The sequence below is a fragment of the Magallana gigas genome, chromosome 2 (genome assembly GCF_963853765.1).
Source record: "Magallana gigas chromosome 2, xbMagGiga1.1, whole genome shotgun sequence".
In the NCBI taxonomy this organism is placed as follows: Eukaryota; Metazoa; Mollusca; class Bivalvia; order Ostreida; family Ostreidae; genus Magallana; species Magallana gigas.
Genome location: NC_088854.1, coordinates 5,838,879 through 5,978,918, shown reverse-complemented (window position 1 = coordinate 5,978,918; position 140,040 = coordinate 5,838,879). Strand labels below are relative to the sequence as shown.

The 140,040-nt window shown below is 33.9% G+C and overlaps 3 protein-coding genes across 4 annotated transcripts; all 3 read right to left on the bottom strand.

Annotated features, from left to right (window-relative positions):
• Positions 1-11,726: 11,726 nt before the first annotated feature.
• Positions 11,727-30,665, bottom strand: LOC109619119 (collagen alpha-3(VI) chain). The gene is made up of 21 exons (XM_034447200.2): positions 30,605-30,665; positions 28,370-28,618; positions 26,696-26,845; positions 26,029-26,472; positions 25,723-25,896; positions 25,197-25,625; positions 24,782-24,946; positions 24,129-24,530; positions 23,888-24,049; positions 23,052-23,489; positions 22,708-22,875; positions 22,172-22,591; positions 21,835-22,017; positions 20,870-20,941; positions 20,551-20,715; positions 20,390-20,462; positions 19,607-19,776; positions 14,580-14,765; positions 14,370-14,497; positions 13,405-13,747; positions 11,727-12,450 (listed from the first exon to the last, which is right to left on the bottom strand). The coding sequence occupies exons 1-21, from the start codon at positions 30,663-30,665 to the stop codon at positions 12,335-12,337; spliced, it is 4,698 nt and encodes a 1,565-aa protein (XP_034303091.2). The 3' UTR covers positions 11,727-12,334.
• Positions 30,666-40,244: 9,579 nt separating this feature from the next.
• LOC105343730 (collagen alpha-3(VI) chain) lies at positions 40,245-89,665 on the bottom strand. Of its 2 annotated transcripts, XM_066074690.1 has the most exons (37): positions 89,508-89,665; positions 80,446-80,682; positions 79,915-80,061; positions 78,634-79,077; positions 77,298-77,471; positions 76,759-77,181; positions 76,314-76,478; positions 74,665-75,066; positions 74,415-74,576; positions 71,825-72,262; positions 69,872-70,039; positions 69,346-69,765; positions 68,986-69,168; positions 68,603-68,674; positions 68,180-68,344; positions 68,014-68,086; positions 65,627-65,796; positions 63,825-64,073; positions 63,328-63,477; positions 62,129-62,572; positions 61,828-62,001; positions 61,268-61,696; positions 60,680-60,844; positions 59,948-60,349; positions 59,688-59,849; positions 55,625-56,062; positions 54,321-54,488; positions 53,800-54,219; positions 53,522-53,704; positions 53,131-53,202; positions 52,851-53,015; positions 52,684-52,756; positions 52,420-52,589; positions 51,068-51,253; positions 44,478-44,605; positions 44,050-44,392; positions 40,245-40,716 (listed from the first exon to the last, which is right to left on the bottom strand). In XM_066074690.1, exons 1-37 carry the CDS (start codon positions 89,572-89,574, stop codon positions 40,601-40,603), a joined length of 8,547 nt encoding a protein of 2,848 aa, XP_065930762.1. In that variant the 5' UTR covers positions 89,575-89,665; the 3' UTR covers positions 40,245-40,600. The 2 variants fall into 2 exon arrangements, with proteins under 2 accessions (XP_065930762.1, XP_065930763.1); XM_066074691.1 differs by lacking the exons at positions 40,245-40,716; positions 44,478-44,605 and having other exon boundaries at positions 44,249-44,392.
• Positions 89,666-94,663: 4,998 nt separating this feature from the next.
• Positions 94,664-105,209, bottom strand: LOC105343729 (collagen alpha-3(VI) chain). Its single transcript, XM_034447205.2, has 21 exons — positions 105,061-105,209; positions 104,393-104,641; positions 103,788-103,937; positions 103,043-103,486; positions 102,513-102,686; positions 101,318-101,746; positions 100,677-100,841; positions 99,739-100,140; positions 99,495-99,656; positions 98,849-99,286; positions 98,522-98,689; positions 97,986-98,405; positions 97,690-97,872; positions 97,481-97,552; positions 97,117-97,281; positions 96,913-96,985; positions 96,660-96,829; positions 95,806-95,991; positions 95,600-95,727; positions 95,151-95,493; positions 94,664-94,870 (listed from the first exon to the last, which is right to left on the bottom strand). The coding sequence occupies exons 1-21, from the start codon at positions 105,122-105,124 to the stop codon at positions 94,758-94,760; spliced, it is 4,698 nt and encodes a 1,565-aa protein (XP_034303096.2). The 5' UTR covers positions 105,125-105,209; the 3' UTR covers positions 94,664-94,757.
• Positions 105,210-140,040: the final 34,831 nt, after the last annotated feature.

The following is a 140,040-nucleotide window of genomic DNA, read 5'->3' as shown; positions in this document are numbered from 1 at the left end:
GGATATTCTTATGTTTATAATCATTAGTCCCTTTTCTAACAGGATGATTTTACAGTCATATCATATGTTGAGTATTGCAGTTCTCAAAAAGATCCTTAACAATAGTTTATATATGGGATAAAAACCTACATTAAACTCTGAACCTTCTAATGAGGCCAAAGAATTGTCCTGGGGCCAAAGTCTTAACAATTATAAAGAATCATCTGGCTGATTAGTTTCTGAGAAGATTTTTTGAAGATTTACTCTATATATTCCTTTTTTAAACTTTGACCCCCCAATTGTGGCCCCACCCTACCCCTGGGGGTCATGATTTTCACAACTTTGAATATATACTACCTGAGGATGCTTCCACACAAGTTTGAGCTTTCCTGTCTGATTTGTTTCAGAGAAGAAGATTTTTAAATATTTACTCTATATATTCCTATGTTAAACTTTGACCCCCCATTGTGGCCCAAACCTTCCCCCGGGGGTCATGATTTTCACAACTTTGAATCTACACTACCTGAGGATGCTTGCACACAAGTTTCAGCTTTGCTGGCTGATTAGTTTCTGAGAAGAAGATTTTTAAAGATTTACTCTATATATTCCTATGTAAAACTTCGACCCCCTATTGTGGCTCCATCCTACTCCCAGGGGGTTATGATTTTCACAACATTGAATCTACACTACCTGAGAATGTTTCCACACAAGTTTCAGCTTTCCTGGTCTTATGGTTCATGAGAAGAAGATTTTTGAAGATGTACTCTATATATTCATATGTTAAACTTCGACCCCCCATTGTGGCCCCACCCTACCCCCAGGGGTCATGATTTTCACAACTTTGAATTTACACTACCTGAGGATGCTTCCACTCAAGTTTCAGCTTTGCTGCCTGATTAGTTTCTGAGAAATTTTTTTTTTAAAGATTTACTCTATATATTCATACGTTAAACTTCGATCCCCCATTGTGGCCCCACCCTACCCCCGGGGGTCATGATTTTCACAACTTTGTATCTACACTACCTGAGGATGCTTCCACACAAGTTTCAGCTTTCCTGGCGGATTAGTTTTTGAGAAGAAGATTTTTAAAAAAATTACGCTACATATTCCTATGTTAAACATCGACCCCCATTGTGGCCCCACCCTACCCCCGGGGGTCATGATTTTCACAACTTTGAATCTACACTACCTTAGTATGCTGTCACACAAGTTTCATCTTTCCTGGTCTTATGGTTCATGAGAAGAAGATTTTTTGAAAATTTCTGGAAAATTTTCATAAATTCCTTATTATCTCCCTTTGCAAAAGGGCGTGATCCTTAATTTTCACAACTTTGAATCCCCTTAGGCTAAGGATGCTTTGTGCCAAGTTTGGTTGAAATTGGTCCGGTGGTTCTTGAGGAGATGTTTAAAATGTGAAAAGTTTACAGACAGACGGACGACAGACAAAATGTGATCAGAGAAGCTCACTTGAGCTTTCGTGCTTTGCGAAATCTCTCAGTTACTGAACTACGCAAAAATAATAACTCCTCAATAATATGACTGGCTTAACTTTTCCGTTTTACTTGGTTTCTGTCTTCTACTGTCACTTTTATTAGAATTTGATGAACTTGAAAGTTCTAGCTAATCAAGGATGTTCGATTAGGAAGGCTGAGAAACTGCCTCTCTATTCTCTGATTTCTCAGTGGAATGCTTCGATTTCTTCTGACGAATCAAGTTATCTTTCTAGCAGTTACGTACATACACTCGTTTTTTTCCGGTGTTTCCCTTACTCCTTTTTGCAACACAATAAAGCATGCCCAAGGAGTCTTTCTCGGCTAGAAGAGAAGATACACATAGGACACTTTTCATGCAGCTTTACTGGTATCAACTTGGTATTCACCAGGATGGTTTTCCACAACTAGAAATAAAAACCATCAAACCAAATTGATAACACTATTGTCCACTTCACTTAGTACACTCACTAAATAACCTAACTTAACTTAAACTATCTAAATCACTGGACCTTAATGAGAACTAATATTACTTTGTATCATTATCGCTTAACCAGGAAGGTAACTGCTTTGTACGCGTAGGCGTGATATTTTGAGTTTCGTTTTCCAAATTATTTTTTTAGGCTTGATCATGGTTTTTCTAGTTTGTTTCAGGAACTCTTTTATTCTCATCTTCATCTGTGAGTACTTGAGATCGAACAGGCCTCACTCGGTCTACGTGAATTATTTGAGGAGTATTCCTTGGTCCATAGTTCTCTTTGTAATTCACATCAGAGAGCTTAGCAAGAACAATGAATGAACCATTTTTATAACTGGTTAGTTTTGAGGACAGCTCCCTCTTTTGTCTGGGAAAATAAACAAATAATAAATCTCCAATCTTGAAGCTTTCCCAATTCTGCTTCTTATCATGATATTTTTTTCTGTTCGAGTATTTCTGTACCTGTGTGTTCTCGTCCTAACATAAGGAAATTCGGTGTTGTGTCGTGCAGTACGATGAGCAGTAAGCCAGCATTACATAAGGTAACTGCTCATCCCAGTCTGTATAATATTCGTTGACGTAGCCACTCAACATGCTCAATAAGGTGCGATTAAATCGTTCACCCATACCATCAGACTGCGGATGGTACGGAGTCGTATAAGTTTTGTGTATGTGTAATAGTGTGCACATTTCAATAAAGAGTTAACTCTCAAATTGACGACCCTGACATGAGTAAACGGCATATGGAACACCGTATCGTACAATGAACTCTTTGACGACGACCTTTGCAACATTTCGCGCTTCCATATTAGGCATGAGATAGTTCTCTGTCCATTTCAAGTAATGGTCGGATACAACCAATATCTATCTGTTTCTTCTCATTGTTTCTGGCAGTTCATTTTATATGTCTAAAACTATTCTTTCAATGGTACGACCTGTTTCAACAATATGCATTGGAACACGCTTTGTTCTGTTGGAACCATATGTTTTTCTTACTCCAAAATGTCCATAAGTTCGGTTGTCATGCCAATATTTGAGCACTGTTTGTCATCAGCTTCTCAGAATGATTGCTTGAAGTTTAGTTGTGTTTATTTTAAAATATCCCAATTTCTGTATAAGATGTCATCCTTGCCAACTAATCTTTCATACTGGGCGAGTAAAAACTTCTCTACTAAACTCTCAGTACCAATGTCCCTTTTCAAAGGTTTCACACCTTTGAGTAACCATTGTATTGGAATCTTCTTCTTGAAGCAATTTCAGCTCAGGGCTTGACAAATTTAAGTCTTTGTGCTTTCCACATTGATGGCAAGGTATGCGTCTCATAGCATCCGCATTCTGGTGTAATTTTCCGGGTCTATGCTCAATGTCTATAATATATTCCGAAAATATATCGACCCATCTAGCTAATTGACCTACGGGAGTTTTGAATCTCATCAGCCATTTTAATGAGCTGTGGTCTGTTTTAATTATTAACGTTTTTCAGAGTAGATAGTGTCGGAAGAAGCGTGCAAAGTAAACAACAGCAAGAAACTCCTTTCGAGTAATGCAATATTAGTTTCTTTCTGGTTAAGATAGAGTTCTGCTCATATAGGCTATAACGTTCTCACTTTCATTACTCCTTAAAGATAAAACAGCTCCAATTGCATCAGAGCTGGCGTCTGTATCTAGGATAAAAGGTTTAGAAAAATCTATATATACCAATATTGGAGCTTGTGTTAGACAATTCTTTAGAGTTTCAAAGGCGTTCTGAAATTACTTGGTCGAGACAAAATCATGTTGCTTCTCAGGTCAGTCAATGGTTTCGCCTTCTCAGCATATTTCTCAATGAATCTACGGTAATATCCACACAACCCTAGGAATGATCTCATCTCTTTTGCTGTTGTGGGAACAGGCCAATCTCGTAAAGATTTAACTTTCTTTGGATCAGTTGATACACCCTTACTCGAGATTATACGACCAAGGTATTCAACTTCTTTAGCAAATAGTGTACATTTCTTTGCTCTGAGTTTCAGCCCAGCTGCTTCCAATTTTTCAAGGACCTTACTCAAGTTCTCCAAAGAATGCTCAAACGACTAACCGATTACGATATTGTCGTCAAGATAAATGAGACATTTGTGCCAGTGCAATCCTGAAAGTACTCCATTAACCTCTAAAATGTGGCAGGAGCATTGCTGAGACCGAAAGGCATAACATGGAACTCGTAAAGAACCCGCTTTGTTGAGAAAGCCGTCTTTGGTTTGTCTTGCAAGTGCATCTCAACTTGCCTGTATCCAGAACAAAAGTCTTAAGTACTGATCTACATTTAGCCGGCCAGGTAGTCTAAGTGCTTCTTCAATACGTGGAAGGGGATATGCGTCATTCACTGTCACAGCAGTAAGTCTTCTATAATTGACACAACGCGGGTAGGATAAGGCAACTCTCAGCGATCGATTGAGCAAACATTCCTCTGATCGATATGACGTCACAATAAGCAGCATGATGTCATATAAAAACTACAGGCGTAAAATGTAACTAGAAACTCTTCTAACTGAATATATCTTCGATTTCTCTGTATTACGTTTAATTATCATTGATGACGTCACAAGCATGTTTAATAGAGAAGATCCATGTCGGAAGACAATTCATCGGAATGCAGTGTAAACAATGCCGAAACAAGACTAATTTCATACTGATACACAAGATTTAGATGAATGTCAGTTTGGATATAAGCAGAATAATACGGGCATTGATATTTTGTTTTATTAGTCAATGTTATAAGGTAAACTGATAGACATTTATGTGGCTTGACCGGCCTTTCCTCTGTCAGTGTGTACAAAAAAGGCAAAAGTGAAACACTACTCCGAATATTATGAAAGTTAAATTTGGCAAATATCAAAAGCATATGACTTAAACTTCTTGAAAGTGCTGCTACAGTTTGGGCTTTGTGGTTGTAAATGAAAAATGCGAAGTATTTTCAATGACATTAAAAAAGTTGAGGGGGGTTCGGATAAATAATGACAATATTTATTTTATGTGATTAACAATAGGATTCTAGCAGTTATACGGACAAACATAAACTAATTGCCGATAGAATTATTGTATCATACATACACATGAACTTCGGGGTGGTGTTACACTTTTTGGTTTTTTTCTTAAGATAAAAAAGTGACCTATTTTTAACTGTCACATAATACCATGGCACGGCAGCTTCAAAGATCGAGTCAGTCCAAAGTAGAAAAATAATATCTTGGTGAACAAATTTTCTTGGTATTATTATTCAGCACTGTTTTCATAAAATAAAAAGTTTTTAAATTGATCATAATCTTGACGGTCATTAAACTAAGAGTTGCCTTTACCTACCTGCGTACTAAACTTTGTTTGTGATATTTCTATAAGAACTTAATTACAAACTACTAATAAAAAAATAGTTGATAGTGAAGCAAGTTCCACATTCTCTAATGGGAATATACCACAATACAAGCCTAATTAGGACACGTCTGTTCTTCTCTGCAGTCAGAACTATTCTGATCTGTTTGTTGATGATGCGACGCTTTTATACCCTTCAACGCGGAGGTCTGAGAAAACATCCCTTTTATCAAAAGCGGGAAATTCATACAATCACATCTATATATATTACACTGTTACACTATCTGTAGATGTATATATAAAGCACAGGGAAATTCACCTTACTGGAGCTCCACCTCCGTCCTGGCCGGGGCTTGAACTCACGACCTCTAGAACCCATTGTGATCCTTCTGTTGTTATTCTTTAGACTTTTGATATCATAAGTCAGTTCATGTTTTATGATATTTATTAAGCACACTTATCGTATAGTGGTATAAAATCAATCCACAATTTCTTAATCAAATCAATAGCATAAAAAATAAGTAAATAGAATAAGCATTTTTTATACATCCTTTCGGGTCACAGATCATAAGTTTCTTATCAACGAAGTCCATTGTTAAAGGTTAATTACAATCAAGAGTCTTGCATCCGTTGACCGCTTTCCACAATCCAATTATCATGGGGAGTCTTACTCTTCTTGGTCATTCTGCAGACACAACGAATTCAAACTACGTCAAGTGTACTTTTCGGTCAAGGACCTTTAACATTAATCACTATACACTTATCTCGTATCGAGTGAGCAACAAGCTAATGACTTATTAACGTAAAGCAGAATACAATTATAAAATTATATTTCATAGATATATATGACTATCTGGTTACATACGTCCCCCTAACAAAAGAAATATCCCCGAGGGAGATTTCTTTCGCCAAGTGACCGTGTGAGAATTTATCCTTCAAACTCTTTTAGGTCAAATGAATTCCTTGTGACACACCGGTCAGAACATCTATGTTAAGAGGTCGAATGAATGACCAATTTCCTATACCAGCTTGGGATACAATAATAGTCTGTCAACAAATACGTATACTTCACACATTTCTATATATAATTGTTTGGCATTTAATGCAAAAAGTTAATAATAACCAATATACTTTTAACAACAATAATAATTAATACAAAATAATCAAAGTCAAATAAAATCGCAATTAAATGAGATCAGGATTGTCCAATGTCTAAAGTTTCACACACATAACATATAATGTCCATTATTAAATGTTAATTCAAGCATAAGCGCTGCTAGAATTATAATAAAATACATAAGCTTATACAAAGGTTACACAGTCCAGCGTACATAAAAGTTACACAGAAGTTATCGGTTTCCACAACAGCATCCATTTCGAATAATCGGAACGATAATCAAGAAAACGTTTGCGTAATTCGGAGTTGATGAATTCCATTCGCAGTTCACAGCTCACTGTATTTTATTTCAAATTTAACATTTCATAATTATCTTCAAAACATCTGACATTATTCACTTTTTTTGAAATATATAGAATACACAATTTTTTATTAGTACATCAACGGCACTTCCTGCCCAAATGGCGAGTAGGCTCCCCGCGGAACTTCGACTGCGTTCCTCTATTTCTTAGACATTAACGTCCTTTCTGCAATGTATTCTCGTGCCAAGTCCGGGTCTGGTCCATAGCGTTCAGGCCTCGGATATTCGGAGTTGCTATTCTCTCCGGTCAACTGGTAATTGTTCGGTGATTGGTTCCATAACGTGAGCGTCTGCAAGTGATCGTCGTGGATTTCTATGTCGGCGAGGTTCTTTTGAGGTTGTCGCGTTCTCTACTAGGGATTTCATTTCAATAGTCTCTTGGGAATTCCCTTGATTAGGATTCACTCCACACAAAACGGTTCTTCCAGAACTTTCCTCATCCCTGTCACCACCCCTTTTTTGACAACCCGACTAGCAACCATGGCACATATATCGAAACTTTTTGATAGTTTTACGTTTCATGATACAAATTCCAAATACAATTATTATTGCCAAAATCAAAAATATAAAACCAAAGACTTGTCCAATGTCCAATGTCCAAAGTTCCACACACGTAACATATAATGACCATTATTAAATGTTAATTCAAGCATAAGCGCTGCTAGAATTATAATAAAATGCATAAGCATATATAAAGGTTACACAGTCCAGCGTACTTATGTTTCATGATACAAATTCCAAATACAATTATTATTGTCTAAATCAAAAATACATAAAACCAAAGACTTCCCACCCAAGGCGATGATTCCATAAGTTGTAGTTCATTGTTTTACCGGCAATTCAGCCATTAGTGTGTCCATGGGGTAAACTTTAATATCGTTTAATTTATCGGGAATCTTAATGTGTTCTATCCCTGGAAATTGAATATTAAGAGGATCCCAAAGTGTGTATGTATTTATTCCATCAATAAGATGAAAGGAGTCAGACCTATTAAATGGATTTTCTCGATTGTAGTAAGTAATAATAAACCTTGAAAACCAGAACATCCTTGTCCCAAATTTAAGATGTTTATCCTACCATTTTATAATTTTACCAGTAATTTTAAATTTCTTACAACAACTCGGTTTCACGATTGCTTTACTTAATTAGTCGCGGGTTCCGTTATTTCAAACGTGTTACGTCCGTGGTATTTCATTGTCAGTCAAAATGTCAAAGAGGTCATATTATCGTACTTATTCACAAGCGAACAATTTATACAAAGCAAACTTACTCATCATTCGTTATATTTACAACACATAAAGAATTCCTTTAATCATGTCGGCCATTTTGTCCGCCACCATAGCAAGACAATCCTCTACCTGCTGTTGTTTGCTACCAGCTATATTCTTACGAGGTTTTGGAGTTGGTTTACGCAGTTTGGGGATTGGTTTACGGGTGAAGCCTGGACCGACTTTAGAATTTATTTCACCAATTTCCATTTCCTCGTCTGTGGGTATAGCTGGGGTATGTAAGGGTACCTCATAATTTTGATCATGACTAGACTTTAACCCGTGCGAGCACGGGTTGACATTGCATATGATACCGGACATTTACGAAATAAATACATGGACACACCGTATACTTGACATTTACATAACCAAGCTTTAAGCTTACAATAATGCTATTAATTTCACTAAACTCTTATTAGTTAGAATAATCTTACTGTGTCTCGGGACAGGCCTTCACAACAGTTCCTCATATACCCGTAATGTTGCAAAAAATTGTAGAATTGCCCCGAAACGATTTTGGAGAAAAATAATGAAGCTGCATTGAAAATAGCAGTTAAATTTTTCATAACAAACCATTTTGAGGGTGTAAATACCATTCATCAAAAACTTTAATTCATATAAATAAAGAATTAAACCCTTTTTTCCCAACGTTTACATGCTTCGAATTTACACACCATGCTGACATTCGGAACTCTCGGGATTTTTCATATTAAATGCACTGAGTTACAGCTATCTTACAGTTATATTTCCTTTGATAAACAGAATATATGACAAATTTTCAATGAAAATTGACACGTATTTGCATTATCGTTTCTGAGTTTATACATGGAAATGTGATATTGTGGAAACATAAACTAAAGAGCCTCCCGTGATTTAATGTGATTGTAATGCGCATGCGCAAGATTGTAAAATCCAAAAAATTCAGATGATTTCCGGATTTTTAAAAGGAATTTTCGTTGATTATTTATTAGCAAAGCTTGATTGAGAAAAATTTAAAACAAATTGGTAATCTTCAAGTACCAATGATGTTTAAAATATATAAAACAAAAGACATTACTCGTCCGATTTCTCGGTATTAAAGCCCAAAAATTCGTGTCTGTTATTTTAATAGAGTAGTATAGATATTCACTTTGTTCTGACACAAGGTTCTCATCCGACTCCGACTCTACAGTCTGTTTATGCTCGCCCTTACTCGGTCGACTCATTCGCTCTTACACGTCTCTGAAGTTCGGCTATGGGTATCTCTTCTTCGTCTGAAGAACCCTCTTTCCTCGTTGTTTAAACCGTACAGCTCTTTCTAACGGCTCTGGCTGCACCTCGTCATCATCTTCCGAAGATAATTCTTCTTCAGGTGGTACCACATAACTGGTTTTTAGCCATTACGTCATTAGGAGTTAGGTGGAATCTCTCCACTTTGCCGTTGCCTTGAGGACTGTAGTAAGATGTTCTGTTGTGGTTAATGTTTAGTTCTTCACATTCTCTGTGTCATTGGCTGTGAGAATTTGAAGAGGACAGCCATATCTTGGGTATATTTCTTCCAGTATAAGTTGCACGATATTGTCAGCTGACTTGTCAGGACCAGAGAATACTTCCAGCCATCCAGAGTAAATGTCAATGAAAGAAACTAAATACTTGTTTCCTGTCAGTGAAGTTGAGTATGGTCCTGACAAATCGAGTCCTACCTAGCCGTTGGAAAAGTGGTATTTCTGTCTCTTGAAGTGGAGGTTGAGTTCTCTTATTGCTCCTTGTTTGGAATATTACGCACCCCTCTATCTTAAAATATAACCTCTTGTATAAGTTTACCACATAATATTTTTGTCTGATTACATCATACGTGTTGTTCATTCCCATATGTCCAAGTCCATCATGGGATTATTGTACTACAAACAGTTCTAACTCATGTTGTATATAGAGGCAAAGTCTCAGGCCTTCGGAATTTTCATCTGAAAGATAGTACATTAAGCCATCTATTTCAAAAAACTTCTTTTCTTCGGTCGCCGTTGATTTTCCTTTACTCAATCTATTCTCCAGCTTCTTGATCTGCTCATCATTTTGTTTGCTTTCCTTCATGTTGACACCTTAAGGTAAATCGATGGAAGCTTAAGGCTTCAGCAATTCGTCCTGTTGCTTATTTCGCACCTGGCAAATCTTTTAGGTGAGAAAGCAAGTATAGGTGAATGGGTTCCAGAGGTCGTGAGTTCAAGCCCCGGTCGGGGCGGAGGTGGAGCTCCAATAAGGTGAATTACTCTGAGCTTTATGTGTATCTATATCATTCACTATGGGCAGGTATATGTCAATTTGAGAATAATTGCAATGTTTGTGCTTCTCATATGTATATATCTATGCAATGTGTATCGTCCCGATCCTCTCAAATTGTCGTTTAACTGTATTCCACCTGTATCTCAAACGACTGTGTAGTGAGCGACCAGCGTGCTAGTTTCTATTCGTCATCGAAAGCAAGATTTTTGTCTTGCCTAGATGGCCCAGTTGTTAGCGCGATGGCCGCTCAATGCTAGGAGAATGGGTTCCAGAGGTTGTGAGTTCAAGCCCCGTCCGTGGCGGAGGTGGAGCTTCAATAAGGTGATATATATATATATCTCATACAAATTATATTTGCCCCCGAGGGACGAAATATTGCCCGACGCAAAGCAGAGGCAATATATTCGTCCCAAGGGGGCTTATATAATCATTGTTGTCCGAAATACAGTTAACATTTGTTTTGTTATATAAAGAAACAATTCAAAATTTAAGTAATGATTTGAAAACAGATCGCCGTAATGTTCTCAGCTCAACATAAAATTCACGATTTCAATTTTGTGCATTTTCCAAACTACCGTCGGCATCAAACGGTTACTGATAATATTCCGCCACCGATAGAATTTCACGTATTTAACGTATGTTCTATCTGATTATACTTCACACTTAATTGCAAATTTTTATATCCGTTATGATAGCAAACCGTCGCATTGCGCGTCTGTTGTTTATTGCCTATTATGACGTCATTGAATCAGCAATACGTAAGGCGAAAGAAACATCAATAGCAGAATTTTATCTGTGAACCAACGTGATAAAGCCAACAACAGAAGAAACATTCCTTTTGCTCTCACCCCAAACCCGAGAAATCATAACAGCCAAACAGTTTTCCCCATTCTACAACAATCGGAAAACAAGAACTGAACCAGCCTAATGATATACTTCACAGTAGACGCCAGCCTCCAGATTTGAAGATCATTCTTATCAAAGCCAAGTTCATCTTAAACCAACTGTATCTAAATGCAAGGATCCACGATGCGGGAATGTCCTTCTCTTCAAACCGGTGCATTCATATCTTTTTAAGAACGACATTCATTTTAACGTAAATTCAACAAATAATTGCAAGGAACCTAATGTATAACGTAAATACAGACGCATTTTGCCAGCCAGAAAACGAATCTAACTTCACACCACGAAATTTTAGCAGGAGAGAGACAATTTGACGAGCTTTCATTCAAGAGGTCGAACGAAAATTAGGGCTAAAGCTAAGAACTCTAACGGTAACATTACCGCCTAAAAACTACATTAGTGGACTATACCCATATACATTAACATAACAAAAAACAAGCAGCAGTCAGTTACATTTGCACAGTAAAGTTATATAATTAATGTTCTTTTACTTGGAAATTTTGAACAATTCAATACTTTTAAGTGACCATTCATTGTCTTTTCTTGATAATAAAAGATGGTATATTTTCAATACTTAAAATTATGGAAGGAGACAGGTAAAACTACTAACTTATTGGACGGGTACAGATTCGCTGGAAAGAAAAATTAGACATTCCAATTTGCATTATATAGAAACAGACTTACTATGTCTTTTACGTCATGAAATGTCACTGATAGATATCGTGATTCAGAGGGTAAACGGTGAATTACATTTTAATAATCAACCGTTGTATTTTTCTACCCTATTATGTATCCACATTAACAAAAACAAAGGGCCTTTATTAGTTCTTTTTCTCACAGAAGTAACAGTTTCGTCTTTTATCTCTTACATACAAAGAGGATGATATTTAGTACTGATATCACATTTAAAAGAGTCAATGTACAGTTGACCTTTGAAATCTAATGAATTTACAGAGATGACACTCCAAAAATATATGACTTATTGTTGAAAAGCAAATTTTCCAAGAAAAGTAAATGGACACACTTAGCAAATCAATTTACTGTCACTTTGAAAAACCAAAAACAAAGTTATATGGCAAAAATGTAAGAAAACATCAAAGTATATGTAGATCTAAGAATGCTAAACATGACAATTTATTTCTTCTTTAATTCTTCTGGAACAAACATTGTTTGGATAAGCACAACACATGCCATCAAAGCCATGAGGAAAATTGGCACACAGGATAACCCGATTGATAACATAAACCATCCTGTTGAGAGGAAAAAAATAAAACGACTGTAAAATAGTGTATGAGTTGCATGGTGTACGATTGTCTATTCAACAGCACTTCATTTAACAAGCATTATTTTGTGTATGCGCCCTTTGAATATTTTGTCTTATATTTCTCTTATGTTACGTTTGTAGTTTTGTTTTTATAATGCTATATTTTTGTGAATGATAAAATATAAAGATAAATTAAGAGCACGAAATCTACCTACTTATACCGACTGAACCAAATTTTTAAGTAGTTGTTAATATTACGGCAAATTTCTCAAGTATTCGAAATTACTTGCTTTCTAAGCAAAGTTCTCATCAACAATAATATAATGAAAAAAAATTGAAAATTTAAGGCAAACCTGGGTTTGTTGGTTGACCCCAAGCCTCCTCAAGTAGGATTTACGCCTAGGCGTAAAAGGGCCTACCATTTTTGTGTTATAACTTAAACACTGATATAATATTACTTGAATCGTCTTACCAACATAAAAATCAATAATTCGTTATATAAATACTAATAATTTGTATTTTATTGTATTGTATTGTATTTAGATAAACAAATATTGACATAGAACAATAAAACTTTTTACATATCAGTTATATTGACATGAATATCATTTCATTTGTTGGGTATATTCGCGGAAATTCTAATCAAACGTTAAATCTAGCTCTAACTTGTGGATCAGATTGACACAAACTGTTGAATTAATAAATTTTGTGTTATTTTGGACCTTTTTGTATTACCATACTTTTTTCCCTTTCGTCCTCGTTACATGCTGTATTTGTTGTATAAAAATATGATAATTATTATTCTAAATGAGCAAAATCCTTTTTGAAGAAGCCATAAAATATTTGGAATTAAATTATAAATGTAAAGATATTATTTGTAACATTTTCTGATCACTAACGTGATTTATAAACATATTTTCTGATTAGAATAAAATCTCACCTGGCGGCTCATACGTTGTTGTTTTGTTTGGTTTCTTGATGTTGACAATAAGTACCCCGGTTGATTTGTCTTCGTCGTCGTCACAACATAACTTCACGATGTAAGAATTATATTGTCTGTAAGAAAATGCAGGAGCGTCGCTGGCCATGATGGAATAATTGACACGGATTCCTGTGTCATTTCCGAAAACCACGAAATTATTCGTCTTCGGTAACGTACTCTCTAATGAACAACACACGCTATCCCCGCTGGGATCTTCCACAATTGTTGTATACAATTTTGTATCTCCGTCGGTTTCTTCAGTTATGGAGATAATATTAGGCATACCAAGGACTTCAGGCGGCTTGCATGAAAATTAAATAAAAAATTACACACATATTGTAAGGTGAAATGCTTTAAGCGTACAAGCACTATCAGATAATACAATGTTAAAGGGACTTGTACACGATTTGAGCTCAAAATTTACAAAATTTATTTTTTCAATTTTTAGGTCTTGAATTGTTTGAGATGTTTTCAATGCTTTGACAAAATTTGAAAGTCAAATATCTAGTTAAAAGCGAGTTATAGAGATAGAATTCGTTGATTTGAAAACAAAGCTCGAGTCCTGTTAATGTTTACATATTCTGGGTATTTGGTATAAGTTTCAATCTAATGTTGCTATTTGATGTGATGAAATTATTAATTAACCTATTGAATCAGTCTATCTTGTTTCCACAAGTTATTTTGATAGAGAAATTGCAATGTTTTCTTTACACTGTTTGTAAACAAATATAAGACTCGAGCTTTTTTTTTTTACATAACAATGACTTCTTTCATCTGTATCTCGCTTGTAACATGACTTCTAACATTCAAATTTTCGTGAATCATTCAAAATACAAAAAAGAACTTTTTTATACATAGAAATCAAAAATAAAATTTTCATCTGAAATCGTGTCCAGGTCCCTTTAAAGTATCTCTAAGCTTACCATATTCTGTGTTTGAATAGAAACTGTCGCCGTTGCAGTGGTATTACAAGAATCTTTAGCCCTGACAAGGAAGGCATAATCATTCTTCACTTTGGCTTTCAGGAATCTTTTCGCCACTGTAATTTGGCCTGAAGAAAACGATATCCTTCAATTTCAAATCAACATAGAACAAAATAAGAAGAAATTGAAAATTCTGAAAAAGACAAATACCTGATGTTTCGCCAACATTGAAATATTCCATAGAATTTGGATACGATGGGTGTTGCAAGACGGTATAATTAACGACTTCAGCATAGTCTGCGCCGTCTGGCTCCAGTAACGTAACGAAAGATCCAACAGGTAAGTGGTCAGGTATCTTAGCGCTGAGTGTCGAGGTTGGAAACGCTATTGCTTCATCTACAAAGATATCAGTCCATTTACTTCCACATTAACATGAATAATCATTGTTATCATTATCGATCAATATGAATGTTATGAAAACGCGTATCAATTTTATGTAAATCCAAAGGATCAATGTTCACATTTTATAACATATAAGTAATATAATTATACGGGAAATATTCACATGCCAAAAAATAACTATGATTAATTTTGCATTTACTGCCTTGTTTCAGTGTGATGAAACTAACAACTATCCCTTTTGTATTCTAATTTTTTCCCATTTATCAAGTAGAGAAAGTTTTAAAAGATTTATTTTTCTAGAGCTACTGCGTAAGTAAGCATGGCACCTAGTAGTGTTTAAGCATATAAATGTTTACTGAGTATTTATTCTGGCAATTTAAGATAAAATCTTGAATCTTGAGGGTTGACATTTCTCTGTCTCGGCCCTTTATCAAGGTCGTGTCAAATTTAAAATCGTAAAAATATCATTACTTAAGTTTGTATTTCGAAGATTTAAAATAAAATACCGATAAATTTAAACAACATTAAGGGTGTTGTTTACTCAGGGTTTGAGTTCTCAAACTCGGATTGTTATAAAGTTCAATATAATAAGTAAAATTTGTTCCAAACACAAAAAGTATTTATGAAAGAATTATTATTGACAAAACATTCGATATTTTTACTTTATTATGGGATAAGGCCCAAACAAAAATAGAATTTTAGCCAAACAGTGGAAATTCAAACTAAATTTTGCAGGTTTTGATTTCTGCTAAAAAATATTTGGCAGTACTCTAATATTAAAATTTAGATTTTTTATTTTGGTTTATGTAATTTTGCATATTTTCTGTTGGCTTTACCTCACTTATTCATTAAATTAATCTTATGGCACGAATTGCAAAAATTTTGACCTACTTTTTTGAAAGTGAAAAATAACACTGCAAGCACAGGTCTATAACACACAATAGATGGTTTTTCATTTTCATCAGTGGAATTTTTTGCCGGGCTCTGCTGAAAGCAGAGTCCTGGCTGTAGGCATGCAATTCGCCAATGTTACTATAAATAGCACAACTTCAAAAGTAGACAAAAAACCAAACAGTGTCAAAGTAAAAGCTTCCGCTATACCAAATAGCTACACAAAGAACCAAGTTTTGTCAGAATTGTTGGCATTTTGTTCCTTTTTTTTTAATTTCGAGAGAATTGTCTATCTTTTTTAGTTTTCCTTTTAATAACGTGTTTTAAAAACAAGACTGCATTTTGGACACATATAATGCGCATGAATTTCCATGAACTACTACTGCGCGTTGAAAAAACAGGGATTGGATATATACATGTTACGCTTCTTACAAAATTCAAGGCAGCAACTGTTGAATTTGAAGAGAGATTTTCAGTCTTTACTACACAATAGCATAAAGACACACCAAAAGATCCAAGCTTTCAGTATTTCAGTACTTTGATTTTTTTCATTCTGAGTAAACGCCATCCTTAAGCATCTTTTTTTTTAATGTCAATAAGAACTGCAAACGGTAGCATTGTTTAACCGCCTAACAATAAGTCATTTTTGATAATTGTCTATTTAAAATTATTTTTTTTTTTGAATGATGTAAACATGTATGTATATTTTCATTCAATATAATTAAATATAAAATATTTGGTCAAACAAAGAGGGCTAACTTTGTATTTTAGGTCAAAAGAGTTAATTTTGTAATAGAAACGAACGGAAAACAGATTTAAAAAAATCTTGAAAGAAAAATTCCTTTTGAGGGTTTTATATATTGCTTTTATCATACCCATACCAAAGGGTTTGTTGTTTAACGGGAAGGGGAAGGGAAATATATCTGCAGACCAAAATCATTCCAAAAACTGCAATTTGCTTGAAAACGTTTCAAAAATAATTAACAAATATGAATTAAAATGAATATTTACTTTAATCTCTAAAGTAAACATGTTATTATTAAGTTTTAATGCACATATCGTTTAGAAAATAATAATTTGACTACAAATTGTATTTTGATATAAATCAATTTGGAATTGATTATACTTTTAGTAGATAACCTGAAGTTGACAGAAATTCCGATACATCCGATGTAAATTGTAGGCGGGAAACGGAAGTTAGCGTTCGCAATTCTTAGTAGTTAGTGGTTTTCCCAATTCTGAGTATTCAATGGTTTATTGTGAAAGGTTATTTTGCCACCAAAAATAATGCCAAAATTTTAAGAATCTAATTAAACATAGGATGGTAGCCAACGCAAAATTTGGGTAAATAGAACAACAGCATCCTAAAAAAAATTAACGGCATCGTTTTAAACAATTGAAGAAGTGGCTTTTAAAAATCCCAGCAATTAGATAGTGAAAATTAATCGGCTAAAAGGATGGGCATGTTATAAACGCTTTGTAACAATTCTAGTGGGAGTAAAAAGTTACATTCTGTGTTTTCAGTGCAATGTTTCTATTTCAATAATTTTGATTTTAGATATTGATGCTTTACCTTTATTCCCTATTTTTTACTTTTGTACATTTTTAACATTAAAAAAATGGAATTGGAAAAAAATATTTATTAATGAATTATATTCCCTGTGTAAAGAAATTTGATGTTTATTTTGAGAATAATCTTTTTTTGTTAACATATGATTTAAGAAACATCAACCGATTTAAGCAAATGCCTACCCGGTCGGGCTGACACCAGTGGCCGAGATGAAAACAACGGTATGGTATTATATTTATATCTACCAAGTATTATTCCCACTATTCCTTACGGAAACTTATAGTAAATTCATAGCTCTATAGAAATGGCTAGAATGAAATCTACACTGTTTATCGATTGGTCGAAATCTATAGCGGCTGAAACTGACAAGAAAAAGACAGGACTGAAATTGACACGCCCTGTTTATCGATTGGTCAAAACCTACATGGATCTAAGAAAAATCAGTGACTGCACGAAATAATCATGATGATGTCAGACTCGTAGTCTCACAGGAGACGATTTCGCTGTTTCTTCTAGCTAACGTACTTATGTACATTATCAGTAATTTAGTAAATTTTACTTACTTTTTATAATTATTTATTAATTCGTTAAAAGAGAGACCTTAATATAAACAATAAAATGCTTTCTTTGATGATTCATGAGGGTTATGAAGGTAGCGATCATTGCAGAAAAAAATTACATAACCCGCTAACGCGAAAGAAAGACTTTTACTGTTTAAATACATACACCGTATATCGGGGAATACTTTTCATAAATTCAAAATTATGTATTTTGTTTAAGCTTTTAGTAAACCAATTTTGCAAATGCGAAAGTCTGGAAGTGTTCATCTGATCAGAGTTACCTGGTTGGTCATGTTCCTATAGTGACAATATAGAGAAGTAAATTATTGTGCTTGAAAATAAATTAGCTAAAGGACTAAATATGATAAGGGCCTAAAATGGCCCCCTAAAATGAACATCATCATTTTACTATCATTCTTTGTTTTCTTAGTACAGATATGTATGTGATGTGTTTACATAATATTCATTTTGGTTCAAGTGCCCACAATTTAGAAATATGACATTGTAATGACAACCTTTTCCCGCCATTTTTGCATTTTTAGCGAAAACCAGCTTGTTTTCAAGCAGTTTTTCCTTCCGAAAACATAGAGCGCATTCTTGAACAAAACAAATATTTTAATCAGAGATGTATGTAGCTAAGACTAATAAATGACAAACAAATTTTCCTTGTTCAAGCATACGCTCTATATTTCCCATTTGTAAATAGATAAGCAAAATGTCAATTTTTGGCTGATTTTGATTGAATTATAGAAATTGCGTCACTTCTGACGTCATATACTGCCAGTGAGTGCAAATAAATCAAATAAATAGATGAAAAAGATATTTTATATCAACTCTTCTAAAAAATTAGTTAACATTTTATTGTACCCGAAACACTTAAAAAATGGCGAATTATGGGGGCCAAATTTAACTCTTATCATATATAGTTCTTTAAGGTCATCCTGCCTCCCTAAATGCCCAGCAATCTGAGGGTCAATGACCGAAAACCCATTTCTGATAAATGATTATTTTTCTTTTGAACCTAACGAAAGAATGATTCCTATCATAACGTATCAGTAAATATTGAACTATTTAAATGGGGTATGAAAACAGGCAAATCCTATACTGTATATATCATCCCCTCGTTTTAGAGGTTAACATGCATAGAAATTTATCAATCATATGTTATTGAACTCAGAAAGAGTTGTAAATATGTCATTGGTTTAAAACATAAGTATGATTTTTAGTGAAGTGTACAGTTTCGATAAAAGTATTTACAAATTTTGATTAAATACATCAGGATTTAATGAACATCCGAAGATGTCATTAACAAAAAATATCTTAAATTAATCATTTGTTCCAGCCAAGGATGGGGTAATGGTAATATGATAATTGATCGTTGCTCTCTACAACTTTTATGTTATTAAAAGCACTTGGCAATTGACCTATTTTCAATTGTAGGTTGTAATTTAATCAATTACTTTCCAAAAAGGCATGTTATTCAAATTACTTTCAAATACTTTCAATTACACATTGATGTATATATGAATAAGATAGCTGACAACTATTGTCTCCTAAACTTCAAATGGTACATAAGTATAAATAAGTATAAATCAAAAATTCAAAAAGAAAATTACGAAGAGTAGTTAAACGCATTTAACTTTAACTATATTTTTTAACAAAATATACATGTAACTTAAAATAATTTTTTTTTCAATAATCCATCTCTTTCCAAACTAATGAATATCAATGTGTCAAATATTTATCAATTTGTTAGGGACCAAATAATTTTGATGGTATTCTTGACCTTGTTTCCTTGATTGATAGAGACTTACTGTCTTCTAGGCATGCTTTGATAGCATATGCAGTCCCATTGATCGACGTGCCCGAGTTTTTCCAATCGAACTCCTCTCCGATTTGAACATTGTTTGGTGACACTTTGTATCCCTCTGCGCATGGTCCTAAACATGGTCCACTTGTCACTAAGTTATCTCCCTTGCTCCGCCTGGTAAATGAACAACTCTAAGATTAAGGAAAGACCTAGACACAATTTGAGCTTAAAATTTTATAGATTTATTTTTTCATCTTTAAATCTAGAAATATCTAAAATATCTGGTCATGTTTACAAAGTTTGAGTCTTGTTATTATTTACATACGTGTTGCATTGTTGTTATTTACATACGTTTTGTATTGGTAAGTTTGTTTGAGGAGGTTGAATGGTCAAAATATCATCATCAGATCCTCCGAAAAATTGTTCAGTTATAGATTATAATGTAGTACAAAAATATCCATGTTTTAGCTTTTAAATTTTGGTATTTTCTTATATATCTATATGGAGCTCTTTTTAAAAAGGAGATCAATACAATCTACGATATCCACGACCATCGAGATCCTTTACAAAGCAATAATTGTTTTACCATTGTCTTTCGTTTGTTAGTTAATCTCTAACAATCAAATTTTGGTCAAAGTTCAAAATGCACATCTCAACCATATAAAATATAAAAATAAAAAGTATATATGAAATTTTCATCTAAAATCGAATATCGGTCCCTCTAGATCTAAGATGCAAAACAAGAGGCAAGAATAATTTTGTTAGATTTCTGTAAAAATGGTCTTACCAGCCAATGACATCACCATGAAGAACAGCAATCCTCTCGTACTCAACCACCGTGTATGTTGTGGTATTTTTGCCTTTGTAAATGATCGATATTAGTTGTAATCATTCAACATCTAATATTCATATAAATTGATCATGACCAAAAACAAATCACAAATTTACCTGAAACATAGATAGTGTTGTAAGCCACCAGTTTATAATTACTACCACTTGGCCTCCAAACCATGAAGTCAATGTATCCAGATTTCCAATGGGAGAATTCCCATGAAGTGATGCGTGAACAACTTGTTATGGTATACACAAAATCAGTCATCAAGTACATCGTATCTACAAAACCAAAGAACACGATAAATTTTGACTGTAATCAAATTTAACATAATGCCAAAAACGTTTATTAGTAGCTAAAATGGACAATAGTCCTGACATTTTCCTGAAAAATTTATTTCTGTTTATAAGAGTTATAAAAAAAAGATCGACATACTTTGTCCGCCGTCTTTTCCTTCTGTCAGGTCTTCAGGGTAAAGATAGATGAGACTGTTCAGGCAGGGAGCAGCTAAGCAAAAATTTAAAAAGGTGCAAATTAATCTATATATATATATTGAATATTCAAATTGTTTGGGTAACAAGCAGAACCTATATAAAACATATGTTCAAAATGCGAAGTCAAGTAGTCAAGTACAGCGTGATCTATTATTAGTTTTTTGTGTCGCTGATATATGAAAACATTTGTGCTATAAAACCAGGTATCGTCGTCATGAATATTGCAGACAAAAGAAATTAAATGAAATACAGCTCATTGGACCTTAAAAAACAATAACCAAAAGCAGAGACGTATATACTAAAAGGATAGGCATCTTCCACATTCACCACTTTTATTCCAATACTATCATGCAGCTATCACGCGAACCTTGACAAGTTTGTAAATCACTGTTCAAACCCATGCAGTAATATATACATTGTATTTTTAAAGTGATCTGATTAGACCATCGTTTGGAAGACAGTGTACTCGAGCAATGTGCCTCAACATGTTAAAAGCACAGAATTTTTCCAAATATCACGCGTGTGTCTTTTAAAGTTTGTTTACAAGCACCTGATTTAAACGCTGCGATTGGATCAGCTACTCGCAGCTGCGGCCAATCAAACACTTGTCACAGAGTTTTCTTAATGAGATCTGCCAAGAGTTTGGACCGAAAACCCTTGGCTAGCGAAGATGATTGTTCTTATACGTGCAGTTTCTTTATAAATGTATTCCATCGACAATTATTGATGTTCAGCATTCCTGTGTATATGTATTCATGTGTATTTAATTTTTTTTTTTTAAACTATTTCATAATAGTTTTTGAGATCGATTTGAGAATCGATTTAATTTATCTACATTTCAGCTTCTGTGTACGCACTATATTTTCTCATCTTCATTTTTAATTACTTTTCACCACCACAACTTACAGACATCGGCGAACATGAGAGAACCATCAGTTGTAGTCACTGGTTGAGGCACAGGACATTTCGTAATGGCTGCGATTACGTCAGATTCGATGGCGGATAAATTCGCATAAGAAGATGCATAAAAATATCGACTATTAACCCCCGCTGTTCTTCTATACTCTTTTTCATAACCACTGTTTATATCTACAATAACAGAACGATCTATCGTTAAAAATCAATTCTTGCTAAAACGTTTACAACTTAAAAAACAGAAATATAAATAAGATATTATCAATTGATATTGATTTAAATGTTCAATTCAAACATCATGATACTTATTAACATCAAATTATCATACCAATAGCAAACACTGTGCTGGGCCATCCTTTCATTATATATTCCGCCTGGATAGAGGCGCCACTTCTTACTCCGTCTATGGCGAACACGTAATAATTAGCAGCGCTCGCACGGTCTCCATTAGCTGCTGTAAAGAAGTTATTTTTGGTGTGAACCAATGCGGTGTCGATCATGTTTCTTTTGCCTGTACCTTCCGCTAATTTCAGAATCTGGTAGCTGATATCTGTAGGCGTCATGTAGGCGTCCAGGGCAATTGTTGTGTACGCATCTGTGTCGTACGTAACGACTCCAATACGTATAGTGCTACTGGATACATCCAGCTGTAGTGCTATATTGGAGAAGAAACTTTTCAGGAACACGTAGTTCTCATGGGAGGACGTTTCTGTCTTTTCCATGATAAAAACTATATCAAGTTGGCAACCTGAAATTTAAATTTTATAGGCCTGACGTGATACAATCTTTGTAAAAACTATTTCTGTTGGCTCAAAGCATGGAATTCTTTTGCAGAGGATTAACTCGTAGACTTTCGTAGCTTACTTGGAGAGACTAAACTAGCCGGGGTGACCGAGTCTGGACACTGAGTGATATTGGGAACGACCACATCGTTGATACATTGAAGAACAGAAAAGTTGACGGCCTTCAGGTATTTGTCGTCATCCACGGTATCAAGAAATTCAGGGACATCATTCGATGAAATGTTAACGCCTAAAATAAGCCAAATATATAACTTTATCTAAATGATAAATGATTAACAAAATGACTTTGTTGCGATGTGCTTGAATTTTGATGGACGAATATAATAATTCAAAAGTTATAGCTAATGATAAATTATAAAAATTTGTATATGTAATTATGAAAAGAATGATACATGTGTATCTTACCAACAATGAATAGATTACTGGAAGCTATAGATCTGATCGCCGATCCAAAAGCAGCAGCTTTGTTTCCGGCAGACGGTCCACCAGTCAGAAGGATGTAGTAGTTGGCGGCGTTTGAACGGTCACCATTCCCTGTGGTAAAGAATTCCATCTGGATATATTTCAGGGCTCTATCCACGTAACGGCTGCTCCTGTTGTAGGCATTACTTCCCTGGTTAATGTTAGTGATTCCCATAATGACTCCATTGGCTGTAGAGTACTGGTTCAGCGGGAAAGCAGTGGTGGCCCCATCGGCGTACGTCACTACCCCTATCTTAATTGCCGTGTCTCCGATGATCATACGAGATACCAAACTTACGAAAAAGCTTTTCATGTCATTAAAATCTGTGGCACTTAGTTCATCTGTATCCTCCATGATGAAAACAATGTCTAATGGACAGTCTGATTAAAAAATAAACATTTTTTATTCACGGAGTTTACATGTAATTATGAAATCTGTAAACCATACTTTCATCAACGCTTTGTATGAATAAATTGAATGGACGTGTTTATAGATATACATGGAATCATCTTAACCCTGTTTGATTTGATAGTTTCCTGCTACGGACATGTAGTCGTTAAAAGCATTGTTAAAATCATTGTTTTAAAATTTTGTATTTTGAAAAAATACCATGGAATAAAGCCCGAACTTTTACCCTCTATAATTTGCTGCTAACTTTTTCAAAAAATTATTCGAATATGTCCCAATAAAATGAACTTCATTTTGTATCAGGCCAAAAAAAAAACATTTATATACAATGATTAAGAATACAGAAATTTTACAACAAAGTGAAACCTACCTGGAATTGTAATATTCACGCTCTCACATGATGTGATTTTTTGGAGGATATCATTTTTAATGTTAATCAGGTTTTCGTAAGAATCCACATTTGTATACTTGGTGTAGTCTCCACATGTATCAACGGCCTTCTGGTATTCGGTCTGGTACTGATTACCTATATCTGAGAATAATGAAAACATATAAAATCAGAATGTGTCAATTCAATACAAATGCATCTTTTACATTCACGAAATACTTACGAATTGAGAAGACGTAGTTGCTTCCACTACTCCTTATGTCCTTTGCTACAGCTTCCGGATAACTTTCGAATGGTCCAACAATTATCACGTAGTAGTTACTGGCATCCGTACGATCACCTCCAGCGACCGTGAATACATTGTCCCGGGCTTCTATCAACCCTTTGTCTACCAAATGATCGGTATGATTCGTCTCTGAAATCTTTTCTATGTCATCTCGAACAGATTCAGAGGAAGTATGAGAGTTTAGTCTAAATACAGTTGACGCACCAGAATCAAATAAAACCATACCGACTTTAATGCCAGTACTTGAAATAGTTATATTGTCCATCAACTCCGCCAGAAATCTTTTGGTGTATCGTAGATTGTATCTCTCTACTATAAATACGATATCAAGTTCACATTCTGGAAAAATAAATAGAAGACCGTATCACATTGTAATTTTTACCTAACGTTTTTACATAAACCATTAAAGATTATTGATGTAAATTGTAATCTACAGAGTAAATAGTTCATTTGTATATTTGAATACATGTAGTTTTGAATAATTATGTAAAAAAAATTATAAATCATGAACTACATGTAGCTTGATAATGTATAAAACATTCCGTCTTTTAAGGATGATTTACTGCTATTGGGCAGCAGAAAAGACTTACCAACCGTCATAGTCTCAAATGTTACATCGGGACAAACAGCAATTTTCTGAAGAATATTGTTGAATTGGTTATACAGACCATCTGTAGAACTAACTTCGAAATGTCTGCTGTCGTCACCCGCAATTGCTTTCAAGTCCGTGATTAAGGAAGCAGATGGAGAAATACCTATAAATTAAACGAAATTAAAATGATAAAAAAGACGCGTGTGGTTGTTACTCTGCCAGTATTAATTTTATTTCAAGCAAGTTATATCGATGTGTTTTGTTATAATTAACCGATTTTAACAAAGCCTCTGATATAGAACTGGTATAAGTGAACAACGTGAAAATTTCAACCCTGATCTTTTTTCTAAACGCATTCTCTTGATCAACTAATGAAATGAATGTTAAAACATACGAATACTTTGAATTTTTACCAATGGTGAAAAGCTGATTTTTCAAATTCATTCTGATTTGATCGGCCACTGTGGCACCTGTCTGCGAAGAATATGTTTTTGCAATCACAACAAAATGTCTGAAAGCTGTGAATCTGTTTCCTTTGGATAATGTGAAGAAGTCGTAAAATCCTACTCGCAGAGCTTCAGCCAGGTTTACGGTAGATGCGGCGTTTGATATTGGTATTGATGTAATGGAGCTATCCAGTGTCGAAGCGGAGTAGTAGTCATTGAGTTCGATGTTTAGGTCCACAGTATCGTCATATGTAATGACTCCAGCTAAAATATTACTTGTTGAAATTTGTAGACTTCCCGCCAAATCGCCAATAGCTGTCATTAATGCTGAATGAATCGAAGAAGTGTAGGCCGACGCTTCAACGATGAACACTATGTCGATTTTACATGTCGAAACTAAAACAAATAGCATTAATAGTAAAGTCTTGCTATTCAGGGTTTATTTTGGGGTTTTTTTAACGTTCCTACAAATTAAAAATATATCACATCTTACTAGAGCAGACCAGTGGATACCCAGACAAAATTCCACCAAATCCACATGTACGTTGTGTGTTTCCTGCGACCTGTTTGTATCCCGTATTGCAAGCATAGTAACTTCTCCCGTTGCAGGATGTATCATCAGTCGTAATGCTTACATAGCTGTTAGTAACGTGTGAACATGCAACATCTGGTCCAAAAAAGGAAAAAGATTTTTCGGAACAAAAAGAAAAAAAAAATTTCCTTTAAAATAGATCAAATTTACTAACAAGTGTAAAATGTGGATTTTAAAGAAGCAAATTAAGTGCAATTAAACACACACCATTAGGAAACCTCCATTCTCCTGATGATCCCCATCCCGTTTTTATCCAAATAAAGTTGACAGTATATGGTGTTGAATGATAGCAGCTCATGAAAGTGCCACTTCCGGGTGAGCTTCCAGTGCCTACACGGACGTAATTTCCGGTCCAAGAAAACCAAAATTCGTCGAAATAAGTTTGAGACAGGTACGAACCTGATTGATAAACACAGGCAGTTCCGCCAATGGCGAATCTAATTGTAGACTGCGTGTTGCTCCAGCCACCGATGAGAATTTCATAATGGGTACCACTCGATGAGCTATCTTCACTAGCCAAGGCAATATGGACGTCATTGTTTGCCCTTGCTCTAAAGGCGACGGACGTTCTATCTGTGGCGACGAAACAGTCGGTGGTCAGACTATAGTACACCTTGTTATCGGGGGTACTTCTGCTGATGTCCGACGATGCTGAAAACAGCAGTTTAATATTCTGTTATCATACGACTAGTTGTGGAACGATTGGACTTAAACGGTTATACACTGGAAGACTAGAGTTGTAAAATGTTCAACTGATTAGGAAAAACGGAAATGATATCTTTACATTGACTTTTCTTTCTGTCGAGGTTTATTAATTTATTTATATATATACTGTATATAGGAATTTTATGGGTTTAAAATAAAAGCTACTTACAGTAACACCCGAGTCTTTTACAAGGGATATAATCTGCTGGCGCAGATCCACACCCGCCACTTGGTTTGACACAGGTCCGGTACCGGACAAGGTTGTGGGTGGTACAGTCTCCGGGGCAAGCGGACCAAGATCCCCAGCTTCCCCAAAAAGCTTTGTTAGTGAGTGTAGATTATACATCTTAATGTTTATTTAAATGTGTTTCGTAAATTTTCATTGTATGATCAATTTAAACTAACGATTATTCTACATCTACTCAACCAGTCATGTGAAGAATATCGATGACTGTTATATTAAATAGGTAAAATTACATGCACATTTTAGATTTTAAAATAAAAACTCATACACCGTGTTCTGATACACATAACTTACTAACCTTTCTTAATCTGAATTTTTTTAAAACAAAATTTTACACCTTTTTTATTTGATGCATAACGAAAGTAAGAATGATTGAGGACTACTTTTTTGGCTAGATATAAAAAAAACTTGATTATTATCTTTTTGAATTAAGGACAGGGGACCAAAGTCATTTCCACGACAGAGTTTTTATTCAAATTTTTATATAATGTTAATCAGTTAATGGCGAGTGAAAATCAATAATAAAAATTACATTATCATCGACTTCCTTATTTTACTGGAGGTGTTTTAAAATTTGGGTACGAAGCTCCTCAGATATAATAGAAAGTAATGGGAATTTTCTGGGTTGTGGTATAAAAACTGATATTTTAAAATTTTGCAATAGATTTTGTACTCTAATCAAATTGATATATTAAGAAGTCAATTGGCTTACCGATGAACAGAAAAAAATGTAGGTCATCGACCCAAATTTTTTGAGGGGTTGTGTCAAAGTTCACTGCATGGTTCAATTTTCTTCAGAAATATCATAGAAAAAGGACATAATTAATTATTGCTCGACGTTTACATTAACTGCTATATACATAAATATTGTTAGGATAAGATATAAATTCAATATCTATCAGATAACACTATAAACTACCTTTGGACGTTTTAGGATTTATAAAACGTGGAAATATAACGGACTTGTCGCAAACAGAAAAAATTCATACTAATTGGGTTTTTTTTTATTTTTCTCCACTAAAAATATTTCGGTATTACAAATTACGTTTAGTAGAATGATTTTTTTTAAATTTTCTCTTATTCTGGTGTACGTAATTACGACAGTCATATTCATAACATATGTGCGGATTTATGCGCAGAGGTGCGAAATCTTGAATTGGGTCTGTCGTCCTTAATTTACCCGTTTGTTAATGTATGGATATAATCATGTATAGTTTTAACTACTAACTTTTCAAAATCAGTTACACAACTTAAGGTCGAAAACAAGTAAGTTCTTTTTTAAATGTAAAAAAAAAATGGTCCAGCAAATTGGCTAACTTTCAATAGGATGGAACATAAATCTTGGAAGTTCCCAATAAATTTACATATATATTTATTGAACTTTTACATACCTTCCAAATTGGAATAACAAGTATAAATCATGTCATTAAATTTACATACGCATGTAAACTTAATCCACAAAAAAAATAGTTATGAAAAAAATGTTTTTAATATTTTTTTAAAAATGCAAAGTTTTTTCTAAAAGATGAACGAAAAATGATGTCATCTTGAAAATTATTTCTTTCTAACCAAATACAATAGCCCAAAATAATTACTTACACTTGCAGGTATCGGCCCAGTATAGATATTTAGAATATAATGGACAAGGGTCGCCTCCTAGCCAACTGTCCTCAGCCCTTAGAGTACACGAAGTCTGGTAATTACAGTTTGAGTTGACACGAGATGTCACTGTCAATGAGTTGGAATTCCATTTACTGTTACAGTACCACCTCGCAGAAGTGATCTCGAGATAGTACCCCGATGAACAAGATCTACTGTATGTATTTCCTTCAGATATTGTAATACAAGCTAAGATAAACAAAAAAAAAACATGTCAAAGAAAATAATTCATAAGTTTTAAACGATTTCTATTGGTTCGTCTTACTATTAATGACGACGAGGATATCAATGCAATGAAACAATATTTGCTTTTAAAAAATCTTTCAAATTTAATATTTTGAAAACTTCGAAAGACAATGCGACAAATCATTTTTCTAGATACAGATCGATATAAATACAATGATTATAGTAAAATTGTCTATGTTTAACATCTTTTTTTATTTTCTGTTTATTCATTTTTTTATCTGCACTATAATATTGTCTCATAACTGAACTGAAAGTTGAAATATTTCAAGTAAATTAAAGCTATTGTTAACTTTTTTATTCAATTAAAAATCCTTGTTGATAAAATCTTAATACTTGATCCAATTATTGTCCTCTCCTGATTTTATTTGGGTAATTCTATTACATTGTACAATACTTTAACTCGAAGCTAATTTTGCAAGAAAAGTAATGAAACAACATAGCTTAGCCATAAAAGGCATCTTTTTGAAACTTTTAATCGGCAATCTATGCAATAGCATTAATACACAAACTTCAAGGCAAATTGTTATATTAGTAATTGAGTGACATTTATCAAAGATTTTTTTTCAGTTGTTACTGAACAAACGCCCTTTTCATAGATTTTTATAAGTCATTTCGATATTTAAAAAATAGTTATTTATGGTAGAGGTACATGTATCACTCTGATTGCATATTTTAGCTTAAGGTAGTACAAAACAGATAAGCTAAATTTTTCCTATAATTCAATTTTTCCAAAATTTTTATATTTTTTTCTTTGGAATGAAATCTTTATATACGTAAAATTTGAAAAAAAAATCCGACCTCACAATTTGTGCCCACATTGCCCCAAACCTACCATTGGGATCTCCTTTCAGTGGAGTGTAAAATGAAATAGTCATTGTTATAATATTCTATGCCATTAAGTTACTTTTCAAGATATTATAAATATTTCTGCTGCTATATAAACAGGGGACCTTCATGTTACTTAAAGATACTGAAATAAATTCTAACTGGTAACCTAAGATAATTTCTCATGCGATATAATGTAAAACTAACGCCTTAGAATACTCTTTTAAGACGAAAATTTGCAGCACTTAACGGTATCTAAAAAGAAAATGTATAACTCAAATTTGAATAAAATTGAACAGCATGATTGTCATGATCCTGTTATTAAAATGTATCAAAATAAAGAACATTTAACCATTTTAGATTTATTAAGGTTTAAGTATGTTTGACGGGGGTGGAAATGATAAAAATCCTAGATGACGTCATCATATTTGACCTTTGACCTGTTGATATGACCTTGAAATTGGAATGACATAAAGCCTAAACACTGATGGAGGTTGTTTTCAAATTTGAGGTCTTTACTTTGAAACGAACATGAGTTACACATTTTTAAATTATATAGGGCTAAATTGCACAAAGATCATATGAACACCATCCAAATGTATGTTTCAAAATTATCGATATACGTTGTATCTCAAATTTTTGGGGGTCTTGATGAATTGATGGGTATGATTTATGGTTTTTTTCTTGAGAAGATAATGGACTAAAATTATTTTCTACATAATAGTTATCATTATTTTGTGTATTTGAGAAAATATTTCAAATAAATCATTTCAGGGGTGTTTCGTACTACCTTAAGCACATCAAATTCGTGGGGACCATGTCTTCGTGAATTATGGGATTTTGGCTTATGCGTGTGTTTTCACTTTCAATGAGAAAACTAACTCTTTCAAAAAAAATCATGGAGGATGTAAAATCGTGGAGTTGGGCTACCCACGAATACTGCGAAAAGTGAGCCACCATGAATTCTAATTATTCCACAGTAATCTGTAATGACCTTAAGCAATACCTCTGCTGACCTACTTTTACATGCTATAATTTTGTACAAACGAAGATAAATAGTTTCATTCAACATTCTAACAGATGAATAATACTAAACTCATTTACCTGTCTTTTGGACTAAAATCACTAAAACGACATTTAGAGAAAAGATGTGTGTGATCGCCATTTCGACTTAGGTACTAAAACTATTGCAAATCTGGTCTTACACTTTGATCTAGATCGACTTGAATTGACACAATATAGACCAATCCACATGTGAACATTTTTACACTGTAAATCTTTGTATTCTTCTGATCAAATTTCGAGATAACCTCCTTTAATTTTAAAACATTAAAACGTTTTGGCAGTGGTCAATGCACTCATGACATATATAACACGCTGTTTTAAGCACGAAATGATCTGAGTTAAAAAGCAGCTACAAGAACACTATGCCCTTTGATATGGGTTTTAAACAGAGGATAATATCTAGAGCGAACCTTACATTTATATAAATAGTTGTCATCATTTTGCATGAGTTTACAAATTACTAAATAAATTTTGTAATTTTATTGAACTGATAAAATTTATAAGGCATTGTCAACTGGCTAATACATATTGCGATAACTAAATACTAAAAAGAATTCAAAACAAAATGGTGATTTTAAACCATTAAATTATGTATGATAGAGTTTGCAGGTGTTCTTGTTAACTCTCTATACAGCTATAAATATAAAAACGATTTAGCGAACGTTTGTTATTGTCATTACTGATCAGTTTGTTACTCAATGAACTCTGAATCTAAACTTTTTTAAAATTTTGCAGCGATTAAAAAACAATACAACTTATGTCGATAGTTTTAGTCCGCCATTTTGTATAATAGTTATATGTATAAAAGCATTTTATTTCCTCCCAGCCAAATGAATATACAAGATGCATGTATGTGTGCTTTGATATTCATTATGTATTTTATTGATATGATATTACATGACTTATTTACATATTTTATTTTGCAGACAAAGACTAGTTGCGAAATGCCAGAATTTCTTGATTCGTTGAGTTATTGTATATTAAAGTCCATCTCTGTCGTTTGGACGTATGTTAGCACGCACGAGTTAGAGGGGTTAATTAATAAGGCTTAATGTTGTTTTAAACAATAGACTGACTTAAACTGGTCTGCTGTAGCTGTATTTCACACTGTTAATCAAAGTAGGCCGTGGGAGAAAAAATATCCAGTAGATGTGAAAAGATTTTAAAAGTTTTTTTCTCTTTTTTTCTTAAAAAAATAACCCCCCCCCCCTACCCCAATAAAAAAAGCAAACAAATAAAAAAAAATACAGTTTCACATGTCCTGGAATCTTTGCTGCCGAATCAAGCCTTTAAGGGTTTTGTATTTATTCTTCTCCATGTTAACGGTACTGTTATTTGTTATTCTTGCTTAACGCTAAAAGCAAGGCCTACTACCCCCTCTAGCAACACAGGAGGAACAGTGGAGAGGATGTAATACTGCGACCAACAATTCATTTTGTATAATCAAATTTGAATCGAAAAGTAAAATATGCCTCCAGAAATAATGTCAGTTTTCTTTCCTTCTGGTTCATGTGAATCCAGGCAGCAGAGTTTTTTAATTGTCGAACATCGGTGAGATTAGTTTCAGCCGCACTGTTTGGTTGAATACAACACGTTTGTATTTTTTTTATTGATGGATATTGACACTTTAATCAAACACAATATTTTCTAAATCCAAAATACCAGAGAAGTAAAAAAGAGTACCGCCCAGCGACTCCCTGGGTCCATAGAAGCCGTGGCGTTCTGAGTTGAACCGCTTCCAACAGGTCAGGCCCCGAGGTTATAAAACTTTTTCCATACTCATACTCCAACTCGTACTCCGTACTCCGAGTATGTGCTCCACTGAGTACGACTCTAAAAACCGAGGTTATAAAAGTTTTGGAGTACGTTCTCCGCTGAGTACTATTTGGAGTATGCTCCAAAAGCCGATCGGTGAAATTTTACGTCTCCGGAGAAAGACAGAGAACGGTAATTCATGTAAATAGTCCTGGCATGTAGGCAAACTGTACATGTATTCAGATTAATTATTTATCAACAAAATGTAACACATTATTTACATGCACATATTACCTTCTTCATCTGCAAGCATGGAAATGTGTCTGCATCCATAACTTATGAATTTTTGATAAATCCAGTGTAATTGGTAAAATTATCAACAAATTGTGTTTATGTCAAATCTCTCTCTCTCTCTCTCTCTCTCTCTCTCTCTCTCTCTCTCTCTCTCTCTCTCTCTCTCTCTCTCTCTCTCTCTCTCTCTCTCTCTCTGATATGAATATAAAAGAAAGAAGTAAGAATTTACACGGATATGAAGAGAGTATTTCAACATAGAATTTAGTTCGATATATCTTAAGTTTTCCTGGCTTTTTAACGATTTTGATATTTTACATGCCAGGAAAAGGCCAGAAACGACGCCAATACAAAACTGGAAGTCACTGTCCCCAAGTGGATATCTCTTAAGATATTTAGTGAGCAGTTCCTGTATTAAGAAAAACAGGAAAGAGTTTAATTAAAAAATACAAACATATACTTGGGAAAATCACAAAAATACTGAGAAAAATCCGTTTATTTTCACACTCAGAAAGTATAAACTCAGGAAATTATATCGGTATTCCAATTTAATTGCAACATACTATATTTGCCCTAATTAATTCTTGTGAGAAAAAAAACATAATATCTTGAAGGGGTGGGGTGGGAGTTGGGGTTGGAATTGCATCAATGAACATATGCCAAAAGCCAAGGACACACGTAAAGTTTCTCATTTCAATATTTTTGGGAATGTGCACGAGAGTAAGAAAATTCACTAATTGAAATATTTTTGAAATTTCCAATGTGAGGACCACATTAAACCGAAACAACGTGTTCAAGGAAACTGTGTACTAAAGTTGCTGTAACCCTTTTTGTGGGGTTTTTATTGATGGTTCAAGTTTTTCTCACTTAGTCAAGGCCTGAAAATGTGTGTTTAGAATTTATACATACATGTACTGTGTCATTTTTAATCTTAAGTAACGTCATTTGATATTTTTGAGCAAGCCTTTTCCTATTCATCTTTAAAATTCGAAATACATGTGTTAATTTTGATGCATTTGACATAAATATTTGGTTACTTTATCTAAATAGTTACTTGCTAATGAAATAAAACAATTTAAGAGATGAATATTCCCACAGCTAAGCTATATAGAGAAAAATTTCTCACATGAAAATGCGAAGAAGCTATTTTATCACAAGAAGTACATGTATTTTCAATCGATTGCATAGAATAACAATAATTCTCTCTCTCTCTCTCTCTCTCTCTCTCTCTCTCTCTCTCTCTCTCTCTCTCTCTCTCTCATAAATTCTAGCTTCTATCATGCGGGTTATGATTAATTAAAGTGGTTTTTTTTTACATAAACAAGCTTTTAATTAACTGAAAATTACCCGAATTCTCAAGCAGAATATATACGTCGATCATACTTAATGTTTTTGTAGAAAGATACTAATATAATACTTAAGACTATGGGGTCACCGGGACCCACCATCCTTATATTCGAGCGTTTATAATCAAATGTTAAGCCAAACAATGCATTTCACCTTACGTATACTTAGACATGTCTATGCTCTCGATGTTTTAATTTGAAATAAATTATAAAGATCGTAAGGTAGGTGATGTTCCATGGTAAAATTTCATTGATATTCAAATAGACGTTTGAGATATTTCTTCTCGTGATTACCGGTATACTAAAAGTAATAAAACTATTTACAATTTTTAAAGGTTTGTAGATTTAAGAACTACAGTCATCAAATCCCTCTGTCTTGTAGAAATCCAAGAAACATATCCTTTTATTGTTTTTTCTTTCGAATGACTGTAAATTAATCAGTTTAAACATAAAGTTCAATGGAACAATGTAAATTAATGAAGTTTTAATAAAAGATAACTTTATATACCAGCTTATATTATAATAACAATGGAAGAGTCGTTAAAACACTAGTTAGTATAACCAATTACTTAAAGGTGGGTATATGGGTGACTGGTCATATTTGAACACAACGACACCGTAACCGAAATGTTCTTTTTCTGGGTTTTTTAGTTACACCATTGAACACACGCGTTATTGAAATCAGTCTAATGAAGATAAATTCCCCAAGTTAAAAAAAAAGATAATTAAGACTCGCAAGTTGTACATTTTCTTTGCTAGAAGGAGTATGATTTAATTTTATTTGGACAATTTTTTTGAGGGCCGTTTGGGGAGGGGGGGGGGGCGCCGGGTGCGACCTGCTTTACTCCGCCACTGATTTACCGCTTATTCTATAAAATGTTTCCCTTAATTTCCAAGTTTTGTGGCATGCAACATAACTGATATTTGATTAAAAAGTAAGTAATATAAAGTGTTAGACCTTTATGCATCCCCCATCCTTTGTAATGTTTAGAACTAACCTACTTCTTCACTATAATCAAAAAGGGACCCAGCAAGTACATCTGATTGAAATTGATTAATAACGATACATGTACATTGATTTCTTTGTTTTAAATGATGGGATGTATGGTCGTATTTGACTAACCACAGAATTCTTAAAAAGTCGAGCTATTCAACGATAGTAGTAAACTATCTAAGAGTTATTTTGATAATATTGGTTGCAGTTCGCCCTTACTCTTAAATTCACCTCCATTATATCTACATGTAGATATGTCATTAATAAAATGGTAAAAACTTTCCATTTTAATTCATATACATGTATATATGATTAGATTATAGCATGTAATACAATATGAACAATATTATATGTTTGCACTGCATTTTATTTAGATTAAATGTCTTGAGTACGACTTTGAGAAAGCTTCAAAGCTTACTCAGAAAATCGCCGTTTTGTACTCAGCCGGAGTACGAGTATGAGTATGAAAAAGTTTTATAACCTCGATACCTTGAGTACGAGTATGATTTGGAGCACGGAATACGATTTGGAGTACGAGATCGTACCCAAGAAAGTTTTATAACCTCGGGGCCAGGTTCTGGAGATATTGTGAGGCCATCTTTGAGCCATACCCGACGGTTGACTTTTACGCTGGCATTCGGTCGGAGATCATTTGCGAATGACCTAGGCCGCCAGGCTATTTTTTTTATCCCAGAAATGACCGGGACAGGCGTTACTGGGCTTCTTCAGAGTATTTGTGGAGCCTCTTTGCGTGCAAATGCTAGGTTAGATCCGCAAAGGAAAATCACATGCAGTTTAATTAATACCCAGCAACCAAAGCAGCAACGTGACAGCATGAGAAATCTCTCTCTCTCTCTCTCTCTCTCAGCGAAAAAAGCGGGGTATTCTAAAAATCACGAAATTCCGCTTCGTGGGGGGGGGGGGGGGAGGGCTAGTATTTCTTGTTTCTTCAGTTTTACTGCTGAATTCCTTGTTTTTGCGTTCATGTATTACATGCTCACATGAAAGCAACTACCTGATACTTCATTTTTTATGTGTAGATTAACGAGGCCGGGTCTAATTTGTTCTGCCCTAGATTTTTGAATAAAAGTTTTTACATGAATTTCTACTGATATAATTATTATTTTAAGATAAAAAAAAAATAGACATTTACCATACCGTTTGTTTAAGGGGTCATCTCAAAGTTTGTTAATTTTTAACATATGACCCTATGCGATTTTGCTTGAAATGTATCAATTTTGCACATTTTTTACATTTAATTTAGACTTCTGCCCTAAGGATTTCCTTTTCTGTTCTACATATTAAAGTTATTGCTAAAAGGCATTAAATGGTCAAATAAAAAAAAAACTTTTACCTCCTGGTTTGTTCCGAAGACGAAAATGGTGATCTTTATAGTATTATTAAAACATTCAGAGATATTTAAGTAATAAATATATATATAACATCACATATTAAGGGCCATTAATATAAAATACATGGTTACTGTTTTGAAATATATGAATTAAACTATATTCAGGCGGGTTAAGAAAACGTGACAAGGGGTTAGGCTTGCGGAACCCTCTTAACGTTTTCGACCCGAGCCAAAATATAGCTTTTACTTCGAAACATTTATGTTTATTCCACAATATAATATCAATTTTACGCATCAAATGAGCTATTTTCAACAAATTTTGCTGAATATCTGCAGTTGAAACTATCACGCCATGGCGTCAACAAAGCAACAAGATGACGACACCATACAAATGAAACGCTGCGCGAAAGCATGCGTACTCGTTTTGTACTCGGTCTCGTTAAGGTCAAGATCTAGGAAATGATTTCAGAATGTCTTTTGGTGCTAGAACCATAATGACGTCATAATTGATTTGATGAATCTTTTCCCGTATTTTACGGGTTTAAAGGAATTATGAAGAAAATAAAACAATATTTTGTCATTCTATATTTATTCATGGGAAAAGATAGATATATTTAATTGGTCAAAAATGGACAAAACTCCGAGATTTGTTATCCTTCATATTTCATAGAAAATGTTGTTTAAAACATGATTTTTCATTGTGTTTACCAAAACATTAAGCCCCGGTACACCGTATGAAACAATGAAATATATTGTTATGAAGCATCATTAAAAAACGTATATTTTGAATATCATAAACATGTAGGCACCTTTCATTTACTAGATCTTGATCTTAAAGACAAGTGCTGCTTAAAAAGTGCCTGAATAAGCGTGAAAAATAGTATCTGATAAGCTGAACAGTGCATAAATCCTAATATTTTTGTAAGACAACATCTGTGTGATGTCGTCGTCGATACGTATTTGATGTCAGCGAAGCACCAACAAGCAGTTGGATTATGTAGGTGACCTATAGCACAAGATATGCCTATCATATAGCAAAGTCGCTGAAATTAAAAACAAAAATTAAAAAAAACCGCTTTTTTAAGTAGTCCATGAAATTAATAAGCTTATTATATGTACTATTGGGGACAAAATGTACAATATTGTCCATTAATTCAGCATTAATAAGAACAAATGTGTTTCTTCGTTAAATTCAAATTGAAAGATACAGTCTCATGAGTGCAGTGTGTTTGCATACAAATTGAGTAACGTGCGCTATCGCGTTATGAAAATTTGTATGCACACATCGCTGCAGTTATGAGACTGCATCTTTCAAAATATCATGATTAAATGCTTATATTTACATTTTTTAACTTCTTGCCTTGTCAAAAAATGTGATATATACCTTAAAATTCCTATCTTATCCTAAGGGTAATTTCATATCATTGGAAGAGCCACAGTAACAGCCGCAAGCGTGAACTTTGATTTTCTTTACTTTAAAAGTTTGCAGTGTTCAACGTTTGTGACATCATTATAAAACTCCTCATTTAAACCTTTGAGTACCATGTGTGTATTACAGTGTTTTATCCCATACGTGTGGTGTGTATTACCTGTGTGATAAACCTTTGTTATATCAAACGGGTGACGCTTTATCAAATACTTCTGGTCCGAACTATTTTTGACACAGCCCCTCGCTTCAACGCTTCAGTGACCTATTTTCGAAGATTTGCTAGTACTTTCAACATATATATATCTTATACCAAAAAATTGATATAAAATAGATTTTGTCAAAGATTTAAATTACAAATATGAAGGAAAACGTAGAACTGCGAAGTATAGGCGTAGAAACCGGGGGGGGGGCGGCTTAATAGCCCCCCTCCCCCTCTCACTTTTTTTGCAAAATTAAACATGATAACCGTAACCAAAGACATCCTTTTCTTGTTTGTCAAGATTTTTGTCAAGTTTAGTCCCCTTCCAACTTTCATTTGCTTTGTGTAGTTTATAAAATTGCAAATCACATTAACTATCAAAGAGTTCATCCTGACGACGCGATGAAAACAGAACGCTCTGGTTGTGTTTATATACAAGATCTTACCGAATTAATGTTTCTTAAGACTTTTGTTCCACCACCAGTAAGCACCCTCATTCATTATTTTCAATTTAGAATCATTAGGCTAGTGTTTGTTTCATAAAACCTTAACAACTGTTCCTCGTTCGAGTCAGTTCAAAATACCGAGCATTCGCAACTTTGTGTGTGTCAACAAAATTGATTATTCAAGTCGTCCGATCAATATTTCTATTTAATAAAAGAAATAAGCTCTAGGAAAAATTATTTAGAGCTAAAAATTATTTCAAGGTTTATTTCAGTGAAACTTTACAATAAAACAGTTCGATCTTATCTCAAAAATGACGTACTAAATTGACTTGCGCAAGGTCACAATAACCGCATAACACAACATTGCATAATCGCTTTTAATCTTTGAACAAATCAATTGGGTCATAAAGGGGAATGTCTCAAAAGTCTTTTAATATAAATCAAACTGTATGAGATAAATTTCACATCTATAATTGTGTGATTTTATATAAGCCTCGCGAATATAAACACCATTTCAACTCGTTGGATAAAGCAAATATAAAATCACACAATATAGATATCCTCTATATAACTGTCGTAGCTGTCAACACATTTTACAAGCAAAAAATATATGGAATGTAAATATAGTGTTATAACTGCCGTAGATTTCTACACACTTTACAAGCCAAAAATATATGAAATGTAAATATAGTGTTATATCTTCCATAACTTTCAATACAGTTTTCAAGCATAAAATATATGGGATGTAAATAATTGTCAGTATACTGTTATGTCAGATAAGAGTCACTATTTCTTAATAGTAATCGTTTAATAATTATGCGTTCCTTTCTAATAGAATGTTTCGAGTAAAGGTGCAGAATATTTTTAGTCTCACATACATAAGATCATTCCAAATATTTCTTTTTGGTTTCATCAATATTTGTAAATATTCAAAAAAAACAGTTTGGGCAAAGTTTGTAACTATACAAAGTTATCATAATGTCATGTTTTGAATTTGTTTGAGCATTTAATTTCCTCCATCTACTTGTATCACTACCAAGTCCACTTCACAACGAAGTCCACGAGAGCTAGATCTGTTCATCTTAACAGTTTATACATGTAGTTACTTGTAATGCTTTTGTAACTATTTATAATATTTAATCTTTCTTATTCTCAGAGCCAATTTGGAAATGTTCGATCAACTAAATATCTTTGAATTTTGGAGAAAGAGGGACCTTAAGCTTCAGTTTTGTTTAAAACTTCATACAACTATATGATATCATTTTGTCTTGTGCATACCCATGTTGAGGATCTAAAAGCTCTTCATCTTAAATAACTGATATAATCCAATTTGCACCAATTAAAGTAGCTATTTAAAATAACTGGCTAAACAATTTACCTCATAGGGTTCTAAAGGGTTGCATAGTCATAAGGACATGGTTGAATTAGATATCTTTTAAGAGATAAAGAATTAAGAAAGTGAACCAAAATGTTATTTTTCTCTCTAAAGGCCATGAGTCATCTAAATTGTCCGAATTTCATTGCTTAATGCTTAAGTTGAATTTATAATTAAATCGGATCAGTACAACCTTCATATATCGGTATAGAAGTACAATTATGGACTCGCCAGTCGCGAACAAAATGTATTTCGGTAATTTATTCTAAGTTCATAAGACAGAAAAGTTCACTTTAACCAAATCAGTACAAGTATGTAAGAAAATGCAAGTAAATGATATTTATATGATAAAGTCTCTTTATGATTATCTCGTAAAGATTACTACATCTTATCCATTGATGCATTTACAATAGAAATGGACATATACATATAAAATCAGAAGACATATTCAAAACTATTTTGTCAAAAATATATTAGAATATATACGAACAACTATTTTTTTTAAGTATTTATTCTGATAAAACTTCAACAAAACAGTATTATATCATTTAATCAAATTAAGGTAAAATCTATACACGAAAAATTACAGCGTGACCATACGTAGATGACAGTTGATCAAATAAGACATATCATAATTGATTAACCCAGATCCAGCAATATTTATAGTCTTTTTGTCGTTTGCAATTGTTTGAACGTAACAAATTTTTAAAAAGTACATAAAACACTAAGCAAATGTATCTCTGCAACCTTAAAAAAACCCAGATAAATATTCCAAAAAAACATATAAAATAAACAGAAATGTCAATCTCAATATAGATAAATGAATCATTGAATGTTGAAAGTGATGATTTATCTTTTCTTTACTTCACCTGGAATAAACATAGTTCCAATGAGCACAAAGCAAGCCATAAAAGCCATGAGGAAAATAGGCCCACAGGATATTGCGATTGACATCATAAACCAGTCTGTAAAAAAGAAACAAAACTTACTGTAAGAAAGGTAACGGTGTTGAAGATTTTACAGGATATGAATTCTATACAACGGAAATTTATGAGTACACAATTGTTATATACGCATCGTTTGGGCTGGTAAGTATTTTGTATTTGTTCATATCGCAGTGTTTCTTTTTTTCAATTGTTAGTTTTGGTAAATGACTTAGGTTTTTATAAGAAAAGAAACACAATGTCATAAATGTAATTATCTGTACAATATATGTTTTAAAACAAACCTTTCATATTAAAGCTATCGTAAAGAAGTACGTTTTTGTTTTCCCCCAGACTGAGATGTCACACTGTTATTGGTTTAAACATGACACGTGTCTGCCGGATGTATCTCTATGTCCATCCGGTGAAAAGTAAATTTTGGCAATATTGCCGGGGCTTTAAACAAGAGGCCAAGGGGCCACATCGCTCACCTGAGCAACAATTGCTTAATTCTGATCAAATTAGCATTACAGTATCAAAATATCTTGACAACTAAGCACAGTAGATCTTGCTAAAAAAATTGAAAATCTGCCAATTTTTATCCACATCTTTTTTTTTTTTGGTGAATACCAAGCCCCTTTTGTTGTTGTACCTGTAAGAAGATTTTTCTCTATTCCTATATACCCTCCCCCCCCCCCATTTTGTGGCCCCACTTTTCTCTAGGAAACCATGGTTTCATCAAACTTAAATCTGCATAACCTGTGCTTTCACACTAAGTACTGAGTTTTGGACCGAAAACTTTCCCAAAATATTTTTAAAGGTTTTCTCTATATATTCCTATGTAAAAATTCAAACCGCCATCGCGGCCCCGCCCTACCCCTAGGTACTGTGATTTTGCAAACTTGAATTTACACTACCCGTGGATGCCTCTACAAAATTTAAGCTTTTCTGGCCAAATAGTCTTTAAAATGGAGATTTTTAAAAATTTTCTCTATATATTCCTATGTAAAAATTCATCCCATATTGTAGCCTCACCCTACCCCTGGACTATTATTTAAACAAACTTGAATCTATACGATCTGGGGATGCTTCCACTCAAATTTGGGCTTTCCTGGCCTATTAGTTTTGAGAAGAAGATTTTTAAAGATTTTTCTATATATAAAAATTTATCCCCAATTGTGGCCCAGCCCTAACCCCAGTAACAATGATTTGGACAAATTTGATTCTACGTTATCTGAAGATGTTTTCACTCAAATTTGAGCTTTCCTGGCCTAATAGTTTTTGAGTAGAAGATTTTTAAAGATTTTCTCTATATATTCCTATGTAAAAATCCATTCCCCAATTGTGGCCTTACCATACCCCCAGGGACTATGATTTGAATAAACTTGAATCTACACTACCTGGGGATGCTTCCATTTTAATTTGAGCTTTTCTGGCTTAATAGTTTTTGAGAAGAAGACTTTTAAAGATTTTCTCTTTATATTCCTATGTAAAACTTGATCCCCCTATTGTTGCCCCACCCTACCCCCGGGGATCATAATTTGAACAAACTTGAATCTACACTACCTGAGGATGCTTTCATTTTAATTTTCAGCTTTTCTGGCCTGGTGGTTTTTGAGAAAAAGATTTTTTAAAGATGTTCTCTATATATTCCTTTGTAAAACTTGATCCCCCTATTGTTGCCCCACCCTACCCACAGGGACCATGATTTGAACACACTTAAATTTACACTACCTGAGGATGCTTCCATTTTAATTTTGAGCTTTCCTGGCCTAATAGTTTTTGAGAAGATTATTTTCAAAAATTTTCTCTATATATTCCTATGTAAAAATCCATTCCCCCATTGTGGCCCCACCCTACCCCCGGGGACCATGATTTGAACAAACTTAAATCTACACTTCCTGAGGATGCTCCAATTTTAATTTGAGCTTTTCTGGCCTGACAGTTTTTTAGAAGAAGATTTTAAAAAATTTTCTCTATATGTTCTTATGTAAAACTTGATCCCCCTCTTGTGGCCCCACCCTACCCCCGGGGACCATGATTTGAACAAATATGAATCTACACTACCTGAGGATGCCTCCACACAAGTTGAAGCTTTTCAGGCCGAATAGTTTTTAGAAGAAGATTTTTTAAAAATACCAACAAATTTTCAATAATTCTCAATTATCTCCCCTTTAAAGAGGGCGTGGCCTTTCATTTGAACAAACTTGAATCCCCTTCAAATAGTGATGCTTTGTGCCAAATTTGGTTTAAATCTGCCCAGTGGAAAAAATGTGAAAAGTTTACAACGACAACACCGCCAACGCCAACGAAGACAGACAACGGACAAATTTTGATCAGAAAAGCTCTCTTGAGCTTTCAGCTCAGGTGAGCTAAAAAGGGGATGCAGCGAAAATTTTCAAAGACTAATTGTAAGGTGAATGATATTTTGAAGATATTGACTGTGTTAAATTGGACAAGATGTAAGCAACTTTCATCCATGAATAAATTTTTAAAAAGCATCGCTTCTTGTGAAAAAAATGTCTCACTTTATAACAAAACACTTACTAGATTCGTTACTGATTGACTACTATTGATCAGTCTAATAGGCGGCAAAGCCATAAGTAATATTGAAAACCAATTAATCTTTTTCGGAAACAATATCAATAAATTTAGAATTGATATTATTAAATAATTGATACAAAATCATTGGTGTTATAAGAAATCTTTCATGCCGTGAACTTTATAGAAAAAAACATTTTATTTAATAAAAAATTTCTCATTTTGAAGAAAACAACTTTCATATTATGTACCAAATTATGATCTATAAGTTCGCGTTTACTAATTTAGATCCCTATATACATTCTTTATTTGCACAAGACATACATCTTATGGCATAGGTTATTACATATAATTAATAGCAATATTGAAATAATGGTATGGTACATGTACATGTAAAGTACATTGAAAATGTATAAAAAATAAAATTTTACTAACAGGGGAAAAAACCAGAGAATTTTTCTTAATTATCATGAATATTGAAAGCCAGATGGAGATACCTTCCCAAATTACACAGTTCTTTAAAATTTTGAACACTTAATAATTGTATAAATTTGTATACAGAAGGTTTTTTCCAATATTTCTTAATATATTTTACTCGGATATATATATATATATATATATATATATATATATATATATATATATATATATATATATATATATATATATATATTCTTATTTTATGTAACTCCTTTTTCATTTTGTTGAAAAAATGCAATTTTTCATCAAGCAAAACTTACCGACACGAATGTCGTTGATAAAAAGGTAATGAATATAAAGTCATTTACAGTATTTTCTGTGTCAGTAACACTTTATCTGTTATAAAAATATTACCTGGCGGCTCATACGTCTTAGTTTTGTTTGGTTTCTTGATGTTGACAATAAGTACCCCTGTTGATTTGTCCTCGTCGTCGTCACAACATAACTTTACAATGTAAGAATTATATTGTCTGTAAGAAAATGCAGGTGATTCGCTGGACATGATTGAATAATTGACACGGATTCCTGTGTCATTGCCGAAAACCATGAAGTTTTTCGTCTTGGGTAAGGTGCCCTCTAGTGTGCAACAAACGTCATCCCCGCTAAGATCTTCCACAATTGTTGTATACAATACTGTTTCTCTCTCGGTTTCCTCATTTATGGATATAACATTGGGCATACCAAGGACCTCAGGTGGCTTGCATAATAAATAAACACATAGGCTAAGAAAGCATTGGTAACAGTAAGCAAAGAAAACTTTGCTGCATTATCACTAAGCTTACCATATTCACAGTTTCAATAGACACTGTTGCTGTTGCAGTTGTATTACAGGAATCTTTGGCTTTGACAAGAATGGCATATTCATTCAAAATTTTCGCTTTTAACATCCTTTTAGCCACTGTTATTTGGCCTGAGGAAAACGAAATCCATAAAAAGATTACAAAATGAAACAAAGTACTATTGAAAAAAAATAAGAGACCAATAGGCCTAAACGGTCACCTGAGTACCATAGCCTATACACAAATTTGTGGAGGAGTCTCATACATGCATATAATTAAGTTTCACTCTGGAGTAGAAAAATTATAATATTATAATGTCGACTTCCTCCTTGCCTGAAATCTTTTAAAATGGACTACGAAATCTGTAATTTTGACGAGAAACTTAAAGATCATATAAGAGTACGTGACCTGATATTAAAAGGTACAAGACTCTCATAGAAAAATATTTTCCCCATATTTGTTAACTTTCAAGATAAGTTTTATGTGTATATGTTTTCATAGATAAGCTAAAACAAGGTGGATAGTATGCATGTTTTATCTAAAACAATCTCCCACCCCCCATCCCCAGGGTTAGACAGGCACTCTCCCTGTGGGCATTTAAGTTCAAGCTTTTGAACATTTAACCTCCAATGACATTTTATCACAATCTGGCATTTATACCTAAATCATTTTACATGTACTGCTTACCAGTGATTTTGGTTAACCCATCAGTACTTTACTTTGAATACGTCTATTTGTTTATTTAGAGAGTTCAAAACTCTTTGTTACAAATGATTATAAAAATACTTGCATTACTCTGTTTGATCATACCATTTCTAAATTACATTAAATTCAATTTATTCAATGATGTATTACTAAATATGAAAAAGATAACTCCATTATTAGGAAGCAAAAGAAGACAACTTAATCAATACCCCCGACTCTTTTAAAATGTTTTGACAATATCTTGAATTTGAAGACAGCTTCATTCTTATTTTTTTCTACATATGAGGATTTACTCATTTTTTTCATTGAAATTTCTGATTAGAATTTAAACAAGGGCACCGCTAAGCGGAGCATCCCCTCGCGACATGAGTTATTGTGTGTAGGGATGCATTATTTAGCAATATATAGTTTTGTTAATGAGAAGACCACATTCTTCTAACCCTAATACTGCAAAAACTACATTTTCTTTACATGTACTAGATCTAAATCCAAAAATATCAAGTTATTGATTTGAACTGCTTACTTTCACTTTGGTTTCAAAGAAGTGTAGCGGAAGATTGATAACTCTTACTCAGAAATTTCGATTAACTCGTATACAAAATTGATTATGACATTGATTTAATGAAATAATAATTTGTAATAGTATTAATGGTTTGGAAAGGCACATACATTTTTTATTTGTTATTTTTACAGAAGTGTGCAATCTATGATAAATATTTTTTTTAGTTTTGAACGAATTTTGTCATAATGTATGCCCCCCCCCCTCCTCTACATTAGTGTAATTTTATCTAAGTTTTTGCATAAATATTTGACCAATTAATATGACATTGCATTTGATTTTATCTTTTACAATGAGAAATATTTGTGCAAAGGTTGAGGAAATTCTATTGGAGGGTTTTTATCAATTTACTAGAAAATTGAAATGGAGTGCACACACACACATACATACATACATACACACATACATACACACATACAAACACACACACGCACGGTAGCGATGCTATATCCCCTTCGCAACAAGTTGCGCGAGGGGATAAAAATAAGACCAACATATGCCCCCACTCAGCCATAACCCTTGTCTTTATTATCTATGATGACAGCTTAATGTTTGTTTTTTTCAAATATGAAGTCAGTTTTTTATTCTGCGTTAGCACTCCAAACATTAAATAAATTCACATTAAATAACAATTTTGGCCACACACCCTGCATTAAAAACCCCTACCCTATACACAATTTGAGTGCGCTGGCTCCACCGTAGATAGGAGGTGACATGAAATTTAAACAAATTTGATACATGGCTTTAGTTTCCTTCTTTATGGGTAGTCAGTTTTTATTCCGTATCAGCAAAAGTAAAGACGACATTAATTCCATTAACATTCTATGACAATTTTGACCTTACACTTGAATGGGATGCATTTTAAAGAAGAGGAAGTGTGTTGTTTACTCAGGGTTTGAGTTCTCAAATTCGGATTGTTATAAAGTTCAATGTCATGGGTCAAATTTGTTCTAAACCCAAAAAGTATCTGTGAAATGAATTATTATTGACATAACATTCGATATTTCTACTATATTATGCAATTATGTCAAAACAAAAATAGACTTTTAACCAAATAAAGGTAATTCGGACTAAATTTTGCAGATTTTGTTTTCCGCTAAAATATTTTTGGAAGTACTCTAATATTAAATGTTAAGATTTTATATTTTAGTCTGTATAATTTTGCATATTTTCTGTTAGTTTTACCTCATTTATTCATTATAATAACCGTATGGCCCGAATTTTTTTTTTTTTTTTTTTTATTGGGTTTTTCATTTCACAGCATATGTACATATGTAACATAATACTGATTGTAACATTTTTATAAACATATTACATAGTCTTTATACTATTTCTACTTAATAGTACAGTTTTGTATATTTCATATGAAGTGAAGCTGATTTTGAGAGAGAGAGAGAGAGAGAGAGAGAGAGAGAGAGAGATAGAGATTATACAGGTGGATTACAATACAAGTATAGACTATGCTATACTGGAAACAAATGAAATGATATGAGGGTTCACATCGATCAAAAAAAAACAAACTTATCTCTATAACTACAATTTTTCACAGATATTCTGCCAGTGGCTTTCGTATTCCTTATAATTACATCTTTTCAACAGCAAATATTTTTCATTTAAGATTCTTTCTGTTATGACCTTTTTCAAGGCATGTATATTTGGTGTCGGATTACTTTTATATTTACATGAAAAAATATATTGCTTCACAATAAGAGCTATCAGATTAAAAAATTTATAACTTTCTTTATTTTTGTATTTTCCAAAAAGAACTGATTGAATATCAGATGTAATCGAGATTTCAAACTGTGTAAAAATCCACTCTTCAACATCACACCACAATTCTTTTACTATATTACATTCATAAAATAAATGACCAATACTTTCTTCATCTTTTTTACAAAAGGTGCAAACAGCAGATTCTGCTTTTTTTATATTAAAAAGATATTTATTTGTAGGGACAATCCTATGAAGTATTTGATATTGCAGCCAATGTAGTTTTGATTCCTGTGTACACTTAAAAGGGAGTTCAAAAATTCTACTCCAAGAAGTTTGTGAATAGTTATAACCCTTTTCTCTCCATTTTGATATCGATGTACATATTTCTCTTTTTTTGTCTAATAGTATGTTGTACATGGGTTTACAACCTTTACAAGTATTAATAAACAATAGAATATGATTAGGGACAATTGGTCCATATTGTAATGTGTTCTGTAGGTTTGGTAAGTGTATATCTTGTGTATGTAGTCTGGTTGTAACTGCAGTTCTTAAACTTGCATACTCTATGAAATTTGTCTTTGGATTAATGTGTTTCAATTCATCAAAGTTTCTAAATGTTCCATCTATATTAAGCAGATCACTAACAAAAATAAATCCTTTATTAACATAACTTTTGATAAATATTGATTTATTGTCTATGGTGATTTTGGGATTGTGCCATATATTATCATTTATAATTTGGGGTCTACTAAGTGGCGTTTGTTCAATTATTTTTAACCAGCTGAGGAGCACTTCTTTCCAAAAAGAATTTTCTAATTTTTTACATAGAAGGTACGAATAATTAGGACCACTTCTCCATATTTCAGAGATACTAATTTTCAAAATTGATTCTAAAAGCTTTACCCATTTTGTATCAGTTTTAATTAGCCTTCTCATCCAAGTAGCTTTGAGTGCTGTGATAAAATTTCCATAATCAACCATTTTGAGACCCCCATGATTATAATCTTGTATAATTGTACTTTTCTTTACTTTATGAACTTTACCCCATAGGAAATGAAAAATATCATGTTCAAAAGTTTTTAGGTATTCAGTTTTTGGGTTGGGTAATGCTAGTATCAAATGATTTAGCTTTGGTATTATTAGTGTCTTGATTATCGTAATTCGACCAATTGGTGTTAATTTTCTTAACTTCCACTGATTTATCAATCTTCTAATTTCAGACAATTTTGGTAAATAATTTAATTCTTCCATTTCATCTAATTTAACTGAAAATTTGATACCTAGAAGCTCAAAATTTAAATTGTTCCAACTAAGTTTCCATCGTGAATGATGAAATACATCCTTTGAAAATTTTTTGCTACCAATCCAAACCATTTTTGTTTTTGTAAAATTTATTTTTAAGCCTGATACTTGTGCGAAAAAGTCTAAAACCCTAAGAATGCCATCATATGATTGTGGTGTACCATCCATTATAATTGAGGTGTCGTCTGCATATTGAGATATTTTGTATTCTTCTCCATCAATAATTATACCTTTGATGTCTTTTTCATTTCTTATTAATATTCCTAAAATCTCAGCGCAGAGAAGAAAGAGATATGGAGATATTGGGTCACCTTGTCTACAGCCCCTTTCTGGATAAAAGTATTCTGAAATTATACCATTTTGAATCACACATGCCTTAATTCCGTTATAGAATGTTTTTATCCAATTTTTGAAGGAGGGTCCAAAATTAAAAAAGTCTAGTGTTTTTGAGATAAAACTCCATGAGATTGTGTCAAAAGCCTTTTCGAAATCAATTAACATTAAAATGCCGGGTATGTTGTAATGCTCTGTATAATACATAAGGTCATATATAAGTCTTATATTTTCCCCAATAAATCTTCCCTTCAAAAATCCAGTCTGATCATTATTTATCAATTTATCTAGAATAGTTTTCATGCGTTCAGCTAAGCTTCCTGAAGCTAGCTTGTAAATAACATTTAGTAAAGTAATGGGACGCCAATTTTTCAGAAATTGTTTAGGTTTTCCAGATTTGGGAATGCATGTAATAACACCTAGTTTATTTGGCCCGAATTTAATAATATTGAAATATGCTTAAACACGAGAAAAGACACCATATTTCAAAATTTTGATCATTGACCTCATATAAATTATATGCCAACAGAATAACATCAATATAAGTAGTTTAATACTATAAATGTTTTTGTATTATCATCATTCAATTTTTTGTAAAATTCGATCAAAAATGGGTACGAATTTGAAAAGTGATAGAGGAAATTCGAACTGGAATATTTATAAAAATTGTGAAGGAAAACTTAATGCTTTGTATGTATTTAATGTCATTGCCATTCATAAATTGTAATTCATTTTCAAAAGTTTTGAAGAATTTGTATTATTTTCATAATTAAGAAAATCTCAATCATAGTGTAAAATTTTAAGGGATTTTCCTTTAATATTCCAAAAATATACAATGGCCATTGACTCAAAAGAAGGTCATTGACTTACTTTTTTGAAAATGAAAATTATCACCACAATAAAAGGTCTATAACACACAATAGTTGGTTTTTCATTATCATCAGTGGAATTTTTTTCGTTCTGAGTAAAGGTCATCCTTAAGACCACATTAATGAATGCTAATTAATCACCAACTCACAATAATTTATTATTATTGCTGGAAAAAATAATTATTGGAATTGTAATATTTGTAAACAAATTGTTTTATGTCAATTTTGATCTTAAAAGATCAATTTACGAGACGGTAAATATTTACGACGACTTTGTCGTAATGTCTTTTGTAAAATACAGCTCAGAACTCTTACGTCGGGGGACATGAACTTTATAATTTAGGAAAAGGGCTTCCTGGATTACAAAATTCAGTTTTCCTAAGATGTCTGTCGAAGTATAGCAGATAATTTTAAACATTATATGCATTACCAATATACATCCATTTTGACCGTTTTCTAGAGTCAAAACCCATACTCCAGGGGATATGAAATTTACAATTTTAGTAGAGGACTTCATGGTTAACATAAATATGAAGTCATTTTTTCTAACAGATGTGTAAGAGTTGTGAAGATGATTTTTTTAAAATTATATGCATTAACACCATATCGCCATATTGCCTCCCCCCTTGAACCTCTGCCCCAGGGGCCATGAACTTCACATTTTAGATAGAGGAGTTCGTGGACATCATAAACATGCATTCAGTTTTATTCAAATATATATATAGGAGTAAAGAAGAGGATTTTCTAAGAGTTAATACATTTAACAATACGGCCATATTGACCCAACCCTAAAGCCTGAACTTCTGTCCCAGGGGCCATGAATTTTACAATTGAGCTTTAAAGACATCTTAACCATGCATTCAGTTTTTCATCACGTGTGGGGGTAGGGAAGAAGATTTTTGAAATTTCAAGTATTTTGCATATCATGCCCCGCCTGTGGCGCCCAGGGTGGTAGAGCCATAAATTTCATGAATTTGGATTTTTCTTATAATAGAGATGCTTCAAATTGAAAATGGTAACAAATGGCCATGCAGTTTTCTAAAGGAAGCTAAAAATGTAACGACGACAGACAAAAACCAATTGCAAAAAAAAAACTAAACAGAGGCCAATACCCGATGTTTCACCAACAGTGAAAAACTCAAGAGAATTTGGATAGGACGGGTGTTGCAGGGCGGTATAATTAACGACCTCTGCGTAGTCTGCACCGTCTGGCTCCAGTAACGTAACAAAAGATCCGACAGCTAAGTGGTCAGGTATTTTAGCGCTGATTGTCGGTGTAGGAAATGCTATTGCTTCATCTACAAAACATTACTTAATTTACTGCATGTTGGTATAAACATGAATGGTAATAATGACACGCTCATGGTATGAAACAATTCTAAAACTTCACGTAATGAATGATAATATCAATAAATTGTCCGATGTCAATTACTTTTCTCTTATTGACTATTCTTTGATTTAGTGCAAGATTTTTTATGTTGACGTCGACGTTGTGATTTATTGTCATAATGCGAAATCGAGATTGAACGACGCATAGTGATGTATGATCAAAATAACCATTAAATGATGGTAAGGGGCGCAATATAAAAACCGAAGATTGCTGGAATGGCATAATTATACTTTTCTACTTGGTACAGGTAATTATTATACAGGGATTGGCGAGTTATTGGTTTATATTAAATAGGAAGGAAAAACGCATACGATTAATAAAATCACTATAAATGATTTGTTAAACGCATTGTTGTCGACAGAAAATAACAAAGATTGTATAATTGGTGGTGTTAAGCGTACCGTGAATTGGAATTTTTGTGTTTATCAGAAAACCGATACAAAAATCTTATGATTTACTTAAAAAGTTTTTTTTAGCCAAAAATTGTAACACCTTGATTTCGGCTAAAAACGGACATGATTTACACTTTCCAATAGCTCACATTGTTTTTGCATTAGACGAGATGTGACGCTGTTCTACGTTATATTTTATAGATTTACTTTTGAACTTTTTATCTTTTTCAGCAAAATCATTACAATAGCTTAGTAAGGTGCCCAGATTTCAGTATTACAGATTATAATTCTTTGAACTTGTTCAATTTTTTATTATGTTAAGATTAATATTGATTTCACTAAGAAAATTTCATTTAGAATTAGTTTTGAATTGTTTATCTTTATCGCATTATCAAAGTTAGAAATCATTTGTGCGATGACAGAGAAAAATTCAGACAATATTTTTTAAAAGCAAGATTGATTTCATAAACAATGATTTGAGGAGCCTTGCTGTATCTAGAGTAGACAGGGTTTCCTTTGGAAACTCGTCATGTAGTGACTGTCACTCTGGTCAATGGATACCTTAGATAAAGTCTACACAATGCTATACTAGTATGTGGGTAAGAGACTGTAATTTTGAATATCATTTGAAATACGCTGCAGTAGTGATCAACAGCTTTATCTCTGAATGATTGAAACTCACTGTCTTCTAAGCATGCTTTGATAGCATATGCAGTTCCATCGATTGACGTGCCCGAGTTTGTCCAATCGAACTCCTCTCCAATTTGAACATTGTTTGGTGACGCTTTGTATCCCTCTGCACATGGCCCTAAACACGGTCCACTTGTAACTAAGTTATCTCCCTTGCTTCGCCTGGTAAAAATCACATTTGAGAAAAGACAGCAAGGACACAAAACGAATAATAAATGATTCTGATTTCCATTGTATCTTTATGATATGGTCTTACCATCCTATGAGATCACCGTCGAGAACTGCAATCCTCTCGTACTCAACCACCGTGTATGTTGTGGTATTTTTACCTGTTTAAGAAATGATGAAATTTTTTTATCTTATTCATCAGAAAAAAATATTTGACTCTTGTGGACAGTTTTTAAAAATAAAAAACCACCTTACCTGAAACATAAATGCTGTTGTAAGCCACCAGTTTATAATTACTACCACTTGGCCTCCAGACCATGAAGTCAATGTATCCAGATTTCCAATGGGAGAATTCCCAAGAAGTGATGCGTGAACAACTTGTTATGGTATACACAAAATCAGTCATCAAGTACATCGTATCTGAGAAATCAAATAACATGACTTACATTTAGACTTCGTGGTACATATTTTGTATCTTACGTCAAATTAATGTATCCTTAAAACGAAATGTTAGTTGTTACATAGTTCGCCATACTTTGTCCGCCGTCTTTTCCTTCTGTTAGGTCTTCCGGGTAAAGATAGATGAGACTGTTTAGGCAGGGAGCAGCTTTACAAACATTAAAAAAGTAATAAATGAAATTGATAGTCCCTCAAAATATATTAAACATTTCTCATTGTTAAATTATTTTCATAATTACAAATTTTCATTGCTATTTGCGTTTTGCCTGTTGAATTCAAATGCAGTATACTTCTGTGTATTAAAACATACGAAGAAACAGAAATCTTATAATATCCTTTTCCATCATATACTTAGATTTGAATGTACATATTTTAAAAATTTTATTTCACTTTATAGCTATTTTTGTAACAAAAACTGGAACATTTTTTACTTCTCATTAGTATTCGTTTACGCAAATTAAACTTACAGACATCAGCAAACATGAGAGAACCGTCAGTTGTAATCACTGGTTGTGGCACAGGACATTTCGTGATGGCTGCTATGACGTCAGACTCGACGGCGGATAAATTTGCATAAGACGGTGCATGGAAATATCGGCTATTGACTCCCGCTGTTCTTCTATACTCTTTCTCATAACCACTGTTAATATCTACAGATCATTTAATGCATAAAATTAAAAATTTATCAAAAAACAAATATTGATACAAAAGTTGTTAACATATTTCATTCTGTACATTAAATTACCAATAGCAAATATAGTGTTTGGCCATGCTTTCATTATATATTCCGCCTGGATAGATGCACCACTTCTTACTCCGTCTATGGCTAACACGTAATAATTAGCAGCGCCCGCACGGTCTCCATTGGCCGCCGAAAAGAATTTGTTTTTGGTATAAGCCAAAGCGGTGTCTAGCATGTTTCTTTTGCCTGTGCCTTCAGGTAATTTTAGAATCTGGTAGCTGATATCTGAAGGCGTCATATAGGCGTCCAGGGTGATTGTTGTGTACGCATCTGTGTCGTACGTAACGACTCCAATACGTATAGTGCTTGAGGATACGTCCAACTGCTGTGCTATTCTGGAGAAGAAACTTTTCAGGAACACGTAGTTTTCATGCGAAGACGATTCTGTTCTTTCTATTATAAATACAATATCTAGTTGGCAATCTGAAAATACAAGTGATTGTGGTTAAATGATGATTGATTTCCTATAAGCATTGTCTGTAGTATCATAGAAAAGAAGGAGTCAATTTATTTTAATGGCTTACTTGAAGTGACTAGACTAGTATCATTTATGCTGTCTGGACACTGAGTGATATTGGGAACGACCACATCGTTGATACATTGAAGCACAGAAAAGTTTTCGGCTTTCAGGTATTTGGCGTCGTCCACGGCAGCAAGAAATTCTGAGTCAACACTCGAGGAAATGTTCACACCTTAATCAAAGTCGATTTCAGAGACATGAATTAAGATTATTTCATAATCTTGCGATAGGCAGCGCTCAATATTGTATTGATAATACAAAGTATTTAACAAAGAAACGTTGTCAATGTGACAGCAAACTAGGTTTTCTTTTGTGTGAACAGTACCAATAATCCATTTGTCAACCCTGACTTTATAAATACTACCTATCAAGAAAAAAGGGGAACTCTATATGCAGTATTTTGCCAAAATAATTATGTTTATCAACATGAGTTTTTAAGTTATTTTTAAAAATCAAAATAAAAAATGTACGTAAATTAATAAACAAATCTCTAATATATGTACAATTGATTTGAAGAACAACATTCTATCTTGAAAACTGTAAAATTGTAAATTATCAAAAATTTAAAAAAACTAATAATATGCCCGTCTCCAGTAAAATGGGCAATTGATTTGAAACATAACAACTTCCTATCTTGAAAATATGAGAAGTTATTCGTACAATGAGGGTACCCAATCTATAAAGATAAATGGGGTACTCGTACTCTAAATGCAATATTTTGCCAAAAAAGAACTAAGTTTAACGGTTAATATTTTTTTCCGGAAATTATCATACATCAAAATGCAAGTAAGTAAGTTGCACGATATTTTGATATGTGTACAATAAATCTGCAAAACATCAACTTCCTCTCTTATTAACTGTAAACGGAATTATCGGTAAAATATGCGTACACTTTTGACAGCTGCTTGCCTGCCCGCCATTTTCAATAACCGGAGTTTTCCTTTGGAAAACCCTGTTGAAAGGAACTTACCAAGCTTTTTTTTTTAAACCATCCTCCTTAGAAGTATATATCTAATGTAAATAAACTTTTAAAATGTTAGGTTTTAAGTAATCTCTTTTGAAACAGACATTTGTATTAAATGGAAACAATTACGTTCAAGAAGAAGCTAAATATGATAACCTTTCTATGTCATTTCTATATTTTTTTTTTAAAAAGGTCTTCTCTCTTAGTTTATCTGAATTAGATATATTAAGTTGGAGTGAGCTTTTTGCAATTGCAAAAAACAAAGTTACAGCTAGACATTGGTCTTGAGTTAACGTTGTCATACGTCTCTAAAGAATGATTTTCAAAGAAATGTAAAGACTTACCAACAATGAAAAGATTACTGGAGTCTATAGATCTGATTGCTGATCCAAATGCAGCAGCTTTGTTTCCAGCAGACGGACCACGAGTCAGAAGAATGTAGTAATTGCTAGCGTTTGAACGATCACCATTTTCTGTCGTAAAGAAGTTCATCTGGGTATACTTCAAGGCTTTATCCATGTAACGGCTGCCCCTGTCGTATGCAATATTTCCCTGGTTAATGTTAGTGATTCCGGTAATGATTCCATTGCCTGTAGAGTATTGGTTCAACGGGAAAGCAGTGGCGGCCCCATCGGCGTAAGTCACCACCCCTACCTTAATGGCTGTGTCTCCGATGATCATACGGGACACCAAACTTACAAAAAAGCTTTTCATATCGTTAAAGTCTTTAACAGTTAGTTCGTCTGTATCCTCCATTATAAAAACGATGTCTAATTGACAGTCTGGAACATACAAAACAAAGGCAATTTTGAATAACCGATATATTATGGAAATGAAAAACAAAAAATTAACCAATATATAGAGAGCGAAATTCGCCGGTGCAAAACGCCGACATGAGTAAGCGAGCTCTAAAATCCAATGTGCGGGGAAAAGAACGAGATAAACTTTCAGATTCTTCAAGACAAGTTTTTATTACCAGCATTTTTTCAGGCTTACCTTCAGGACATTGCCAGACTCATGCATTCACTGTGTTGGATTTTTTTATGGATGTTTGGAACTATCATGCTTCAGTAAATTATTATGTTTTTTCTTGTAGTGTAAAAATATATAAACGTTATCCGTTAGGTGTAAGTTTCAAAGAAACATCTGAGGGATATTGTTCTTATTTGAAATGTGTATTGTTTTTTACAAAGAATTTTTATTCCTAAATATCACTCAATGCAGAATTGGAGGCGCAGTTATTTTGTTAATCAAATGATTGTCTCCTACACACCGATGGCAAAAATGGTCATTCAAACTGGTATAAAAACCATCTCAGGGTTATTAGATGCTGTCGGTTACCGATTGTCATAATTACCGTTCAAGGAGTCTATTGTGCTAACCTCATTATTCAATCCACAACTAGCACCTTTCTTTAGGTTGTGTACATTTAACCACATGAACTCTTCAATAACGCTGGCATCATTTTGCTTAACTATACTGACTCACAAATTATTGCACATATTTTAGATATTTGATATGCGCGTTATATTAGAAATGTTTCTGACCTAATATAACTTTCGTGTTCGCCCAATCCTGGAAAGCTCTACACTCTTTTACTGAAGCGTTTTTTACAACGCCTTTTTAGGACTTTGATTTTATTTTTATTGTGTAACGATTTTGTGTTATGTACTGTTGAATCATGCGTACGGCACATGACGACTGTTTTTGTTTTGTCGCCAAGCAATCAGCGGAGATTGTCACGTGATCCAGAGAGGGTATATAAACCAGCGCGTCGTAGTCGCAGCGTTCGTTTTCCCTAGCAGTCTTCAAAGAGAAAGACCGAGATAGGAATTGCAAGACTAAGGTACGGTTTTGGTAGCTGGGTTGCCATGAGAGAGAGGTTAACCACATTGATATTAATAGGACCAATCGTGTTTGGAGGCCGACCACTAGTTGGTTATTATAGAGGCTGTCCTCTTGGAGGTTAGCCTAGCTTAGTCGTCGCTGATTCTCTAGTAGTATAAGAGAAGGGGTACGCCTTTAGTTAGAGATTGTACACTGTCCGTCCTGCATAAGGAGTTAACACAGTGACTGCCTCTGCTCAGGGTTTACCTCTTGAGTAGGTAATATAGCTAAGGCGTGCCGCGGGTATTCACCGCCGCCTGAAAAAGGCATATAATAGTGTTTACCTTGTGGTATCAATAAAGTTTAAATTCCGGCCGACCATATTCATTTTGTGATTTTACCCTAAGTAAGGGACGGCCATTTTGTAAATATTTGTTGGCCAATTGTAATCTATAATCATTGTGGAGCGGAAAATTATTATTGTTTCATATTTCAATATTTAACCCACAGACACTAGAAACGACCACGTAACGGACCCCTCGACACGTTACAGTTCTTGTTGATCATTCGCAGTAATATTAATTTGATATACGCGTTCACTTACCTCCGCTTACATGTATAAGTGTATGTTGATATTTTTAGGTCAGACAACACGTTCCTTAGTTATATATAACCTTTTTTCAGGAATTCGGTAGCAATTTACTTTTCTACTTTGATGACCTTTCTTGCAAATATAATTTTTTAAACCCATTTCGGTGAAAAACCGGATATTTTTTTTTATTGCAAGGAGATACAAAAAAGATGCTCGAGAAACGTGTCGTCTGACCTTAAAATAAATAATCTCAAATTGCTAGAAGATTTTTCACAGCATGTTTCTTTGTTTTTAAATCTATTTAGTGCACCTTCATAACTAGTGTTTTGTTGGGGGGGGGGGTTCATAGCTTTGTAATACTTGGCACCCTTTTGTCATTTGACCTATTAGCTTAATTAAACTGGCCAGTCTTTAGTTAAAGTATAATTTGTAACTTAAACCAGTTAAAAAAAATTATCATTATGCCTTAAACATATGAACTACTAACTGGTCATTAAAATTTTGTAAAATACAGAAATTACACAATCTGAAAGTTTTTCAATGAAATCTACCGGAAAATCCATCCTAAAATGGCATGAATTATTTTCTCTTTGTTTGAAAAAACATTGTAGCAATGTATATTGGCATTAACATAATATAAATAGTGCCTGTTTGGGAGGGTAACAGTTGAAATTGACACCCCGAGAAAAACATTGTCAACCGACGCGAAGCGGAGGTTGACAATGGTTGTCGAGGGATGTCAATTTCAACTGTTACCCTCCCAAACAGGCACTATTTATTTTGTTATACTGAATGTTTGAATTTTTAAGAAAATTTTACTACTTTCATATAGGAATAACGTGAATTCTACAGCGAACCGAAGGCGCATAATTTTCGCGCATGTAACAATTTTTAATGTTACTCGTTGCTAAGTGCGTTGCCACTTGAACTGCGTCTTAACCAATCAGTTTTCAGTATTTAACATGAAAGTATAACAAAATATAACATTATCTAAATAGCGTCTGTTTGGGAGGGTAACAGTTGAAATTGACACCCTGAGAAAACCATTGTCAATCTCTGCTTCGCGTCGGTTGACAATTGCAATGGTGTCAATTTAAACTGTTATCCCTCCCAAACAGGCACTATCTATTTTATTATACTAAATGTCTTAATTTTGGAGAAAATTTTACTGCTTTTATTTAAGAAATGAACTCAATGTCTACCCAAGTTATACTCGTATAACCTGGGTTTGGGCAATTTACGCTTTATAATCCGCGAAGCGGACTATATAAAATCGTAAATTGCTCCAACCCAGGTTATACGAGTATAACTTGGGTAGATATTGAGTTCATTCCTTATAATTTAATTTTCTGGAATTTACTGTACAAATTGGGTCCGTTTTACTTTTAAAAATGATATAAATCTGTTCAAAATTCAAACGTAACGTCAAGTGAATAAGTACGTTGGTTCATTGTGACGTGTCTTGTGACGTGCAAACCAGGTTATACAAATTTAACTAAATTCTTCTATCCAATCAAATGCCGCGTTACAACCATAATTAAATTATAAAGAAATGACGTGAATTCAACGCCAAACCGTACGCGCATATTTCACGCGCATGTAACAATTCGTTGTGTTACTCATTGCCAAGTGTGTTGCTAATGCTGAGGGTACCAAAACGGGTAATTAAGTGCGTCTAAACCAATCATATTTCAGTACTTAACATTAAAATATAATTAAATAATTTGTAACCCTTATTAGATTTATTTAAAGGTGTTTGCATCCTCAATAAAAGTTTATTTTAAACTTGTTTGCTGTTACATTTTGGGTTTGCTACGGACCAAATGGTAGTACAGTTGAGGCGCCAATTCACCACAGGTTATTTGCTGCTCGCATGTAAACCCTTTTCGTGCTTTGTTTCATTTTTTAAAAAAGGTCATTCTAGTAATCCAAAAAATGAATATATTAAGATTAAAAGTTTAAAAAAAATTGAAAAGGGTGAACCTTACCTTGGGTAGTGACGTTTACGCTCTCACATGATGTGATTTTTTGAAGAACATCATTTTTAATGTTTATCAGGTTTTCGTAAGAATCTACATTTGTATACTTGGTGTAGTCTCCACAGGTATCAACGGCCTTCTGGTATTCGGTCTGGTACTGATTACCAATATCTGAGAATGATTAAAAAAACAATTAAATTAAATATTTGAATAATAATAAGCTTTCTATTTAATGGAAATCTAGCAACAGTGTATCACAAAAAACTTACGAACGGAAAAAATGTAATTTCTTCCGCTACTTCTTATCTCTTTTGCTACAGCTTCCGGATAACTTTCGAATGGTCCAACAATAATCACGTAGTAGTTACTGGCATCCTTACGATCACCTCTAGCGGCCGTAAACACACTGTCCCGGGCATGAATCAAACCTTTGTCTACCAAATGGTCAGTGCTATTCGTCTCCACGATTGATTCAATGGCTCCTCGAACAGATTCAGAGGAAGTATGAGTGTCTAGCCTAAATACCGTTGACGCCCCAGAATCAAATAAAACCATACCGACTTTGATGCCAGTACTTGAGACAGTTATATTTTCCATTAACTCCGCCAGAAATCTTTTGGTGTATCGTAAGTTGTATCTTTCTACTATGAACACTATATCAAGCTCACAGTCTGAAAAAAGTGATATTTAATTTCTTACTTTTGAGAAAAAAATAATTTACAATACTTTAAAAAAACCAAATTGAGAAGCTAACCGAAACAATAGAGTAGTACAGTTCCAAGTAATAATTTTGGTATCAGTGAAGGATATTATATTTTATGTATATATATATATATATATATATATATATATATATATATATATATATATATATATATATATATATATATATATATATTTATATATATATATTATATTTTAAATTACATTATATTTAATTCTGTAGTAATATGTCCATCTAAATTTTCTTTTTACAGCTACAAGTCTACTGAAAGACATACCAAACGTAGATGGTTCAAATGTTATATTGGAACAAACAGCAATATTCTGTAGAAGTGTGTTGAACTGAGAGTACAAATCGTCTGGTGAACTAACTTCAAGGTAGCTGCTGTTGTCACCTGCGATCGCTTTCAAGTCCGTAATTAATGAAGCGGATGGAGAAATACCTATGATTATATCACCAGGTTAAATCTTTTTTAAATATAAAATATGTATCTTTTTTGAGTTTACAATATTTATTTCAAACCACTAGAAAAAAGTTTAATGAATTTTATAGCATGATGAAAATTTAAAAAAATAATATAACAAAACGCACGTGGTTTTTTTTTTCAATTTCTAATTATTTGTAAAGTATATAGATAATTCTCTTGATGATATTCATACAACTTTTTGGGTGGTTTTTTTTGTTTTTTGTTTGTTTGGTTTTTTTTTTCGACAAAGCCATCTTAAACTAAATTGATTGTATTGAAGTACTTTAACGACCATCGAAACCACTATTAATTAATAAAACATTAGAACCTGAAGACAATATTAATCCTTGAAAATTTTCCTTAGCTATTGCTAAAATCAGTTGTAAAATGATACAGTACCAACAGAAAAAAGTTGATTCTTTAGGTTTATTCTGATTTGATCTGCCACTGGTGCTCCTGTCTGTAAAGAATGCGTTTTTGCAATCACAACAAAATGTCTTAAAGCTGTGAATCTGTTTCCTTTGGCTAATGTGAAGAAGTCGTAAAATCCAACTCGAAGAGCTTCAGCCAAATTTACGGTAGATGCGGCGTTTGATATTGGTATTGATGTTATAGAGCTTTCCAGTGTCGAAGCGGAGTAGTAGTCATTGAGGTCGATGTTTAGGTCCACAATATCGTCATATGTAATGACTCCAGCTAAAATATCACTCGTTGAAAGTCGCAGACTTCCCGCGAGATCGCCTATAGCAGTCATTAATGTTGAATGAAATGAGGAAGTGTAGGCCGAAGCTTCAACGATGAACACTATGTCGATTTTACATGTTGAAACTAAAATGAGATCAATGTAAAAGAAAACATTTACGTAATTTTCATTTGTTGGAGTATTAAGGTTCTGATTATGAATTATTGAAAGAAAGAATGGATTAAACTAGAGTAAAAAAAACAGGGGTTGATCAAACCAGAGCAGACTAGCGGATATCCTGTTAGAATTCCTCCAAATCCACAAGTGCGATGTAGATTTCCTGCGACCTGCTTGAATCCAGAGTTACATGCGTAGGTACTTGTTCCATTGCAGGAAGTGTTGTTAGTGGTAATGCTCACATAGGAATTAGTTACGTGGCTACATGCAACGTCTGATAAAGAAAAAAAATATCGTAAATAAGATAAATTACTTCTGATTTGTTTTAATGAAATTCATCATCGAAAAAAGCTTTAAAGTTTGAATTATTTCAAGTAAGATAGGACTTTGTGACCACAAACCATTAGGAAACCTCCATTCCCCTGACGAATTCCATCCAGTCATTATCCATATAAAGTTGATAGTGTATGGTGTTAAATGATAGCAGGTCATAAAAGTTCCATTTCCAGGTGAGCTTCCGGTGCCCACATATACGTATGATCCGTTCCAAGAAAACCAAAATTCGTCAAAATAAGACTGGGACAAGGGTGTTCCAGATTCACTAACACAGGTAGTTCCCCCAATACCATATCTAATTGCAGACTGCGTGTTGTTCCAGCCACCTATAATTATTTCGTAATGGGTACCGCTCGATGGGCTATCTTCACTACCCAAGGCAATATGAATGTCAGTGTTTGCCCTTGCTCTAAAAGCGACAGACTCCCTTCCCATGGCAACGAAACAGTCGGTCGTCATACTGTAGAACACCTGGTTGTCAGGGGTAGTTCTGCTGATGTCCGACGATGCTGAAAGCAACAGTTTATGTTCTGTTACCATACAACTAGAATTAGATCGATAAGACCTTAACTGCTATAAATAGGGGGTTGATAATTCATTGAACATTATCCATTGAATAAAGCTATTGTCCCGACATCAGATGAATACTTGTAAAACATATGTAATGATTTTATAGTCTGTCCCAAGATATTAATGCTGCACATTTGGACGATGTTTTATTAAAATACACATACCTGTGAAAGAAGTGCAATTGAAATCGATGAAAGGGAAATTAATAACCTTATTAGCATATTATCATTTTTCCCTCGTAAAAATTCACCGGAACGAAAACAGATTTCCTATGGAGATTTATAATTGGGAATGTTGACATCTTTCCTCCATTCGGAAGTACTTGTGACACCTTGCGCAATTTTTCAACGTTATCATTCGGGCTTCTTCATCTCCTTGGCAATGGAAAAACCCCGTATACTTTTTATTTTTAGCCTTGTATTGATACCCGACAAGCTAGAGGGGGTGTTTCAAGGGGGAAATCTTGGGAATTTTGGCATCGTCGGAAGCAAAAGGTATTTATAAATATCAAATAATGTAAGAAAATATGCAGCAAAATATCTCAGGACAGACTATAGACGTTTTTGCCAAACAAAATGTTTTTATTTTGTTGGATTATTCATTCCCAAAGAAAATGTTTTTATTTTGTTGGATTATTCATTCGCATGAATTCAAGGAGAGTTTTTATCGATAATGAGTGTAAAAGAATACTTACAGTAACAACCGAGTCTTTTACAAGAAATATTCTCCGCTGGGGGTGTCCCGCACGACCCACTGGGCTTCACACAAGCTCTGTACCGGACAAGAATTTGATTGCTACAGTCTACTGGACAAGGAGACCATGGTTCCCAGTCTCCCCAAAAAGCTAGATTGATATACATGTATTTACAGTTTACAAACAAAATATGCTTTTAATTTACTCTGATACTTTTTCTCATTGCCTATAATTCATCAGTAAAAGTTTCACTGATTAAATACCTGTTTCATTTGATTATTATGCATTATTTGTGACATTCGATTATTTAATTTAAAAATGCTATATGCTAATCAGTATTTCTAGAATAATTTTTAAGTCATATGTAGAGGGAAATATTTATCTTAAATATTAGTGATCCATTATTAAAACACAATTCTAACTCATTACAAAGGATGTAACAAAAAATAAGATTCCTTTTGAAAAGGCAATAAACAATAGCTTAAACAATTATTTACAGTAGCAAGTATCCCTCCATTCAAGATATGTTGTATGTCCAGGGCAAGGGTCTCCTCCCAGCCAACTAGTTGTGGCTTGCAGATTACAGGTAGTCTGATAGTTACATTTGGAATTCACGGTAGATGTCACTGTCAGTGAGTTGGAGTATGTCCAAGAGCTACAGAACCATCTCGCATGCATGGCCTCGAGATAGTACTCGAACGAACACGATCTACTGCGGGTTGTCCCAACAGGGATTTTTATACAGGCTAAGGAAAAACAAAACAAAATTTTAAAATATGTTGGTTTGTTTATTTGACAAAGCCTATACCATTGCAGTTTTTAAGAAAACGTTTAATTTTTCATATTAATACGATATATAAATTGAGGCTCTTATAATACCAATTGGTTTGTTAACGGGTCAAGATTTCAACAAGGGTAAGTCTACAAAGCACTTAAATGTCCCTTCAATAGTACATGCAATATCATGAAAATATATTGATAAAAAAAAAGCCGGAAGTCAAAATAGTGGGGAACAGACATGTTGTCATGTGATTACAAAGTTATTCAGACCAGCTCATTTGTTTAAATCATACTTTTTTTATTGATTTTTGTTTTAATTTGTACTGAACCAATCATCGACATAAGTATATATATTAATAACATGTACAAAAAATATCTATTTATGCAAAACAAATTAAAATATGCTCTGATAAAACAACAGCACTTTAAGAGGTTTGTTCTTTAGGTTTTTGGTAGCCATTTTGAGTCACCTCTTGTCTGAAAATTCTGCACCACATATTAATTCTAGTAACTGTTGTATATTTATATTCTAAGATGCCAAATAATCTTTATCAAATAAAGTTGTTTTTAAAAAATTACAATTTTACGGAGTTATGTAAGGGACTTTATTATGTGGCGAAAGGTTTCCAAGAAAGAAATGAACAATTTTCAAAACTCACTAGTTTTAGAGTACTGTTACTTTAGCTTCCTATTTTTCAGCGCAGTCCAAACTTCTATAAAGTTTGTGTATTACGATATAATCATGCTGTTCTAAAAAAAACATATCTAAACAATATTTTGATATATTTATCGATATATTTTGGCATATTTAGTTTATATTTCATAGAAGTTAAGATAATTAACTCCATTTTGGCCAAAAACTAGCTTATTTCATGCTTTATCTCAAATTTTTGAAATGTGACCCCCTACTTGTTTTGCATTTATATGAGACATTAAATGTATGTCTATTTGTATGCAAAGTTTTGGAAAGATGAAAATACCATTATTTTTTGTTATTTGCTTTATAATTTGATTACTCCAAAATTGTGTATCATCTGGTGTTGTGTTCATTAGGTAATGGCCTTTGAAGCCACCGGTAAAGCCAGGCATTTTAAACTGTGATTTAGATTTTACTATCATTGTCAGTAGATGTGTTTAACTTCATACTTTATTAAAATCATACCTAAATTATAGTTTAAACTATAAATATTTGTTTGATTTCTTCATATTATCAATTTTCATGTCAAATTTTAGCAACATTTTCAGAAAATTTATCATTTCTGTTTGGGGCCCTATATTTCCAAAAAATGGCATGTGACATGGGTAACAAATAAATAATAAAAATTTAGGTCCCCATCTTTATATCCAAGTGGTTTTCGGATGATTTACATTACTATTATTTCAGGTGCCAACCTCTTTAATTTTTTCAAAATTAATCAAGAACGTAAAGACGAGTCAATTTAGATTTTTAAGGGTAATGATAAACTGCAATTAGGGCAAACAAGTAGCGATATTTAATTTGAATAGTTGATAGACTCACCGTCCTCTAAGCATGCTTTGATAGCATATGCCGTACTACCTATTGAAGTCCCCGAGTTTGTCCAATCGAACTCTTCTTCGATTTGAACATTGTTTGGTGACGCTTTGTATCCCTCCGCACATGGTCCTAAACATGATCCACTCGTGATTAAATTATCTCCCGCACTCCGCCTAATAAATTAGCAAACATGGTATAAAATTGAAAAACAAGGAGTAACAAGAGGCCCATGGGGCCACATCGCATACCTAAGCAACAATGACTTTAATGGGCGTTAAAAAAAACATTGTGCCATATGGCACCGCGGTAGAATAACAAAAAAGAAATATTGTAAAGTATCTTTATACTTTTTTGCATACACGTACGTAATCTTAGACATTGTATTGTTATAGAATACTAGTTTTACCGAGAATAAGAAAATCCTACGCAAGTTGAAACTAAACATTTGGTAGGGATACACTGTTAATTTTAATTCTAATTCCCTATATTTTTTTTGCCCCCCCCCCCCACTTAATAAAGCTATCGAAATATATGACAGCATAAAGGTACATTATATATATATATATATATATATATATATATATATATATATATATATATATATATATGTATATATATATATATATATATATATATATATATATATATATATATATATATATATATATATATATATATATAATTATATATATATACACATGTAATTATTTTATTTTATTTCAAAAATTCCTATAGATGTTAAGAAGAAAATTGTACCCCAATGCGCTCAAATTAAAAACACTCAAATATTTAATGTCTACTCCATTATAATTAAACGACCTTGTTTACCTGGCGTAAACTCGTGCGACTTGCTCACTTACTCACACTTGATTGATGAATACACTTGAATGAAAAACTTTGTCACGTGAAATGTTAAAGAGCTTTAAAAATTAACGTATTCACATGCATATCACTCTATTTTACTAAGGCCCACCCAATTTTTTTTCAGCTTCATTCAAAAATATCAAATGGCTCCAAATCAGGATAATTTTCCGCTGTAATATTTTCTTAGAAATAGCGATAATGCCTTTATCCCCGTAACAGAAATGTGTCAGAACTATGGAAACTGTTTTAACGGTGTCGTTTTTATTAACTCGTGTCTGAAAAACTATCAAAATTCATGTATATTTCATATTATTCATTTAATAAAGAGGGGCCCCCGAGAGTAGTTACAACAGATCATCCTTGAATTTTTTTGTACAAGTTTTTAACGTTCAGCGAGACGTTTCTAACAATCAACCAGAATTTCAGCGCTAATCGTAGAATTATAAGCAAGATACAAAGCTCACAATTTTGCTAGTTTGAATCATATTTTGTTCACATGGGTTTATTACATTCAGCTTAAGATTTTGAACTTGGTATTTCCTATTCAGCATTTTAAATTGAAACAAAAAATGGCCTCTGATCTGTGTACAAACATAGAATTGTGAGCAAAGCTCTGTATCCTGCTTATAATTCGAAGCTTAACACTCAAATATGGTTAGTAAATAGAAATAAATGTAAACAAATAAAATAAGAAACATGCACAAACAAACGGACAGACGGACGGATGGACAGACGGACAAAATGTGATTAGAATAGCTCACTTGTGCTTTCATCTCAGGTGAGCTAAAAATAGTATACAAATAGTGACTGGGGTTAAGGCAACATTGATTATATTAGCCCCCGAGGGACGAAATATTGCCCGACGCGAAGCGGAGGGCAATATTTTCGTCACAAGGGGGCTAATATAATCAATGTTGCCCGAAAACACAGTCAACATTTGTTTTGTTATATGAAGAAACAAACCAAACTTTAAGAAATTAATTGAAAACAGATCGCCGTAATTTTCTCAGCTCAACAAAGAATTCACGAATTCAATTTTGTGCAAAGTTCATTTCCAAAATATCCTCAGCATCGAGCGGTCACTTGTGATATTCCACCGACCGTAAGAATTATCAGACAGGTGTTCTACCTGATTTTACTTCACAGTAATTCGCAAATCCTTATATCCGTTATGATAGCAAACCGTCGCATTGCGCGTTCGTTGTTTACTTGCCTTGACTGACTATCTATTATGACGTCACCTTGTTTTGGAGTCGCGAAGAATTATTTACGTCACCGTTTACGAATCAACAAATCAGAGGCGAATATTTGAAATAGAGGGAATATTCTCTAGATATTATTCCTAGCCGGTCAATATCTAAAAAATATTGACCGGTCAATATTTTTCGGACGAGCTGATATTACAATTATTGACTATTCGTCTATATAGAGTTATATAGTGAGAATATACTACTGAATATAACAATATATAATGTTACATTGTATTTCCAAATTTTACTTGTATTATTAGAATAAAGTCGTCTTACCATCCAATAAGGTCACCTTCAAGAACAAATATTCTATCCTTTTCATCCACATTGAAAGTTGTGGTATCTTTACCTGTTTAAATAATTGATAACACTTTTATATAATTTATAAAAATTCGGTATCTGATTTTAGATAACGTTAACAGTTTCAAAATAACCAACCTACCTGAAACATAGATACTGTTGTAACCCAACAGTTTATATTTACTGCCACTTGGCCTCCAGACCATGAAATGAATATATCCAGATTTCCAATGGGAAAATTCCCAAGAGGTGATGAGTGAGCAGCCTTTTATTGTAAAGACATAATCCGTCATCAAGTACATCATATCTGAAAGTAAATGATACGACTTAATTTCGAACAGTATTTAATTTGTACTAACATTGGAAATGAAAGTATTAAACAGGAATATTTTCTAGAAACAATATATTTCCTGCTACATTATGATGCAATAAAGTTTTACATACTGTTGACAAAATTATTTTCGCTCCGTGTTATTTTCGCCGTCTTTACTTGCAAACTTTGACCACTGACAACGCGGGTAAAGGGGCGAAAATAAAACGGGGGCGATTTCCCTATGTACAGTACCTTTTCCGCCGTCGTTTCCTTCTGTTAGGTCCTCTGGATAAAGATAGATCAGACTGTTCAAGCAAGGGGCAGCTAAACAATGAAAATACGGATCAGTGCAGGTTATGTTTAGATGAAACGTATAATCTGTCTAATCATGTTTTTATTTGTAAAATATTTACATATTTACAATTGTTTACGGTTTTTGTGTTTTCCTCTTGGAAAAAACATAGTATACTGAACTGTATAAAACTACTACTAGCATAATGAAACTGAATTCTGGTGGAGTCCTTTTCGATTAAGTATGAAGTATAGATATTTCAAGAATTTCTTCTTATTTGAGTAATAAGATTGGGCAATATTTAACTTTGAAATAATTAAATAGTTACGTCAATAGTACTTACAAGCATTAACATTCGTGGTGGAGCTATCAGTTGTAATCACTGGTTGTGAAACAGGACATCGCGTGATGGCTGTTATGACGTCAGACTCAATGGTGAACAAATTTGCATAAGACGATGCATAAAAATAACGACTATTATCTCCGGCTGTGCTTCTATATTCATTCTCGTAACCACTGTTAATATCTATAAATCATCATTTGTATACATAGAGAAAAATGCATGATTTATTTATTAACATACTACAGTAAATTTATTGTCAAACAGGTTCGCCAAAATAGATTTGCTATTGCATATTGTGTTTTACTTGTTTTTGTAGAAAGTAATTTAATATGGACGTCAATTGACACAAACATAATTTACCAATGGCGAAAACTGTGTTTGGCCATGAGTCGGCGATGTGTTGTCCCTGAATAGAGGCGCCACTTCTTACTCCGTCTATGACGAACACGTAATAATTAGCAGCGCTCGGGCGGTCTCCATTGGCCGATGTGAAGAAGTTGTTCTTGGTGTGAACCAACGCGTTGTCTATCAGATATCTCTGGTCGGTGTCCTCCGATAACTTCAGAATCTGGTAGCTGATATCTGTAGGCGTCATGTACGCGTTAAGGGCGATTGTTGTGTTTGCATGTGTGTTGTACGTAACCACACCAATCCGTATAGTACTCGTAGATACATGCAACTGTTGTGCAATATTGGCGAAGAAACTTTTCAGGAAAACATAGTTTTCGTGAGAAGAAGATTCTGTTCTTTCCATGATAAAAACAATATCTAGCTGGCAGCCTACAAAAACAACCGAGAAGTCATAATGTTCAATAAAGTATGTTTTTGTTTAAGCTTTGTCTGAAGCTTTTAGTAAAAATTGATACAAGATAATTTAATGACTTACTTGGAGTAATCAAACTAGCAGGTGTGATTGAAGCTGGACATTGGGTGATACTAGAAATAATCTGATCGTTCATACATACAAGCGTAGAAAAGTCTGTGGCCTTCAGGTATTTGTCGTTATCCACAATATTAAGCAATGCTGAGTCATAAGTTGAAGAAATAGCAATGCCTAAACAAATTAAATTTAAAAACACGAAGTCATAAAAGATTAAATCGATTAAATCAAAAACAATAATAAGACTATTTCATCGCCTAAAAGCAGACGTATATTTGACGTAACCCAACCCCTATAAAATTTGTGTCAAACCAAACCAAAGTGGCGTTATTCAGTGAATCAAAGACAGAGGAGTATGATACGTGTGCCACAAAGGGTTCAAGTAAATTGTGTTTGAAATCAAATATTGTTTATGATTAAGTTAGTGAAATGAAAGCATTCTTGATCATAAATTCGACATGCAGCGCAATGTCAAAAACAAAATTTTAAAATCAACATGTTGAAATGAACATTGCAAGGAAGGTTAGTTTTCGAAAGGAAAAACTGAAATAAAAAAAATACATTTAAATTTGTTATTATTGATAATATTTACCCAGAAAATGTTTTGGCTATAACAAAACGTTTGCAGATTTTACAGCGCGTTCGTGGCAAGTTGAAGTGATAACTCGTAATAAAATGACGTCATCGTTAAAGGCAGTGGCATTTGAAGTAATTCAAATTAACAAAATTGCTAAGAAATATTTTTTTTAATTGGTTGTCTTACATTCATATGCGGACGATAAGTAAAAAAAAGAAAACCAAACAGACGGAATTGGACGCAAAATGCTGAACGACACATTTCAGTAATGCAGACAACAACAAGTAATACAGGGCAAGTTTGGAGTAGACAAATCATTTGTAGGCCTACTTAGAAAATATTTTTTTTAAACTAGAATTGTATATGGAATGTGCACTCAGGGTAAATATTTTCCCCCAAAAAATTCTCATATGAAACGGAATATTGTCGTAAACGATATGGAGTGTTTAACAACAACGAAAAGACTGAATATTTTCAACGTCACATATTGTCCTGCCTGGCAAAACTTGTTGTTACTTATTACTCATTTTTCCGAGAAATAAATAACGTACAGATTCAGTATTGTTTGCCAGAAAGTGATTGAAAAAAAATATAGAAGTATGATGAACTTGCAGTGATCTGTTTTTGATTTATGTGTTCTGTCGACGCTATTTTAGGACAACCCTCGTAATATAAGACAAACTAATTAAAGTCAGTTTTTTAAATGTCATTGATTTCCTACAGAAAGTAAAAACAGCATTAGATGTAAACTTTAAATGACCTTCCAAGAAATTCACAAAATTTCATATATTTTTTCAAGTTGAGAAAAATTTAGAAAATTTAAAAAATCGTTTTAATAAAATTTCTTCAAAATGTTATTGTTTAGATGCTAGTTTTATTAAACATTTATTAGGAATACATATTTTGTTAACAAAAAACATAGTTTATCAAAATTGACCACTTAGTACTAGTATTTGCTTGATATTCTCAGAAGCATGTATACCCCAAATTGTTGGATAAAGTTTTCCCTCTTTTTTTTTTGGGGGGGGGGGGGTTAAATGTACCAATGATACACAAATTAACAGTCACTAAAAATTATATATGCAATCAAACTGTATTATACATTTTAAGATTTTGATCCTAGCCAGCAAAACCGTATAAACGAGTACATAATACCCCCTACCCCTTTCCGTCATCGTTGATATGCCCAAAACTATAACCAAAACTATAATCAAGTCCTCTAAAAAAGGGTTGGTATTACTTTATGAGAAAAACTAAACGTGTACTTACATATTAATTAGTAAAAAATAGTAGATATTTATTACTTTCGAACCATAGTTGTCGCCAGTTTTTAAGTCACGTTTTATTTTTTTTTATTTTTTAAAACTCATAAGTATTCTTACCAATAATGAAAATATTACTGGAGGCTATGGATCTGATCGCAGATCCAAATGCAGCGGCTTTGGTTCCAGCAGAATGTCCATGAGTCAGAAAGATGTAGTAGTTGGCGGCGTTTAAACGGTCACCATTCCCTGTGGTAAAGAAGTTCATCTGGGTATGTTTCAAGGCCTTATCCACGTAACGACCGACCCTGCTGTAGGCACTACTTCCCTGGTTAATGTTAGTGATTCCGGTAATGATTCCACTGGCTGTAGAGTACTGTTTCAACGGGAAAGCAGTGGTGGCCCCATCAGCAAACGTAACAACTCCTACTTTAACTCCCGTGTTTCCGATATACATATGAGAAACTAAACTTTTGATCAAAATTTTCATCTCATTAAATTCTGTGGCAGTAATTACATTTGTATCCTCCAGGATAAAAGCGATGTCTAATGGGCAGCCTGGAACGTAAGATGGTGTTTTAGAATTTATAATGAGTTTTGTGAATTATACAATTTCAATAACATGTAATATCAATGAACGTGTTTCGAAATGCCATAAAGTATCGGTGTTTACACTAGTGTAAAAAGACTTGATTTTGATATGTTTTTTCTTAATATTACTTTTCTTCCGTAAAATGCTATTTTGGTTTCGCAATTTAACGAAAAGCTTCAAAGTGCATCGCAATATATTCGAGAAATCAATAATCCATTCGAGCCCCCGTCTCGGAAACACTGCACGTTTCGATACTACTGACGCATGCGCCTAAAACTTTGTTATCCTTATTCCTCCGAAACTGTGAAGCTTGCGTGCACGATACCTTTATGGATGCTCTATTTCTAACAAGTGGCTGTGCATCTCTAAAAGAGTACTGGTTTCACACTTCATGTACAGAAGATTTTCTCTTTTAATTTATTTAGGTTTAGCGAAAAATCTAAAATCAAACATTAACATTCAACGGCTGAAAACAGACAACTCTAATTCCTGCAACTGAAATTTCCCCATACTGTTTGTCGGATGTAAATAAAAGTATATGTTTCATTTTATGTTTTGCTTTCTTTTAAATCCACGATTGGAATTATATCTGATGAACATACACACGATAAAACCCATAAATATTCATTTCCATTTTTTAAAAGAATTAAATATATAATTTTTTTTCCCAAAGTCTTGGGTTTAGCAACCCAAATATTTCTGCTGTCCATGTCACAGTGTTTTGCTACGTTGAAGACCTTAATGTTTTGTCAGCTCAGATTATATACTGAATAAAATAAAAGGAAACAATTTTGTGCCCCTATTTTTCCTCTTTATTTCGCTCTTACTCATAAAAAGTAAGCGGTAATTACGTTACTCTTTTGTTGATTAAAATAGCATCATTCTAGTCCATAACAAAAAAACCCCACAAAAGTCAACAAAATATCAAAAGAAATGATAACGAATATCCCATTGATTATATCTCATAACAAATGTCAGCGGCCTCTTTTTACATAATAATAAATAGAAAATTTACTATGGTTTGAATAATCCTTAAAACGAGGTTGAATTTTTTAAAATGACGAATAGAATAAAATATGACATTTCCCCTTATGTTTGCATTGGAAATCTGCGACGTTCAATTTTCTAAGAATACACTTTGCTTATTCATGCGTAATGAGCACAAATTTAAACGTTATAACGTGTTTTGAGTATATTTATTTTTGTAAGATTAAATGAATCTTACATAACTAATTTGATATGTACTTTTGAAATCAATCTCCACTCCTTAATAAAATAGATTTTTCTCCACAAAGTTTCAGGCACTGTAAATTTTGTGGTGGAAGCTAACTAAATAACATGTTAATATAGCTGCATGTATGTTTCATATACCTAAGAGCGTAAATAATAGCTTTATAACTGCGATAAAAATATTTAATACAAATAGACATCAGTTTTAAAATATGATTATAAGCAATGATAGCTTTTTTTTTGTCAAAGGACCGACGGCATCAAAAAATAAGAATTCAGTGCTTAAATGAACTTTGTTGGTCACGTGATCAAATCCGGCTCATAAAAGAAACCATACACTGTAGTTTATGAAATTGTTTCTCTCCCTCCAAACTATAATTATTGAGGAAAAACGCACTGATCAAGTTCTGTTAAATATAAAGCTTACAAATATGAATACACATGAATGAAGGCTAAACGCATATACGGTTATGTCGAACACGCTTCCTGAAATGTATGCCTTATAACACGGGCGGTGCAGGCGAGACATCTTATGAAAGGTTAAGCAAGTTCACACGAGAAAACAAATTATATTTTTAATGGGAAAGGTCAACTTGACTTTAATAAACAAATTTTCAAGAAGAAAAATGTACCTAATTGCGCTCATGCATTTTGAAGCTTTTTAAGTGTTGTACAGAGAAAACGTTCCATATGAACTGAATAAAAAAAAGTGTACCTTTATCATAACTTATTATGTACATCTCCAATTAATTGTCTTATGGGAAAATGGAAGTATATACATGTAAGGGTGCATTCACAAGATTAAGTACATGCAAAATTTAACAGTATTCTACAAATTAGCGCGGCTGTATTTCACTTCATTTCTTTTAAAAAAAAGATTTAACTTACCTGGAGTTGTGATGTCTACACTCTCACATGATGTGATTTTTTGAAGGACAGTATCTTTTATATCAACCAGGTTATTATAATAATCCGTATGAGTGTATTTGGTGTAGTCTCCACATGTATCAACGGCCTTCTGGTAATTGGTCTGGTAACTGCTACCAATGTCTGAAAAAAATTGTAACCATATAAACATTAATAAGCTCTCTCTTTTAATCACACGCAGCAATTTAATAAAATATCATGAAATACTTACGAACGGCAAAGACGTAGTTGCTTCCACTACTTCTGATGTCCTTTGCGACAGATTCCGGATAACTTGCGAAAGGTCCCACAATAAACACGTAGTAGTTGCTGGCATCCGTACGGTCACCTCCAGCTGACGTAAATACATCGTCCCGGGCTTGAATCAATCCTTTGTCCACCAAATGGCCGGACCCAGCCGTCTCCGAGATCGATTCAATGGCATTTCGAACAGATGCCGAGGAGGTATAGGTGTTTAGTTTGAATACAGTTGACCCCACAGAATCAAATAAAACCATACCAACTCTAACTCCGTTACTTGAAATAGTTATGCTGTCCGTAAACTCCGCTACAAACCTTTTGATATATCGCAAGCTGTATCTTTCTGCTATAAACACAATATCGAGCTTACAGCCTGAAAGATTAAGGAAACACTATATATAATAGTAAAACAATGGAAAGTAGAGCTTGTTTGCGTCTTAAACAAAAATAGGAACGTTTTGGCATTTCTTTATCCCACGTTAACTTACAGTTTAAAAAAAATTACATCCTGTGTTTTTCTTAAACTGTCAACGCCTTCTTAAAATCATATACATGTAACTATGTAAGATCCTACAAGACCGTAAGGTGCCAAAAGAAAGATAACTAAAAAAATTATTTATCAGAGTACCGTTCATTTTATATCCTATAGAATATTTTCAAAAATTAACACAAACAGAACTCTTTTCCCCAGCACACGACTAAGTATAATGTCTGGAGAAATTATGCTATTTTCCTTTGTGCAGAGCGAGATGAATTTTGTAAAACGATTGCAATATCATGTTACCAAGAATACCACTCTCTCTGTTTCAATCTATAAACCGAAAACAGCTTGGAAATCGGTTAAAAAAAACTTTCCAAAACAATGTAGAGCTAAAGGGCTGTTTTAAGCTTTGAGCCATTTTGACCTCTAAACTTTGGAATTGTTTTTTCAGAACCTTTTAGTTGTGAGTATCAGAACCCTTATTATTAATATAACAATATGAATATCTAATTGAAAGCCAATTTGAAAGCATAACATGCTTATATTCAGTTTGACGTGAAAACTGCCATAAACGACTTTACATCGACTCATAAGACCAAAAATATTTAATATTTTCGGATGAAACATAAAATATATATTATATACTACTGTATTTACATACGTCATGCCTCTTTATAAAAGTCGATGCTAACGTGTATGTACATCATCGCATGAACTAAATAATTCAAAATTGTCGAAGTTTTAAAATCAAAGAATTAGAAAGCTTCAAATAATTTGTATTTTGGGAAGTGTAATTTAAAACCGGAGGTCCACAAATGGAAATACGGGAGAGATATACCATTGCTACAAGAATCATACATTACTTTTCAAAAGTTTCTCTTCCATTTTCAAAGAAAAAGGGAACTTTGTCGAGAAGATAAGTATAATACTTATAAAACGGAAGGGAAAAAGGTCTCTTTGACCGAAAGTTGAAACGTCATAATGATATTCTAGTAAATAAAATAGTACTTCTTTTTATTTGAGTATTGGTGTTGGATGGTATTTCGAATAATATTTGCAGAGTGTCTTATCATTGTAGTAGTTCAATGTCTCTAATTTTATGACATATTTTACTAACATTAGTCAAAACAATGACTTACCAACCGTCACTGGTACAATCGTGACGGCGGGACAGACGGCAATTTTCTGGAGGAGAGTGTTGAATTGAGGATACAAATCGTCTGGAGAACTAATTTGAAAATATCTGCTATTGTCACCGGCGATATTTTTCAATTCAGTAATTAATGAGGCAGCTGGAGAAATACCTAATATAATGTAAACATGTAATATTATTTAATGATAAGAAATAAAACGACATCAGTTAGGAAGAACAGATCTCATCGGGGATGAGTCAAGCGTTGCCAAATGACAGTAAACCCTGGGATAAAATGACAGTAGCGCTAGCCTGATAAAAGCGATTGTCACCTTGGTCGGGGAGACCAATAGGACAATTTTACACCAGATCTTTTTATGAAGATATTGTCTTGACTGAATTTATTTGTAGAAATGCATGTAAAGAGGAACTGAGTACAAATTAAATTTTACCAATAGTAAAGAATTGATTTCTTGGGTTCAGTTTGAATTTATTGGCATATGTTGCTCCTGACTGTGTTGTTTTCGCTATCAAAACATAGTGTCTGAAAGCTGTGAATCTGTTTCCTTTGGACATAGTGAAGAAGTCGTAAAATCCAACTCGTAGAGCTTCAGCCAGGTTTCTGGAAGTTGAGGCGCTTGCTATTGATAAAGAAGAAATAGAGCTTTTAAGTGTCGAAGCGGAGTAGTAGTCATTGAGTTCGATCTCGAGGTCCACAATGTTGTCATATGTTACGACTCCAGCTAAAATAGCACTCGTTGAAATTTTCAGACTTCCTGCCAAATCGCCTATAACTGTCATTAAAGATGAATAAATCGACGATGTGTAATACGAAGCTTCAATGATGAACACTATGTCGATGTTACATGTTGAAACTGAAATGAGGTAAATAAATAAAATTACAAATATTAGTAGGTGTGACAAGGGATAAACCAAAACATGGGAATACATCAAACTAGAGGGAAAATATAAAGAAAAGAAAGTAACAAACCAGCGCAAACAAGTGGATATCCAGACATGGTATCACCATAGCCGCATGTACGTTGTGTGTTTCCTCCGACCTGCTTGTATCCAGAATTACATGCGTAGGTACTTACTCCGTTGCAAGAGGGATTGTTAGTGGAAATGCTGACATAGGAATTAGTCAAGTGTGTGCATGCCACATCTGCTCAGAAAAAGCAAAGAAATGCAACGTAAAACAAATCAATATTAAAATACTCATGTATATTTTAAAGATAGTCATCGAATACGTAAGATTTGGGGACCACTTATGAATAGGCACCATCAGACAGGTTATATGTTTTGCGGTGGGAGCTCAGCATATACAAACGGGGTACTTGTTACATAATAATGAATTAAAGCGTGATTAATCAAATGAATGCATCAACATCAATTAAAATGAAATATTTTACGTTCCAGTATACATGTATAAACATTAATTTAATGTTTTACGATGTGTTTGTCTGGAGGAAGGTACCAGTAACAACGATCACTATCAGATTCATTAAAAACGTGCACAGTCTATCCATCTATCGTTTTATTTCATGACGCTTAAGTTCGCGGGTCTAGATATTGTGACTTTATGTTAGGAGAGCAGACATCAAATACTATTTCCATTACTTAAAGAAACAATGCTCCAAACAATTTGCCAAAAATAGCTTTAACAACTAGTTTCAAATCAATTCTTTTTTTTTTTAATCAGCAGAATGTTTTATTCATCTTTTAGATGCATGACCATCTTAAAATACATTTAACCTGTTCTAGCGAGAACATGCCATTGGTAGCGATTTGCATTTCACAAGGAATTGTGGGTAATACTCTGACGACAACGTTTTCAGTATGTCAAATGGAGCAGTAGTCCGAAGTTTGTTGTCGCCTAGGCGTTGTCTTTAGAACAAGCAGTGCTTCCCGGCGCTTCGCGCTGGCGAGTTCTGGTCACACAAAAAACACTTTGATTTCGGTGCAATTAATTGCACACAATAGAGGCTCTACCGTCGTGTAGTATTCCTTCCCTCGCCTCAGATTCTGTGCAATTATTGATCTTTTATGTGCATTTTCTGTATTTAAATAATGCATGCACCTGTTTATTTGATGTAAGAATTTTTCTGGTTTGAACAAAGTGTGTAAAAATTTGACCGCCACCGAGAAACGCTGCAATGTAAGATGAATGTTCATACAGTGAGACCTCAACAGCAAGATATTATAAACTGTTAAAAGAGGTCTGCATATCATTAAGAATTCAAGGGATAGCGGAGATAAATGAAGAATATGGCAGATAATACCTTTCACAAGTAATGATCAGCTTTAAGATATGAGTGTATACATACCATTAGGAAACCTCCATTCTCCTGTTGATCCCCATCCCGTTTTTATCCAAATAAAGTTGACAGTGTATGGTGTTGAATGATAGCAGCTCATGAAAGTGTTACTTCCAGGTGAGCTCCCAGTGCCTACACGGACGTAATTTCCGGTCCACGTAAACCAAAATTCGTCAAAATAAATTCCAGACAGGCGGGAACCAGAATTAGAAACACAGGCAGTTCCGCCAATGGCAAATCTAATTGCAGACTGCGTGTCGGTCCAGCCACCTATGACGATTTCATAATGGGTACCGCTGGTTGCATTGTCTACACTACCTAATGCAATATGGACGTCATTGCTTGCTCTCACTCTAAAGGCGACGGACGTCCTACCAGTGGCGACGAAACAGTCGGTGGTCAGACTGTAGTACACCTGGTCATTGGGTGTAGTTCTGCTGATGTCCGACGATGCTAAAAACGACAGTTTTACGTTCTGAGTGGCAGAACTATAGATCTAAACGGCTACACATGGGAGGATAATCCATAAAAGAAAAGTTTAACCACTATGTGAAAAAAAATTATTGTAATCCTATTATTTATTTTTCGTTATTTGTTCACTTAAATATCAATACAGGAATCAAACCAGGAAGGATATCATTTGAGTAGAACTCGAATTACGAAGTTTAAACCCGACAATTTCTTATTAACATTTTTGTTTTATATTTTCAATCAGTTAAATGCTCTAATGTATTAAATTTTGAAGGAATAAAAACATAAGACTACTAAGACAACCTTAGATATTTTAACTGATGTGGACAGTTTATGGTAAAATGCCTTCCGTCTTAAATATTGGAAGATAAAAACAGTAATCGACCGGATAAAGCCGATTATTATGACTCACGTTCTATCACACAACGTCGCGTCAATATATGTTTATTTATTTAGCTCCTAATTTGATAAAAAGATTTCTTTTTCAAATCACATGTTATATCGAATAAACTTAAATTGATAAGCCACACTTTGGCAACAATACAATATAAAATGTTTAAAGTAAAACCTATTATTCTAACGCGTTAGGAATATACACTATAATGAATATTGCTTTCAACAAATTTGAGACGTATACATGTATGTCCAAAAGCTTTTAACGTTAGGTACTAGTATACAGATCAATAAACCAACTTGACTTATTATTATTATAATACCGGTCAAACAAACTTTCGGGGTTTTTTTAACAGTTCATTCTAGCGAGAAATAAATATTATAAAATTCTACCAAAGTATGAAGGTGTGAAATAAGATAACTTACAGGCACATCCGAGTCTTTTACACGCGATATTTTGCGCTGGGGCAGATCCACACCCTCCATTTGGTTTAACACAGGCTCTGTACCGGTAAGAGGTTTGGGTGGTACAATCTCCTGGACAAGACCATGATCCCCAATTTCCCCAAATAGCTAAATTGATAAATTCATATTTCAAAAATCAACAATTCCATAAATGTATATATTTAATCTGTTCTTACATATGGTAATCACTCCTTTAGTTGGTCCTCAGAATTTTTCACCGATTTTAAACCTGAATCACTTGATTGGGCTCAAAACGTAGAATTATTTAGGAAATGTAACACTTTTGGCTTTAGATTAGAACTTCATATTCAAGTAATTTCTTTTTAAAATTTAATTGAAATTTTGATAGTTGGTCTTGATTTGATAAATATACAGATGTACAGTTCTTATCTCAATGTTAAAAATCAAAAATGACATGATCATGAAAAAAAAAAACTTTGATTCCTTCGGTGTACAATAAACATCAACTAACCCGAAACGATTAGTACTCACAGTAACACCCGTCGGCCCAGTACAAATATGTAGTAACTCCAGGACAAGGGTCGCCTCCTAGCCAACTGCTGGTTGCATACAGAGTACATGCGGTGTTATAATTACATTTGGAATTCACAAGATTTGTAACTGTCCAGGAGTCGTTGCTACAATACCATCTCGCAGATGTGATCCGCAGATAGTACCCGGATGAACAATATCTGTAGTAGTTTGATCCTTCAGTGATTGTGTAACAGGCTAAGAGAAACAAAATAAAAACATGTGAATGTGAAAAAGGTCCTTTATTACATAACAAATCAAATTATTTTTTACGTCACTGAGTCACTCGGGTACAAAAGCCGAGAAGGATCATTCGAGATTCGAGATTCGAAATACGAGATTCGAAATACGAGATTCGAGATTCGAAATTCGAGATTCAATATCTAAATTAACCAATCAAATCATGGATCTGAAACCTGTATCCTAGCAACATCAAACTGTTCTAAATAAAGATCATTCGTACATGCTCTTTCCTACAAATTATGAAATAAATGTCTTTATAGCTCTTAATAAATGCTATGTTCACTTCTCCCTACCTAACTAAATAATTATTTACTTTTACACTGAATATCTAAGTAGACTAGTAATAATGCAGTGTGCTTCGCGGATCTAAGTGATTTTGTTTGCCCTGGTGCATTTCCACCTGATGCGTTTGAACCCTGGGGTATTTCACCACCAGTAATAGTTTAAAACCCGGGTTTATTCACCCCTTTTGTGTAAAAATGCGGTTATGGTAGAGAACTTCATAAGCGTAGCTAATTTTTTCTGTAGGAGGTCCTAGGCCAATTTTAAAATATTTTACTATGTAAATTTAATAAGCTCCAATTTTCCCGAGGAGGGGGTCCAGATCCCCTGACCCCCTCCTTTCTAGATCCCCGCATGAAGATTAGTACATGTATCTAAATAATCTAAATATAAATAACCTGTCCTGTTTCACTAATAAATATAAGCATTACTTATCGTTTTTATGTATGCATACAGTGATACACTAGTACTATGATTATAAACAAATCATTGAGATATTATCACATTATACGGAATTATTAATAAATACAATTTATTTTCCTTTTCCTCAGTAAACAACTTATTATGAGTCTTACTTTTGGAATTGTTTTCAATATAGAAGGATACCTACTCTCTACAATTAAAGGTAGGGATGATAGGGTGCCAATTTGTTCACATTGCCGATTTCTTGTGCAGAGAACAGTAAAACATTTTAAAAATTTGATTGTGCATGAATAAATATTTGTTGTAATTGTTGTACATGTATTTTGTTATAATTCATTCATTGATATATCAATAAGAAAGATTAAAAGCATATGTTTCAGAGCCAAGTTTCTCTGTAGTTTCCTACCCCCCCCCCCCCCCCCCCCCCACCAAAATTGACAATAATAACATATAAGTCATACAAATGTTTCCTTTTTTTGTAAGTAAATCTCTAAAGATGTAAATAAGCACTGCAAACAAAGATGTGTGTATTTAATATACTACTACATTACACTTAGCCAGATCAAATGTAATAAGGATGAAGCTACAAGGGGTGAGTGGTGCAAATTTACCAATTTGTCGCCATACACACAGAACACCAAATAAAGAAACTGTGAGTGGTGTATGGAATGCATAAAATTATTATAAAATTATCTCAAATAATCAGTGCAAAAACCAACAAATAGACTGTTATTTGTTACATATCCTGCAAAAACATTGATAAAAAATGCTATCGTCCCATAACATAGCCGATTAAGTTAATGTGTACATATGGTCAACGTACATGTAATTCTAATATACAAGAAGGCGGACGTATCAGGCGGGGATCCAGAAAATTAAATTTCAAAAATGATCGGTTGAATTACATTAAATGCTTTGAAAATTGTTTTAAACTATCGCACGGGTCAAAATGCATGATAGAAGTTATGTACAGTGTAATTTGAAACTTTCATTTTATATCAATATGTAGTATTACCTATTATAACAAATGAGAGTATAGCACAACTGCCACAAGCAATACATGTCCTTTACCGGCACCACCTCCCTCCCCATAAAAAAAATGAAACAATTGTCGTTTTATTTGCTAAAATGTGTGTGGTTCAAGATTTTTCTAAAGGACATACCCGATTAGAATTGAAAAAGAGTCGTACGTTTAAAACTAATTTTGTCAAATTTTTTAGATTCATTGGTTATATTTTGGTCCATTTGGGTAAATAGATACACCAGCGCAGCTCTTATTTATATATAATCAGGCCATAAATTCAAAATATTTTCAAAAATTAATAGCTTTAAATCCAGTGGATGAAAAAAAGGAAAGCAAGTCGAACTCGATGAGTGCTAATACCTGTGTTGAATGAATGGTACAGTAGGGTATGCGCAAAAAAGTCCCATCTACTATTTCCTACCCTATATTTATTGGAATATTAAATCCGATTATAAGAGTCAAATTAAAAATCAATTACGGATATGTACCTGTTTATCAAAAGTAAAACTACTCATAATTTATCTACAGTGCATCGTTATGGAGCTACACAAAAAGTTTTATATTAATTTGCCGAGCCAAATAAAAAAAACCTGGAAAACGAAGAGAAAACAAAGTGGGGACAGAATAACTGGCAAACTAATTAGGACTTTATAGCCCCCCCCCCCCCCCCCCCCCCCCCGATTATTGGAGTACAACATCCGCACACAATTTAAAGAAAATTTCATGGTTTTTTTTATCATTTTTGCTAGCTAATGTAAGACATCACAAATACCCCAAACCCCCTCACGGAAAAGGAAATGCTAGGTGATGAGAGAGAGAGAGAGAGAGAGAGAGAGAGAGAGAGAGAGAGAGAGAGAGAGAGAGAGAGAGAGAGAGTCGATGTAAATCACAGGTGCGCTAACACCGTTAAAACTAAAGCTTGCTTGTTGGTCTGCCCTACCCTAGCTACCTCCTCTCTTTTCTCCTTTTAGAGGCTTAATTATTGTCCATATATGCTTGTAACAAATCAAATCAATTTCAAATTCTAAATCAAAACTGAATTTGACACTACAAAACTCTCTGTCTGTCTGTCTGTCTGTCTGTCTCTCTCTCTCTCTGTCTCTCTCTCTCTCTCTCTCTCTCTCTCTCTCTCTCTCTCTCTCTCTCTCTCTCTCTCTCTCATATCGACATATTCTTATCTGGATTTTTGTCTTTGAGGTTGTAAATCATTATATCTTCTATGGTTTAAAACTTCATCATAACCTTTTGACATGTCGATTATTTCATTGAGTTTCGTTTCATAGCTAAAACATTTAGATTAAACAGATCTTTCTTCGCGAGCCGATTTTTACACAGTTGGGGCGAATACACTTCGGGTTAAAATTGTTCGGGGGAAATACATACAGGGCAAACAAAACCACTTAGATTCGCAAAGCCAACAGTGTTATTTCTAATTTAATTGTTTATACTGTGTGGGGTTAATTCATCAATGTTAATTTAACCATGTTATAACCACTATATAAGAGCTATTAAGACATTTATTTGTAGGAAAGAGCATGTACGAATGATCTTTATTTAGAACAGTTTGATGTTGCTAGGATACAGGTTTCAGATCCATGATTTGATTGGTTAATTTAGATATTGAATCTCGAATTTCGAATCTCGAATCTCGTATTTCGAATCTCGTATTTCGAATCTCGAATCTCGAATGATCCTTCTCGGCTTTCGTACTCGGGTAACCTTTTGTCGCCATATTTTAGGAGATTGACTTAAAATTTCCTGTGCATTGTACGCTTGTAGAAATGAGATGAATGCATGTTGTGTGCATTATAAATGAAACTTGATATGGTTAAGTATGCCTAATTATATTGTGTCTGCACAATATAAGGTCAAATATTTAAAGAATTATTGCCATCAAATGATTGGCTTTATTGTCCATTTTAATAGTACACGTATCAATAAAATTGTACTTTTAAAAGCTAAACACAGAATTACTAACAAAAAAAAATGGAAGTTAAAATAATAACACAGCAATTTGTTTTTAGAACACACTGGTTAATGTGAAATATTTAATCAAAATGAGCAATGAAATATATAAGGGTCAAAACTGTAACGTAACTTTTGTTTATACTCTTAAGGATGTAAATATAACCTAAATATATCCACGACAACCCAAGCCTCGTCAGGAGGTTGGATCCTGCGATTTAAAGTCTGAAAGATCTTTTTAAAGTTTTCTTTGTGATTGGCTTCGGCCGATCACAGTTGTGTCCATATGAGGCATCCGGCAAATTTAACTATTTGTTCACGGATTGCGCCTTGCACTAGTTTATTTACTATGCAATGACAACCTTATTTAAATCTTTATTAGACGTAGATTACTGAAAACGGTAATCTTATCAATTTACTCTGAAAATAAAACATTTATAGAGTTACATACATAATGATTCAAAACACGGGAGTTTTTTTTCATATGCGTAAGAATATTAGTAGGAAGTGTAATTCGCATACTAAAAGTAAAGCTCATTCATGCCTTGCCATTTCAGAAATAAATAAAACGGTGCTATATATAGTTTACTGCATGTAGCGCATATTATGTAAACACAGCTGACCAATAATATTTCATGCCGAACATTGCTTTAAAAGGAATTCTTGTTTCACATATGCGTAGGAATATTAGTCGGAAGTATAATTCGCCTAGTAAAAGTAAAGCTCATTCATGCCTTGCCATTTCGGAAATCAATAAAACACTGCATGTTGCGTATATTATATAAACAGAGCTGACCAATGATATTTTATGCCGATCATTCCTTTAAAAGGAATACTTGTTAAATAAATATACCAAACATACGAGTAGAAAATTTTGGACGAGAGGTGACCCAAAAAAAGAGAGGAACGAACCTCTTTAAAGCTACTTGGTCCGATTTTAGATCAAATTTTATGTACACTTTTAAATAATGGCTTGCTTTGTATGTGTAGGCCTATTATAATACGCATTGCGTTACTTTTCGTGGTCAATTAAGCCATATTTCTAAGGTAAAATGATAAACATAAAAAGGTAACGCGTTATTTCGTCCCTAAGTCGATTCGGATATGATTCCATTATGTTTTGACGTTCGCTATAAATATATTAATTTTTTCTTAGAAAATCAAGAATAAAACCGTGCGCATTTTTTTCTCTAATTTATATTTCTGAAATTTATTTTGTTTACAGTCCATGAATAATATTGATTGAAAAAAAGCCAATCAGTCAGGGACAAAACCAAACTGTTCCCTTTTCTAAATATGTCTATGGTGCATTTGCTTTTGGTTTTTGTGTGTGTTTCCTTGCAGAAATATTTTAATCATTCCTATCTACGTTGAATATATTTCTATTCTGGTTTCATAAAACCGTTTGTTCATCTCGTTGTACCAATAAATTATGGGATCAGTTTCCTTGATTTTGTTCTCTTGCTCTGTATGTATGTGTTGAAAATGTAATTGCTCTAGGCGAATGAGTTCATCTTCTATGACAAACACATCTGTATTTTCTAACTACAGTACATTGCCATAATACGCAAATATTTTCTAACTATAGTACATGGCCATAATACGCAAAATGGTGGTCGTAAAACAAAACAAATAAACACAAAGAGAGTGTTGCAAAACAGCGGGAATATTCCCTATAAACGTGAGCCCCCCTCACAGCCTACTTAATATTCAGGGTCATGAACCCTGGGGAGCATTCATTGTTGTCCCCAAGAGAGACAACTCTTGAAAACGTGCATTTGTTGACTATAGTCCGTTTCTTAACCTTATTAAAAAGATAAATTGAGAAGTTTTCAAATTATTTTAATTATACATAATACATATAAGAATGAGTCTAAGACATGAAAAATGCATGAAAGAAGTACATTATCAGATAAAGTAGGCTGGTACATGTACCTGGGGCTCGTAAAGGGTACTTAAGTGTAAGACAGTGCTTAAGTATGACTTATGTAAATTCTTAGACTTAAGTCCGTAACTAGAAGAGTGCTTAGCTAGGACAATTTACCCAAAAGGTAGGCGGCCGGTAGAGGAGACTTAAGTATGTCTTAAGTATTGTTTTCACACATTTAGAAGACTTATTGTTAATTATTTCAATTCAACATATGATTACAGAGTATTAATCACATTATGATATTTATACAGAATAAATATCATAATACTCATCAATATAAAAATTTTGATTTGATTGATATAAATATTAACAGTGGTCATAATGATCTGTAACATTTTCCATAAACCAGTAGTGTGCAAGTGGACTGCTAATAGGTTGTAAACACGTAATGGTCGGTTAACAAGAAGTAACTGCATATATAAACTTGCGAAACTTGAGAAATTAAAAAAGGATGTTTGAAGACAGAAAAACCCTCAGCGATTTTAATGACGACGATTGCCTCATTTCAATATATCGACTTAATGAAGAAATCATACTCAGAATATATGAATTGCCTTATTGGTGAGGTAAGATGTAAAACAAAAGATAAAAAGAAATTCACTATATAATTATATCAAGTTCTTACGGCCTCATGATATTACCCCACAGGCAGTCTTCGAGAACGACTAAAATAGTGAATATTCGTCAAAACAGAAGCAACAACAATAACCTGAATATATTGCCCGAGATCCATCGCTTTGAGTTATGTTTGGTACAAACGTATATATACTCATGCCACCTTTAATGTTGTGTATGTAAAATTTAATTACATCTACCCCCATCTAATATCAAAGATGTCATGCACGTGTATCTATAAAAATATGATTTTATTACCAATACATCCAAATTCGACAAAAGAAATGAAAAATACGTTTATACTTTTTAAAATAAACATGACTTAGCTAAGACATTGCTAAGTTTGCTTTATGTTACGGTATATTAAGACATACTTAAGCAGGACTTATGCAGGTCCTAAGATTCCGCCTAAGTCCTACTTATGACCCTACTTAAATCAAAATCTTAGCATGCTTTATGTTACGAGCCCCTTGTGAACATTATATATATATTGCTTGTACATGTAGGTACATGTATAAATCTACACAACTACATACAATTAATAAACTGTATTATGTAAATTGAAAAAAAGAATACACATGTCGTTTTTCATATGTAAGGTAATTAAAAATTAATCACTAGACTAGTTTCAAAAACTTCATACCATTTAAACAATGTAAGGTTGCAGAAGGCCTGTTTGTATCTAGTTTAATATAATGGGAATAAATTAATGACCCTGTATAAATCATTCTGAGATAAAAAAAAAAAAAAAAAAAAAAAAAAAGTAATAGACAAGCTGTCCAAGAAACTAAAGTGATATATTATAGGGATCAATAGGATATACGGTACAGTGATTTTTTTATATAAACGGTAACAAAAATTTTCAAAACATTTGAATAAAGGGAAAAACTTTTATATTTTAATTATTTTTTCAACATAAATTAAATAATATTCTAAAAAAAATATGAATATTTGTATTTGATGGCTAAATCTGAATATTTTTCTGTCACTTTCTTCTGTTCATGAACAAGACCTATACATTTACCAGACACTTTTGATTATTAAATATATCCGTATCGCTTTAAAAAGTCACACCCGTTACGTAAAAGACTATATTAATTCAAATAGCGGGAATGTTTCGTATGTAGGCAAAATAAAGTAATACACAGACATTGTACGCGCATTTCTATTGAACACGACTACCACGCTTCGCGTCAATTCGGAAAACTTTCCCGTTTATTTGCAACAATTTCATCATTTTACTCTCGATAATAAGCTCAATGGGCTTTCGTATGATTTAACACATTCTTTTACTTTAAATGAAAAAAAAAAATAACTTGATTTCTTTTTAGAGCCAAATGCTTGAGAAAATTTATTGTCGGGTTTTTGTTGGGTTTTGTTTTTGAAAACGTTTTTACCTACTAACATATCACGGCATCAGAGTTTCAATTAATACACAAACAGAAAATGTCTTCTCTGAAGATGATATGTTTTATAGAGCATGACGTGAGGAGAGTCACCTCACGCTGGCGAAGTAAATCTGGATATTTTTGTCGTAATGCTAAAACTTCTTAAGTTAGTCCTTAACAAAGAATTGGCCATGCTGCTCTATCCAATTATTATTATTATTATTATTGAATGAATCATCGCAATATTTGTGCCCGATAGAGAAGCATATACTGGATTGTTTGATGTGCTTTATCGATGGCTCTTCAAAAAGTCATAAATGTAGTCTAATAATATGGCTGATGACTATAAAGAACCTATTTTTCATTTTCCATTAGAGCGTATGTCTTTTGATTATCTAATTCAACACTGGAATTTTATCGAGGCCAGGGTACCCTGTTTACTCTCTTTTACTTTCAGTTTGATACACCAGATAATACACATATTCCAGTGATTTTTATTCATCGAAGCAAAAGGGCAAAAGTATCAACATTTTGCAGTTCCGGCATTATTATTCGCAGAAATATTTAAGATATTACATGTAATCTTCACACAGCCTTCCAAAAAAGAAAAAAACCTTGAAATTGCATATCTTTGGAAATTTCCTTTAAATAAACACTGTCTTTATTTTTTTTATTAATCATTTATAAAGAGTTATATATTTTGTTGACAAATTTAGTTTAATTGTAGACACGAGAAATTAATATAAATAAATTAAGCCAAAATAACTCAAGTGGGAAAAAGGGATCTGAAGAATTGATGTAAAAAAGGAAATTAATAAATTTGTTTGCATGCAAAAACATGTCATATCGTTTATTTAGGGAAATATTTGGAAATAAAAATTCATTTGTTTTAATTAATTTTAACGAACAAAACAATTTTTGTGAGTATATTTTATTGTATTTATGAATCAATATTTGTAAAAAGAAATTTTTTAAATAATTTTACAAAATTTTTTGTGGAAAACTAAAACCTCTGTTAATTACAATCCCTGGTACCCATTCTCTAAAAACCATCTAGTTCTAGCTTGTTACCTCAGAGACCCCCCCCCCCCTTCCCAAAAACATCGATATAATAAAAAGAAGGAGTTTTATATAAATCAATAAATAAACTCACCAGTCAGCTGGACTAAAATCACTAAATAAATTGTGATGCCTCCTAAAATGATGTATGTATTCGCCATTGGACTAGGTACTGGACATTAAAAATCCGTTCTTGTACTTTGATCACGGTAATGGGACGATCTCAGATTAAGATAAAAGGTTGTCATGACATATAATTAAAGACCCGACCGTAATAATTACTCTGGTAATATATATGTTACAATCTTGATTATCTCTATAAATTCTCAGATAACCTCGTTTGAGACTGAAAAAATTTAAACACTCCAGCGAGTACCGATACAATAGCAATACATTTAATATGCTATTTAAAGCAAGATAAAACCCCATGTGAACAATGAAATACGTTCTTAATTAATACAAAGAGGCGGTGTTACAAATTACAGCCCAACAAGACCCTAAACAGTTGCCAGTACACGCGTACGCAAATTGGCACCAATAATTTTGAAAACGTGACAACCGAAGTCATAATACTACAGTAAAACACGTTTATTACGAACACGGGTAAAGCGAATTCTCGGATATACTGAGTAGCTAAGTTTTTTTATTCCCCGGTAAAATTTTTAACAAATCTTTGTAAAATTTTACGGTTGTAACGAATTCGAATTTAACGAATTTACGGATATAGCGAACTCATTTTGAGTCCTGTAGAGGTAAATAATAACGAAATTTAAAACTTTTAAAACGAATTTCTTTACAGTTAAAAAAAAAAGTTTGCGCTACCATTAAACATAATGGTTTGAATGTATTTATTTTCATAAATCATTTTCAATTCACAATCCGATTATTAAAGGTATCAAAGTAATGTATTTTTATTTTAAGCCTCAATTAACAAAAATTATAGTCTGGTAAAAGAAAACGTGTATATAGTGAATTCGCTATAGTTATTATTACGAATTCGTTAAACGGATATAATGAAGTAAATCAATTGGTCCCTCAGACTTCGCTTTAACCGAGTTTTATTTTTCTTGCACTAGACAACTGCCTTCAAAGACCGTTTGAATCATCAAAGAAAGCATTTTCTAGTCTATATTAACATTTTTCTTTTGACTACTTCAATTATTCATATAAAAGGTTTATTATCAAACAGTACCTTGCAGGTAGAAAAGAAAGTCACTAGACTCTTTTGGAAGTCTGACATGCAGTTAAATTTTAATTTATAGTCTGTCCCAAGATATTTATGCACCTCATTTGGACGATTTTCAATCAAAAGACACACACCTGTGAAAGAAGTGCAATTGAAATAGTTAGATTGAAAGGGATAATTTCCAAGATAATTTCATTGACACATTATCATCTCTCACTCGGAAAAATTCACAGGAACGAATACAGATTCCTTACGGAGATTATTAATGGAGAATGTTTACATCTTTTCTCCATTCGGAATACATCGCACAATTTTACAACGTTATCATCCGGGCTTGCTGCAATACAAATCTCCGCACAAGGACCAAGCACGTTTTAACATTAATTTCAATGTAACGTTTAAACGGGCTTGGCCCCTGTGATTGTATTGAAACCTGATAAGCTAACAGGCGCGTTTTGACTGAAGAAATCTTGGAAATTTTTCATACTTTTGAATGAACATCGTTTGAATCCTGAGGTGTTTATAAATATAATGCAATTAAGCAAAATGTAAATCCAGGATATCTTAGTACAGAGTATAGCTAAAACACAAGTAAAACCTATTAGTTCATCCATAAATTAAGACTCAATTCAATGTTGGTGTTTACATAATTTTGTCACTGAACACTGCTGATTTACGGGTTTAAGGACTATATAAAATATTTTTGGAATTTCAGAGATGAATTTTCAGTTATAGATCTGTATGTCGAGAAATGGTGAATGTGTTTTACTCCAAGTTCAATGCAATCTGACTGTTGATAAATAATCACTCAAATCATCCTGGAGTAGAGACAATCTAATTAAAATAAGATCCTTTACACTCCTGTCTTTGATGTGTCACAGCGACATATTAAATACAGGAGCATGAAAGATCTAATCTTAATTAGACTGGGGTAGAGAGAACTTTAAGACGTCCCTTGACTCCATTTTTGGTCTGGAATATCACAACAGGTTTTTTGATTTGATTATTCGCAACTCAATCCATAATTAGCTTAAATATAACAAGTGCCCTAATGTATACCCATGGCAAGTAGTTGCATGCCATTGATCAATCCACATGGAAATATAAAAGATTATTTTCATGTACTAGATTATTACATTAATTTTTTTTTAGTTCTTCAAACTTCGAAACACTACTTCTCTAAACTCGAATCATTCTCTAGAAAAGGTATTCCTAAGCTGGAAAAAAAGGAATCTAATCTATCTAATCCATCCAAAACCTAAGACATATGATCTACACTCAACAAAACTTCTAATTGTTCATTTTGATAAATAGAATAATTTTAAAAATTACGAAATAAAATAATGTAAAAATTTTCAACATTTCGTAACTGATATATGTCTTTTCATCAATAGCAAAAGATAAAATAAACAAAACCGATTGAAATCAATTACCCGTGACGAAACGTCAAAACATGAAATTGGTATTTTCCTGCACGTGCTCAATGTGATTGGCATTTTTGGTGATTGATATTAGTCTTTGGTGATAATTTAAAGAGATAAACAAAACAGCCAGAGCCGTTGGAATATTAATGACTGCATTGTTCAGGCACGTAGCATCGTTTTTGACAGTGTGTGTGTGGGGGGGGGGGGGCGTACTCATCCAAAAAATCTTGACAAGCAAAATAAAAAAAAAAAAAAAAAAAGGTTACTTTGCAAAATTATGAAAATCCTAATCCGGAGGGGGGGGGGGGGCGGTTGGATACCTTTAACTTAAATTTCACCGGTTATTTCCTATTTTTTTGTATGTAAATTTGAGAAAAATCTTTGCTGCGCAAAAAAGTGGGGGGAGGCCCTGCCCCCCCTCCCCCCCCCCCCCCCCCCCCCCCGATGCTACGTGCCTGTTGTTTCTAACAAAGATTGTACTCACTTTTTTGCTCTTTATTTGGTCCTCGACATAGTTATAAATATTAAGCAATCCAAAGGAAACGTTATTTTGATGTAACTTTTCTCTTCTATAAGTGTAATGTCATTTTCATCGGCAACGTAAAGCAATCAAAATAATCTGAGCGAAATTCAACCAAACTGGAAGTGTTTGTGATATTTACAGAGGTCAAGGTTTCGGGACGGAACCAGGGATCAAGGGCAATGCTTCGTTTGTAACTTTTTTAAAGTGGGAATCAGTTACCCCGACGAGAAGACAAATAAATATAGGATCTGATTTTCATCCAACGAGGTGTGCGATTTCTATCCCCGAGCCTTGGCAACGAGTTGGAGAAAAATCATATACGATCGCAAATCTTGAGAGATTTTTTATCACGTTTTCCACGTATTTCGTTAACCCCAATCTTTTCTGTAAACATTATAATTGTTAGCCGCACAACACATTTACTACAAGACGTCAATAACCTTACGTACGGAAAAAGTATTTAATTCAATGACATATTTCTATCAATTAATAGAAAAAAAATTAAACCGCATTAAATGTTTCACATTTATATCGTTACATTTTTCTACTGTAGAATTATGTTACTTATTCTACATCAATCATCACCTTAAACCCCTGCCACACCGAAGCTGCTTCCTAATGACGATTCCGCTGCGCACTTAAATAATGTAAAACGCCAAGGTTCACGCAAAAGAGCCTCCTACAGCGGCGTAACGACGCAACGGCATCTTCATTTGTCACGGTGGGATCGCCTAGAACATAATAGAATGCTATGCACTAAGTACTCGCTGTGGCTCTGTGTTCTGATAATCACACAGTAGAAACAGAGGGAGGTCGCCGTGACAGAGCCGTATGGTCTACAACAGCGCCACGAGAGCTCCGTGACAGAACCGTATGGTCTACAACAGCGCCACGAGAGCTCGTGACAGAGCCGTTTGGTCTTCAACAGCGCCACGAGAGCTCCGTGACAGAGCCGTATGGTCTACAATAGCGCCACGAGAGCTCCGTGACAGAGCCGTATGGTCTACAACAGAGCCGTATGGTCTACAACAGCGCCAAGAGAGCTCCGTCGACGCGCCCTAGGAACGCAGCTAATCGCAGTGTAGACGCTGTGAGAAACCCAGATATTCGGTGAACGAAAACTAAACGGTTCCTTCCCTTTCATTAACATTCCTATGATGCATTTTTGTTTTTGTTTTTTTTTATTTGTATACCCATAAAGAAACTGTTTTTATTTACTTTGAAAATTTCTAACTTTGAAAGGAGATCCATACTGCTGGTTTAAATAGGCGAAAATGTCTTTCTAAGATGATTTGTTTTTATGGAAAATTATTTAAAACTGTAATAGACAAAAAATCGGACCATGCATCTTTATTTAAAGAACAAAGCTTGAGTGATACGGAATCGGAATCCCACAGTGTGGTGACCCAAAAAATCAGACTCTGCAAAATTGGCAGCATCAAATAGGGAAAATTGATGGGTATACATGTATAATGAATGTACACAGTAAATACATTACCGTGGGTGATCAATTAGAAATTTGGTTCAGTGTACACAATGTCTGAAGCCTCTGTCACAATGACCAGGCATGTTTAGTGATCATGCAAGCAGATTTTATCAGTCCTGGCGGCCGTGGCTGATCGTGGGGCAAGGAAATAGTATTGACTTTATTGCATATACAACGCAAGACGAACGTTTGAGGTGCCATTTGTAGGTAACACCTACGATATTATATGGACACATACAAGATAGAATTAAGAAAAGAGATATCTCTCATGGTTTGCGATGGCATATGACCCAACTCGTTTATCCAAAGAAAGATTTTCATTTGATAATTTGTTAAAATTACACAGATTTTCACTTAGATTTTAGAGCAAATACACATCTTTATTTAAATGTTTTATGATAGATTCAATAGAAAATTGATGTTTTTTAAGAAAAACTCTCCATTTGTGTCGCTGGTTGACTTTTTTCACAAGTGCAGCAATTACAGAATAACAGTAGTTATTTCTCTGTCCTTTTGATGTCTTAATATTCACTTGCTCACAACAGATTCATAATGAATTAATTTCAGTACATGGCTAAATACCATTCACAGGTACTTAGTTCTTTCATGGCGGTAATAATTGGACACGTGAAACAGTTTTTATTTATTTCAGAGATATAATGAATACTAGTAAATACAGAAACATAGAAACATTGCTGTTTGAAAAACAATATTGGAACAAGTTGTCAATCAGCTCTTTGTTCTGGGACAAACATGGTTTGGATCAGTACAACGCACGCCATCAAAGCCATGAGGAAAATAGGTGTACATGATATTGCTATTGAAATCATGAACCACCCTGAAAAAAAATATATATAAAATTTGTTAGAAGGAGTAGTACATTATGTACACTGCTTTACTAAGTATTTATGCTACATCCAGTTTAATAAAAAGACACGCTAATGACCTGTTCATATAGGTAACCTACATAAATTATATTTAATATGATAAGATGTGTCCCGGTATTTCAAATTATTTTTAGAATAAATACAAATTTTTGAAAACATTTTTAATATTATTTGTTTCTCTTTTATTTCTGAATATTACTGATACGACATCGGAAATAAAGACAGACTCACCTGGTGGCTCATACGTTGTTGTTTTGTTGGGTTTCTTGATGTTGACAATGAGTACTCCTGTAGATTTGTCTTCGTCGTCGTCACAACATAACTTCACGATGTAAGAATTATATTGTCTGTAAGAAAATGCAGGTGCGTCGCTGGCCATGATGGAATAATTGACACGGATTCCTGTGTCATTGCCGAAAACCACGAAATTGTTAGTCTTGGGTAACGTACTCTCTAATGAACAACAAACGCTATCCCCGCTGGGATCTTCCACAATTGTTGTATACAATACTGTATCTCCCTCGGTTTCCTCAGTTATGGATATAATATTGGGCATACCAAGGACTTCAGGGGGCTAGCATTAAAAGAATTAAAGCAAAATGTTCATACAAAAGAGAATGTAATACGTTTAGCTTTCAGACGCTGTGTGAAAAACATTGTTAGAGTATCTCTAAACTTACCATATTCTGTGTTTGAATAGAAACTGTCGCCGTTGCAGTGGTATTACAAGAATCTTTAGCCCTGACAAGGAAGGCATAGTCACTCTTCACTTTGGCTTTCAAAAGCCTTTTAGCCACTGTAATTTGGCCTGGAGAAAAAAGAAATCCGTCAATTTGTAATAGAACAAAATACAAATAAATTAAAAATTCTAAACAAAGATCAATACCCGATGTTTCGCCAACATTAAAATATTCCATCGAATTTGGATACGAAGGGTGTTGCAAGACGGTATAATTAACGACTTCAGCGTAGTCTGCGCCATCTGGCTCCAGTAACGTAACAAAAGATCCGGCAGGTAAATGGTCAGGTATCTTTGCGCCGATTGTCGGTGTAGAAAATGCCATTGCTGTATCTGTAATATGGAAATTGTTTATGCTCATGATTAAATTTATTATAACTTATATAGCATATAACGAAATGTGATAACAGTTGAAAAAGTGTTAGATAGTTATACAAAAACCTGTTTAAAATTAGGGCCAAAATTTGTCTTTAAATTGCACTGGTAAATAACTATGTCCTACGATACGCTTCTTCAGGTATATTTTTTTATTCAATCTGTTAATACCAACATATGCCCCAATTCATATTCCAATATAAATGATTTTTTTATAAGATCTCATGATCAAATCCGGATTAATTCTTTTTTACACATGCATTCACAAACTTGTTGATATCTCTCGTAAACATTTTTGGCAAAGGTAAAAGTATTGCATATGAGATAAAATTTGTAAATATAGACGTAAATAGGATTAACTGGAAGAAGGTCTTAAAGAAGAATCATTTAATAAAAAAAATATTGAATCGGCGCATGTGTTTAGTTTTACAATTTGAATTAGAAATTAGCTGATGAAGCGAGGCAGTATCCAAGATGACGTCCTTCCTTGTTATTTTTCCTCTGAATATCCATATTTCCAACGTTGCTTTTTTCGATAAAATTCCCTGTGAATAGTATTAACACTGCAAAAAAAACAACAACACATAAAGCAGTTCAAACTTAATATGCATAATTGCTAGACTCACTGTCTTCTAGGCATGCTTTAATAGCATATGCAGTTCCATTTATCGACGTGCCCGAGTTAGTCCAATCGAACTCCTCTCCAATTTGAACATTGTTTGGTGACGCTTTGTATCCCTCCGCACATGGTCCTAAACACGGCCCACTTGTAACTAAGTTATCTCCTTTACTACGCCTTTTAAAATATTAAAAATGTAAAAAGGAAACTACATAAAATCATTTTTGACGTTCTGTCCAAATTTGAGGAAATCTTCTTACCACCCAATGAGGTCACCATGAAGAACAGCAATCCTCTCGTACTCAACCACCGTGTATGTTGTGGTATTTTTACCTGCAGTTTTTTTTATTGTATTATTTATAATTCTGCTCGATAAGAAATTATAAATCTCTTCTAGAAGACATTTGACACATATTTGACAGTGATTCGATTCTTATTTAGGAAAAGTTTGTTTTGTCAGTTACCTGAAACATAGATAGTGTTGTAAGCCACCAGTTTATAATTACTACCACTTGGCCTCCAAACCATGAAGTCAATGTATCCAGATTTCCAATGGGAGAATTCCCAAGAAGTGATGCGTGAACAACTTGTTATGGTATACACAAAATCAGTCATCAAGTACATCGTGTCTAAAAGGAAAACAATTGATCAAAATGTTATGATATAATCGCCTGATCATTCATTTCAATTCATGTATTGAATTTATCAATCTTTTTTCTTCACTTCTCGATAGAATATTGTTTTTTTTTTTTTTTTAAAGCTATTTGATGTTTCACTAAAAATGAAAACAAACAACCAAAAACACAAAATTTAAGTTATGTGACATACTTTGTCCTCCATCTTTTCCTTCTGTTAGGTCCTCGGGATATAAATAGATCAGACTGTTCAAGCAAGGGGCAGCTAAAAGTATGAAGTAAAATCACTTAACATTAGTTCATTTGTAAAGCAAATGATACATTTCAATGAAATCAATGCAAAGAAATTAAGACAAATGGTCAGTCATATCAAATAAATGTACGCCCCTGGTTAGTACTTACAGACATCGGCGAACATGAGAGAACCGTCAGTAGTGGTCACTGGTTGTGGAACAGGACATTTCGTGATGGCTGCTATGACGTCAGACTCGATGGCGGATAAATTCGCATAAGAAGATGCATGAAAATATCGACTATTATCCCCCGCTGTTCTTCTATACTCTTTTTCATAACCACTGTTTATATCTACAATGACAGAACAATATATCTTTAGAAAATAAATTCTATCTTTCAGAATGACAAACAAAATATCTTTAATTTCATGCACCATGATACTTATTAACATAAAATTATTGTACCAATAGCAAACACTGTGCTGGGCCATCCTTTCATAATATATTCCGCCTGGATAGAGGCACCACTTCTTACGCCGTCTATGGCGAACACGTAATAATTAGCGGCGCTCGCACGGTCTCCATTAGCTGCTGTAAAGTAGTTATTTTTGGTGTGAATCAAAGCTTTGTCGATCATGTTTCTTTTGCCTGTACCTTCCTGTAATTTCAGAATCTGGTAGCTGATTTCTGTAGGCGTCATGTACGTGTCCAGGGCGATTGTTGTGTACGCATCTGTATCGTACGTAACGACTCCAATACGTATAGTGCTACTGGATACATCCAACTGTATTGCTATGTTGGAGAAGAAACTTTTCAGGAACACGTAGTTTTCATGGGAGGATGTTTCTGTTCTTTCCATGATAAAAACGATATCAAGTTGGCAACCTGAAATTAGAGTTTTATAAGCCTGACGTGATACAATCTTTGTAAAAATTATTTCTGTTGGCTCAAAGCATGGAATTCTTTTGCAGAGGATTAACTCGTAGACTTTCGTAGCTTACTTGGAGAGACTAAACTAGCCGGGGTGACCGAGTCTGGACACTGAGTGATATTGGGAACGACCACATCGTTGATACATTGAAGAACAGAAAAGTTGACGGCCTTCAGGTATTTGTCGTCATCCACGGTATCAAGAAATTCAGGGTCATCACTCGAGGAAATGTTAACGCCTAAAATAAGCCAAATATATAACTTTATCTAAATGATGAATGATTAACAAAATTACCCTGTTGCGACGTGCTTGAATTTTGATGGACGAATATAATAATTCAAAAATTATAAAAATTTGTATATGTGATTATGAAAAGAATGATACATGTGTATCTTACCAACAATGAATAGATTACTGGAAGCTATAGATCTAATTGCCGATCCAAATGCAGCAGCTTTATTTCCAGCAGACGGTCCACCAGTCAGAAGAATGTAGTAGTTTGCGGCGTTAGAACGGTCCCCATTACCTGTGGTAAAGAATTCCATCTGGATATATTGCAGTGCTTTATCCACGTAACGGCTGCTCCTGTTGTAGGCATTACTTCCCTGGTTAATGTTAGTGATTCCCATAATGACTCCATTGGCTGTAGAGTACTGGTTCAACGGGAAAGCAGTGGTGGCCCCATCAGCGTAAGTCACCACCCCAACCTTAATTGCAGTGTCTCCAATGATCATACGGGACACCAAACTTACGAAAAAGCTTTTCATGTCGTTAAATTCTGTGGCACTCAGTTCATCTGTATCTTCCATGATGAAAACAATGTCTAATGGGCAGTCTAAAATATAACACAACAATTGAAAAACCTAGAAATATTCGAAATAAAATCAAACAATAAACGAATTTCTTTTATGACATACAAACCCATAAAGAAATATCTTGGAAAGAGGGTTTAGAGATTATTAAATCTATGACTTAAAGAATAGATCTTATGAATTTGTAATGCTTATGAAGGCTTAAAATATGAGCTTCATGTAATCACTTACCAGGGATTGTTATGTTAACACTCTCACATGAGATGATTTTTTGAAGAATATCATTTTTAAAGTTAATCAGGTTTTCGTAAGAATCCACGTTTGTATATTTGGTGTAGTCTCCACAGGTATCAACGGCCTTCTGGTATTCGGTCTGGTACTGGTTACCTATATCTGAGAATGATGAAAATATAAACATCAATTTGCTGTCTATTTTAAAAAAATCCGCGGCTTTAACAGAAAACGAAACACTTACGAATTGAGAAGACGTAGTTGCTTCCACTACTCCTTATGTCCTTTGCTACTGCTTCCGGATAACTTTCGAATGGTCCAACAATAATTACGTAGTAGTTACTGGCATCCGTTCGATCACCTCTAGCGGCCGTAAACACATTGTCCCGGGCTTCTATCAATCCTTTGTCAACCAAATGGTCTGTCTGATTCGTCTCTGAGATCGATTCAATGGTCCTTCGAACAGATTCAGAGGAAGTGTAAGAGTTTAGTCTAAATACAGTTGACGCACCAGAATCAAATAAAACCATACCGACTCTGATTCCATTACTTGATACAGTGATATTGTCCATCAACTCCGCCAGAAATCTCTTTGTGTATCTCAAATTGTATCTTTCCACGATAAACACAATATCCAGCTCACAATCTAAAACAGAGAGTATAAAAACTATGCTGGAAAAATAGATACATGTAGTCCAATTATAACTTTTTTGAAGTTGTTTTATTTTAAGAAATTGTTCAACATAAAACACCGTATTACACTGCGGTGTAATGAGAAATATTTGCCACTTTTATTTCAGGGTTTAATAATTTGAAATTCATTACTTCTGCAAATGCTCAATATCCCTAATATACCCCATACTTATTTTAATGGAGTTCTTTGTATGGCGATTGTATTTTTATAGATTTGCAAAATTGAATTTGAATACACATTACAGAAAAACATGTACAGTAAGTTATTTTAGTAAATAAACTTACATTTTTTATAACCCAGTATAACTTGTCTCATTGATGAACACATTTTGGAACAATCAAATGGTTCAAGAAACGCTAATTTGATACTCATTAAAACAATCACTAAACATTTTTGTTGCGTTTCCATATATATATGTTTATCGTTATCCCAAGTTTTTAAGTCTTATCAAATGAAATTATCTGTACTGTGACAAAAGCAGATCTTACCAAGAGTCATCGGCTCAAAGGATAAATCTGGACATACAGCTATATTGTTGAAAAGGGTGTTAAACTGAGGATATAATTCCTCCGCCGAACTAACTTGAAGGTATCTACTATCATCCCCAGCAATGGCTTTTAAATCGGCGATTAGAGATGCAGTTGGGGAAATACCTGTGATAATTAAAACATATATTCTATAATGTATACTCAATATAACGCACTTTTTATTGGCTATAAAGAATGTTCCAAGACTACTGTACAGAGACACAACTATTTCCGAAAGCCCATGGATATAGCTGCTGTCGATTCTGATGCATGATAAACTTTTTTATCTTCGGAGGAAATAGTACATAGATGTCTGTTTATTATACAAAGACACGTTTTATTGTTGAAAGTTTGCTGTTGGTTGACTGGTTCAAAGTATTTGCAAATAAAAAAAAGTCTGAGATAAAATGCGAAAAAAATCATATGTTTAATTTAAGAAGTAGAAACTACGCAAGGATATTCTGGGTGTTTTTTTGTTTTTTTGTTTTTTTTTTTTTTGGAAAAAATATTTGTTCGATATGGTCTTTTAAGATTGAATAGCACTTCTATCTACAGTTAGGTATAACGACATCCCGTAAAACTTAAAAAAGGGATTGGTTTACCGATTGTGAAGAGTTGATTTTTCAGATTCAGTCTGATTTGATCAGCAACGGCTGCACCTGTCTGTGAAGAATACGTTTTTGCAATCACAACAACATATCTGAAAGCTGTGAATCTGTTTCCTTTGGATAATGTGAAGAAGTCGTAAAATCCAAATCGTAGAGCTTCAGCCAGGTTTACGGCAGAGGCAGCGTTTGATATTGGTATTGATGTAATGGAGCTATCCAGTGTCGAAGCGGAGTAGTAGTCATTGAGTTCGATGTTTAGGTCCACAATATCGTCATATATAATGACTCCAGCTAAAATATCACTTGTTGAAATTTGTAGACTTCCCGCCAAATCGCCAATAGCTGCCATTAATGCTGAATGAATCGAAGAAGTGTGTGCCGAAGCTTCGACGATGAACACTATGTCGATTTTACAAGTGGAAACTGGAACAAATAATTAATATTATTACACTGTCATGTTAAATACTAAAATTCGATTGTTTAAACGGAGTTTATAATCCGTTCTATTACCCTTAGGGTAAGTAACACATTTGGCAACGGTTATAATCACGAATTATTACATGCGCGTAAAAAATGCGCGTACAGTTCGCCGTAGATTTCACGTCATTCCGAAAGAAGTCAATTATGCGTTCTTTAAAATCGAGACATGCAGTACTATATAAATTGTGCCTGTTTGGGAAGGTAACAGTAGAAATTGACACCCCACGAAAACCATTGTCTACCTGCGATTTGCGTCGCTCGACAATGGTTTTCGAGGGGTGTCAATTTTAACTGTTACCCTCCCAAACAGGCACAATTTATTTTATTATACTGAATGTATTAGGTTCAAAGAAAACTTTACTGCTTTTATGTAGAATTGACGTGAAATGAATGGTGAACCGTACGCTCATAATTTACCCGCATGTAATAATTCGTTGTATTACCCATTGGCAACTGTGTTACTTACGCTGAGGGTAATAGAACGGATTATAAACTCCGTTTAAACCAATAAGATTACAGTATTTAACATGAAAGTATAGTAAAATAAAATAAAAAGTGCCCGTTAGGGAAGATAACAGTCGGTTGACAATGATTTGCTCAGGGTGTCAATTTCAACTGTTACCCACCATAGAGGTACAATTTATATACTGTTTGGTATAACTTTGGTATTTGCCCTCAACACACTGACAGAGAATGAAATTTGTCAAACCAGAGCAGACAAGAGGATATCCAGACAGAATTCCACCAAATCCACATGTACGTTGGGTGTTTCCTGCGACCTGTTTGTATCCAGAGTTACACGCGTAGGAACTTATTCCGTTGCAAGATGTGTCGTCAATGGTGATGCTCACATATGAGTTTGTAACGTGCTTACAAGCAACATCTGGTCAACAAAACAAACAGAAAAGGGTAACAAATGTACTTAACAAAATGTTATTTAGTGAATAGCTCTCACAGAGGTCCAGTAAAAGACGCCATTCAGCGTTTTTTAAACAGCGTTAAGTTTACTCAATGTTTGAGTTATCAAATACATTTTTTGCCAATTTCAATCTTAAATGTGTGGTTGGTTTTTTTTAATTCTTTTAGTGAAAATAGTTTGCCCTCTGAGAAACTTACTTTTCTAAACAAATTAAAAAACAAAGAAAATTATGCAAACTGTGAATTGATTATAAACGTGTTCCTTGTATGCTTAAATTCTGTGTTACGATCAAATTTATGAGATTTGTTTTTTGCACACACCATTAGGAAATCTCCATTCCCCTGATGAACCACTTCCCGTCGCTATCATTATAAAGTTGACTGTGTATGGTGTTGCATGATAGCAGCTCATGATTTGGTCACTTCCAACTGTACTGCCCCTGCCTGCACGGAGGTAACTTCCGGACCAAGAAAACCAAAACTCGTCAAAATAGGTTTGCCTCAGGACCGATCCAGTGTAGCTGTCACAAGAGGACGAGCCTCTGGCAAATCTAAGCAAAGACACTGTGTTACTTGAGTGTCCGAATACAATCACGTAGTGGGTACCACTTGAGCTGCTGTCTTCACTACCCAAGGCTATATGGAGGTTATTATTTGCTCGTGCTCTGAAAGCGACGGACGTCCTTCCTGTGGCGACAAAACAGTCGGGGGTCAGACTATAGTAGATGTTGTCATTTGGGGTATTTCTGCTGATTTCTGACGATGCTAGAAACAACAGTATTCTATATCATATTTACGAAAACCTTGATAGGACAGTTCATTATAACATATTTTAAATATCAAGGGTTCATTAGCTATCTATATAGACTTGAATATTGAAGAATTAAACAATGTGTAGCTCGAATACCCTTGTTTTGTCAAGTCTGGTTATTTTTCATTATAGTAATGTGCAAATAACTCTGTAATTGTTTTTTTTAGTAATAAATCTGTTATGAAGCACAACTCATAGTATGAGGAATAAAAACAAGATCCAAAAAATACGAAAAAGGTAGAATACAATACTTACAGTAACATCCCAGTTCTTTACAAGATTTATAATCCGCTGGGGCTGATCCACACTCTCCATTTGGTTTGACACAGATTCGGCGCCTGGCAATGTTGTGGGTGGTACAATCTCCGGGGCAAGGATCCCATGAATCCCAGCTACCCCAAAAAGCTTAATCAATGCATTTATATTATATTATAAGTATTCAACAATACTCTGACACATATTAATTTTCTTCTGATTAATTGTACCTAGCTAGCTAGCTCTCTCTCTCTCTCTCTCTCTCTCTCTCTCTCTCTCTCTCTCTCTCTCTCTCTCTCTCTCTCTCTCTCTCTCATTTAATGTCTACTTATTGCATGAGATAGGTCATAATTATTTAGAAACATTCTATCCTTTACCTCAGATTAGCTAGAAACCTTTAGTTATTAATTTGATCAACATGCTCATTCATTTTAATTAATAAAGAGCCATGTAATAAAATGATCTTAAATATATTCGATGAAAGAATCAAGTTGCATGAATATTTCTAAAGCAAATTTTTAACAGCACAAATGAGGTAATCGTGCAGAAAGCTTGAGTTTTTTTTTTAATTTGGCAGTAAACAACAACCTGAAACAATTACTTACAATGACAGGAATAACTCCACTCAAGATACTTAATATATCCAGGACAAGGGTCGCCTCCCAGCCAGCTGCTTGTGGCTTGTAGAGTGCACGCAGTATTGTAGTTACAGTTAGAATTCACAGTAGATGTCACTGTCCACGAGTTAGAGTAGAATGTTGAGCTACAGTACCAACTTGCATACGTAATTTGGAGATAGTTCTGGGATGAGCAAGCACTATAGGAAGTTGATCCTTCAGAGATTGTTGTGCAGTCTTTGGAAAAGGAAATAAATGTTTCTTTAATTATTCAGAAATACTTTTAAGAAATCGAATTACATTGTCCAGACATTAATATTGCTTTATTCAATCGGTGAACGAACAAAGAAAGAACATGCAGCGATGATCGAGGTTAATATTATAAATCAAATTATAAGTCCTATATATGTATATTAAAAACGTCAACATTGTACATTGATTGCATGAGGGTGAGGGAGATATGAAGATATGAGATATGAAGATTTATCCCCCAAAGAAAATTTGTATTTCCCGAAGGTATCACCTGAGGGAAATATCGAACACCCTTTCCTCACACAAATCATGATTATTAATTATTTTTTTTTGGTGGATGAGGGGGGGGGGGGTTAAACTTTATTTTTCCCAACAGTTATGACAATATTTATTTATTTACTCACCAAATTGTTGTACAAAACAAATTAATCCGATGATTAGAGAAACGAGGTGAATTACCACCGTCATTTTTATCTAGATATTGTACATAATGAATCAAGTTTGACAGTAGGTGGTCAATATTAATTGCATCAAGAAGGGGTGTCATGACAAACAAATAACACCTACAGGCGTTGATTTTATCCTCTGAGACAATGTAAATCATATCTTTTAATCAATAGTTTAGACATTTAATTATCTAACATTGGCTATCCTATTATCCTATTAATTAACAATTTTTAAAATACAAAGCGGGGCGTTCAAATGATTACCGAGATGGCAGATATCATGGTGATATTTATTTGATATGTAGGCAGGACTGAGTTTGGGACAAATCTAGTACACGACACGTTGGTAAGGGTAAACACCTATATCATAAATTCTGTTTGGAGCAATCTAATCGCGTTTTCCTCCAATTTCAAAATTCTGTCATGGATGATTCTGGCGATGATTCATTTCGATCTACAAAAGCAATAAAACCTCAAAGAGGGCTTCTAATAACGAAAAATCCTGGGTCACCGATGTACGAAAGATGAAATTGATGAAAATGTATTTGGTGAAAATGAAACGGGCTGGGCCTTCGAATAGCTGTACCTGTATACACAGTAACTCTTAGTCAAAGATTGTGCAATAAATAATGTTCCAGTCTAACTATGTGACAATTCTGACACCAATAGGTGACAGATAAAAACGAAATCGTGTTCGAGATATATTTATTTACCAAATGCACAGCTAAAGATTGAAACAATAGCCGCACTGGTGTAAACGTCAAAAAGTTTTTGTATGCCCTGACAGAGGTTTCTGAAAAATCAAATCAAACATTGAAATGAATATATTTTCTTGTATTAGATATAGATTTTTTTCTTTATAACGAGAATATCTATTTATTTTCGCTTATCTCCTATGGCGAACCTTACTGGAAACTAGACCTAGACGTAATTGTATTTTGAATAAAGACCATTTTAGATGGACTTTAATTAATAAATTTTTGTGGTCTTGTGGAAAAATAGAAAATACTTATTTTTTTTCTTCTGAAAAATATTATGCTCTTAGAAATGAATTGTATCATGTCAATTTTTAAATTAATAATCTACAAATATTAAACACTGGTATTCTACTATGGTAGATTTCATGAGTCCACCAGAAAATGGAAATAAATTTCCCAAAGTGCTATGGCTTATAAAGAAATATTGTCGTTTTTTATTATACCCCCCGCAAACAAAGTCTGGGGGGTATATAGGAATCACCTTGTCCGTCTGTCAGTCTGTCTGTCTGTCCGTCCGTCTGTCTGTGCAATCGTGTCCGGTCCATATCTTTCTTATGGAGAAACATTGGAAGTTCTTACTTCACAGAAAGATTGCTTATGACCTTGACCCAAGGTCAATCGGGCAAGGTCAAGGTCACTGTCAGAAAAAATGCAAAATTCGTGTCCGGTCCATATCTTTCTTATGGAGAAACATTGGAAGTTCTTATTTTACAGAAAGATTGCTTATGACCTAAGGGTGTGTCAGGACCTTGACCCAAGGTCATTCAGGCAAGGTAAAGGTCACTGACAGATAAAATGCAAAAATTTTGTCCGGTCCATATCTTTCTTATGGAGAAACATTGGAGGATGTGTCATGACCTTGACATAAGGTCATTAGGGCAAGGGCAAGGTCACTGGCAGAAAAAATGCAAAATTCGTGTCCGGTCCATATCTTTCTTATTGAGAAGCATTGAATCTTCTAACTAAATATTGCTTATGACCAAAGGGTGTGTCATGACCTTGACCCAAGGTCAATTGAGAGATTCAAGGTCATTGTTTCAAAAATGCTAAATTCTGTCTGTGTCATGTCTTGTTTTAATGGAAATATTAGAAGCTAAGATTTGACACAAAGCAGGCCACATAAAATTATTTTTAGATTTTCATTCCCGTCTCTCTGAAAATGGCCTGCCCCAATGAAATTTTTTTTGGGGGGGGGGATATGTGGGGGGAAAAAATGGAAAAACATCGGGCTCAGTATACCAATAATTCAAAATGTTTAAATATTAAATGGCTGCTTGACGTGGATTTCGTTTGATTCGAGTCATGGTTGTTAACGGAAGGATGCAAATGTCCTCATGCATTAACAGTTAACTTAAAATAAAATGGAATTAAAGGATAGAAATTGGCTTGTTTACTCCTATTAGCATTAACAGTTTAAAAAAAATAGAGCAGTTGTTATTTATAGAAAAAGGACAGTAAAATAGATTCATCCAATATTTTCTATAATAGCAAAAATACGTGCGTTATGATTTTTTTCTTAGCGGGGGGTATTAATTGTGAGCTTGTTCACAGTACCTCTAGTTTAACTTTAATTAGAAAGTATTCTTTAAAATTGTAGATTTTCCGTGTTAGTTTCAATTTTTTCCATATTTAAATGACCACTGTTTAAAAAAATTTAAACACTGAAATACTACGTAGGAGAGGAAGTTGAAAGTATTTAGAATGTGTGCCCAATCCTTTTGTCATCAACATTTTGACAAACAATCTTTAAACCATTAACGTAAGTTATTTTTTCTTTCTGAAGGAGTACATACAGATCGAGTAGAAATTTTATTAACGTGTTTTTGTTGAATTGTGTGTATGCTAAGATGTTTTTAGGACCGAACTTCAGGTGCAAAAAGTTTTGTCGTTGAGTTTCAGGCAAAACGTGAAAAGAGGTGGTACTCTCATCAAAAGAAATTCAAGATGGCGACGAGAACCTTGTATAGAGGTGTATTTTTTAAACTATAGCCATCAAATGTGTCTGCAGGAACGTAATAGACGGTTTGAGTTCACAAGGTGTGATAAGACAATCAGATGTTTGCTGAACCTGGTTAATCAAAGTAAAACATCAGAATGCTTCTTTATATTGATTAGAAATGGTAGCATGGTACGGTACAGAGATAAAAACAGCTTGGCATGATATCAGAACTAGGTGCTAGATCAAATTAATGGCGGAATATTTTAAATTTCTTGATTTCTAAGCTGTTGGGCGTTTAAACTTTTCCAAGAGAGTGAAATGAAGGCTGCTGTTGTTTATAAATTGCAATTTGATTTCTTACTTTTTGACCGGATGATTATATGTGTGAGATGCATATGAGATGCATATGAGAGAAAAAATATCTCAACACTCATTTTTGTTGGCAAGTATTACAACTTTTATTTCTATCATTTCGGCTTTGAATGTTTCTGATTTTATGCACTCTGTCTGATGTTGTGCGCATGCTTGCCTTTTTATTTCTCATAGTACATAGGATTGGACATCAGGCTATGCCTATTTTAGTACTTTTAGTCCTCTCAACAAGGATCAAAGTTACAACTGATATTTCAGTTACATTTGAATTATATAATAATAATAGTTACAGAATATAGTAAGTTCATAATATTATACGTGTTATTGCAGCATTTAAGAAATTGGAATCCATATAGGATTAAGAACAGAGAAAGAAAAATATGAGACAAAAAAGTATTTCTCATATATATATATATATATATATATATATATATATATATATATATATATATATATATATATATATATATATATATATATATATATATATATATATCCTGCTATCATGATGAATTAATGGAGTTGAATATTTATACGCAGATGGACAGAAATAGATGTAAAACTATGATCCAATTTGGTTTACGAAGAAACCGTGATACGGGTAAAAAATTTAGCAAAGAAATATATTTTCACTTAAAGGGATCTCAGAATGTTTTTAAAATGCCACACCAAGATGTTATTATTGTTGTTACGCGCATTGATGAAGTTTTCCGGTCAATTTTTTCTTTGATACGTCGATCTATAGAAGAATTATTATCTTCATTTCTTAAATCACGCCATATAAATGTTGAAATTAAACCTAGACCTGGGTCAACAAGAGGCTCAAAGTGAATTTGATTCACTTTTCTTCTTTCTTCTGTTGTTTTCAAAAGGTGCCAACTCTCTGCCTCACAATTTTCTATCACATGTTTGGCATGGTTGGGCTTATGTAAATATATTGTGACCTGTGTGAGCTTGGCTCGGAACCGTTATTATACCTTTCTTATACTCATCTTTTAATCTCGGACAACTCAACCCTATATTTTTTTATATTCGTGACGCGATAACCGACAGAAACACGCGGTAACTATTCATCGTGTTGATGTGTTTTAAATTACGAGCGATTAAATCTGTCTTTTGTCTCATGTACTATGTTCCTTTGTATTACGTGACATCCAATGCAATCTTCACTTCGAACTTTCGGAAAGCGAACCGGAAGTAGAAATGGTTGTATATTGCTTATTTATTTGTACATTAGCGTGAAATCAAAGCCTGTTGAATCTACAGTAGGTTCAAAATCGATATTCTGGTAATGTTGACGACAACCGTCAGATACAGGGACGCCAGAACGACGTATCGCTCAGAATCCAGCTATCCTCTGGTCTGAAACATGATGTGATGATCCGGTAAGTATTTTCTTTTGTTCACCTTTTATATTCATTATAATAGCTGTTTTTAAAACTATTTTTAATGAATGTTTCATCATTACAACTGAAAAAGTTGAAATTAAAATTAAGGGACGACGAATACTTTATTCGATTGTCAAAAAAAATCTGTCAAATTTAAGTTGTGTACAATTTCTAAAAAGAAAAACGTAACACATTCTATTGCGACATTTGCATGAATTTAACATGTTATTATCCCGTGCAAGAATAAGCCAGGCCAACTTTAAAAATTCAGATTGGTTTCATTTCCCGATCGATTGACTAAAACGTACGGAACTCAAGAAAATTTTAATTACATTGAGGGCATTGTATATTCTTTCTTTCTCTGTTTTCACATCACACGAGACAGGATTCTTAAAGACTTTTTATCAGTTAAATGAAGGCGTCAGTACTTGTATGAACATCCCGATATGTAAACTAAAGTTAATATCAAAGAAGATAAAAAATGACTGAGCGAAATAAGTTCATTCATAGTAACTCACCAAAAATTATTAGATATAGTAAAAATGGTTCATAGTAAAGGGTTAGGCCAAGTTTTTTCTATGTTTAGCGTCCGGATTGGTTTTGAGATGTAAAAATTAAAAAAACCCACAATATTTGTTCATAGATTTAGATTACTTTTTCATATGTCGGGCTCAGGGTCACATTTTTAAATCCAGATCAGAAATCAAATATAACAACATTCAAAATGGCAATCATATTGTAGGTATTTGTTATTTTTGTTACAAAGTGAAGAAAATACTTCAAAATATATAACAAATTTTATTTTGTTGAACTTTTAATGTTGTGTTTTATTTTCTAAGGTTTATGTTTTTTTCCTGATAGAAAGATAGCTTTTTGAGTTTTGGATGGACGCTTAACAAAGAAAAAACTTGCAATGGCCTTAGCGCAATGACCCGACTATTCATGAGGCTGTTGAAATTCTGGTCATTATGTATCATATAAATGAGCCTAATAAACTTTTAAGTCTAAACATATCGAATAAAAAAACTTTGGTTATACGACACAGCTTTTTTCTCTTTTTTTTGTTGTTGTTGTTGTTGTTGTTGTTGGGGGGGGGGTCTAGTGTTATTAAGTTTCTTCTTAGATTTCTTTAGTTACGGTGAAGTACATTGTAAAACATTTCTGGTGCACATGCAGTTCTTGGAGTAAAGCCACAGAAATCTGTTAATTTATTCAGAATACGAGTATATTGGAGTTTGTAATCAAAGTTACAAGCAATAACTATGCATATAATTTTTTTTTCCTGGCCAAATAATAATTTACATTTAAATTCCAAATATTTTTTGGGATGTAAAGTGTGTGGAAAAATACTGCAGTTATAGGACCGTAACACATACAAGGTACTCAAAGGTTAAAATGATTTAATAAAATGACAAGTTTTAACTAACGCGCGTTACTTGATTTGTATGCACACACTGCTGCAGTTATGAGACTACATCTTTCAAAAAATAATGATTCAATGCGTAAAGATTTGCATCAAATCACGTCTTTAAATTAAAGGTAGATCTGATGGGTAATTTGTTGACCACACAGCCTCCTTACATTAAAGACTTCGGCACCACCCAGCCTCCTTAAGTTGAAGACTTCGGCACCACCCGGTCGTTGTCGTGATAGATAACTGTGTGCTGTTATGAGTGGTCAATGACTAGGAGAGTGTAACTGACACAAAGGACGTCGATTGACGTCTGACACTTCCCTTGGTTAGTTAATGTTCTATGTGCATGTTTGATCAATGTTCTAATAGGAACTTCCATAACAGAAACGATTAGTAAAATAAATCCATTGTGTAGATTCAATAATAATTTTATTCCATGACAAATAATCGCCGATGAATAAAGAAAAATGGTGAACTGCAAAATACGATTAATCATTAATGTTTGTCAGAAGAAAGATTTCTCTTCTAAGGAATATATAGCAAATCAATTTTTGTACAGGATGACAATAATTCAATTTTGCTTCAATTAAGGCTTCTAAACTGCTTTTCCCACAAAAATAAAGCTAACAGAAATTTAAAAGCCATGATATTTTTTGTAATTTTAGCAGAAAATAACATTTTCATAAAAAAAAATTCAACAAGAAAATTGCAGCTCATATTGCTTTAATATCTGTTGAAATAAATACATTGTATACTCCATATAGTAATTTCTTTGTTCATGCGATATTTCCTCTATAGTAGCTAAATCGTCGCACCTTCTATGACATTCATGTCATTACAAATAAGGTTTTTAAGCCAGAGCTTTATTGTCACCCCAATGTATTAACAGATACCCTAGGGTAATGTTCTCGTTTTCTCGTCGATGAGAAATCTATTGGAACACCTGTGGGTATCCGAAGAGATGTGAGGTGTAATTCCGGTGGTAGTTTGAATCTTTTGTTGTTTATATTGGCTGCATATTTCAAATAAGGTGTCCGTATTTTGCCTATTATTTCCAGCAGACTTCAATTTATCGATGCTTTGATATTGATAATGCTCTACAGGATGAAAGAACCCACGTCGTTTGTTTTCTGTGGTTGTTTTCACTGTTCTACTTGTGACAAACAAATGGGAATTTTGAAGCATTTTCATGCGCCCTTCACCTCGAGCGCTCACTGTTTCCGCCGCTTTCACGATGGTATAACTTCCCTGGAGGCTGCATTCTCATGTGATAAACAAAGACCCGTCTTTTTATTATAGCAGACGCTGTAACTTGAAATGTCATTTGGAAAAATTGTCGACGAATGCAAATCTCATTAAGGGACATGAAATTCCCATGATTAACAAAATTGTTCTGAAGACCCGTCGCCAAGGAAACGGTGACACATTTATAACGTTGCTCGTGTTTGACATAGATGAAGGAACAAAAAAAAACAAAAATTACACTAAAAAACAATTGATTAGGTATCTTAATTCATTTCAAATCGCCAAATAAAATACTTTTGATGTTGTCAATTTAACGTGTGTTTTTTTTCTTCAATTTCTTTTCATCACTTAATACAATCATGTAAATAGGTATACGCAAGTTCAAAATCAAATATTTTTTATTCAAAGTTTAATTAAAAATTTTAACTTTATTAAGTTTGAAGTTTTTTTTCAACCATGCGTCTGTACGAAAAGAAAAATATCTGGGTGAACAAACGTTATATGTAATCATACTTGAAGTGACATCACCAAAACACAATACGACAGTTCTCACAGGCTAAATATTCTTCTTGCATGCATTAGCCACCAATTTTAACAACATTGTATTAACAAATTTATGCTGACGATTTTGATAAAAGGGTATGAGAAATTTGACTTTTTCGAATATTTTTATCATGTATTTGATAGCTTTTAAAATAAAATAAAAAACCCAAAATTATCTCACTGTAATTGGACTTTTTAATTTTCATAAGAAGTTCGTGTACATATAACATTCAGACATTTTAGGCAAACGAAAAATTATATCTATGAGTACATATATATTCTATGAGAATTATTATGATGTTTATTTAAACACTTCCTATGTATTATTGAAGTACCGCGATCATCAGTATAGACTAACTCGTAACTTAGAATCTGTGAAAGCAAGTTCATATCAGCAATTAAATATAACTGACTGTAATACCAATTTCTCACATTGAGCTCCTAATCAACCTCTTTTTTATCCCCGTTGGGTATTTTTCTTATATGGTCACGCTAAACATCGAAACAATATCAGACCTCAAATGTCTTTGCAGGAGATTAGATTTATAATCATTCGTATCAAACGTATTGCGAATACTGCTAGACATTTAATATTGTCAACTTGTTCGTCAAGGGTGTTCAGTTCGGCGCTTCATGACATTGTGGATAAAGACATGATACTAAACACGGATTTTGACGAATACTTTATTGATTCAGTAAAATATTTTTATAAAAAACATCAATAATTATTCTTATCTGTGTTAAATCTCGCTAATGATAATCTTAAGCATACAATGTCATGTAGTAATCTTTAAATATAAAATTAATTAAGGTAGATTTATAATTTTATCTGACATAAAACATTTAAATATCGTCGAATTATTTTATTCTAATTATTTTATGTTTTATAAAAAGATGTCTCAAAAAAACCTTTTGAGAACCCACTTCTGTCCTGAAGGGATAGTAGGCTATTAATGTCTATGTAACAACATAGGGTTGGGGGTAAGAAGCCATTGAATTAAAAACACTGCTTTGCTGTCATTTCTTTGTTCCTGTGTTAATGCAGTCTTAAATCTCACCGTTAGTGGTTAAATATAAAAAGAAAAAGCAATAAAAGCGAAAACAAATTTCAAGTATACAAGACATTCTATGTCATAGCATTCATGTGACACTCAACAATACAGATTGCCAGTCCGCTTTAAGAAACAACTCATGTTGGAAGAAAACAATATCAGGATATATTTACATCTACCAAGGATTATTCCCTTTATTTCTTACGGAAACTTATAGTTAATTCATAGCTCTATAGAAACAGCCAGACTGAAATCTACACGCCCCGTTTATTGATTGGTCGAAATCTACAGCGGCTGAAACTGACAAATAAGTGACAGGACCAAAATTGACACGTCCAGTTTATCGATTGGTCGAGACCTACAACTACCTAGGAAAAATCACGGACTGCACGAAATAATCATGAAGACGTCAGACTCAAAGTCTCACAGGAGACGATTTGGCTGTTTCTTTTAGCTAACGTACTTACGTACATTAACAGGGATTTAGTGAATTTTACTTACTTTTCATAATCAATTTATCAATTGGCTAAAAGAAAGATGTTAATATAGACAATAAAATGCTTTCTTTGATGATTCATTCGGGCAATGCAGGTAGCGATCATTGCAGTAAAAAATTACATAACCCACTAACGCGGGTTATGTATTTTTTCTGCAATGTCGCTACCTTCATATCCCGAATGATTCACCAAAGAAAGCATTTTATTGTTTAAATGATATTATAACAATGGCTTGGTTTGACTAGCTATTTATTGTTGGTGGCTGGCAGCTTACATTGCTATGTCTTGCAGAAGCCATAAAACCCATCCTTAATCGATTGCCTGACATTTTATCAGCAATTCTTGCTATATTCAGGACGATTTATTACATTTTGAGTCTCGATTTAATCAGTTCTTCCAATTAGTCCTCAGCCTCTAGGAAATCGCCGCAAAGTGTCAGGTCATATACCAAGTTTCGCATCGGCAAAATACGTCCCAATGAACACAAGATTGTCACAAGACTCTGACCTTACCCACAAGTAATGACAACTGTGTTGACATTATATCTGATTGTTTCTTTGAGTCACATTTTAGAAAGAGAACATGTTTACTCCAATATATGGGAGAATATTTACATTGAAAGTCAAGACCATTACTCTCTGGTAAAAATTGGTGTAGCAACTTTCTGAGAAATGAAACTGCATCGCATGTAATTGTTTGTGACAGGTAATCGTTTGTAAGAAATTAACGACCAAGACAAGGTGGTATTAGTACTTTAATCGAGAGAGAACAATGCCATTTTTAATGTTCTTAACATATATGGATTTTATATTATTCCTTTTAGCATTATTTTTTAGACGTAAGCTGGTAGAGCACCAGGAAATGATGAATATTAAAAAATATCGCAGACTGGAACTATACTTTTACAGGGTCGTGTTGTGATATTGATCAAAGTGCTTTATAATTAACATTATAAAATATTATTTTCAGACATTGAATAATGAAAATGGAGACAGATGCGCTAACTCTGAATGAACAAAAAGAAGTGCCACCAAGAAAAATTACTGACAACGAAGAGAGGACTACAGTTCACTTCCTGTCCGTCTCCAACTCGTCCATCATCCAATCGAAATGTAGCGTCACTGAAACTAACCCCGAAAGCGAGGCAACGGGCAGACAGACGTCACCAATCTCAAGGAAACCCCAGAACTATCTGACCCTTGCTCTGATCACTCTCTTGTTCAATTTTCCTTTTGGATGTGCTGCTATAATTCTCTCTTTGCTGTCGTCAAAAAGTTTCTTTAAAGGTAACCAAAAGGAATCCGCCCGGCGAGGCCGGCTAGCTAAGTGGGTTTCCATCATTGGCCTGGCGGTGGCAGTTGTCGTGGTCCTCTTCATTATCGTGTACGATTTTGTTATCGTTCCCAATGTGATTGATAACATAGGCGATCTGAAGCTCCCTTAATTGGCAGCCGACGACAGACGATGACCAATGGAGGAAATGGCAACTGTCTGCTTAATGGGAAATAACGGCTTGCTCCTTCTTAGATCTGTTACATGATTCCAATTAACATAGAACCTTAATTCTAAAATATATTATATAAAATTTAGGGTTGTCAATTGAATAACCGTATAATTGCCTGTATTTCCGTTTGAACTATCGGTCTCTTTTCAGTTACAAGTTCGATATATTAACATATCCGTTAATAGTTCGTTATGGTTTTGCATAACCACAGGATTTATATCAAAATGGAAATAAAATTAAATCCATCTCAAAAATGTCTTTCTTCTATGCTTGGCGACTACATTCCTTTCGAATTCAAGGAATTGAGATAATGATATATAATAGATGATTTTAACATAAATCTGTCATTTCTAAAATTCTTGTTTCAGCAAATAGGAAACGATCACATCTTAAATGGCCAGTTAATGCAGATTTAATAGGTTATCAATCTAAAATTCAGAGGACCCTTTAGAACAGCAATTCAAAATTGTATAATTATCAGTCTTAGAATTTTGTTGGACGTGTCTTTGATACTCGAATGGAAACATTCCCCAGTCTTCATCACAGTTTTTTCAATTTACCTTATATGGGTTTTAATGAGGGAAAAAGAGGCTGCCGTAGATTGTAGATAAACGACCCTCTGTTTACAAAAAATTTTTGAAGTGACGTGACATTTTAGCACGTTCTGATTGGTTGATACATATAAGGCTAGGAACCCAAACGTATGATAGATAGTTCCTAAAAATTCAAAATACCTAAAATATCGTTTGGAAAAAACATATCACTAATTGCATAAATGCTGTTATTTACAATAATGCTGTATAACGTGTACAGACTCTTTTAGTTGAAATGATCTCGGTCATTTTATTTTTACATATTCAATTAAGTGGGAAATTAAAGCTTTAAAGCCGGAACAAGAATTTTAAAGAGACTTGTTAGCAAGTAAGGGCTTCATCTTAGACCTATCTGACTTTACTTTGCAAATGTTCTTTAAGTTCTATGTTGCTAGTATTTGTCAAGAATAAAAGGCCAACATGATTGTGGTTTGTCGGTGAACTAGTTTACCCAGTGCTCGGTCAGTAGTTATTTAATTCACTGAAAGCAAAAATATGTTTAAATAAGATTCAGAATATTCTCTTTATACTTATTTTCAAAAACACTTCAAATTAAAACAAAATGTTATGGAATATCTCCCAATGCGATTCAAAGAACGGATTATATAAGTTAGCTCTCTTTGCATTCTCGTATCATCTGAAATATTCCGTCATATTAGCCAGTATAATTGTGTGTCCTACGACCTTGGTTTAAAGTTTGCAATTTTAACTTAACCAAAATGGGTGATTGACCATTAAATTCACCATAGGATAATTTTCAGATGACTTTTTGGTTTTCAATTTTTTTTCGTGATCGGCTTCGATTACAGTGTATACGCATTTTCATCTGATGCATCTGGCGAACTACTCACGGACACATTATACATTTATGGCATCATGGTGAGGGAGATATGAAGAAAAATCATATATTTCAGGAATGCAATATTTTTGTTTTACTGAACAATGATACAAATAATTCATGTTCTAATAGTTTAAACTTTAAAAAAAGAAAAAGCGTCCTGAATGCTAGATTTTCTGTTATTTTCTTTCTTTTTTCTTAAATTCGAATCTTAGATAGTTGTATTTATTTTCTGATATAGAAATTAAAATCATTAAATATTCTAGGTTTAATCACATTCATTTAAATCGTATGCTCATCTTTGCTTTTTCATACCATTGGAATAATCAAAGTACTGAAATTACTGAGAGACGGAGGTATCATTGCGGAGGAGATTAATCTAATAATTCCAAGTATTGAAGTACCAACGGGAGTTGATTTCATCGATTGATATTTACCTTAAAATCAACGATATGTAATTTCGCATGCCAAGTAGTTTCTTATCCGTAATTGAATAACGCATATTTTCACAATATGAATTTTTGGGCTTTTCCGACAATTTTAAGAATTCCGGGAAAACATCATATGAATCATGTTGCGTAATATTTTAAGATAGAATAAATTCCATCAAACTATGTATCAGTAATGTAAATATTGCTGGAAAATTATATGGATCCAAGCAATAATTAACTACAATAATATTTAATGCTTCAGAATGCATTACATCGAATTTATCGATTATTTTCGAGAACAAGGTCTTGTCAGCGGCGATGATCTGTGGTTAGGTCCAAACACAGTTTCACTTCCGGTTTGCCAGAGTCACTGCATAGGAGAGTTGATAGAAATCAACTCCCAAAATTAATAATGGTTTTTTCTTCTTCAAATTTTAAGGTATAGAAGGTTTAGAGAATCAATTAAGAGTTTGCAATACTAAATACCACAGGACAGAAACTACTTTGCTAACATATTCCTGCTCTTTTATGAAATATCCAAAAACAAATTACAAACAAAAGAATATTTTGTTAGTTAGTACTATACCTTCACAATATATACTAAAATTTATGATATATAATCAATAAAAACTTTTGAACAGTGAACTTTTTTCATATGAAAAAAATCGTTCATGCTTAAAAATCCCTAATGTTACATGTAGGTAATACATGCATGATCTCAATCTCGCATAGTTGTTGTTCTTTTTCTTTTGCAGAATATACGATTCGATTGTAGAGAGTGATCAAATATATTTCTAAGCGTTTCAAAAAGTTATGGAGATGAAATATTTATATATAAGAGACTCTACAGCTCATTTTGCTCAAAATTACCGTTGATTTAATCATCTCAGGCGGTCCAAAAAGTAAATATTGCTAGCTCAGCCTTTTGATCAACAGCTTAGCGCATCAGCAGTAAACATTTCATCGTGACTTTCTGCAAGGGATGAAAATATTACGAATTTATGCTGATTTTACTTGTGATGTAAACAAAATTTTAGAGATATAAATTTAGAATTTCGGAAAAATATTTAACACGCAATTGCGAGCTTTTTTGCTGTAAAAAGGTTCAATTCTATTCTATGTTTAAAAAGGGAAATATCCAAGATGAAGAGAATTCGCTGTAATATCTCTTTAAAGCTAAATTTAAAATAATATAGCCTACCGCAATATCTTGTAATACCCCTTACTTCACTTTCAAAAGAAAATATCCACATTCTTTCAATTGTTTTTACACTTTTTTCACGCGAAATTCTCTTATCAGCTTGCAAAAACACACTGACTACCCAACCTACTTTGAACTCGACAGCGCTGGCCAGACAATGCAGGATTAATCAAGCTTCACAGCACGTGGCCTGGGTACTCTACCTATGCAGACACTGAATGTGTGTGTGTGTGTGGGGGGGGGGGGTGCGTAAAAGGGTGTAATCTGGATGTTTAATTTATTTGTTTCACTATCCTTATAGTAGGTTTAGTATGCATGACAAGTAAAACTAAACTAAAATGTGCTACGATCACGGTTGTCTGTACTTAATTGGGGGAATACTCAAGTTTACAAAGCAGTGGTTCAACTTGTTGAATAATCACTTTATTGGATCGATGCCGGGGGCAGGAGTGTAGCTATACATAGAAAGATATACCGGTATCTCCGAAGGAGATTAATTGATAATGCGCAAGTAATATACGATACAGACTAAGATCCACGTCGTGTTTATCCATTGAATCTCATAATTATTCAATATTTCGGTCAACACAAGATGGGTCTTGAGGAACCCTCATTATTTGACGTCACGGACAGGAAGGCTAAGCTGTATAAAAAGTATAAATAGCCACTAAACGATTACACACCATTGCTATTCTTAAACTCATGCATATTCATACTTTCTTGGATTTGACATACAGGCTAAAATTTTCGAGAGAAATTATGTTTATTGATCGCAATATGTATAGTTCTATTTATTGTAATTGCAAATAAGATGTTTATTTCAACAATAATATTAAAATATGAATCCCAAAGAATATTGCAATTTTTGCCGCTAGGTGGTGTCCGTCAAATCCGTCAAATAGCAATAGAGAAGGCTCATAGAGCCTCCGTCTAAAAAGCCCCGAGTTTCCCGAAGAGATGAAATATGATGGATACACAGTGGGCGAACTTCATTTGTCCCATATGGGTGTACGTCAAAATGCGCCGGTGATATGACTGGTGTCGCATAATTTAGGTCTGGTCTGTAAAATGGTCCGGACGTTTAATGTTAACATTTAAGGTCCAGCTTTCCCCTATAAGAAAAGGTCCTACCCGTAATCACTTATTGCAATTCATCTCAGAGTTATTATTCTTTTTGCTCATGTGCGTTTACATGTATCTAAAATATGTCTTTGTTTATATAAACCAGTCAGCCATTGGCGTATGGTACATCACAGTATAGCCGTATCACTAAATTATTTTGTGGAATATTAAATATTGATAGCGGATTAGATTTTGACAAATTGTTCACGAATCTGAGTAAAAAAAGAAAATAAAAACATGAGTATTTTTACAATAATTTAAACACCCTATTTAGTCGCTTTGTTTTTAAATCTCTTTCGGTGTATACGGATTAGCGGAGGATTTCACGACACATACACACGGGTAAATGAAGCCCTGCAGGCATTCACACCTACCTCATCAGAATGCACACCCCTAATCTGAGAGAGAAAAAGGGCTCGGCTGTAGTGTTCTGCACAACCAATGATATGCTCTCTCTCTCTCTCTCTCTCTCTCTCTCTCTCTTAAGGTGTCAAAAAAAGATAAAAGGTTTATAATTTGTGATAAATTGCTATGATGCAAAGCGTTTTGATGCAGAAATATATTTGTACACTGCCTAGCAATTATCTTCAGATTGCTGTCTGAGCGCCTTCAAGGCACCATTTTAATTTGTTTTACTACTTCACATTTCAAAACCTCACAAAATTAGATGCATTTCTTTACATAAGAAATTAAAGAATGATTAAGTTTAAAGGGAAAAGTGGAGAAAAATTATGACAGTCTTTAATCGGAGCTAGTGATAAATGAAAAAAAAAATTATCAGTCAAATAATCTCTACATCATTCGAGCTTGACGTTAGATGAGACTTTCACATGAATAGCATTCGCAGATCTGAAAATTTTAGTGCAAAACGATATTTGTTTCCGAAGACAACATATATAGAGCGTTAGGTAAGGACAGTAGCCGCACGGCTGCGACGTTGTTTATGTATTTTTGACGTTTTGTTTAAATTCATAATTCTGTGCTTTACAAAGAAATGGTTGGGATGCTATATCCACACTTTATTGCAATTGTTTCTATTAAATATCAATACAGTGTATTTTATCTGTAACATCCGTTGTCACCGGTACAATCTTGGTAACACACATTTTACACAAAGGTATTTTGAATGTTCGGCATTGGAAAGAACCAAATGAAAATGTACCCTTTCACTTAAATAATTCGAGAAAAAAAACTAACTTCTGAAAAATATTGTGTAAAAAAAAATTAGTCTTGATTTCCTCGGTCATTTTTGCTCCACGTTTTACATTGACACAAATCTAAATATGAAAGTAATAATAAAATATATTTATCCGAAACTCTTTTTTTTCATGAATTAAGAAATAAGAAAATGTCGTTATTTTTCATATCTACTGTATGGTTGTCCAATGCTTGCTTAATATTGTCCGATCTATGGTTAAATAGCTCATTTCTGCATTAATTCGCTATATTTTCTATGTTTAAACAAATTCACATATTTTCTTTCAATGATTAAGCAAGAGAAAACCAGAAAATTTAATGAAAAATATTTATACTCGGGCCATAATTGACGCATGATCAAAAGGAAAATTCCAAAGGTGTTCGAAGCAAGGTGAACTCACCGTAGATATCGATAAAAAAATAGTTCTGTTGAGTTAATAATTTCAATTGATCATATCCTATATGCTTCATCAAATATATCATCAAATAAAACATTTTAGCAAGTTTTGCTGTGATTTTGTCATTAAACAGGATTAACTTTTAACAACAATTTACTGAATCAAATGTAACCAATATGCCTTAATACATGTACTTTGCGGTTCTCTCTCTCTCTCTCTCTCTCTCTCTCTCTCTCTCTCTCTCTCTCTCTCTCTCTCTCTCTCTCACGCAAAAACAATTGACAAGTTTTTATCTTTCTATCTATATAAACAGTATCTATCTATCTATCCGTTTTCAACGGAAGACCTTATTGTTTTCGTTTGGTTTCTTTTGAGTGTCTTCCTTTTCCAACGGAAGAACTTATTGTTATTCTAAGGTTTCTTTTTTCTTTATTATTAGGGTCTTCCGTTTCAAACGGAAAACCATCTTGTTATTCTACAGTTTCTTTTTCTTTATTATTTAGGTCTTCCGTCTTCAGCGGGAGACCTTACTGTTTTTCTAATGTTTCTCATTCTTCTATATTATTATTAAGGTGCTCCGTTTCCAACGGAAAACCTTGTTGTTTTCGTACGTTTTCCCCTATCATTATTAAGGTCTTCCGTCTTCAGCAGAAGACCTTAAGGTCTTCTGGGTTTTTTAACGTTTCCAACGGAAAAACTTGTTGTTTTCGTACGTTTTCCCCTATCATTATTAAGGTCTTCCGTCTCCAGCAGAAGACCTTAAGGTCTTCTGTTTTTTTTAACGGAAGACCTTATTGTTTTCGTTTGGTTTCTTTTTCCCTATTGTTATTTTTTTTCTTACAAAATTTGTGCAGGCGATTTCTCGGAAATAGCTCGCCCGATTGTCATGAAACTTATTGATCTAATAAATATTTATCCGAACTTAATATTCAAGTTTTTATTTTGATGACGTCATTTCCGTTCTTGGGATAATGACGTTTTAGCTATTTTCAAAGGATCGGCTTGTCCGGGGATCTCTACCTAAACGGTAAGAGAAATTGAGTTCAAACTTTCAGTGATTGTAGACAAGAGATTGTAGATGTGCTATTTGGTATTCACATTTGTTTTAGAGCAAAAGTGGACCTTAAATATAAACATTAAAGGTCCGGCCGTGCCCTTTTACGGGGCGGACCTTTAAATATACGACACCGGTTACATCCGCCGTGTGCTCCTTGTCGTAATCGAAGAAAAAAACCCCGAAAAACTCCGTACACAATTAGGTGATTAATTAATATGGTCTGACAATTAGTATGAAACACGTGAAGTCAGCATGCGACCCAGTGGAAGATTGTGTTTACTGACAATAAAATTTATTTTCTTTTGAAAAATCAGATATTTTATAGCAATGAACAAACCTAACTGCACTATAAATAAATCTGGGAAATTTCATTCCCCGTATACATTGTGTCCTTCTTCTTCTTCTTCTTCCAGTACAGAGTCGGACTCTTCTTGAGTGTATAGGTGACTCTTGCTCGTACAATCAATAGGCCTTCCCTCCTCACTTAATAAAAAACTATTTACAAGAAAGTTATTTACAAATAAAACTATGAACATCTGGGGTCGAAGGAGTTCTAGGTGTGTGAAGCTCCTGTCAAGGCCTCTGGCAGGATGGTAAGGCTGGCCTTGAACTCTTCTAGTGTAGCTGCTGTTGTGGCTTTTTCCGGTAGAGTGTTCCATTCCCTGGTTGATCTTGGGAAGAAGGAGAACCTGTATTGATCTTTTCGAGTGCGCTGTTGGTATATGCGGTGGCCTCCTCTGGTCCTGGAATCTCCGGGTTTGTAATAATTAGAGGGGTCGATATCCACCAGTCTATTGCGGATCTTGTATGCCATGGTGAGTCGGTCTTTGCAGCGGCGATCTTTAAGAGGCTCCCATTTTAGTCTACTCATTAAGGAGCTGACACAGCCTGGGGATACGTCTTGGTATTCGTTGTACACGAACCTAGCTGCCCTTCTCTGTACTTGTTCTAGGTCTTTTTCAAGGTTATCTTGATAAGGGTCCCATACAGTGGAGGCGTATTCCAGGCTGGTCTGACCATGGTGATGTAGGCGTTGGCTTTGACTTCTGGTTTACACCGTCCTAGGTTCCTTCTCAGAAAGCCTAGTGTCCTTGATGCTTTGCCTACTGTCTGGTTGATATGTGTCTTCCACTGTAGATCAAGGTTTATGGTGACTCCCAGGTATTTCCCATGCTCGACTGCATCTAGTGTGTGGCCATGTAGTTGATAGTTCCTTATCAGTGGGTTTCTTTTGTTGGTGATCCGTATCACGATGCACTTCTCAGGATGGAAATTCATCTGCCATCGTGATTCCCACTCTTGGAGTTTGTTAAGGTCGTCTTGAAGTGTCTCGGTATCCTTCACATTCTTTATTTTCCTATTAACTAGGCAATCGTCTGCAAATAACCTTGCCTCAGAAGATGTTGATTGTGGCAGGTCATTAATGTAAGCCAGAAATAATAGGGGTCCGATGACTGTTCCCTGAGGCACCCCTGAGATGACGTCTAGGGGGCCGGACTTATGCCCTTCAAGCAATACGGATTGTGTTCTCTTGCTAAGGAAGTATTGTATCCATTTGAGTATTTCTCCACGTATTCCGTAATAGTCCATTTTTTAGAGGAGTCTCTTGTGGGGCACTTTGTCAAAGGCTTTGGAGAAATCGAGCAAGATGATGTCTGTCTGTTCTCCTTGGTCTAAATTCTTGCCAATTTCGTCTAGTGTTATCAGTAGTTGTGTTTCACAAGATCTTTTGGATCTGAAACCATGTTGATGGTCACAAAGAATCTGGTGGCGGTCAAAGTGATCCATGATGGTGCTGTGAACAATATGTTCCAATAGTTTGCAGCAGATTGAAGTCAAGGAGACTGGCCGATAATTAGAAGCTTTGTGTTTTTCTCCTTTTTTGAAGACTGGGACAATGTTGGCAGCTCGCCAGTCGTCAGGAACGATTCCAGTGTCCAAAGATTTCTGGTAAATTATGGTCAGATACGGTGATATGTGTTCAGCTGCTTCTTTGAGTATATAGGCTGGAATTTCATCAGGCCCAATGGCTTTTAATGGTCTTAGTCCACGGAGTAGGTTGTAAACTCCCACCTGGCTGACTCTGATGTTGTCCATAGTTCGGAATGGACTTGGTCCCATATGTGGCATGTTATGTATGTCTTCTTTGGTGTAGACAGATTGAAACTGCTGGTTTAAGATTGAAGCTTTAGTTGGTGTATCGCTGTGAAGAAGTCCATCTTTGTCTTTGAGTGTAACAATGCCGGTGGATTCTTGTTTCCTGCTCTTAATGTAGGACCAAAATCGTTTCGGTTGCACCTTGTGGTCTGTGCTTATGATGTCTTCCATGTATTTCCCATGAGCAATCCTAGATTCTTTCTGTAGCTTTGCCTTGAGAAATTTGTAGCGCTTCCAATCTTTGGTGTTTTTAGTTCTTATAGCTTTGGAGTATGCACGCTGTTTGCTGTTGCTAGTTTTACGTAACTGTGTGTTCATCCAAGGGTGGCTGTATCTCTCCTTGGTCTGTTTAGTTGGTACGTATGTGGTCATTTCTTTCATGATGATGCTCTTGAATTTGTTCCACATTGCGTTGATATTACTGAAGTTGGTGGTTTGAAATTCCGTGAAGTTATCAGTAAGGCTTTTGTTAATTCCTTCCATATTGGCTTTTTTCCAGAGATTGATGGTTCTACTAGTAGGTTTAGGTCTTGTTGCTTTAGCTGCTAGGTCTAATAGTACGATGTCGTGGTCACTGTTTCCGGTTGGAGGAAGTGTCTTACATCTCTCAAGGTGATCTGGATGGGATGTAAACATAAGGTCCAAGGTGTTCTCCCCTCTTGTTGGTTTGTTCACTAATTGTTGGACGCTCAGGTCTGCGGTCATCCTAATGAACGCTTGATTGACCTGTGCTGGTATTTGATTGCTGTGGGTATCATATGAGGTCCAATCAATGTCCGGAAGATTGAAGTCACCTCCCAGTAGGAAAATGTTGTTCTTATTTTTCTCTCGCAGGTTTTTTTATTTCTGCCACTGCTGTATCTATATATTCTAGGTCTTGTTTATTTGGTGGTCTATAATCTAGTGGGTGGGTGTCGTCATACTTTTTTCTCATTGCGTCACATTCTACAACGGTTGTAAACAGATCAGCTGGGTAGACTGAGTGAAGAAAAATTGTTTGAAATGCAACCCCATCAGACTTCCCATTCAAAGGATGTTCGGCGGACCGAAAAAAGGAAATTGGCCGGGAAAGCTCGCCTACCGGGTAAGACTAAGAGGTCGGACCAAACAGACCCGACGAATAGCGGAGTCAGCATCGAGGAAGTAGCTGCATCTGTATCTCAAATGATCCTCCCAGAATTGACACAGACAAACCAGACATTAATATCCCAGAGGGAAGATAATGGCGTGGTTTCAAGAAACCAACAAACGGTTGAAAAATCTCCACCAGCAATCAACATGGAATCCCTGGCAGGCCCGAGTACGGACTCTGAGCAAAAAATTGAAACAATCATCAACCCACATCAGCCAGATTCATGTGAAGGTACCAGTTTTGATTGCATTAATGTTGATTCAAACAATGCAGACTTTGATTTAGAAGTGAACAATGCTATAATTAGCGTTAATGATGAACTAGGCATGCACGTACCTCATGTTACAAAACAAAAAATTATGAAGGGGGAATTCGTGGAATTGTACAGTTTATTAGATATACATCAAGTTAATGACTAGGAAAACAAAATTGTTTTGAATAACGGTCAATTGTCTTTCAAACCAGTGAATCAAAACAAAATTTTTGATATCCAAACATGGCTAGATGCTTTTTTCATTTACATGAGCATATACTTCGTAGCCAATCCCGACCAAGCACAAAAGATGCTAAAATATATGGCAAATGTAAAAACTGCTGCTAGTCGATCACATGGATTTGGTTGGAGGGTATATGATAGACAATTTCGCATCAAGAAAGCAAGAAATGATTGTATTTCCTGGAACCAAATCGATCAAGAATTATGGCTGTTGTATATTAATTCCCCATCAAGCGCGCCTGGGCAACAATCGCCTCAGCGAAATGCATGCTTTGACTTTAACAATAAGGGGTTTTGTATGCGACAATATTGTCATTATAGTCATATCTGTTTGAAATGTTCTGGTAAACACCCGGTAACTAAATGTCATGAAAAATATCAAAACAACAAAACAGTTATGTCGCAACCAAGCTCTGACAAGCCCGTTCCTCACTTTTTTCGTGGCTCATGGAAAAATTTCCATACAACAAACTATCATAAAACCAGGAACAACACCTATTTAATTGTGAAATATGCATCTTTACCTTTCTTTGTATCCTAAAACTCTTGATGCTAGTGAGTTTTAAATATGGTTTTAAAATCAACTATTTTGGTCCCCGTTTTGAATCAACCTGTGATAACTTAATTTCAACCAAACAGCTCCCAGAGGAAGTAAGACAAAAAATATAGGCCTACAAAGAAATTGAATTAGGTCCTGTTGCAGGTCCATTCGATCAAGTACCTATGCATAAATTTAGATTATCACCTATAGGCATTGTTGCTAAGAAAGTTGGGGGTTGGCGTTTAATACATCAATTATCAATCCCTGAAGGAAGTAGTGTGAATGGTTTCATTGACCCAGATTATTGCACGGTTCATTACACACCGTTTGATGAGGTTCTAGAAACGATTGCTAACTTGGGTACAGACTCTTTTCTTGCAAAAATGGACGTGAAGTCGGCTTTTCGTTCATAACTCGTACATCCAGCTGACCAAGAGTTGTTAGGTTTTAAATTTAACAATCAGTTTTATTATGATATGTGCCTCCCTATGGGCTGTTCGATAAGTTGTGCTCTATGGGAAAAATTTGCTAGTTTTCTAGAATGGGTGACAATAACAAAAACAGGTAAAGATACATTAAACCATTACCTTGATGATTTCATTTTTGCAGCCAAAGATATTGAAGGGTGCAAATTATTAATGTCAAGTTTTCAGAATACTTGTAGAGATTTTGGAATTCCGCTAGCAGAGGAAAAAACAGTTGGGCCTAAAAAGTCATTGGTTTTTCTAGGCATAGAAATCGACACAGAAAAAATGGTTATAAGTATAACTTAGGTACAGACTCTTTTCTTGCAAAAATGGACGTGAAGTCAGCTTTTCGTTCATAACTCGTACATCCAGCTGACCAAGAGTTGTTAGGTTTTAAATTTAACAATCAGTTTTATTATGATATGTGCCTCCCTATGGGCTGTTCGATAAGTTGTGCTCTATGGGAAAAATTTGCTAGTTTTCTAGAATGGGTGACAATAACAAAAACAGGTAAAGATACATTAAACCATTACCTTGATGATTTCATTTTTGCAGCCAAAGATATTGAAGGGTGCAAATTATTAATGTCAAGTTTTCAGAATACTTGTAGAGATTTTGGAATTCCGCTAGCAGAGGAAAAAACAGTTGGGCCTAAAAAGTCATTGGTTTTTCTAGGCATAGAAATCGACACAGAAAAAATGGTTATAAGTATACCTGAGGATAAAACAATTGCTCTGAAGCACAGTATGTTACAGAGTTTGGGCAAATCCAAATAACACTAAAAATATTACAGTCCCTGATAGGTACTTTGAATTTTTGCGCCAAGGCAATTCCTGCAGCTCGTGCTTTTAACCGTCGTTTCTGTGACGCTATGTGTGGTATTAAGCACCCATCTCATTTCACAAGGGTCAATGAAGGTATGAAGAGTGGCCTTCGTGTTTGGCTTAGCATTCTTGAACAATTTAACGGAAGCTTAAATTTTTTAGAAATAAATTGGCTTTCCGATTTTGACCTTGACCTTTACACGGATAGTGCAGGTAATCCACAACTTGGCTGCGGCGTTTAATTATTTACAGGGTCAGTGGGCTTATTTCCAATGGCCTCATGAATGGCAAAACACAGATATTATATCTGATATTACTTTTTTAGAACTTATTCCAATAGTTTTGGTAGTTATGCTATTCAAAAGCCATTTCCACAATAAGAAAATTATGTTTCATACAGACAATATTGTTTAGTGGCAATTCTCAACAAGAAGACATCAAAATCGAAAAGAGTAATGCAAATGGTTCGCCCTTCAGTTCTTTATGCTATGATTAATAATACTTTTTTCAAATCAAGGCATATAAGTGGGTATAATAACTAAATCGCCGATTCTATTTCTCGTAAACAGTGGACAAGGTTCAGATCGATTGCACCGGAAGCGGACGTTCATCCTTTGCCCATTCCAGAAGATTTCACGAGTATGATATCAGAGCTGAAATAGAACTGCTAACACTAAACTCTGTAGCCGCAAACACAAAAATTTCATACAATAATAGTTTAAGAATTTTTTCAAGTTTTGAAAAGAGTGGTTTTTCCGACATTTGGGGTCATCCAGTTTCCCACTTATGTGTTTTCATTGCTCATATGTCCCTGAAAGGTTTAGCATATAGTACAATATCATCATATTTAGCTGGAATAAGTTTCAAATGCAAACTTTTATGCACCAACGATTGTACAAAATACTTCCTAGTTAGAAAACTTTTAGAAGGTGTTAAACGTTTTCGCAAATCAATTGACCAACGTTTGCCTATAACTCAAGATATTTTAAAAAGCTAATATCAAGTTCAAGATATGTTTGCTCATCTAATTTTGAAACCTTCCTATTTTGTGCTGCATTTTCTTTGGCATATCATGCCTTTTTGAGGGTAGGTGAATGCACAAGGAACAATACCAATAACATTCACCATATTATTGATATTAAGGACATACAGATAATCAACGACCAATCAATTAATAGGAAACTTTTAAAGCTTACTGTTCCGTTTCGAAAACTGACCAATAAGGAAAAGGTTCATCAATTCAGTTGGTTGAATCCGATACGCAAGCTATTTTGCTTTTACTAACTAAAGATATCTGTCGGTCGGGTCAAATATTGGTGGGCAACTCTTTATTCACATGGATGGCAGTCCACTTACGCGCTATCAGTTTACGTCAGTACTGAATAAATCAATAGATATCATAGGTCTTTCAAATTCACTCTTCACTTCCCACTCTTTTCGAATAGGGGCTGCCTCTGATAGTTTTTTGAAAGGTCATTCTGAATCAGAAATTATGAAAAAAGGTAGATGGTCATCAAATGCGTACAAAAGCTACATTAGAATTTTAAAAATTCGAATCAGTAAGAATTTTTGTTTTTTCCTTATATACATATTTGTTATCATATATAGGCCAAGAAAAGAACATTTGGATAATACATTCATCTATTATCAAGTGGGCTTTCCAACGCGCTTGCCTTTCTGAAGAAAAAGCTCATCTAGGACTTCAACGACAAAATTATCGCATCCTTTGGCAGGGCAAGGGCGGTTTAACGTTAAATAAGTTGTTCCCTCGAATTCAGTTGCTGTGAGGTACGAACCGTCTCCTGATATTTTAATTATTCACTGTGGGGGAAATGATATTGGTAATGTTCCTCTTCTTGACTTACGGACAAAAATGAAAGAAATATTTCAAAGAATTCAGACCAGACTTCCAAACACCATTCTTGGTTGGTCTCATATTCTTCCTAGATCTTCGTGGCGTTATAGAAATAATGTAAAATCTCAAAATTTTGCAGCCAAAAGAATTAACAGCTTTATGAGCAAATTGTTTGTACAAAATGATTGTTTTTACATCAGCCATCCAGTTAATGGCGAACGAAGGACACGGCCAGTGTACTAAGCGTCGCTAATCCTCCAATGTTATAAGCGGTGGTTGTTCTCTCATAACTCGAACAACCATGTGGCGATTTTTCGCGACGCTTTTGGTTTTATAGATTTGATAGCAAAATAATACTGAGTATTTGTTCCCAGTACCAGTATTGTTTTGTCTATCTTTCAAAATCATTTAGCCAATATTGTAATGTTTAATGTCATAATGTATAATTAATGTATAATGTGGACTAATTGTCTTAATGTTGCATAATGAGTGATGGATGATATAATGGTCATTAATGGTTGACATTCATAATGTAATGTATAATGTTACACATAATGTAATGTATAATGTAATGCATACTGTGATCTATAATGTAATGCATAATGTAATGTTTTAATGATAGGGCTAGCCATTTTACATACGGCAGTCCTAAGGCCGTGGCCACGTTCGCCAACAAAATAAAACATATAATTTATATTAACATTTTACATTTGCCTTCATTGTCTATAATCATGTCATTGTATCGACAATAGAACTTACGAAAAGATGACTTCAAACCAGACTGTTGATAATATTTTTTTATCAACTTGTTTGTCATTAGTTTGCCTCGCCTTAGAAACTGTTCACACGAAGAGCATGCCCTTGTGAATCAAAATATCTGAGAGACAAAAACACCATATGCAGGTGATGAAGGTATACTGCTACATAAGTAAGAAAAATTGACAATAGAAAAATTGAAGTCATCGTGTTTATCATAAAGTTTTGTTATTAGGTTACCATTAATGTCCATTTCCAGTAAAATATCCAAATATAAAAAAGATGACGCAGACTCTCTGGTATATTTTATTTCAAGGTTCACGGGGATATATCGAGTCGACGTAAGTATAACTAATCTCAGCCTAGCGGGCCTCGCACTGTTTTTTCTTGCAGAATGGACAGCTTTCGGCTTATATTCTATAGTTATACAGTGACCTTGGGAGAGTCGTAACCTTGGAGTCCTATTCGTGGGAGGGTAAAATAACACATTCCTTTGTACCGGGCGCTGGAGTGTATCCAGGCGCGGAGTTCTTATTTTTCTGATGGACTCCATTCTATATTCTAATGTAAATGTGGTTTACATAAACATTATTGTTTTTCTGAGTTTCGTGAGAATTATGCTTTGAAAGAGAGATTTTAAAAAATATTTTTTGTTTTCATGAATTCAAAATTCATAATTTATTTAAACAATAAAATGCTTTCTTTGGTGATTAATGTGGTATATGAAGGTAGCGACATTGGAGAAAAAATATATTACCTGCGTTGGCGGGTTATTTAAATTTTTTTCTACCTTCATAACCCGAATGAATCATCAAAGAAAGCATTTTATTGTTTATATTAACATCTTTCTTTTTACTAGTTAATAAATGGAATATAAAGAGAAAGTAAAATTCACAAAATTACTACCGGCATTAATGTACATAAGTACATTAGATAAAAGCAACAGGCAAATCGTCTCCTTTGATACTTTGAATCTGACATCATCATGATTATTACGTGCAGTCCGTGATTTTCTTAGCTCGCTGTAGGCTTCGACCAATCGATAAACAGGGAGTGTCTATTTCAGTCCTGTCAGTTTTTTGTCAGTTTCAGCTGCTATAGATTTCGACAAATCGATAAACGGGGAGTGTTGATTTCTAAAGAGCTATGAATTAACTATAGGTTTCCGTAAGAAATAGAGGGAATCATACTCGATAGATGTATATACATGTATATACGTGTATTCCATTGACGCACTTTTTCTCTCGTAAAAGTTCACCTTATTTATCTCGTTATTTAGCTAAACAAAACATGAATGATAGTCCAATTTTGTTCGCAAACCTGTTGAATATTGCAAACTGTCGTAGAAAAAAGAAGTACTCATCGCATAACATTCTTCTAAATCTAGTAAAATGTATATATCTAATGCACAACCGGAAATCGACCTCTCTGCGTATATATACATAATCGATTACGATCGATTTGCAGGTGTGCTATACAAGGTGACCTTCTTTACAGAAAAGGCGGCTGTGTACTAAGCCCTGCAGCAGATTCCTCCTGGAGGATATTTTAGAGCACTGAAGAGCTAGAACCATTTTAACAAGAGCTTGGACTTTGGGTAGTTGAGTTAAACGGCAATGTGACGTAGGCCTGTCTGTTTCATTGTAGACCACTCAGCCATGGCTCTTTGAAATCAACAGGATTTGTCTGGCTTTCGAGCGAAGACTACGCAATCGGTGTATATTTCGCTTGAAGCCAGCATCATTTTAACTTGTTTTGATGCAAGAAATAGATCGCTTCATCCGACTAAAAGTCCAAGCTCTTGTTAAAATGGTTCTATGTTGTTGTAAAAAACGTTTTGCCCGAGGAGGAAGGAACATGTTAGTTTAGTACTTATTCAACAGATGCTTGAATACTGCTGAAAAATTGGGAACAAATGAGCGAATAATTTCAAATCCTAATCCATACCTTACACTGTATGCATTGTGATTTAGCATATAACTCGTTTATTTCGAGGTTGTAAAAAAATGGGTCGGGGCATGTTCTTCAAATTTAAAATTTAAAACATACAAACCCGAGCGACAGCATCCGAAAACTGATACCTAAACCGCCATTAAAACAGCTGTGTGATGTTGGAACGCTATATTGTGACGGTTTGTTACCGTTTTGCTCAATCTTGAAAATCTGGAATAGGAAAAATGTGTGCGAAACGGAAATTTGTCTAGTAAGATAATTACTTTTAAAATTGCTACTGTCTATATCATAGTTAAAGCAATATGAGCTGTATTTTTCAGAATTTTATTTTGCTGCAAAAACGTGCTAGTCTGCCTGTAATTTAAACTTTTATAATAAATAAGATTTGTTAAAATCATTCATTTTTGTCAGGAGAAAGATTTCACTTATAAGGAATATATATAGCAAATCGATTTTTGTACAGGACGACAATAATTCAATTTTGCCCCAATTAAGGCTTCTTAATGGCATTTCCCACAAAAACAGAGCTAACAGAAATTTAAAAAACAATGATATTTTTTGTCATTCTAGAAGAAAATAACATTTTCTTTAAAAAAAATTTCAACATGATTTCAGCTCATATTGCTTCAATTTATGCATACTTGTATATTATATAGATCAAGATATGTATGTGTCCTCTAGCTTTATATTTATAAAGCTAGATGACACATGAAGGGGAAAGAACTATATATGATAAGAGTTAAATTTGGCCCCCATAATTCGCCATTTTTTAAGTGTTTCGGGTACAATAAAATGTTAACTAATCTTTTAGAAGAGTTGATATAAAATATATTTTTCATCTATTTATTTGATTTATTTGCACTCACTGGCAGTATATGACGTCAGAAGTGACGCCATTTCTACAATTCAATCAAAATCAGCCAAAAATTGACATTTTTCTTATCTATTTACGAATGGGAAATATAGAGCGCATGCTTGAACAAGGAAAATTTTTTTGTCACTTATTAGTCTTGGCTAGATACATCTCTGATTAAAATATTTTATTTGTTCAAGAATGCGCTCTATGTTTTCGGAAGGAAAAACTGCTTGAAAATAAGCTGTTTTACGCTAAAAATGCAAAAAAGGCGGGAAAAGGTTGTCTTTACAATGTCGTATTTTTAAATTGTGGGCACTTGAACCAAAATGAATATTATGTAAACACATCACATACATATCTGTACTAAGAAAACAAAGAATGATAGTAAAATGATGATGTTCATTTTAGGGGGCCATTTTAGGCCCTTATCATATATAGTCCTTTATTGTTAATTATAACAAGTTTTTTCATAAGATTTATTTTTTCTTCCACTATTTTGAACTCTAGGAGCGTTAAGCAAAAAGTAGAATTGTTAGCAGTTATCAGTTCAAAACTAGATCGGACTTTTACCTTCCTTTACTTTTAAATTGAGATAAATTCCTCCTTAAAGATCCAGTATTGTATTTAATTATTTCACTGAAATATCTTTAGTTTTCAGGGATTCATTGTGCAGAAATATATGTTGTCGAGCCAGTTGTTTCAAGCCTGTCTTAAATTTTAAAATTTGTGCTTAAAGCAAGTAAAAAAACAGCATAACAAGGTCGCGGTTTGCCGAAATGGTTGGTTTATTTCTTCATCGAAGCGGTATTTGTTTTTCCTGAAATAAGTCTTAAAAGAGATTAAGATCGATTTTGAATGGGATATTTTGGTTTCTCAAGTTATTCATCCTACTAAATAGAATACATTTATCAGGTCTAATGTATAACGTGGATAGAAAATATTTTCATTTGTTCGAGAAAGTGCAGAAATTTGCTAATGTGGTGTTTGCTATATCCACAACCATTGCCTGAAAGACGTCTACGCGATTTATATTTGTCACAATCGGGGTTTTTTAAACAAAATTTGAATAAAAACGGCACCAATGAAAATGGTGAACGTGTAATTATCATGAGAAAAAAATCTGTAGTGTGTATTATGTTGCTCTGATAAAAGACGTCGAGTATCAATTCCATTTGTATAGTCATATTTCATTTCAAAAGCTATACATTGGGATGTCTGAACATAGTCTTTGATGCAACATTAATATGAAATAGGCGATTTGATTTCGATAGCGTCATGATACCTGAATATTTGCATCTACCGTGTTTTTCCTCATTATATTCGGTGATCTTTAAATGCCTCTAAATACGTTGAGTATGCATCAAAAAAGCTTGCCTGACTAAACAAAATTATTCAATGGAAGCATGCATGTATCAGTTTGGCTTTCTTATATGAAATGAATTTTAATTTTCGCTGCTGAATATCATAAATTCATAAACGGAAGGTGCAGATTTAAGAAGAATTTAAAATTTAAGAATTTCAGTCTTTTCTTCGATCTGGTGCATGTATATGTATATCACTCGAAATTAGATTATTTCATTAATTCAAATAATTTTGGGACTGAACACATATAAAAAAAATTGCATGTTAGATTGAAAACGGAAGATAAAACAGTCAATTTTTAGCTCATCTGAGCTGAAAGCTCAAGTGAGCTATTCTGATCACATTTTGTCTGTCGTCTGTCTGTCTGTCCGTCTGTCCGTCTATAAACTTTTCACATTTTCAACATCTTCTCAAAAACCACTGGGCCAATTTCAACCAAACTTAGCACATAGCATCCTTAGCCTAAGTGGATTCTAAGTTGTGAAAATTTAGGATCACGCCTTTTTGCAAAGGGAGATAATTAGGAATATATGAAAATTTTCGAGAATTTTTCAAAAATCTTCTTCTCACGAACCATAAGACCAGAAAAGCTGAAACTTGTGTAGAAGCATCCTCAGGTAGTGTAGATTCAAAGTTGTGAAAATCATGACCCCAAGGGGTAGGGTGGGGCCACAATGGGGAGGGGGGAGAAGTTTAACATTAGAATATACAGAGTAAATCTTTAAAAATCTTCTTCTCAGAAACTAATCATCCAGGAAAGCTGAAACTTGTGTGAAAGCATTCTCATGTAGTGTAGATTCAAAGTTGTGAAAATCATGATCCCCGAGGGTAGGGTGGGGCCACAATGGGGGGGGGGTCAAAGTTTTATATAGGAATATTTAGAGTAAATCTTTAAATATCTTCTTCTCAGAAACTTATCAGCTAGGAAAGCTGAAACTTGGGTGGAAGTATCCTCAGGTGGTGTAGATTCAAAGTTGTGAAAATCATGTTCCCCAGGGGTAGGGTCGGGCCAAAATGGGGGGGGGGGGGGTCAAAGTTTAGCATAGGAACAAATAGCGTAAATCTTTAAAAATCTTCTTCTCAGAAACTAATCAGCCAGGAAAGCTGAAACTTGTGTGGAAGCATCCTCAGGTAGTGTAGATTCAAAGTTGTGAAAATAATGACACCCCCGGGAGTAGGTTAGGCCACAATGGATGGGGCGGGGTGAAAGTTTTTTATAGGAATATGTAGAGTAAATCTCAGAAACTAATCAGCCAGATGATTCTTTATAATTGTTAAGACTTTGGCCCCAGGAGAATTCTTCGGCCTCACAAGAAGGTGCAGAGTTTGATGTAGGTTTATATCCTATATGTAAACAATTGTTAAGGATCTTTTTGAGAACTTCAGTACTCAACATGTGATATGACTATAAAATCATCCTGTTAGAAAAGGGATTATAAACATAAGAATATCTAGGGGGGAAATGGATTTTTTTTAATACAGGATCTACATGTATTATTGTACATTGTCCAGATAGTTTGTATTATGACTCCATTAAGCTGATTTTATCATAACTATTGTTCCTCAGGTGAGCGATGTGGCCCATGGGCCTCTTGTTTAAAATTGTATTTGTTATATTAAGATCCAACTTCAACTTAAAGGGGTTTTTTTAAATTTTCCACCATATGAAATAGAAAAGGATATTCAAGCACGTATTGTTTTTGAAAGAGTGTGGGGGCATCTTCATCCAAAAGATCTTGACAAACTAATAAAAAAGGTAAATTCTCAAATCTTAATTGTAACTTAAGTTCCATTCAATTAATATTTAAAAAATAAGGTATCATTTTTGGATGTGTATCGGGATATAGATACGAATTGGTCACGTGATCAAATAGCCCGCAGGATTCTGCGACAGAGTTTCCCCGGAAAATGCCTAAGTAGACTCTAACGCAACTTTCAATGGCTTTGTTTTCAAATTTTAAACCGCTCCGCGACTTCAACAGAAGTGGTACTATTCCGCCAAGCTTTAATCGGTGTTTTTTTTTTCAATTGTACAAGTGAATTTTCTTTTCTGTTTCCCTTTATTATAATAAAAAAGTGTTGTCTTGTAAAAAGTAGTGTCATATTTCATGATAATCAAATGCCTGCAACATCGTTGTACTATGTACATCTTAAAGGTATATGTGGCCTATTTTTTCATGGTAAGAAATATTTGATTGATTTATTTATTTAATTATGTTATATAAAGATATATCTTCACAAAAAATTACTCATTTTATATCAATCGGGTAAAAAAGATATAGAAATTAATAAATAATTTTTATAATTATTTTCGCGTCCACAATAAATACAGCATTTGAATAAACCCCGCCTTAAATCGGCCACGTGATATCACGCTCAGTCTATCACAACAACAATGGCGACGAAGAGAAAGATAGGTATACCCGTAATACCGTTAAGTTTGACAGATTTGTATGGAACGCCATAGCTGCCTTAAGGTTAATTTCATATTAAATGAACTGGTATTTCATTTATATGCAATAGTAATATCATTATATGCAGTGGTAACATCATTACATGCAGTGGTAACATCATTACATGCAATGGTAATATCATTATATGCAGTGCTAACATCATTATATGCAGTGCTAACATCATTATATGCAGTGCTAACATCATTATATACTATTATTTCACCACTATATATTCAGGGGTAAAATCTTTATATGAAGTGGTAACATCATTACGTTATGTCGTAAGATCATTATGTGCAGTCGTTTATTCATTATATGCTATGAATAAATCTTTATATGATATGATAAACTCATTTCATACAGAGCTAAACTCATAATGAACTATTGTTCAATCGTTATGTTATATGGTACACTCTTCATGTGCAGTTGCAAAATCCTTTTATGCAGTGCAACTTCTTGATATTAGGTGAAAAATTCATTATGTGCAGTATTAACATCATGTTATGGTGTATTAAAACCATTATGTATGGTGGTAAAACCTTTATGTATTGTGGTGAAAGCTTTACATGCAATTGTAAATCCTTTATATGATGTGACAATTTTATAATATGCCGTTGTTGAGTTATTATAATATGAGGTCAGTTCTTTACATGATATGATCATTTCATTATATGGAGTGGTAACTTCTTTATATGCAGTCGTACCTCTTTATGATGAGGTTGTAAACTGGTTCTCGCTGAAAAGTTTTAATGGGGAGGAGGTCTAGTTTTATTTTGAAAAAGATGTCGCGTTCATTGTGACGATGCACATTTCCTGGTCAACTTGTTGTTTGTTTTGAAGAGAGAGAGAGAGAGAGAGAGAGAGAGAGAGAGAGAGAGAGAGAGAGAGAGAGAGAGAGAGAGAGAGTTTATCTGTCCTTTAACATCGATATCATAATATCAATCATTAAACCCATTTTGTGTGAAAAATCGAATGTATTATTAGTAGAGTATGCTTTTAATTTAAGCGTAAAAGAAAATACAAAAAATGAAGCAAACGTTTTAAAATCAAAGTCGAAAGACCTTTGTTTCGATGTACCAGGTAGATGCTACTCCTCGCTGAATAATGCCTCCAACACAAAAGGAATAGACAGTTTTTTATTCATAGACATAAATAAAAATTATTTTTCATTTTTCTTAAAATTAATTTGATTTTTAAGAAATAATAATGAAATTGGTTGGTCTTAACCTCTTTGTATGGTTGTTTCATCCACTGTATAAAATTAAAGCTCACCGGGCATGTATTTTTGTATTTTAAATCCTACAAAGAAGGTGTTGCAGTACGTCCTGTGCTATTTTCCATAAAGCTGTTGCAGATATCTTCATATCATTTTTATAGGACCATTTTATACGCGGATCAATACAAAATTTTCAAGGGGGGAGGGGGGGTGCGATGAATACTGAAGTTTGCCGAAGGGGTGGGGGGAGGTGGGTCCGAGGCAAATGTCATGGAAATTTTAATTTTTCTGGGGCGGGGTCCACCCCGCGACCCACCCCCACCCCCGTTCAAGACCCTCATGCATTAAACAAATTGTAAAATGGTTTCACTGAAAAATGTGACTGGTTTCATGGCATATCCGAATTTTGTTTCAAAGATTGGCATGATCACCGCTTATATATCAGGTATATAAAATTATAAAATCTTTTGGAGAGAATGGATTATAGAAAAGAACATGTTTCGGCAAAACTTTAATTTTTAAATACTCGATTAATAGGTTAATTCTATACTCTGCATAGTTGAGAATTAAGATACATCAAACCTCCCAGTCGAAAATATAAATGGTACACGCGCGGTATCTTATTTTTTAGTCTTTTGCGTAGGTTGAATGTAAGCATGCATGCAGTAGATTATATCAAGGTCTTGAATTTGTGACACATGATGCCATCTGTGCAGTGAAAAACAAAATTGAGATAGTGCATTATGTAATTGTGCACAAAATTGTGTTCAATTTCCGATGCTATGAACCACATATACTATGACCACAGATGTACATATTGATTTACAAATATACATATAAAAGGCAATCAAATTTCATGACGAGTGTAAAGAAGGATAGCGGCATTGAAGATATTTCTCAACAAAGTAAAAGGTACGAAATCATTTTCCTTCGATCTGTGTTTGTACATAGTTTCAAAATAACATATAATAATTATTAACTTAACTTTGAACAAATGACCGCTGACTGCTACTAATAGAAACTAGTAGACAAATAAGAAAATGCCTTATTGAAGCGCCTCTTAATTTCTATCAATAATTAAGCCATCAAATGTGTAAAGTTATATATATGCCTCATCTATTTATGAATAAGTAAATAACGAGGGGGGGGGGGGGCGGGGGGGGGGGCGACTTAAAGACCTGTGGTATGTGCATGAATATTTAAAAGCATTTTGTTATGGTGGATTATAATGACCCACAAGTTTTTATGTGAATATTTAAAGTATTCTTGAGCTAGTCTGTTCTTGGTGTCGGTATATATACTTGATATTGTATGGGTTTGT

What these genes read in the sequence shown, in the direction of transcription:
- LOC109619119 (XM_034447200.2), bottom strand. Translation starts at nt 30,665, where the DNA reads ATGGCGATCACACACATCTTTTCTCTAAATGTCGTTTTAGTGATTTTA. An exon ending in CAACTACGTCTTCTCAATTC is followed by an intron (nt 24,050 to 24,128) that starts GTAAGTATTTCG and finishes CATTATTCTCAG; the next exon opens with ATATAGGTAATCAGTACCAG. An exon ending in CAAAGCATGCCTAGAAGACA is followed by an intron (nt 14,766 to 19,606) that starts GTAAGTCTCTAT and finishes ATATCTTTGTAG; the next exon opens with ATGAAGCAATAGCGTTTCCA.
- LOC105343729 (XM_034447205.2), bottom strand. Translation starts at nt 105,124, where the DNA reads ATGACGGTGGTAATTCACCTCGTTTCTCTAATCATCGGATTAATTTGT. An exon ending in CAACTACGTCTTCTCAATTC is followed by an intron (nt 99,657 to 99,738) that starts GTAAGTGTTTCG and finishes CATCATTCTCAG; the next exon opens with ATATAGGTAACCAGTACCAG. An exon ending in TAAAGCATGCCTAGAAGACA is followed by an intron (nt 95,992 to 96,659) that starts GTGAGTCTAGCA and finishes TCCATATTACAG; the next exon opens with ATACAGCAATGGCATTTTCT.
- LOC105343730 (XM_066074690.1), bottom strand. Translation starts at nt 89,574, where the DNA reads ATGGCGAATACATACATCATTTTAGGAGGCATCACAATTTATTTAGTG. An exon ending in CAACAGTATCTATGTTTCAG is followed by an intron (nt 68,087 to 68,179) that starts GTAGGTTGGTTA and finishes TTATTTAAACAG; the next exon opens with GTAAAGATACCACAACTTTC. An exon ending in GAATCAACTTTTTTCTGTTG is followed by an intron (nt 60,845 to 61,267) that starts GTACTGTATCAT and finishes ATATAATCATAG; the next exon opens with GTATTTCTCCATCCGCTTCA.